This window comes from Oryzias latipes, chromosome 22 (assembly GCF_002234675.1).
Source record: "Oryzias latipes chromosome 22, ASM223467v1".
NCBI classification, from domain to species: domain Eukaryota; kingdom Metazoa; phylum Chordata; class Actinopteri; order Beloniformes; family Adrianichthyidae; genus Oryzias; species Oryzias latipes.
This window is the reverse complement of record NC_019880.2, coordinates 4,597,820-4,741,998: the sequence shown is the minus strand read 5'-3', so window position 1 is coordinate 4,741,998 and position 144,179 is coordinate 4,597,820. Positions and strand designations below refer to the sequence as shown.

Below are 144,179 nucleotides of genomic sequence, written 5' to 3'. Positions count from 1 at the left end.
TATCCATAGCAGATTTCATGTAGCTTCCAATATGGGCAATTGCCCGGGGCTCAAATTTAGGGGGGGCAGCTTGAAAGATGCAGATCATAAGTTCCTGTGGGGACCTTGAACCACTCCAACCGCTTTTATTGCCTTTCAATCCAGCAAATGGTCCTTTTTACGACCCGCTCTCCTTAATTTCTGCATTTAATTACATTCACTCAGTGGTTGTTAAGCTACTGGGTGACATCACCACATGAACTTTATCCAGTGGCTGCTCAGACTGTGGAAACATGCCCAGCGGTGTTGGTCAGATGTTTATCTTTCTTGGTCTGGGAGGAGGATTCTTCATCAGTTTCTACAAATAATTAAATCTCTCACAGTCCACTCCTGAAAATGGACTAAAAACACATGATTTATGCTCTGTGACTACGGTTCTTTCATTTTATGTTAACACAAAGATTAAAACTGAAAAATTCCGTAAATAAAGTTTCTCTTGGAACTTGCCCAGTTATTATTTCCCCCTCCCGTAGGTTGAGTTTGCTAAGACACACACTCGTTTTCATCGGATCACCTAAAGGTTTCTCACATTTCCATTCACCTCCCATTTTTACTGTCAGAGAACAATAAAAATGGCCAGAGTTCCAAATGAAATGATTATTGACCAACGGTGGCAAGATTTTTGCCAAATTCAAAGAAATTCAGTTACTCTGTAACCAGTGAGCGTCAAAGAAAATGAAAAAATGTGCAATTCACCATGTAACTATTAGGGGGCTTTTATGATGTGAAAAGAAAACACAACAAAACAAACAAAAAGCAAACAAATGATCATGTTTCAAAAAAATGCCATACATTAATGTTTAGTTGTGCAGGGATGGGCTGTTTTAATTTGTCTATTGCTCAGGTTTTTTATTCTAAAATTCCAAACTAACTAAGCGCCCTTTAAGAAAGAAGTGATATCTTTGGTTCTACAACAGCATTATTGGTCATGTTCCAAAAAATTGTTGACTTTATTCGCTTATTTTGAGAGATTCAAGAGTTTAGTAATGTTTTGTCAAAATGGTGACGATTGTTTGAACTCACTCAAGCAGTCGTTGGTTTCAATGCGTGTTTAGCAGATTCCGATTTAGATTTAATTTAAAGTCGTTAGAAATGAGGAGGGCAGGTGTATCTAGCAGTTCCCTTGAGGCTCTTGCTGCTGCCTCAAGGGACGTCATGGAAAATGGAACGTGCAGTGGTATCGTGAAGTATTTGTGAGAGTAATAGAAGTTACACGCATTTATTAAGTACGGGTGATGTGGTCACAGGGCTCCAGACTAACTTTTTTCACCAGGAGCACAGTGGCCCCCAACTGAAAATTTTAGGGGCACAACCAGAAAATTTAGGGGCGCATACCGTAAATCAACATGCTAACCAAATCTACTAATTTCCACTGTATTACTAATAAAGAAGAATGAATCAATAGTTCGCTTATTCATAGCTCAGACACACATATCAGGTTGTGATGACATTTGTCTCCGTTTCCTTCCCACAGATGTTTACGCGCGTGCGGATATCTCTAGGCCCCTCCCCCTAGGCATCACGCGAATGTGTGCTCGCGTTTCATGAGTATGTGCGCGAGTGTGTGTGTCTGCCTGCGTGCGTGTGCGCTCGCGTCTCATTGATTATTTCATTGATCATTGACGTGCCCCTTCTACGTTTAATGTATTAAAAATACGAAGGGTGGGGGAGGCAAATTTACTGGTCGCACATGTGCGACTGGATGTAAAATTTAGTCGCACACTCTCAAATTTTGGTCGCAAAATGCGACCAATTGGTCGCAGTCTGGAGCCCTGGGTCATACCAATGCCCTTACATCACACTCTATTCATTGGTAAAGTGTGTGTCCTGGCTCTTTACACACAAATGCTGCACGCACGGGGTGTTCACATGATATGTTAGTGCCCAAAAGATGTTCACACAAACTATGCTCTGATTGTAAAAGTGAAAGTAAAAGTGAAAAGTCTGCGTCCCACCTACTTCACCCTTACTTACCCTCAAGTGTGGTTTTAAAGTGTTTACCATGACCTGTTTTGTCTTTGCCTGTTTTAGAGTGGTGTGTGAACTTCATTCTTTGAGCAGACCACCCTAGTGCCCCATTCTGATTTGCCTATTTTTCACCCGCAGACATAAAAACAACGAACAGAAATAATCCTTGGGATTTGTCCCACAGGTTTGCCATAACGATGCCAGTTGTGAGGAAAGCTGCATCAGGAGATCAAGTCTAAACCTTTTGGATTTATTTGAATGCAAGCACTAGTCCATGTTCAAGCCGTTTCAAGAGCTTCATCCGTTGACTCGTTTGAATCCTTAAATAAACTTGATGAAGCTCATTGACAGCAGTCAGGTCAACATTCTGCGCCTCACAGTATTTTTCCATCAGTTTTCCAGACATGGTGATGTTTTTTATCTTTTCAGTCTGAACCATAAACCAAACAACCCCTGAGCTTCTGCATAAACATGCCCCCCCCCCAAGTTAGAAACCGTATAAACCCTGTTGGGTTATGAAAAGACTAATGGTTACTAGTGAGGGTGACAGTTTTATGGTTATGAGGACACTTTTACAAGATCCAGGAGCACTGAGTGAGAGCAGCGAGCCCCATCCACGGCTCCCGAATGGACTCCAGTCAGTGGTTTGCTTTGAATCTTTTAAAAGCTTCACGGTCGGTTTGAGCCTCTCATAAGGCTGTGCTTCAACCATGACCGCTGTAAGTGGTAGTTGACCTCAGCGCGTTTGAAGGGGCAACAATTTTATCCCGTAAATGTCACTGAGTTCCACTTCAGATCAATCACCAGGCTAATAATCATCCAAAATCACATGTTTATGCTCTCCTGTCCTTTCATTTCAAGTGGCAGCAGCTCTGAACTGTAAATTTAACCGGTTATTTATGCTCAGATGTATGGAATGATTGCACACTGGGCAGTTATGCTTTATTAAACTGTGAGTGCATCAGAAATAAATGAAACCCTAGAGGACTATGTGTACTCAGTGATCATTAATCTTAATGTTTTCCTCCCAAAAGTGGACTGAATGTAAGCAGAGCATGCAAATACTCTCAATGTATTTTCATATTCCTCACTCATCTAGCTCTTTTACTCTTTGCACATTTTTTTTGGCACTAAATGCTGAATATTTTTCATAATCATTACACAATATAATCCCTCATAAGCTCACAATTTCTCCCGAACATGAAAAAAAGTAAAGTTTTCAATAATTTACGCCACAAGAGTCCTGGAAAACGCATCAACACCCCCTTAAAATAAAATCTGCAGCATCCGCTAGCTCTTAAATCGATATTGTTCCCATCTGTGTGTTCTACCAGCATAAGCTCGTAAATTTGGTGCAACAACTGCTAAATGCATTTTTCTGGAGAAGCAGATAGAGTTTCAACAGTTAGACTGGATTCATGTGAGCGGCAGAACATAAAGATTCTGTGCTGTTTGTTTGTCCACCGTCTTATCTCGAATCTTTCTACAATTATCCCAATGAGACCCAACGTTTTTCCTGTTTGCATCTCTCTTTTCAGGATGTCAACAGGACAGCAAATCAGGCAAACGTGCTGTGTGATGCTGCAAATGTGCAGAAAAGATTTCTTCTCAAAGTCTTTCAGCTCAAAGGTTGGTTTGTCCTCAAGGCTGATGTTTGGAGGTTTTGCTCTGACGATGCACAGACCTGCACACTTTCCCTCGTAAAGCCGCTCGCTGAGCTTCATATGGATGAAATTAGTTTCATTTCTGTCTATTCTGTGCGGTAGGTTTAGTAATTGTCCCGTATGTTCGGGTCCAGTTCAAGCAACGCGGCAACGCCCCTGTGTGAGCTGGATCCCAGCGCCGGATCTGGCTGCTGAAGGCCAGACTCAGAGATGAAGTGGAGTGCAGACGCAAATGGGTTCTGACAAAAATTAACTTGGAAACAGATCCCTTGTGGAACGATTTTAGCCTCAAAGCTGTCCAGGAAAGTCTGAGTACGCATGTGTGCTCATTTACGCTGATGACACAATGGTGCTCGTTCAAAACACTGGAAATAAGAAAACCTCTTTCTTTAAGCCATGCTGACTGGTGGAGTTGGCTGGCGGTTCAATGCCTGCTGAAGCTTTTTGAGGAGAGTAGCTGCTTTTTAAAGAAAACTATGGTTTCACAGCTAATTAACTGCACTAAAGTCTTTAAATGTTAAGGATGCAGTGCTGCATACTGTACTAAACCACAGCCTAGGCCAAGTCAGGGTACTGTGATTCACATTAAATTGTGTTTTTTTTTTAACAATTTTCTTTGACTTTGCATTAAAAATACTGACATTGTAACCCTTTAAGTACCCAACCAAGATAAAATCAATTAAAAAATGATCAGTGGTAAAAAGAAATCTCACATATTTTTGTTTTCAACTTCAATTCACATTCTTCCAGATCCTAAAGCATTCAGCAGGTTCAGAAGATGGTTGAATAGATGGATGGATGAACACCGTGGCTTTTGATAGCCCAACAGATTTTAGGCCCTTTGAATTTTAGTGATGAGGAAAATGAAATGTTTGTTAATTTCTAACATTTTGTACAACTTGCGATGGATACGATTTTTTTTGTAGTACATATTGTACTGACAATATTTAAAGTACAATGAGTGTTAACTTTGTTTTGTTCTTGAAAATATGACATTTTCATTATAAAACCAGCAGCAAATTTTTAAAAGATTAGATATATGACTTGTTCGAGTTAAACATGAGGTCTAGAAGCTGTTGCAATTGGGGTGTACATAGTATTGCTAATCTTTATATTTTTATATTTTATTTTTCCCTTTTTTATGTTATTAGAAAAATGGCAAATTTAGAGGAGGTAAATATCACTTTTTATGAAAGTCAGCATTTGCCTTGTGGCAAAAGTTGGAATGATCATGTGGTTTAACTTATAAATTTTGACAATAAACCTGAGCACAAAGAAACATTGCAGTGGAGAGAAAGTAATAATTATCTTCTAGAAAGTTCTCAATGGATGAATTCATTTCCCTGTTTGCAGTTCCAGCTTCTGTCTTTCCTGTAGGAGTAGAAGTGAAAATCCCGCGGTTTTCCCAAACTATTTCTTCTGGAGCCCAACCAAACATGAGGATTTTTTAAACCACATGTCAGAGAAAGTTCAGCCACAAACCAGTAACTAATCAAGCACCAATTTAGTCCTGTATATTATAGAGAACCTTGATTTCACGTACAGCCAACACTTTTTTTTCTGTTTTCCTTACTGTCTCAGCAGAAGTTACATGAATTGAACAGAAAAGAAATCAGAGATGTTCGCAACAAGCCCTCGTCCCAGACAACCCCGTCCCCATGGCAACCGTCTCCGCAAAACAAAAACAGGGCCTGGATTCCTGCTAAACACAGGCGAGAGTGGACAAACTGTTTTCCCACGTGATGAGAGGTCGCGCTCAGTGATAATGGAATTCTTTGTGACAACTGAGGAAGTCTGTAGGACCATATCAGAGCAGCAGCTGGGCTCTCTCCAGCCACTACAGGAATCCTGTGAGGGTTATTCTACTGTTTTGTCAACGTTAGATTTACAGTTAGTCTGCAATGGATTGCAGATGTTTAAACTTCTGAATGTAAATTCAATTCAAACTGTGCATAGTTTCTAAATCTGTACCATCAATCACATCCTGCACTGGTCCGATGCAGCGCCTTGATTTGGCTTCACGTCAGGAAGAAGTGGATCCTGTTTCTGCTTTCTCCTCTCCTGCTGTTGTCTTTTTACCTGTCATCTCCAGGCTTAGACATTGGAGTCATTTGCCCATCTTCCTCACCCCTTGTTTTCCATCCAAGCCTGGCAGCTGCACAGTGGGCCCATTGTGCGTGCACGGGCTCGGCCCGCCAACCGGATGCAAGACAAAGAGAGAGGCTGAGGTGATGTCAGGCGGGTGTGCCCGTGAATGCATCCACCCTCGCTCTGGAAAATGCATAGAATGCATGACAAACATGCAGCTGAAAATGACACCACGAACACAGAGGAACCAAGCGTGAACGGACGTCGGTCTGAGAACGTTGGTGTGGTGGCTCCAGGCTCGGTTTTGCCCCGGTGTTTTTGTAACAGATAAGACTTAGGTGGAGTTAAGAGTGACAGCTTCCACTTGTCCTCAGACATTATGTCACTTTTATTTCAGCAAATACCATAACTCAGTCAGCAGGCCAAAAAAATGTGCGATCCGTACAACCAAATCCTTAAACAATCTAACAAACATTCCAATCTGACTACAAACTAAAACAGTAACTTTTTAATTAACTAAGTAATAAAAAAGTTACAATTAATTAATTAGACTTGAGAAGTTCACCTATCACGGCAGCTCAAGTGAAAAACAGTTTCTCATCTTCACCGATGTGAGGATGGATTCTTTTTTGAATTAAATAAGGATTTAAATGTAAATCACATTTACAAAACCTTGTAAAAGTTCACATGCTGCCGGAGATAAAGAGAAGGGAAAAAATTTAAAGTTTTGGACTTTTAGTGTGGCAAAAAAAAAAGAAAAAGCAGATGTTTTACAATATTCTGCTTGGTTTCTGTAAATTTTGATCCTTTTTTATAACCTGATATAATAGATAAACCTCATGAAGACAAGCAGCAATCACAGGATGTAATGGGGGAGTCTGCAACAAACAGGAAACAGTGACAAAAATGGGAGCAAATCTCATAAGGGAGCTGATATGAAACCGTTAAAAGCTCCTTCTGATCAGTTTAACGGCTGCTTCCTGTCGGTCTGCAGCGTGTGGTCGTACATTGCGTAACTGTTCCTGAACGTTCATAAGAAGCGAGTAATTTTTCACTCTTCACTTCAGATTGTGCAGTAAAAGGGCAGGCAGGAAAGTCTACAAGAGAGAAAGATGAGGTTAACACAAAACATCCATTCAGAACCGACGCGTCTCTGTTTTTCTAATCCTCTTCCTCCTCCTCTGTGTCTTTCTGAGCTTGATGGATGGCAGCAGAAGCTGCAGTGTTGTTCTTGGATTTGCTCTTGTTAACTAATCTGTGTAATGTTTTGGCGGATGAAAAATGGGCGAGACAGAAACAAACCTTTTCCTCATTGTTTTGACCAGCACTTCCTCCTGTCACCAGCGTCCCATTACCTGATTTTCACTTAAAGCTAGCAGTAAGGGGTAGAACTCCCTTCAACCAAAAACATGATAAAAATCCATTCCTCGTGGGAGGAGGAGGTCTGAGATGGAGAAAGGGATTTGCAGATGAAGGGAAGGGAGGGGAATGCTTGGCTTCAGGCCAAGACAGCTTGCCATAGGCTCATGTCTTTGTACTGCTGTTCTTGTTTAGTTTAAAACTGCCCTCGGCCCACCTGTGTCGAGTCGTTGTTCACGTGGAGCAGCAGGAGTGAAGAAACTGCACCTCTAGTTGGACTACCAGGGTAACAGGGAGGTTGTGGAGTTCAATCTTTCCTTTCTCGCTAAAACACGACTCTTACTTCAGTCTATATGGTGACATCCCAGACCATGAAGGCAGCAAACAGCCACGTAAACTGCTGTCAGAACTCATGAATTGTTTGGTTGAACCACCAAAGTCATCAGAAAGACACGGATACTAACAGCCCTCTCAGTATAACAGGGATTTGAAGGACTGAGAAGATCTTTTTTATTTTTTCTATTTTCTATTGAACTCTTTGTATTCGTGATCCTTTTGATTTCATGTTTTACTTCGAAGCCCATCGAGACGACTGTTGTTGTGATTTTGGGCTATACAAATAAAATTGAATTGAATTGAATTGAATCTGTCTGGAAATGTTAAACAAAACTGAGGCTTTGTGTGATTTTTGGCCATAAAAAAGAGGTTTGAAGAACTTGTAGCAGCAAAAACTAGACCAATGAGAAGTTCCATTTTAATTTTACATCAGGATAGTCCTGTGGACTTGGCTTCAGTCCCAGTGCCAGAGGGCAGGCTGGTCAATCCACGAATCAGGACCCCAGGACAGGGGCTCCCATGTTTTTTTGTTTTTTTACATCATGAAACTGCCAAAAATGGATACTACAACTTGACGAAAATAAGAAGTGGGTATGGAATGTTAAAGAAGTAAATAAACTATTGAAACTACTTCAGCATCAGCGAGGCAAGTGCAGCCAAGCACTGCAGCGATGAGCATAATTTACATGTTGAGTCCAGATGACCTTGGAGTTGATAAACCCAAGCCAGTGTGTGAATAAATGTTTATCCAGTGCAATTTTTCTGTAGAAACCTAAGAAGTACACCTTTGGACTGAGGTGCGCCCACTCATGCATAGGAAGAACATCCAAACTCAACATGAAAGGTCCAGAACTGATATTTGAACTTGGGCCTTCCTACCGTGCAGCCCCAAAGTCTAGCAAATCCTAAGATTGTCACCTAAGTACCTCCTCACCTTTTCATGGTTATCCTCATCTTCCAACTTTTTCCTGATTCTTGCTCTTTCAGTTTTGCTCTGTTGTCTTCCTGTACTCCAGCGGCGCCTAAATCCTTTACTTCCTTTATTTCACTTCTGCAGTTTGGTTCACCCTCAAGTGAACAAACTTTCAAGCTGTGTCCAAATACCCTGACTAGTCCCTAATCCCCAAAATACTGTATAGTACGGGACTATCAAGTGCCTGGAGTTTATGAAAACTTTTGATTTACAAAAGAATAATCTTTTTTTTTTTTTTCTTGTGAAAAATCGTTCAAACACAATGCATTATGGTCTATGTTTGCCAATCTACTGAGCAATGATGAACACTGTTTTTTTGCAGTGGCTTCTGGGAAATTTCCGGGGTACTGGATTTTGGAATTGCAGATTCAGACATCCTGAAATAACGGTGAACACCTCATAGAGTGCACTAACCCTGGAGTAGTGAATTAATTCAGACATAATCTCAGGCTGAGCAGGGTTCACTTGTTTGACCCCCCCCCCCCCCCCCACACACACACACACACCCCACACCCCTGTAGTTCAGGTGAGCAAATAAAGCGAACTGCCCGAGAACAGAAAAAACTGATAACATTCAAACCTTTGATCCTGCTTGTGAACACTGCTCAAAGCATTGCTGTTGGTTGAGTGTGGTTGAGTGACTCACCGGTTTGGCCAGACATTGTTTTTTTTATCTTTTGTTCGCCACAGCCTTTTCTAGATAGGACACTGTCGAGCCCTTACCTGGAACAATAGGAAACAAAAACAAACCTGACAGAAATGGAACACACTACATCCTCTGTACCTGAGAATTTGCCGTTCTTCTGTCAATTAAAAAAAAAACCCTTGATTGACAGCCCTTCGTTTGCACCAATGTCAAATTCTTACAGTGCAGCTCGACACCTTTGAGACAACTGAGTTCTTCTGCTTGTCTTTCAGTATGATGTCTGGACCAGAAACTACCGCAGGCAATAACACAGGTAAAATGGTGAATCACATGATCGAGTAAAGTGTCTGGCAGTTTCACTGAGGCCCAATTTTTTGTTTTTATTTTTCCTGAGTAATTTGGCCCTTTTTGACTTGGAAGGTAAACGTTGTCTGCAATAAATGTTTGAACCTCACAAAATGACTTAATTTCTCCTCAATTTCCTATTTTCATAAGTGCATTTTTGATGCAATTCCAAGTGAACATTTTTGTTTATTCTCTCATTTTCCTCTTGTTTGAATGCGTATATCTCAACTTGAGCGGTCACAGGTGCAATTCTGATCTTTCACACGCAACAAATGACTGCAGGCGAGCCACAGCAGCAATGCAGCCACTTCTGCCTCATAGTGAAACTTCGACAGATGACACATACATGAAATCAGTAGGGTGTGTTCTGTTAATGGGAAAAAGGCAGTTCTGTTGAGAACAATAACCTCAGTGTGACTGCGGAATCCCAAAAAGCATTATAGCAAGATGAGGAATGGATGACAACAGAAATTCTTCCAATTAACTCGGAGGACTGGATCTAGTTTGTGTGCGATTGACAGAATTTCTGACCAATTAGCATCAACCTTCATGCCCATGTCTGTGATTGGCTGACATTTGTGGCACACATAAGGGTGTGTCCACATTCGAGGGCTGCATCCTCGAATGGTCGCGGCCTTCCCCTGCGACGTTTGCCTGGTCCTTCGTCGAGCTGGTAGGCCGGATGTTAACAGCCGTTACATCGGCGAATGTCCCGTCGCCTAGCAACCGTGAGTCCGGAACAGAGGTGTAGTGGACCACGCGTGGAGCTCAAAATATTCCTGGCTTATCTGATCCAACTTTTAATCTTGGAAGTGTAATTATAAAAAGGTGTAATAATTTCCAACTCTTGGTCCCGCTTCACAGTCCGCCATTGTTGTCAGAGAATCTCCGGGTTTGGTCGTATTGCATCTTGGGATATGGACAGCACTTGTCGCTGCGCTGTGATGTAAGCAGCCTACAAATGCAGCCTAGAAAGAACGCAGCCCTCCAATTTGGATACTGCCCCTTGTAACGCTGTGCCCTGCTCTGTTTCGAGGGCAGAAGAGAGAATTTCTCTTGAGTGAAAATTGTTCTGTTAGCATGTATTTTTAAGTTTCAAGTACAAAATTATTCCTTGAGCCCACAACGTTTTTTTTCTGTTTTTTACGTTTTATGCTCAAAACAGTGAGTGTTGCACTTGGAAAAATGGCACAAAGATCCCTCCATACCGGACTGGAACTCTATGACACTGAGTCTTTCTTGTGTCCAAATAGAGTTGTGAAAGAAAAAAACACCACTTTGACATTTTGCACCAAGCCCTTTCTAACTGAAGGTGGACCAGACATTTTCATGCGCTAGAAAACAGCAGAAAAAAAAGAAAAAGCCCCTCCCTGCTTGCCCAATGTGAACACCATGGGCTGTTGTTGAATCTTGTTATATATTTTTTAGTTTCTTAGCTCACATTTACTATTTTACATCTTAAGTCCCTCTAAAGACGAGGGTTTTCCTCATGTTAAAACATTTTCAGATTATTACGTAAACTATAATATTCAATGGGAAACTGTGGTGGTGTGTTTGCTGGGGAAAGTGACTAATAGATCCCTGGAGAGTGATTTCTATTAAAGTGACCTCTATTTCTTCCCAGTGTGGCTCCTCTGGTCACTTTGATGCAGCTCTCAGACATCTGGTGGATGGGTTAAGTTTACTGAAGAATGCAGGATCTATTTGGGGAATAGGATGGTGGAAATTTTGATTTATAATGTGATACAAAATCCTGCTCCTTCAGTAAAAGGAAAACAGTCCAAGAGAAATCAGCGGGGGAGACGTTTTTCACGACTTTTAGGGCAACAAATCGATGGATCACAACCTAGATGCAGATATTTTTATTTTGATGTATTAATTAACTTTATAAACCTACCTGTCACTAAAAGAGCATCACATTAACTAACACCAAGCCTCTTCATAGAAAAAGAAAAGGCTTCTGTTCAAATTTGCGGGTCAAAAACCAGATGTTCAGGCACACCTAAAAGCCAAAAACAGCTTTTTAAATCAGACTTATGCTATATAAATGGCGAGAGAAATTAGAAACAAATTTCATTTCCTAGTGACCACTTGATGAATTGCATGTATCTTGTTTCTTTCATTTTTAAGATAGCTTCAATGAAGAAATCAAAGGAATGCAACAATAAAAAATCCCAAACACCATTTTATTTCAATGAAACCCAATGGTGGTGCAGTGGTTAGCACTCTCGCCTCAGGCAGTGGAGCCGCCATCAGCCTACTCTTCTTTTTGGAAGCTAGAAAAGTGCCATTCACAGCTGGAAGGCCCTGGTTCAAATCCCGGATGTTTCTCCCACAGTCCCAAAACATGCTTCAAAGGTTAATTGTTGATTCTAAATAGTTGCTAGATGTGAATATGTGGTGGTGTTATGTGGCCCTGTGACAGACTGGTGACCGTCTACGGTTTACTTCCGCCTTCACCCAACACTGGCTGGGTTAGGCTTCAGCAACCCCGTGACCCCAAAAGGGGATTAAGCAGGTTTAGATGTTGGATGTGTGAATCACTGGAGCCGCCTGAGATGGTCTGGACAGCATTTTTTTAGGAGTGATATCACAAAAGGTTAGAAATACAAATTTAAAGTACATGTTCAACCAAAAAGTGTGTGTCGGCAAATCCATGACGCTGACGTTCTAATTTTTTTGTGCTCTATTAGCATTAGTGCCTTTTTTTTCACCAGCAAGAGCAGATATATGGGTTTTTTGTGGTTTAGGGACCAGTGCACCACGCTGCAACAATGCAAAAAGTTGCCTTCCTTAGGAAATGTCAATTGAGGCAAAAAAAAACAAACACGTTTCTGTAGATCCATTTAATGTAACAATGTTTGATCGTTTTTTGAGTGTGATTATCCATAATGTATGAATAATGCTAGCTTTAATGAAAAGTAGAAATGAAAAGGTAAATAATTTATCTTTATCTATAAAAGAAGAAGTATTGCGACCTTAAAGTCATTTATTTCTTGTTTTCTTTAAATCACACATTTGTAATATAATTGATCATATATTCATCTTTCTTTATGAAGTCTTTCAAAAATTTTTTTTCCTATTTAAAGAGTTTGTTTTCAAAGTCAGCCGTGTTCCACTTTCCTCCAGAAAGTAGAACACGATTTCATTAAAAAAGTGTCATATTGCAACTGTACTTATGGATGTGTTTTTAACAAAGTGTGAACACAATTTTCTGGAAACAAACTTATCAAGTTTTTATTCAAACCCTTTGAATCTCATTTTTAAAAGACCCACTCTAATGAAAATTTTGTTTTTTTGTTCACTTTTCTGATGATGGAGGATATCAAGAAAATAAGCTTAAATTAACTTTTTTCAAACTGCTCCTGATTCACAACAATTTGAATAAAGAGCAGGTTGAAAAAAAAAAAAAGAGCTTTTTTGTGATGTAGAAAACACGCTGGGCCGGCCACAAGCTCCCTGCTCAGTTTCATTCCAACGCATCGACTCGCAGACCAATACATCCACAAACGTCTTGGCTTTTCCTCGTCCTGTACGGCTGATATCGGCTGAAACTATGTTCTGGAAAATGACAGGTTTGGACATTTTGGCTAAAAATGGCAAAATCATAAATAAAAGACCACTGGAAATGTTTTTCACAATAGATGAAAAGAAAATCTGAGTTGAAGATTTTCTAACATTATCGAATGTAAATGAGCTTGTTCAAAAAAGTTTATTTAATCACAATTACAAAGTTGTTTTAAGGATGTGAACTACTATAGGTGAGTGTGTTTTTATCTTGCTTGAACCTCTAAAATCTTGAATAGCAGACACCAAAATGAAAAAGCACAAACTCTGGACAAACGAGACAAACTGGCACCACATGAAGTGTTTGTTTATTGCAGTGGACGAAGACGAGGATTTCAGAATCCATCTTCCTGCAGTCACACCGATCTCAGAAACGTTTACTCACAAAATGAAAACAGACGAAGCGGCGGGGCCGGAGTGCAGCGGTTCAAGTCTACAAACAACAAGCCCTGCCGAGTCTAAAACTAACAAGAAATCGCTCCAACAAAACAACCAAAATGCACATTCTTACAGAATGACTTGTCTTCAGTTCTACAAGCTTAACTACGCTAGCTGCTAGTAGCAAAAAATATATATATAATACTTCAAATAGCATCTCTTGGGAAAAAACCAGCAGGATTACTTGTATGAAATTATCAATAATAAAAAAGGATTTTTTTTTTAGTTTTTAGAACTGAAACTGGCTTTTTTTAAACTTTCCTTTAGGACCTGTAAAGGGTATCAGATGATGTAAATTTAATAAATACATTTTTATTCCTGAAACTGTCTGCCTCTAAAACCAAATTTCATATTGGATCAAATATCTCCATGGTTCTTAAATGTTATACAAAACATGGCATGATGTGATGAAAATAACAGCAGAAATGCAACACGAGATAAGAATTCCTACAACAGATGCTTGAGTTCTGACGGACAGGCATGGTGCACACGCGAGCATGCAGCAGGTGCAGTTGAATGCGTCCACCTGCACGGCTCTGAATCATTTACAGCCTCTCACAAATGTTTGTCGTGACGTTCAGAGAGTCTGCACAGCTTTGTTGTGTTTTGTGAAAACCTAAAATGCTAAAGGTGGCACATGTTTCAGGCAGTGTTTATCACGTTCCTCGCGCTGCTAACTCAGCTCCAGGGCAAAGTGAGGGAGAATATCCGTCTCAGGAGTGGAAAGGTGGAGACGACGGTGGGGGGACAACAAAAAAAGCTACAGTTATTACTGCGGATTAGGGCGTTGTGTCGAGAAGAAGGGGGTGAGGCTGGGAGAGGCAAAGGTTCAGGGCTGGGTCACGGCACTGGGCTCCTTGTCATAGATGTAGCTGCCCACACCACCGGTGTTGACGCCTGGAAAAACCACAGGGACAGCAGCGGGAGTCAGGGACAGGCGGAGGATTAAAACAGGTCCGACATTCAGCAGACGGACAGACACTTCCTGCCTGCCTGCTGCGAACAAAGCCACGCTGAAACACTTGTGGGTGGACGGCACCCCCTAGCGGTTACCTTTGGGCCCGAAGAGAACGGCGTAGCAGGGCTTGTGGCAGTAGGGCTGGCCATCGTGCTGCAAGAAGAGAAAACAAAAGCTGAGGCTGGAAAACAACGCAAGACATGATCTGCAGTCAAACAGCTGCATCAAGCCAGCGAGAAGAAAAAAAAAGGTTTAGTGAGCAGAAAACAAAAGCCGGCGAGCCCCCCTCCACTGCTGCATCTGGTCACTTTCTGATGTGCAGTGACATATTTCAACTAGAGGTGGCGCTGTACACAGCAACGCTGATCTCCCATCCAAGAATTCAAGGGGCTTTGTCCTTTTACTAGTGAGAAAAATGTGTCTGTTTCTAGGCCAGCCATTTCCAGAGCATATTTAAACTAAATATGATTACACATAAAAGATTTTAGTAAAGAACTGTTTGAATATAAATACAATATAAACAAATATGTTGATCCATGAGTTCCATCTCTAGTCCTCACTGCACTTTTGATTGAAGCTTCTGAATCAAAACTACAAGCTTTTCCAAACTGCATCTGCTCCTAAATCACAACTATTTGAATTAGCAAATACTAAGAATTGCCAATGTAAGCATAATTTTGTTTATATACTTTGGAAAAATGCCATGCCAGCCGGTTAAGCTCAACAAAAATACCAGCAGAGTGGTTCTTCAAAATGCGGCTCTAGTGAAATGTCCGCCTAAGTTCCTATCGCAATGATTTGCTCTAAGTTTTAAAGATCTGTTGCTGGCGACAGCAAGGTTACACACAATTAACGCCGTTCCAATGAATTCAGAACCCATTGGAATGACGTAAATGGTCGCAGAGTTAAAGAGCGTCAACACCTGGGGGGGCGTGGTCTGATCTCACCTCTGCGTGGCTGCCTGCAGCCAGAGTCTTGCTGCACCTCTCGCAGCGCAGACACGGTCGATGCCAGTCTTTTCCCAGCGATGTCACCTTCTCGGCTGTCAGAACAGACGTGCGCACGTCAACACCCGCCTCTCACGCTCGCGCTCACGCCCACGCCCCGACCGGAGAGGAAAAACTTACCAAAGTACACCTTCTTGTGGCACCTGGGACACAGGTTAGCCTCTCCGGAGAAAGTGGTGATGCTGCCCGCTGCTGCAATACGACACACATGTTACACACATTTTACATACACACACACACACAACAACAGCTGCACCGCTGCAGATGGAGGACTGAGTGGTTTTCTGCGCGAGTATGAAATTAATGTGGAAAGAAAACGAGGCCAAACATCTGTCAGTTATTTACACATTTCAAAGAAAACTTGTTGCATAGTTTTAACACTTCTCTCATTCCCGTCTTAAAGGACCTTTTCATGGAGTTTACTGCTGAGAGCAGCTGGTAAAAAAGCAAAAAGAAATTCAATTTAGTCCATCTGCAACTAACTGATTTTTTACACGTGTGGCTACAGCAGAAAATCTGAATGTCAAACACAACACTTCTAATCCAAATATTTGCATGCAAAATATACACATTTTTTGCCAAGTTGCAGACTGTTGTTGACCGATTCCCTATCAGAGAAAGAGTTTCAGCTGCTTCCACTCTGAAGACCAAATATTCAAGCTTTAACAAAACACATTAAAATAAATTTTGCAAAAGAAAAATAAAAAACCCTAGAATTTTCTTGATTTCGTAGTTTAGTTTCCAACCTTTTGGAGCCACCTTTGGGGCACAGACGCGCTTGTCCTCCACTTTTGCAGCTGAATCCACTGCAGTGGGGGCCGCATTGTTGTTAGCTGGAGCGTCGTATACATACGAACCGGCTCCACCAATGTTCACACCTGAAAGATCGAAAAAAAACAGAAATAAATAAAAAGTATTGTAAAAATTGATATCCTTTTACTTGTCTTTTTTTGTTTAAAAAATCCTTTCTGCGTTTCTATTTGAAAACTTGTTTGCTTTAAGTTCTTTGATAAAATGTCCTTTAGGTCGAGATTTATTTTATTTATTTATTTTTATAAATTAAAAATAAAAACTTTGAAAGTGAAAGTCTCAGTTTATCTTTAATATTTGAAAGAAAACTGACTTTTGATCAGGAAGGATGCAGAAACTTTAAACCACATGCAGTTCACCTTTTGGCCCAAAGAGGGCAGCGTAACATGGCTTGTGGCAGTAGGGCCGTCCATCGTGCTGCAGGAAAATCAACACAAAAAGCATCAAAAAAGGGACACACAGGTTACACAGAGATGCAGATGTTTCCCATTAGATTTAGCAACGAGTTGTGGAAGTTTTTAGAGTTCCTTCACTAATTTGTATTTAATTTTCATAATATTAAATGACTTGGATTGAGTTTAGAGGTTTGGAGCTCAGTCTCTGCTGCTGAGGACAATATTTTGTGACCCTGATGCATGCTGGGAACGATTGTGAGAGCGTGTGACCATCCCAGAATCAGGGCTGGCAGCCAAGTTACCCGCCGCTCCAGAAAGTTCTCCTGAAAGGTCCGGGCCAGAGGGGGGAAAAAAAAACTATCAAACTTGACCCACAATCCTTAGCGCCTCGGCCACTCGAGCCTCTTTTTGTTCCTTTAAAAATGCATTAACTGTGACGGGATCAGCTGCTGTTTGAGCAGCCAGACGCTCCTTTCACACTTCCTGTTATGGGATCCATGAAGGTTTTTCCACTGATGACTTTCTCAGATCACAGCTTCATCTCAGTTCCACGGCATCAAGGCTGAGATCACCTCACAACATCCCACTCTTTTCCCAGAAGCCTCCCACACCTTCATCTCCGTTTCCCCTAAAGTCTTCAACCAGCACAGGCGGTTCTGCCGGATCAGTTCATGTGGAAATGGATCCGCTTCAATGCTAAACTTTTAATTCCCCCCCCCCCCCCTTTTAGGATCAGATTTTCCAAACTAGCAATTTCACAAAGTTTACAATTTTAGGGGCAGAACCAGAATCAGCCTCTTGACTCCGCCTCTTCTCAATAAAAAACAGCTCACTGCATATATATATATATATATATATATATATATATATATATATATATATATATATATATATATATATATATATATATAACCTCCTCCTTTGCACATTTTGGGCAAAACAAGGAAAGAGTATAAAAGAAAAGTTGAAGACACGGGTGCTGCATGCCCTTCACTCACCCCCCTCTGCCCCGCCCACCCGTGCTGCATGTGACCAATTTATGAAAAAACCCTTTTCTGCTGGTTTATCTCCATAGCAACCAACTTCATTTTGGGTCGCCTGGGGGTGACAAATAAATCTAGGTCATTTTTAGAAGACTAGGCGACAGTAAACTTTTGGACCTTCCTTGGCAACCAAGGAAGTTTTTCCACAGTAGCTTCCCAAAGACGCTCGAGGAGTTAGACGGCAACAAATCCAAATCAGCAGGAAGCAGTTCAAGTTCTAGAAGGTACTAAAGGTGAGTTTTTTGGTTTCAAGATGGCGGTCTCTTTTCGAGGGCAAAGGTCAACTCAACTTCAGTTGTGGTTGTAGATTTGTTTGAAATGTTGGCCTTGAACAAAAGTCCCCCCCCCCCCCCCCACGTGTAAAAAAATAAATAAAATCAACACTTTTCACACAAATGGCCACAGAGCCGTAAGTCGGGTGGCCATCCCAAAATAATTTGAAAACTTCCTTTAGATATGATTCATGTTTTTTGGTTCCATTAAGGCAGTGGTCCCACACCACCGGGCCGCCGGGAAATTTTGACACGGGGACGCACAGAAAGAAAAAAATAATTTCCATTTTATTGTTTTTATCGAAAGAAACGTTTTATTTTGAAAAGTGACCGGATTCTCTCTGTTACATCCGTAACACTTAACGCACGTCAAAGTCGCGACATCAAACATCACGTGATACACACCTTGCGTTGCACCTCAGCCCCCCCCACCACCACCACCACCGGTCCGCGGTAAACGTGCCTTGCGCTGTTCCGGTCCGCGGTGACAAAAATGTTGGGGACCACTGCATTAGGGGATTTTGAAAGATTTTTTTTGGAGCCCCTTAAGAGATTTTGGCCCCATTCATGTTTTTGACTGCTTCTCCCGCCTGTGATGTCATCATTCATTCTTTTTTTTTCACAACTTACATTTCTTTTAAATGGGTAGTGTGCAAATTTTGGATGTCTGAAAATGAAATATTTGCTCTTACTGGACACAAAAGATTTAATTTAACCAAGAGAACAGGAGAGATCCTTTCAAAGTAAAAGCACCAAAGTGGTTAACATCTGTTGGCTAAAAAAGAGGGATTTTTCAATTACACTAGAGAAGTCATTTGTGCCACTTCTGTAGGGTTTAACAGGAAAAAAGTGAGACAATAATTTAGGGAAAATGGAACATTTTTGTGCATGGATCAAACTGTGTAGAAAACACACAAAAATGTGTGGGAATAAATGTAATTCTAATAAACCGTTTTCTATAAATGTTTATATTGTGATTTTTTTATACTGGTTAAACAATCAGGTGCATTTTGTGAAATCGTGAAAGCGAGAGAATGTTTGAGTGTAAATGCCATTATTTGATCAGCCTGTGTAACCTTGTGTTCCCTTTAAAAGGAGTGCATGTGTGCACATGCACGCCAGCGCCTCGACTCCTGAAGCACTTTAGTTCGTGACGCATGAGCTGTTACGTAACGCACGACATGTCCTGTTGTGGCTTAAGTCAATTCTCCTAATAGGATCACTTTTTGATGTGATAAATCCATCACAAACAGATGCAAACAATAAATAAAAATAAAAAAAACAAAGTGAAAACTGTTAGCCTCCTTTGTTAGCAACACAAATCGAAAGGGATGATCAGGAGTTATGGACGGGAGTTCATCGTCGTTGGCGAGGATCTTTGATGTCATGCGAGGGAGCGGCGATAAATTCAGACTCTCTTCCTCCTTTACCTCCCAAAACGTCTTCAAGTTGACTGAACAGAAGCAGGATACTCCGCAAACAGCTCAGATCATTTTATTCACTTCTACCTATGAAACAGCTTCAGCTCGTTTCCATGACGATAGTCAAGTGCAGCGCTTTGTTTCCGACTGACATGGCGCTGAAGCCCGAGGCCGGGTTTGGATGGAGTCCACACAGAGATGTGTGTGTGTGTGTGTGTGTGTGTGTGTGTGGGGGGGGGGGGGGCAGAGAGGCTGTGTGACTGCATTACTGTAATCATGCAGAGATTAATCAGCGGACCAGCATCCTTTGGGCTCTGCAAGGCTGAGATCGTATCCTCTGACCAGAATAAGAGGACAGATTTCAGCATCTATAGAGATGTGGGGGGCTGTGGCCATGACAGGCAGAATCGCAGAGTGAGCAGTGCACAGTCAGGGCTGTGAGGCACGGCGCTGCTGCTCACGCTGCAGAGCTGCCGGGGTTAAAAACGTCTGCGAGGGCGCAAGATACCCAACAGATGCGACCGGGCGCACAAAGGAAGGCGGGAAAAACAGGATGTGCATCCTGCACTGAAGCCGTTTTGATGTGAAACAAAAAACTGTTGAGGAGAAAGAATTTCACTGGAAGCTAGCGAGCATTCATGGAATCAGCTGCGACACTCTGAGGGCGGCATTTCACAATAAAAGTCAACAAACCTTTGAGCTTGTGTTGCTTTTTAAGAGCAAACAAAAGCTCTGAAACTGACAGAAAGACAAAGAAATGAGCAGAATTATTAAAATTTTAGCATTTAAGCATCTAATAAATGCAATACCATAAAAAACAAAACTTTATTTAAAAAAAAAAGGTCAAATCATAAAAAAGTGCTGTATTTCGCTCTGAACTTAATTAAATCTATACTATGAAATACATAACAAATATTTTCAAAATATATAAATATGAGTTCTTGCCTTTGGATCTATGTTTAAACCATAATTATTTTTCAGTGTGCAATAAAAAAACAGAAACAAAATTATTTTAATGTCATTTGATGCATTTTATGGCAGAAAACTGCTTTGCTGTTCAATTTGTTGTAAGAAAAATGTTTGTTTTTTCGCCCTCTTTTTCTAAAGATTTTGATTAAATGAAAGAGTGAAGGGGAACCGGCTTATGACCATGAAAATTCAGGTAACAAAAAGATGTTTTCAACTTATTTGCAGTTCCCTTGTGGGGCTGGTAGGACCACCTCGATTGATTTGAGTTTGGTTTGATTTGATTTGATTGGTTTATTTAAGGCCACAATTGTAGACGATACAACAATGAAATTACATAGATATAATAAAACAAATTTCATAAAATTGCAGAAAAATTTACCAAAAGGCAAAAATAAATCCTAAATAGAGATTTTTGCAGTGATGCATCAAATACACACTTAGGTCCCGTTAGACTCATTAGATATGAGTGGGAAGAGGTGAACTTATATCATCCCAGCCCTACTGAAGTGATACATTTCACATGTCAAATCAGAGCTTGTGATTGGTGGAAGTTCAAGCTGGTTTAACTTTCAACGCGCACTCAATAGCCGCCCACTGTTGTAGAAACCTGATGCGTGAATGCAAGAGTTTTGAAGACATTTATGCAGGTTTGTACAGACGTTTTATTGAAAGTGGTCGCTTGATCGTGCGCTGCCCAGGGCAGCTCACGAAACAGCTTACGAAGCATTTTCGTAGAAAAAATGTGCATGGACATTTTTACTCTACGGGCTGTCCGAGTGCTCTATGACCTGGATATTTCTTGCAGGCCACCTGCAGGTCAGCCCATTTTGCCCTGCAGAAAGCCCCTGTCCATCTGTTAAGGGCAGTTGTGACTAAAGCATTCATCTAGTTTTTGCCCATTTTAAGCTTAACTACAGAAACCATAACTTTAAATGGAATATTTCCTTTGAGATGAATAGAAAAGGCCGTCGTTTCTCCTTCAGGTCTTACTGACCTCAGCGTGGCCTCCGGCGTTCAGGAGCTTGTTGCAGCGGTCGCATTTCAGACACAGTTTGTGCCAGTCCTTCCCCAGCGATGACACCTTTTCAGCTGCACACAAGACACAAAGAATGACACAAATGAATACAAACACACACACACACACACAGCAGCATTTACATCGTTCTCGCATCAGGGCGGGGCGTTCCCCCCCCCCAGGGATGACTGAGCTTCACTGTCCCAGACCTCCCCTCCGTGGACGTCCTGCCATCATGCCAGCTGGGTGATTGTTTTCTCTGAGGGGCGGGGCCAATGGGAATGCCTGTGTGGCCCACATGTGGTAACGTCAGCAGCAGTCGCCTGGCCCAGCTGGAATTAGGGGGGGGGGGGGGGGCATCTAACCTAGATCCTTTGTGCACTAAACACCCCTCCCCCAGTTTACAGTACTCCCATCATTCTGTTGACCAATTCAACCTTAGACCGCCCCCTCTTTTTACAAGGGACCGCCCCCTCCAGACAGCCCGATGATGCCCTTTCCAATAATAAATTACAGCACAATGGGCCCTGAGGAGTCGTGGGGGCAGCAGAGGAAACACCTTCCCTTAACAAGGAAAGGCCAAAATAGCCGGATACTACCGCCGCTTTCCTACATGTCGAAAAAAAACACAAACATTTAAAAAATTAATGTAGGAAAACAGGAGAGGACGCCAAATAATGCTCTAAATCTAATGGATGGAGTCTTCACAACGGACTGCTGTTGAGGTTTCTAACAAACATCCTTTGTTTTTGACTTTTATTGACTGAAACTAAGCAAATCCAAAAAAAGCTCAAATTACATTTTCTTATGGAGCAAAGACTGATTTTCCCAAATAAAGTTAGCAGTTCAAATTCCACATCAATCTTTATCAATCTTTGTATGAACGGCGCCTCCTCCGTGACCTTTCTGACTCTCTCTTCATATTTTTTTTACAAATGTGATTAAAATTAGTGTCTTTCCAATGAGGTTAAATGGGATTTGATCCGATTTGAATGACAATAATTATGAGAATCGAGGGCTTTTGTTTGGTTGGGGGGGGGGAGAAAAATGCTTCCTGCTGAGCTCTCCGTTTGATCTCTGGTTCACCGCCTGATCTTTACATCGATTACAGCGGCGGGAAAACAAGAGAAAGCCCTGGAGATCAGATGATAAGGACAAAGCGATCTGAGGATTTACTGGGGGGGGGGGGGGGGGGGGGGTTACAAGAAAACATCTTTAGAAAAACATCTGAAATAAGCGGTGGAGAAAGTAGTATTTTCCCAAAAGCTTCTGTTAAAAACACAACTTTTAAGAGTTTGCAGCAATTTTCACAGCCTACTAACTAAAAACCTGTAAATGTTTTTTGCATAAAAAATGTTTTTATTTAGAATAAAAGCACAGATCCTAAAGAACATCCAGTGTTTTCGTGATTTTCAATCAGGGCGCTCTTCTGTTCTGAGTGTGATTTATTCCCTCCTAAATCTGAGGATCCTCTTGACCCCCTGGCGCCTTTACAATCTCCAAGGCAGACCGCATAAACGGAGCAACAGCGCATGTCGAGTTAGCGTCACTGACTGATTCATGGGCGCCAACACACCTCCAGACCGTTATACAGCCAGGACATGAATGGAAAACCCACGTCAGCAGCCCACCGATCAAAGAACAGGCGTCCATTGAAATAAAGTGCTGTGGGAGATTATTGTACACTTCACATCCACTGAAAGGAAACACGGTGTTCTCCGTCTCCACACGGGGAGCTGCATCAGCAACTCAAAACAATAAGAAAGGAGTGAACAGCCCCAGATCTCAGAATAGTAAACGTGGGCAGAAACGATGTAAACGAGAGGCCACCGCATCCTCCCTGACCTGGTTACATGACAGACGCCCATCTAAACAAACACGATTTGTTTCGCAGGAAGGTTTCAGCGCAAAATCACATTTACTTTGTCAACATCAGTGAGTCAAATCCTGTTAGTCCATCTGTCTGCTCTACCATACCGCATTTATTTTATATGAATCTAATTTCACCAAATCCACTATGAAAATAAATGCATGATGAGATGTAATGTGAAGCAGATGCTTGTGTGCACCCATTGACTGTATTTCAGAACTGGACAGAGTGGCTCCTCCCCTCCACGTTCCAAACAGGAAGTACCCACTGGCTCCAACAAGTCAAAATCCCATAGACTTTTATAGAGTGATGTACAGCTTTTACTCAGTCATTCTATTTGTCAATATAACCATTCTTGCACTGCTCCTTTTTTTTTTACATGTTCTGTAAAATCATGTTTCATGATATATTGATTCTGAAGTGCAAGAAGTTTAAAACTGGCCAATCAGACGCCTCAATAAAAGCATGTGGTCTCACGTTGAATGTTTGAAAAGTGGGAAATGTGTGTGTGTGAGTGTGAACTTCCAACACACTCACTCTTGATGGGTAAGAGGGGTTGCCAGAGAAAAGCCGACTCTGAAAAATCACTGCCTACTGACATCATCTGCCTCCGATATGGCAGTGTTAGTATTGCCAAAAAAAAAAAAAGGCGACTGAATGGGCTTCATTTTGTTGGAGCCAGAAGAAAGCCATTAGGTAATGTCGGAATTAGCTCAACATTCTGACGGACTGACTGTAGAAAAATATCTGGGTGTCATCTGCAAAGAAATGTTTCATTGCATTTACATTTGTAAAAAACAAAACATCAGTATCTGGGTCTTAAATGTAAAAATAAATGTGCAGACTGCAAAAAAAGCAAGAAACAAAAGAAAACACATGCATAGATTTGATTTATATGTAGTTATATTTAGTTTTGCAATGCTAAATGTCAATTTTTTTCCATTTTTGTGACTTTTTTCTGCCGTTTTTTATATTTATGGACTGTCAGAGAGCAGAGCTCATCCCACCCACTGCCCACCCCCCTTTGTCAAACGCATTATATTTCCACTCGCTGCACGGCGATCGAATTATTGAGCTATATGACAGCAAGCAAGCATGAGATTTCAAAGCCTCTGCTGTTTTTTTTTCTCGCAGTTCTGCACATACGTTCATGTTCAAAGTCCATTTATCCGTGAATGACAAGTTTCAGTCCACCTGCAGCTCCACTCCAACTATTTAGTCAACAATCAAGCTAGGAAGATAAAAGTTTTTGAGAGAAATGGACCCTCACTTTTCTTTTTAATATCAAAGGTTATTGTATGATCTGTCTAAAACTCAGTTTGTTTGTTTCCTTGAAGCCTCAGAAACTTCAATCTTAAATGTATTAATTCATCCTACAGTTTAAGACATTTCACTACAATTTTCCTTAAAAGTGTGACATTTATCAAACAAACAGAAAACATCGTCAAAACTTTATTGATCTCATAGATAGAAAAGAAACAACATGATATTTCTTTATAAGCTGTCTTTATCTTGGTTACCGTGCCCATTTTTATGCTAAACATCTGCCTCAGTGACTCAGACCATACCTCCGATTCAATCTGAGAGAACGATGAGCCCAGATCAGGGCGTTACAGATGAAGTTAAGCAGCTTACAGCATCGCAGGTATCATACGGTTATGGGGATGACCTCTGTTTGGCCGGCTCCCCCCTGCTTGGAGTTGAGTTTCCTGCATTTGTGTTCCGTTAGCAAGCTTTTCATAGAAATGGTAGCTTCAGGGAACCAAAAGATACTTAATTTCTTTAAGAACAGAACTTTAGCACAGTGATATAACTCAAAATGTGCCATAAATAGAGATAATAAACCCTTTTTTCATGGTTTTTCTATACCCAAATCAATGCAACTAAAAGTATTTAAGTCAATGGTTGAAACCACAAATGTTCAGGGTAGGGCTGCACGATATGAGCAAAACTTGCGATGTGCGATATTAGTGATCAATATTGCGATAACGATATAATTTGCGGTATATAAACAAATAGCAAAACAACCAAAAACATAATTACCATCTCATTGCAACAGTTTAAAAAAATGATACTCCAAATGACCCTTGTTGACGTAGGAGGCAAACATCTAACATAAAAGGGCTCATCTGATTGGTCAACATCGGAAAAGGTCCATCCAATTGGTCAAATGCATAAATGGATTTATTTGATTTGTTAAATGCTTCAAGCTGCCATAGGATTGTATTAGCACATTTAAGGTAACCATTTATTGCGATTTTTGCTGACTTTTGCGATATGGATATTGCACTGCTTGATATTGTGATAACGATAAATTTGCGGTATATTGTGCAGGCCTAGTTCAGGGATATAAAAAAAACACTATTTGTATCTAAACAGCTAGATTCTTATTTTTCTGACAGCAACAGCATCCATAGACCCTAAAATTTAAAAGTGTGCTCATCTTTGCGGACCGTTACCGAAAGCATCTTGAATTTTACACTCCGAAGGTGACTCACTGAGGGCACAAATTGAAAAAAGAATGACAAAAACCTAGTTCTACAGCCGCAGCAGTTCATGCAGTTATTTCAGAATAAAATCAAACCCTGTTTACATTCATTGTACTTTCTGCTAATTTACGAAGTCCATGTAGGGACAGAGTCAGTCCCAAAACAAGGGATCATAAATATACAAAATAAAGATGTCTGTTGAATTAAGAATCTAAAAGGTGACACGTTTACTCCTTTGAACCATTCTCCACAGCTCTATTCCAGCTACTATCCTATAGCATTTGCGATGTAACAGATGTCATGGTGAATATCACGGCTGGCTAATTCCTGCTCTGTTGCACCTTCTGGTAACCTGGTCCCATCTGTTCACCCTTTCTGTAAAATCCATCCCAAACACACACAGACCCATTTCCTTCTCTTCCATCAGTAACAGATGAGGGAGTCGCAGCAGTCGGCATGTCCCACCAAAACACACACCTGACATGCAGACAAACCGAAACCGTGGCAGGTCTGTTCGTTTAGGAATAATGCTCGTCTCGTGAGAAACAAAAGGGGGAAAAAAAACAAGCATTTCCTCTTTTGCATCCTCTCACTATTCTACTCTCCAGAGCGCAAACACCCTCAAGACTCGTGACCTCAAAGTTAACTTAAAGACAATGGTCTTTCATCCCAGAAGAATTCCGCCTCACCCCAGGAAACCACTTTGACGGGGTTTCAAACTGGGTTTATACTTCTGAGGAGGAATTTTGAAAATCAGGAGAACAAACAACAGAGACTTCAACCGACCCAAAGATTTCTTTAGTTAAATCACTTATGGTGCCTCTGCGCGTTAATAATTAAGGCTGTGTCCAAATTCCCACACTAATCCCCAACTACTGAAATACTATATAGTGAGGGACTATATAGTGCTCTGGATTTTGAGTTAAGCAATTTGGACACCATGCTCCCTACTTTTTTGGGGTTTTGTTTTTTTAAACGGCGTTTTTGACGTCATCGTTTTCACAAAGTGAAAATCTAATTGATACGAGCGTTTTGCAACTACCATTTATAAAAGTACTGAAGATGAAAACCTTGATGGTTTATTAAAAACATACATTTTAATACAATTTCTTCACCAAAATTGTTCAAACGCAGCACATTGTGGTCTATATTTGCCAATCTAGTGAGCATTGATGCACACTGGAAATTACTAGGGCACTCGATTTTGGAATTGTAGATTCAGACAGCACTACAAAATGACAAATGCACTAAATAGTGCATAGGGAAGGAATTCGTTCGTAGCCCATGTGATGGCATTGGAGGCACCATCATCTTCGTTTGTTTAGTCACTTTTTGTGGACTAGCGTTAACATCGGAGGTGTCGCTGGTAACAGCAAAAACGCACACACCCATTGAACTACAGTAACTTTTTGACCTTTCACCCAAATAACGTAATTCCAACGGAGAGAAGCGGCTGCAAAGGCGATACGAAAAAAGCCCCCCTTCTCTGCTGATTCTAGTTGATCGCGTTAGCGTTCAGACAGTTACAGAAGGTCAAAGAGTGGATGTTGCCAGTGACATTTCTGGCGTAAAAGGGTTAAACCCTAAAACTAAAACCTGATTTTACTTCCGTCTTTTAGTGTCTCTGCCTTACTATGACAGACAGCCTCCTATTAGGGCTTTATTGGTAATACTTCACAGAAATATATAGAGCTTTTTTGTTTTCCTTTTTTTGCCACCACAAAGTACTCTTAAACTTCCAGATTAGGGTCCTGGATTTGTCTCCAAGTCTCCTTGGTTGCTCTGCGTTCTCCTTCGTTCACACTTTGCTGGCTCTAAAATACATTTTGAGTTCTGCTCTTTTCCGGTGGAAGTTAACGTCTTCTCCTCGGGTTTTGGGTATCCTCAAGCTTCAGACGTGACGTCAACGGTCTTTGCTATCATTCCATTTGCCATGTTAAAGGTCAATATTAACCGATACTCGTGTGTCATCACGCACGATTCCGTACAGACTATAAACAGTGATTGTGCTGTCGAGCCGCAGCCAACAGCATATCTGATCCAGACTCTCCCTGCAACTGATGCAACCGCTTTGCAAACTCGTGGAGGTCATCCGTCACCTCCGCCAGAGCGAGGTTTCCTCCCCGTGCTTTTGTCCCTCCCTCCGAGAATAAAGGGGCTGACCTTGTGAATCCTGCCGGCTGACGTAAATAGACCGCAGTTAACTCGCATCCTGTCTGCGATGAGCCGCAGGCCAATCAGCCCCTCCGCAGTCCGCCTGTAGTCTCGTTGCCCTCTCCGAGCCCCTGGGGCTGCTCGCTACACGCCACGTTTCTCCTTAAAGCAGGGAAGACGCCACGTTTTAGCTGTGGGGGCCTCAGAGTTCCCAACTTTAGATTACAATAAGCTAAAAAATGAACAGCATCACTACAGTTCTGCCTTTAGATCTAATTGCTTGGCTGTGATTTGATAATGAGAACCTGCTGGGAAAACATCACATGACCGAGCTATAAAGCACAGCAATAAATAGGACTACTTTAATTGAGATCATCTGAATCCTGTAACTTGGTTCGCAGAACGAAACCCGCGGTATTAAAGAAAAATCAGACATTGGTGAAAGCAGCAGCATCGCACAACGGTTTTTATTCCCCGTCAGAAACACAAACGGTCATTCTAGAATGTCATTTCAGCAGGATCCATGCAGCATTGGTGTTTCTGACAAACAAAGCGCTCTATCATCTGAATCAAATCCAACAGGTGTATGTCGCAGTTTTATGAATTACATTTTTAATCATAAATGTGAAAAAACTTTTATGTTTTTTATGTTCCTAAATGATCCTCTGCTCAGTTGCATGTTTTCTGCTCATGTGATGTGCAGAATAATTCAGAGTTTATGCTGGGAGACGAAGAAAAACACTGATGCACCTTTTTGCAAATCAAACTTTAAACTCCGCTGGAGAGATCCAGGTTCTCTGTTCTCCTTAAGACGACTGGACTGCAGATCAAGCAAAAAATTGAGATTTAAATAAGGTCAAATATTTGGCAGAGCAGCAAAACCAGGTATGTAAATAGAGATAGAAGGCTGTTTATAACTCGATTTGACACCATTTTTAACATTCACCATCAAAATCGACAGCATCCACCCCTCAGCAGCCAACAGGCTTTAAGAAGAAAATGGCAATTTTGATGTTTTTAAACATGTTCTTGTGGCATTTTTCTGATGATGGAGGACATAAGTTAAGAAAACAACGTTTGAAGTCGCATTTCTGGGTTTTTCTGCATTCAAATCATTTTGAATCAGGAGCAGCCGGAAAAAAAAAAGCTGGAAAAAAGCGCATCCGTGAACTTTAGATCTGTCTGGATCCACGTACGTCTTTGTTTTCCTCGTCGATTCTAAACTGTACGGCTGGATCGTTCCAATATTGCTCGCCCTTTTTGTTAACCGGTAATGTTAGCTTGGCCGTGTGAAGGGCTTCAAACTAGCTACAGAGTGTGTAAACAGAGAGCTCTCAGCAACGGGAAGATGGCGGTGAGGCGGGGTTACTCCACGTCAACAGCCACCCACAACCCAGAGGCAAATTTCTAATGAACTCCAGCCGCTCTGCAGAAACTACAACATAACATGGGTTGATTTGATTTTAGGCTAAAATGCCGTAATCAGAATTAAAAGTACTGGGAACGCTTTTACAACACACCAAATGATGATCAGTGATGATCATCAATGATCATCAATGATGATCAATGCAAATTCTATTCAATTCATGATTCAAATTACCAGTAATATTCATTTTTCCAAAATTCCATATGAAACTAAATGTGTTTGATGATGAAAACACTTCCAAATCTAGTTTTACAGCAAATCTAAAAGCTAAAAACTTAAAAAAACAACAATACAATTCTCCAGTGTGCATGAAGGTCAGAGGTCCCACATAAAAAACGGCAGAATGCGAACCGACAATAAAACAAAATCTACATTTGCATGAATAAAAGCAACCCAGTTCTTTTTTTTCTGTGTTGTGTAACAGCTCCCAACGCTGCAGGCTCACCTGTGTGAGGAGGGGGAGAGTGTGGGGGGGGGGGGGGGGGGGGGCTGTCAGCACCTAGCTTAATGTCATCTCCATTAAGGAATCGCATTTGTGCCTCGAAAAAAGAAAGAAAGAAAAAAGGCCGTCTTTGATTGGCACACAGGAGCTGTGGGGTTATGCAATGCCACTGAGCAGGAGAGAACAACTCAAGAAATGAGGTTACATAACGGAAAAGGCACATTCACACAGCCCACTGGGCAGCCAGGCGGGGGGAAAAAAGGGTTCTCTGGCTTTGAGGGAAACAGAAGAGGCAGGGAACGAGAGCATTGTGTGAACGTTATGGCGAGAAGGAAGCGGCGTGTGGGAAACGCAGCGCTGGCTCATGCGGTCAGGCTGAAGGGGACCGAGGTGCTCCGTCTGCAGGGACAGAAAGAACCCTGTGTGAATCGAGACGCCGCTGCTCATTATCATGCGTTAAGCACTTCTGGTTTAAAGAAAAGAGTCCCATCGCACCCAGTTTCCCTCGTTAGGAGGGGAATTCAGAGCCCGGAGCATCACGAAGCGGATGAAAGGAGAACGCCAACGAGGAACGGTTTATTATTCACTAAGCCGCACAAAAGATGCATCAGTCCTGATTGCTGAGTACAAAAGTTTGGCAACGTTTTCGGAGCCATGTTGTCCTCTGGGCCTGCTCATATGTTAGCCAGTGACCCCCCCTCCCTCCGTGCGCTAAAAAGCATAGCCGGCACCACAACTGCCCCGAGGACCCGACTAACCGCAACCAGCTGAAAAGTCCTGCATTCTTTGAATACCAACACAAGAGAGGCCTTTCCCTGTCATGATGATGTTTATTGAGGGTTCTGAAAATAAATCTGCTGGACGCCGCAGCGTCACAAAAGCGGAGGGGAACATTTGCCGTTCGGTGGCGACGGCAGCGCTGTGACACAGATGTTCAATAAACCCAGGAGTTTCCACATCAGCTGTGGCTCGCCGCTGCCGCCACCGCCACCTTCTGAAGGTACATTTGGTGTGAATCCAAAGGAGCCCGAGCCTCAGCTGCAGGGTGGGCTGATCATCTACGGAGCAAACACCAAACCACCACTGTAAAAGGAAAATAAGACAGGAAGTGGAGCGTTTTGCCTTTCATAAACACATGAGCGAGGGTGGATCAGAGTCGTTTTTTGGGCTTAACTTCACCCCCCACCCCCACGCATTTATTTGCCAACTTTCACCTCAGCGCTGGATTTCTCACTTATCTGAGGACCAAGAGGGAACTTAGTGGAGCTCATAGCCACATGTGACAACCATTAGACATCCCGCTGATGCTGCTGGGCTGAACTGTACTCCCTCTTTGAACCTCCACGCCTCACAGCCTCCCTCCGAATGAAACTTTGATTTCACCTCCTCCTCCTCCTCCTCCTCCTCTCACATGCCGGTTCCCAGACGCTGCTCTTCCTCCTCATCCGTCACAGTTTCTCCACCCAGAAAGACACACCCCAGCCTAAAATAACTCCACCAATAAAAAAAAAACCAACAACACGACATCACCGCTGAGCTGTGAGTCACCGGCAACAGCACATTAATACTGGCTCAAATCGGTATTAGAGGGAAAATAAATCTTATTTGTGCAAACGCTTTTCCATGCCACTGACTCTGGAAGCGCTGGATGAGCAGCAGATGTAACGCGCCCGTTACGTAACAGGACTTCCATCCTCTTGTGATTTTTCTCCCCACGTTAGTGTCAAATGTGAAATATGGAAAAGATGAAAAACAAGGAGTTGTTTTTTTCCTTTTTTTCCCCCCTATTATGAGGAAAACATTGATAATAAGCTTACAAACGCTTTAATCTTCAGAAGGTTTTCCACTGAGATAAATGGGACAGGATGTGTTTAAAGATGAAAATGACTGTTTATGTTCAATCGCCTGTAATCCTCCGCATATCTCGCATCCACCAACGTCCCCCACAGAAGCTGGAGGATCTTTGCTGCAGCTTCTTTCTCCCGGATCTGTTCTGGACTTTTATTTTTGCGTTTGTTTACAGGGATGCAAAGGCTGAGCGGTTTACAGGTTTTTGTTTTTTTCTCGTGCCGCTGACACAGCAATGCTGCTGCACTTTGAGTGGGCAATCTCAGCATATGGCAGTTCTGCACTCTTGGCGAGCCTCTCCATCAGCTCCTCTCCAAAGCCGACTGCCAGGCTGGATGTTTACCAAACACAACAAATTAAAGGCGGCGCGGAAATCTGTGCCAAAATAAAAAAAAACCTGAAGTCTTCTGAGTGCAACACACAAAGTTTTATGCCACCAAAAGGGAAAATTCAAAGCCGTGTTTGCTTTTGTTGACTTTTTGTTTGTTTGCCTTTGCCTCTTCAGTTTTTGGGGTATTTCTCCAGTTTTCTGTTTAATAATTTGCAGCTTAATGCTTTAAAAAGGGTTAAAATCAAAGAAAATTTCCATTTTTTTAAAGATTCGATCAGGTTTTTAAGGAAAAGTTTCCTCCAACATTAAGATCTGAATCATATCTGGCTTTACAGGACAAATATTCCAATATAAGTGCCCTATTATAATTATTAATTGATCAAAATGCACAGAAGAAGCCATGTTTGTCTCATAAACTCACAAAATATATACAAAACAAATGCTACTATTTAAACAGCTTGTGAATATGAATTATTTCACGTGAATTTGATTTAAAATGCCTACAGAAACCTTATATATTAAAATTATTTATCAAATGAAGCTTTTAGCAGAAAAGCGGGATCCAAATCACCAGCTAAAAAACTAGTTTTTCAACCTCCAACATTAAAAAAACGTGTTTCACTCACCGAAATACACCGTTTTCTCACACTTGGGGCATTTTGAAGCCATACTGGACCGATGCGAGTTGGATCTGGGGGTTGTTTTAGCTTTTTTAAGGGGTTTTATTGGCTTTATCGTTTCGTGCTGTAGCTCAACAGCAAGTGTCCCGCCGCTCGATGAAGCTCCAGCATCATTTCAGCCGACGAGACGTCATTTACATAGCTCCGCCCCATGTCCTCACGACCCCTTCAAGGCCAGCGGAAATCTCGCTACTCCATTGAAAGGGCCGAGAAATCCCGTATTTTTCCCCCGAATATTTTCTTTTGTTGTTTAGACAACAAAAGCAACTAACTTTCGAGAATTGATGTGTAAGGACTGCACCCAAGAAATGGATAACGTAAAAAATTCCATAAACAGTGAGTCTTCATTCAGATTTTCCAGAAAGCCATGAGTCTTTTCAAGTGTATATTTCAAGTTTTGTGTAGAGTTTTCAGTTTGTTTGGGGTTTTTTTCATCAGAAAACATTAAAGGCTATTTTAATTCAAAATAAAAATAAAAAAAATATTGCAGACATCTAGCAACATTAAATAATTTCTCACATTTTTCATGTCTTATCAAAATAGGAGAAAATCCAGTTGATGTACTGGAAAAACAAAGTGTTAAAAATTGGGAATGTAAGTTGAGTCCTTACCACAACAATATTTGTTTTCTCTTGATTTTTTTTTTCCGAGCAAAACCTGAAAGCATCCTTTTTCATGCAGGCCAGCCTTGGTGGGTGATTTTAAGCCAAGGCCAGGCGGGAAATCTTTTGGCCAAGCAGTGTACCAGGATGGGGTGCACACCCACTTCCCTTTTTCCGTCTTCCACGAGGGGAGTAGGCAGTGTTTGGTTGAACAACAATGCTCCCTTTCAGAGTGACTGTCAGGAATTTAGAAGGCAAGGGAAGAAGCTGAAATGTGGCTCTGGTGGATCGACTTTCCCCTTAGAAGGCTTGTTGGCTTCAAGACAAATTAGGCCTACTGAGACAGACAGGCAGAGCTGGAAAGTAGGCCCCAAATTGTGCACAGTGAAGCATCACGTGAAGCTTTAACTGAAAAAGTGATCAGTTCACATATTTTTTTCTTCTTTCCTCTCATGACAGGATAGAATAATCTATTTTACACGTTGGTCCTGTCCCGTCTGCCCGGTGACGAAAACCAGATCCTGGTCCAGGAACAGCAACCCTGAAATTTCCCACATCTGTGTAACAGCTGATTAGCACCCGTCAGCATGTGTGTGACTTAACCTTCCTTATCTCTGGGTTCACTGTTTTAAAAAGGAGTCAGTCTAACGGTCAACAGGAGGCTCGGGGAGACTTTTGGCATGAAAACGTACAAATTTGACAGTGAGATTAGACAAAAATGTGTGCTCACTGGAGGACACCGGCTCATTATAGTTTGGTTTAATTGCAGCTTCAGGTCCTCAATCCTATCTGCTGAGAAAAGGCCAGATGTCTGTTACGTTGACTGCCAATGAAAACCAAACATGAAATCTAGGGTAACATTTCTATATAGCTTTATTAGCCATAAAAAGGGAAATTTCAGATTTTTGGGGGAATAAAAATTGAATTATTAAGAGAATCGATGCCCTTGATAGGCTTGTGTTTTGAAAAGTCTGACTTGATGCTTTCAAGGAGTGGGTCATGCTAGGAAGATGGAAAATTGGAGAAGACAGATCCAGGCCATGGAGCTTGTCTTTGAACGTCGTTCTGATCTGGTGCTTGCAGAGCACGTCTGCTTCTCTGGAGCACATCAATCTCTTCCCTAACAGACAGGAAAAAAAGTTTAGAAAAGGAAGGCTGTGGAGGTTTTATAGTTTGTCTGCAATCACAATCTTCTGCATTTTTTTCAGAAATCCAACTAGCAGAGACATTTTGACCTTTCAAAGCAGGAGAAACACCTGTTTGGTCTTGGAGATAAAGTTGGATCAATTCGGATGCATGCACACTCAGCCCTTCATGCTCCTTGCCTCCAAGTATTGATTGACAGGTGTGATTGGACATCAGTACGATATGGCCGGTTTGATGAGGGAAGGCAGAGTATGGTTTTGTGGACTTTAGCACTAAATGTGCTCAAACAGAGTCCACCTAATCCATAATAGGAATTAAATGACTTCTGATGACATGCAAGTTTGTGCAGAGCAACTCAGGAGCCACAACAGAAACAAAACGGCCGACCGCATTGTGCAAAACAGACAGTAGACGTAAATAAGACACACATGTTTAGCACCATAGGCCTAAAAAGCGTGCACAATGACAATAGTGGCGCTTAACACTGAGAATAAAGGTTGACATGCAAATAAATGCTTCAATGTCTTGAAAATGTGTCTAAACCATTTATTTATTAATAGCTCAAGATAAGCTCAGCCATCCTTTTTTTGGTTTTAGCAGATCCTATCTGATATTTTTCACTTAGTTATTACCTAAATCTCATGACCAAAATGTCAGTGTGGGAATTTACATCAAACAATAAACCAAAACGTATTTTGTCTCGTCTCTGTCATCAGTAGGTGTTTGTCCCATCTCCTGCTTTGCTCGACTTGCTTTACTTGGACAAAACACCTTAATGCTCATCCGAACCAAAGAACAGATTGGTGAGCGCACACTTCAGAACTTGATTGCATCTGATTTATAAACACGATTAAAAGCAAGACACATGCAATCGTGTTAGTCTACCTCCACTAGAACTGAGTCCATCTGCCAATACAGACAGAAAAAAAGTGTTGTGTGAAGGTGTGAAGTGTGAAAAATAAATCACAACCTTTTTCAAGAGAAATATATATATTAAAAAAAGGATTTCAAAAGAAAACATTTCAGTTTCTCATTGAAGTCTTTCGGGATTCTAACTCTGCAGTGTTTGGGCAAACGCGCTCTGCAGCCTGAACACAGTCCATCACAGGACGAACAAGAAACATTACCGGGTGATTGATATTGGTTTTGTTAACTCGTCTCTTCGCAATGTGACCTATATTTCATTTAGCTAAGGGGGGGGTTAAGGACAAGGTTTAATGTGGATTTGAGGTTTTTGGGTAGCAGGCATTGACTGTATAAGAGAACTGGACTGAGAGACTCCTTGCCGCTGGCGTTCTGAATAGGAAGCCAAAATCCATAAATTTCTATTGAAAATTAAGCAGCTATTATTCAGTCATTGTATTTTCAGTCACTATTCTTCCTACGCTACATTTGTTAACATGTTGTTGCTAATCGAATTTTTTTCATGACACATTTTTTTTGCCACATTCTTTTTATTGAATTTTCAAAGCCATAAAATTCATACATAATTTACAATTTTAAATTTCACTCGAGTCAGCCATTACAAAAATTGCAACTTTATCAACAGTTTTTAGGTAACCCCCCTCCCCATCCCAAGAACAAGAGTGCCTCTCCTTAGACATTGACAAAATGAAGAATATAAACTTAACACACTTAAAATTAAGAGAAGAAAAAAATAAAATAAAAATTAAAAAACAGAGGTCTGTTGTACCATCCAAAATTAACAATCAACATTCTATTCCAGAGGATCCATATTCTTTACAAAGTGTATGAAAGGTTTCCATATATTTTCAAATTCTTCTACTTGTCTTTCAAAATATATGTAATTCTTTCTAAAGGGACCCTGTTGGAACCATTGGGTTATGCTTGGACTGTAAGTTTTTTTCCAGCGTTTGGCAATACACATTTTAGCATGAATCAAGCTGAGATTTATAAACACCCTCTCACCTTTGTTGTAGTTATGCATTTCTGGAAATATACTTAATAAGAAAAACTTTGGATCCAGTGGGATCTGTTTTAAAGTAATTTTCTCTATTGTGACTTTCACGTCTTCAAAAATGTTTGTATACATTTGCATTCCCAAGTACAGTGGAAGTGTGCATTACCACACATTTGGAGCAAACATCTGGTATATTTCTGTTATACATATTTAAATCAGCTGGTGTTACATGTGTACGCATTAACCATTTGTATTGTGTTAATTTTAGTCTGGAGTTAATTGACACCTTTTGAGCTGCAGCACAAGCACCCTCCCATTCCTCATTTGTAATTTGTTTTTGGAGATCCGAAACGATGACTCAGACCAATCCTAACCAATCACTGCTCACTGATGTTGTTTTTTTTCTCCAACATCACAATGTCCAAATGACGACTTAATTGTTTTAGTTTGTTTGAACCAGAAGTTGAAAGCTATTTTCTATGGGTGACATACATGTTTGTTGTTTTACTTTGATCTGTTAATGCCAAAAAACAAGCATTTTTATCACCAAAATACTCATTTACTCTGTGTTTGAATATTTATTGACTGAATTGGCAATTTCCCATGATGCTTTTGGAGATTTTTACTCTCAGATTTGTTTTATGGATTATTGGGAAGTTTCCCTCAACCTGAGTACAAAATACATTTTTAATTAATTATGTTTTGGTTTGATTAATTACCCAGATAGTGACTAAAAGTCAAACTGGATAGTTACTATGAAGCTAAAATTCTCTTAATATAAATCTTTGTAAATCTCTGTTTGGATCAAGGATATTTCTGGAAATCCAAGCAGACAGAAGGAATTGTTGTTTAAGGAAATTCTCAGGATCTTGGAAAATATTTAACAGCCCTACAGGCTTTAATTTTGTATTGTAGAAAATTGGCTGAAAGCTCATTCTTTTAGGTTTGAAACATAACCTCAGCAGGAAACGACTTTCCTGACGGGTTTCGGCACAGCACCTGTTTTGAGCACTACTAGCCCCAAGACACAATATACCACCCCTGTTCCCCGAGGTCAAACAGGTGCTGCCGCTAAAAGCTCCCATTTCTACCTACACCTCCTTCCTTTTTCCTCCAGTCCACCCCGCCCACCACACTCCTACTGCACAAATTCAAACATTAAAGACAAGATGCATGTGAAAAATGGTTTGAGGAGCCCCCACAAAGGCTATCAGGAAACAGTCACAGCCTTCTCGCCAGCTGGCACAAGTGGCGTCCAGATCTAACCACATGAGTTAGGATGGACTGGAGGGTTCTGAGGTCTCTGTTTAAGACGCTTTGGTTAAAAGGCCTCCAACAGCTGTGGGTTTTCTGAAAATGTAAGCACGCATGAACAACACGTGTCCTGTAGAGTGAACAAGTGCATGCCTTTGAGTGAGAGGGAGAAAAAAAACAAGAGCGCAAATTAATTATTCAAATGTCCCCACAGCACACGCTCCGCAGGGACGATTATTTTAGAAACAGTAGTCCGTGTTTATCTCTGCTGGAAGACAGAAGCCAGACTGCAAGTTCTCTGCAGGTGATAAGCTTGAAGATGTTTGGAGAGTCTGAGTGGGCAATGAGGGTTTAAGAGACACTGGATAAGACTACAATGACAAGAGGGATGCTTTTAGTTTTCTTCTTTTTTTAAACCTTATCTGGAAGATTTGTCTTTTTGTCGCTGGATCACAAAGCATTTAGAAAAATGCAAACAATTTCCTCAAAAGCAGAAGTGTTTTGCTTGAAATTTTTTTTAACAACAATGTGATCCAAAGGGTGTTGCTTTTTTAATCTAAATCTTGTAATTTTTAATTAGATCAGTTAAAAAAGTATATCCCTTGAATTTCTGTTAAAAATGAAAGTAAACATTTCTGGAAAAATACGTTTTTATTTGTTCTTCATTGTAAAAATGATGCCAGGCAATAATCTTGTGACTTCCAACCATCGTGCATCCCATTGGCTCAAGCAAAAAAAAGTTAAATACAACAATGTTCACTGAAAAGACGAATGCAAATTTAAATCAGATTGCTCAAATGTTCATAAAACAAGCCACATTTGAAAACGTTTTGCTTTCAGGTTGGAATTTACCCTTCCAATCAGAGAATATTTGATTTCACCAGCTCAGTTTGAGCTCATGGTTCAGTATGGGATTTTTTTTAATGAAGTTGGACCCAGTTAGGACTTGCAGGTGACCTTTGCTGTTCCTTGGAGGATTTTAAAGTGTTAACAAACAAATAACAAGTATCCAGGAAACATTATGTCTTGTCTTAGTCCAGAAAGGTCCACTGATCTGTCTCCAGCAAAGATCAAAAATTGCTAACAAATTGTGTTATTGAAGTTATTACAAATCTAGAAGACTTACTGCAATGGTATGCATCATATTGCACTTTCTGCTAAATCTATTTTACTATTTCTCCTTCAAAACGGGCAGTGAGCCATCAGACGTCATCCTTTTCAGCTCCTCCCCTGTATGGACCAAGCCTCTATGTGCTCATCTATGTGCGAAACGTCCCCCCCACTACTAAGGTCACATCACAAGGTCCCACACCTCTGACTCCTGACAAGTTATATCTTTTTTTTAATATGTACCGAGTACCCCGGGACCCCAAAAAAGATATAGCAGGTTAAAAACATGGAGGGTTGGATGGATATAGTGAGTGTTTTTGCATTAAATCTCACAATTTGATTTTAAAATAGCTGTGAAATGAAAAAAATGTGGACTTTGGTTACTTGAAGGTGAAACCTGGCAGGGTTTATCTATAGTGTGAATGCAAACAAACAATCCAAAGAACCCAAAAGGTAAAGCACCTTAAAAAACTGCCACAACTGCATCCTTTTCAAGTAAACAAAACCACACTGGGGAACTAAAGAAATGTGAATGAAAAAAAAGCTGGACAGTTTTCTGACAGGAGTTGAAGGAAAGTTCTTTTAGAGGCATTGATAGAAGAGGTCCACACATTTTAGCCATATTCTTCTGTCTTCCTTTCTCATCTTGTGTGAAATTGACCCAAACAGCTGAAGAAATTAGAAAAAAGGTGTGTTGCCGTCTCTTATGTCATAAAAGTGGCCACCTCGATCAACACGAACAGCATTTGTGCACATTCTTGTATTCAGCAGCGTGGAAAAGGAGTTTTCCCCTCTGCTGACATTCCTTCTTCCATGAACCATCCATACATGTGACTTAATTTACTCCACTCCTACCAGACTTCTGCATTCCAAGACCCCTGTGCTCTCCTCTTTTGTTTTGACTGATTATCCAAATCTGATAAAGACTTAATGAGCAACTTCACTTTGTCTTACTGGGAAAAAATTAATTTAGTCTCCTGGTTTTCTGGACCACCTTTGAGTAATGTTATGTAATAAATTCGCCACTGACTCCCTTTAATAAGCTCCAGCAAAGCGATGTTTTCATTAAGGAGGGCTCTGCTACTGTTTTGTTTGGCAGCAGACTTTCCAGGTTACAGATGCTCCACACCATCCACTTTCCCTACAAGACCTTCTATATTTAACCCCCTTTTTTTCCGGTCCAGAATATACATTTCAATAAGTCTGTTTCTTTAGACGACACATGTGATATTCTTTGACATGTGGTGTGTTTCTTTCCCATGACATACCCGACACGGCGACGATGGCTCCTGAAGAGTGAGGGTGTGGCAGAGGCAGCTGGCACAAGTTTAGCGATCCACCTCATCACAGCCTTCCCATTCATTTTTTCATGAACATTGACCATTACCACAAGTGTGTAGCTCTGTTTAAAAGCAGACAATCCACAAATCCTTACTTTGTTAGATTGTGGGTTTTTTTTTCCAACGCACTGCTTGTAAATTTGAACTTGTCAGTAAATCAAGGTTTTTCTGTTGGGGTGGCAGCTTGTGCTTGACGGATAACCAGTTAGCTGTCCAGGATGATCTGATCAATGATGCATCTGTCTTGAAACGTCTACTGTACTCAGCGTATCTGTTTGTGGAGATTGTGCTGAATGAGCCTCATACATCAAGCCTCAGACAGCAGAGCACCCAGCAACCTGAAACAAGGAAACTGTTTGCATTCCTCCAGTTCTCCGAATGCGGCTCAAAAAGCCATCCTTTGAGGGGCATTCAGTTAATCCTGTGTTTTCCTTCACATTTCCGGACGAGAAGTCAGTCTGCTCATACTGTCAATCATTCGGACAAGGTCTTGCCCTCTTTCCTCTTTAATTCTGTCCATCTATTAAAGTCTTCCCTTTTAGCTTGTGGGATTTTCCTTTTACGAACAGCTTCGGTCTGGGTTAAACGGAGCAATCAAAGTCATCCCCTGAAAAATCGGTCCCTCTTTGCGCACAGGATTCTGCCATTTTTCCCGCATAGCTTGTGTGGTTTGCATAATTACACCTCTTTCTGCATGGGTGGTGCAGCAATGGAAAACAAACCAAACTCTGCAGGTTCCACCCCAGAGTTTTAGGTGTATTGCAGTATTCTTAAGGCCATTCTAAAACTTTTAAATTCCTTGAATAAAATGAAATAACATCTCTGAGGCCGTCATCAGCAAGCAGAGCAAATAGAACAGTTGTATTTGTGTTTTTAAAGCTTTTAAGATGTTAGCATTTGTGTCACAGTTCACTATAGCATCTCAAGAGCAGTTCATGAGGCTTAGGCCTAATGGAGAAAATCAAAGGCGTATCTTGATAAGGTGAGGCCGAAATCCAGAATGTGACACTTAGAGAACATTTGTCATTCCAGTGATGCCATTTTTCCACGTCTAGCAGTTGTGGATTTCCCCTGCAGGGTGCAGTCCTCTCACCAACTGCCATGGCCTCTCTGAGGATTTGCCTCGCCAGCTGTTTTTTTTTTTAAAGAAACCTGCACCTCTTGCGTGTTTGTTGCCGGCATTTTGGCATGTCTTCTCATTCGAGGGAGCAAACCCAGCAGCCGAATTTCTCTGGGACAAACAAAGGGCACGTTACTCTCAGTTTTGAGCTCATCTTTCAACTTGACCTCTTTTATTCTGTGAAGGTCAGAGTATCACCAGCCCACATGTCAAGTATGATTAATCCCCCTGGATTGTGGCCAAGATTTTTGTGTGGTTAAAGTGGGAAAAAGGGCTGACAGAAAATTGTAAATTTTATTAGCATTCTGTTTAATATTCACATTTCTGTGTGGTATCACTGATGCATCTCACTAAAGTCTGCTGTTATTCCCTGACGGTTTTTTGGGAGCAACTGAGGACAGCAAAAAAAGGCAATGCATATACTGCCATCTACTGGCCTGCGGGAGTCAATACATCTCATAAAAATACAATAATTTTTTTAAATACTTACTTAGAAAAAAAGTAAATTTGAATCACATTTCCCCCGCAAAAGAGAATAGAAAGCAGTACATATATTTATTAATCCTATCTATCCTTTGCCATTTTGACAAAGGATAGACAACAGCTCCCTCTGCTGCTAAATATAAATCATTACAGCTTTATTTCCTCAAAAGGAAAATTATTTCCTGAACAAATTGAGTTGTGACATCTTTTGGCCAAAATACTGCTGTAATACAATGCAACATCTCTCTATCTCTCTGAAAATGTCCCTACAGCTGTATTTACAGCTGGCGATTTTTAACATCACGATCTGGATTATTCAATGGGTTTTTGTCATTTTTGTTTAAATCTGTATCACAGTTAAAAAAAATTTTTTGCTAAGGTTTAGTGCATAGGATTACATTTGACAGGATAATGCAGTTTGATTGTTGAAATGCAGAACTTTGCTTTGATAAGTTGTTATCTTAATAGGATAATGGCCCAAAACAGTGAGCAGCTTGCCTGATGTATAAAAAACGACCTACTGTATTTTACAAAAATAAATACCAATAGCAGAATTCAGTTGGAAATTAAGGATTTGGCTTTTCAAATATCTCATCTCATCATTCATACGCTGTTTGTTTACATTGTTAGCACCAATATCCATTCACAGGTAATCCAGAAGACACCCTTGAATGGCAAGGTGCTCCAGCAACAATACATCAGATCCTGTGAGAGAGCCACGTTGGTTTGTGGAGGGAAACGGGCCTATAATTGATTTCCTTTGTGTCTTTGTCTCTCCTGTGCATTTTCCTGCGGCATTCGGGAGACAAGCACAAGAGGAGGATGAGAGATAGAGAAAAAAGGAGGCCACCATGAGCCCTCCTCCATGACTGCAGAAGGCAGAGGTGAGTTTCCGCACATGTGCTGCATGTCGATCCAATCCATCTCCACAGGCTGAGATTCATCAGGGAGAACACCTGTGCCACGCTGCTCTGAATAGAGTTCTCCCTGCACGCTTGTCTGCCGGCCATCCTGGATGCAGAAACATCTGGCAAAGGAGCCAGTGAACATCTGCACGGCAGCAAGCAGCCAAGTAAACAGTGCTAATGAAAGTAGGACCAGTTCCAAAATACAAGGCTACAGTATTGACCATCTACTTTCCTGTAATGGAGACCACATTAAACATTGGCACTGCTTCTTTTCCTGGTTGTTGAGAAGAACTGCAACTAAACAAACTGATGTATTTGACGTTTTTTCTATATTTCCTGTTCATCACATCAAATATAACCCATAATAAACAATCCACAGTTATTTGTTGTGTTTTTTTTAACTTTCTAGAGCTTGAGTTATAGCTTTATCCCGATAAAAGACTTTATAGGCCCCTCTTGAGAGTTGTACTATAATGTATTTTAAAATGACTCTAATTTAACTTAAATGACACAGTGTGGCAAACATCTAAATGCTTGTGCACATCCATTTTGTAGAAAAAAAACACACACCCTCAGTGCTCTTTGTCATAAAAGAGCGCCAGGATATAATCCAGGATCCCTCCCAAGCAGCTCAACGCGGAGACTGCACACATAAGTAGGAGTGCATGAGGCACGCACAGCTGATTGGCCTGATCCACTCATGTGATCACAAGCAGAGTCCCCCGTGTTAGGCCATGGTAATTGAAGCTTCCATATGGTATAGATCAGATGTTGCCTTCACCACAGCATTCCTGCAGCACAGTGACTTCCTTTTTGCATCCACACTGAAAACTGGGCTAATTTGGACAACTGTTTGGCATAACACCCACTCATGTAACGTCAAATAAATGAAATTCAATTTGCTAAATGACAAAACAAATTACATGTTTATGGTTTATACATTGGAGGATTTATTGATGATCTATTGTCTAATTTTTTCTTGCGTGGCAGGTGTGACGCTCTTTGCCAAAGTATACAAGAAAACGAACTTTAGCAGGAAACAGAAAAATTATGAAAAGCGTTCACTATTTTCTTACAGTTCTTTATATTACAAAGATATGAGCCATTATATAATGAATATATTACTATATTAAATTAGGGTGAAATATTTCATATTTTAAAGTAAAAATTGGATTAAAATTAAACATTTTAGCATAATATTAATCATGTTTATCCAATCACCAATTGGCTACTATTTAAATCTAAAGTCTGTAAAGTTATGCCATATTTAAACAACAATTTCTCCAATTTATCATTTTCTGTTGCTTCTGAAAATGTTACTTCTATGGAACTTATTTTTGTTTATAAAAATAATCCCTGAGTTAATTTTAAAAAGTGTGAAAAATTACTAGTTTTACTCTATTTTGGTTGCACGTGCAGTTAGTTAAACACTACGGCAACTCTTTAGGGATACTTTTAAAACAAATAAAAAAGATGATTGAGAAGGAGATTCTTAATTTGACAATTATTTCAGAGTTATTATTTATAATCAAAACTCCTATAACTACATAATATATAGGGAAACAGCAAATAAGTACATTTATTTACATAAGCACAGGTGATGTTCGCATTTCTATATCCAAGAACTTTTGTTTTTTATTTTAAAGTATCGCGATAGTTTAAGTTCTATGCCGCAAATAACTGAGGCAATGTTGGGATTTTCAAATAATAGTCGAATTATCTTTCTTGACAAGCAAAATTGTGATTTTAAACAAAAGTGTACATTCAATTGTCAAATTTGAAGTTGACATTTTCATAAAAACGACTTACATAGACGCGTTTAAGGAAGATTACGTCACTTTCTCGTTGTATAAATTACACGTTTTGGGAAATATGTCATGTGTCGCTACTTAAAGGTAATATTTGTTGAAATTGTGAGTTCACTTATCCACGTCCGGGTGCCCAAATTTTGAGGTTTCGAAAAAGAGGTGTACTGTCTCTTTAAGACGTCTCTGGCAGTCTGTTTCGTATTGATCAATCCACCATTTTCCAACACACAGCAGCTCCGGCAGCGCCACAGAGAAGAGAGCCACCCCTCTACCTGGAGAGGAAGCCAGGGACCGGGGCGCAGTCATGGCAGCGAACATGTACCGGGTTGGAGGTAAGCGCACACGGGTTCGGCTCTTTGGAACACCCCCGTCTTCGTTATTTTATGGCGGGCTCGCCATTATTCACAGAGCGAGATCTTTTATTTCCCAAAAAGCTAAAGAGCTTTGTGCCTCCACAGATGAGGATGGTGTGAAGAGGAGGATGGTGATGAAGAGTAGTAGATCTTTTTTTTTTTCTAATCACGAAATGTTGGTAGCTTCTTTTGTGCCTGTGTTTTGTTGCTCAGCGTGGAGCCAAACAACTCCTTCAGTGTGGGGATGCGCACTTTAGTGAAATGCTTTAGGTTCTCTCCTGTTTGAAGGTATCATGGCGAACATTTTCCCCAAAGTTTTGCGTGCGTTTAAACTGCTTTCTGCTCGGAGTAGCAGCCAGGAGGACTTCACTGACTGACCAACGGAGACAGGTAAAGCATCCATGAGCTGAAGGAGAAGGAGGCTGCTGGGACAAAAAGTTCAATTCTACCAAAAACATTTGGGGAACACCAAACTGGCAACTTTAGTGATGGTTTTCATGCCCATCCATCGCTAAGCTATTTTATTTCCATAATAATTTAAAAATATTTTTAAACAGGCAATTGATTAAAGTACCTAATTAAGATTCCCCACCCACTCGTTCTCTGCCTGTGTTCAGATTCAAATCCTACAGGGGAAAAAAACACGTGAAAGTTCACATAACAAAGTCTAATAATGTCATTATAAATTATTGTAAATATATTAGCCCTCTTGTTGTGGTTTAAATGTTTAAAAATACCCTTTAAAATGTTACAAATGTCTTGTTTTGTGTGTTAAAGGTTTAAACAAGCAAAAAACAACAACAGGTTTTTGGTTTAATTTTAGAAATTAGGAAGTGTTTTTTGGGATTTAAATAAATTTTTTTTTCTATTATTGTAACATAAGCTATCTTGACAACAGTGGTCATTATAGAATAATCCACACAAAGATGCTTTTCTAGTTATTAATTTAATAATGTGTGTTTATGTTTTTAAAATGTATCAAAAACTTGTAGACTGGTGTAAAAATGATATGTGAACTAACTGAAAAAACCATTAATTTGAAACATTTTGATACCATAATATTTATCTCGATGGTACACATTTCTCTGTGTTAGGACTTCATAAAAAAGTTTTGTAAAGATACATATAATGATGCTCAAAATTAATTTAAATCTTATTTTTAATGTTTTTCTTTCACCCCTAAATCCAGTTTGAATTAGATCTTCTTCTTTAAATGTATTGGCATTGAAATAACACCTGAATTTGTCGGATTTTTGCATTACTTACCCTCCTAAACGTTCATCAAAACAAACACTGACTGAATTAGTTCACAACTAGAACGTAAATATAGTGTTGAGTGGGCGATTTTTCTGCGAGTAATTTAGATGGGGTGCTGTGTGGGTTTTTGAACAATTGACGTTCTTTGGCTTGGATGAAGTTGTCATTTGTCTCGAGATGTGTCATCGTATCCCCGAAGAGCTGGCAGCAGGTGCAGCAATTTACAGCTGAGTTTATTTATCTAATCTATGTATTGATATTCTTTGGTCATAACCGCTTGTACAGGCTGAGTAACCACATTTTGTAGTACATCTAACCAGTGTGTGCACGTCTGGGAAAGAGGAACGATGATGAAGAAGAATTACCTTCACTTTATGGATCTATTTGCTTGTTCTGACCAAAAAATCGTCCCATCAAATGTAGGAGTTAGATGGACTTCTATGGATCAGCTATAGTCAAATTAAACCAGATCTACCTGACTGGCAACAGGATTATGCCCAGATCAGGGTAGAAGGTTAACCCTCCCTCTGCCAAAGTGTTGCCTAATTTGGTCCAAACCTTCATCGTCATTCTCTAGAGGAGAATCCATCAGCAGGGCTTAAATTCCTCATCTGAGCAAATTGTAATTAACTGTGCAGATGTATTATTTATTTATTGCCTTAATGCACTGAGCTTGTATTGGGTTGCCTCTGTTTTGTTGCACCGCAGCTCAGGAAATGTAATTAAATTTATCAATCAGGGTCTAAGCTGTTTACACAAACTCCCTAATTTGTCATTTTGGAAAAAGAAAAATCCATTTAGCTTCTTATAAAATACTTGAAAACATCTTAGGATTATGAAACTTACCCAATTTAATCAAAAATCATTAAACATAAGTCATAAAAATAGGACGTCTTAATTAATAACTGATAGGAGTAATCTAGACTTAGCCAATAATAAACCCTGCCTCTCCTGAAACCGGTTCCAGGTCATCATCAGAAGAAAGCAGAGCCTTAAAGAGTTGCCTTCAACTTTGCAAGACAATGCTGCTGAACCATCTTAGGAAGGACTTCCTTTGAAAAAGACTTGGACAAAAGCAGGCTCCTCTGGCCTTCATGTCTTTGTTTTGCACAGCGCAGGCCACAAGCCACTCATCCGGTGCACACAGCGGTTTTTCCTCAATGCTTCGCACCAGAGAAAGTGTTAATTACCAAAGATGGGCTGTGTGTAAAGCATAGAAGCAAACACAGCTTCTGCTTATTGAACTAGAGTTCAGGAGACATAATTTATTCGTGCAAATGTGTTGCTTAAAGGAAAATGACTGCAGAGAATTTAGTTGCCTTCGAGAAAAGAACCAAAAGGTGCTGAGAGTTAAGTGTGTCAATCATATATAGGGTATTTCAGAAGGATTCAGCATGCTTCTTGCTTGAACATGATCTTCGAAAATTATAGTAGATCCAGCGTCTACAGAGAATGGCATCAATTTTTAAATTTTAAATGGCATAGTGGTTTGTTTTATGGCTGTAAGGACTGGGGAGCCTCCTGATACACAGCAACCAATCAAGAATTTTTATTTCTGGTTGAGATAAATCATGCGGTTTCTTAAAGACCCACTCCAGTCATCTTTAGAGCTCTTTTAAAAGCTTTCCCAGTGGTCTTTTTTTTATGATTGGGTTATTTTTAGCTAAAATCAAAAGGTTTGTGGAATTTGTGGTCCCCCAGTGTATTTTCTACTTAACAAATACCGGTAATGATCATTTTTTTTAAACTGCATTTTTTTGCATTTGCTCCTGATTCCCACTTATTTTTGAAAAAAATAAATACTCAGAAATGGAATTTTTTAGCTTAATTGTCTTAATATATGTCCTCTATCATCAGAAAAAGGCCACAAGAACATGATAAAAGCACAGAAAGCACAATTTTCATCTGATTATGTCCCTAAGTACTATAATAGTCGGATGGTTTTTTTGTAGGCCAGTAAAAACTTTGATTTGTGTTTGCTTTTTTGGCATACTGTTTGTCATTGGGAACAACTATTGGAAAGTTAGGTCGGTCAGTAGAGACATGCATCATGGGTGGACCTTCCATGTCTTTATAATGTAGAATCCCAAAACATGGAAAAACAACATATTTTCTGACCTGCGACCAACACGAGACTGATGAAAAGTCTTGGAGATCAAGTTGGTCGAGCACTGATTTAGCTTGACAACGAAAAAAAACAAAAAAACTGACAAGGTGTTTTCACACCGGGCTGTTGGGTTGGTACAGTTATGAATCTTCTAGGAACATTAACCTAAACTCTGTTGCAGACTAAACAAATGAGCTTTCAGGTAACATTTTGTTCAATTTAATTTTTACTTTTATTTTTTTCCCCACTGTGTCAACAAACTATCAATAGGACTAGAGAATAGAAGGAAACCAAAGTGAACCGTCATGAAAAGTAGTAGGATTAAAAATAACTATTGAAATGGAGAAAAATACCGGTATTTAGAAAAAGCAGGAAAATATCACAGCGGTAAACATGGTGTAGTGAGTCTGAGGACGAATAGAGGACATGAGTTTTCTTTCCCTGATCAATACTCAATTTATGCAATAACATATAAAAAAAATGAGTAACATTTGTAATTAACAATTTTATTTTTTCAAGTATGAAAGGAGATTAAATTATGATATCACGATGACAGGGATATTTTTTAGCAATTGAACCAAGTCTACTTTCCTGGTGTAAAAGCACCCCTGGGTCCTTTAATGCAGCTATTGCTGCTGAATAGCTAATGTACCTTCATAGAAAACAAGAGAAACTGGCATTTAGAAAAGAAATTATTGAAATTTCCATTCATTTTTTTATTTAAACAAGTCTAAATTCTTGTTCTTTTATTGAATGCTTCTGCATAGACCAAAGTATGGGTCACTCTGTCATGATGGAGAGACTTTGATGTCAGCGGGAATTTCTTGGGGTTTTTAGAGATCTTTTATAGAGCTCAGCTGACAGTTATAATTTATGACATTGAAGTGTTTTTTTTTTCTTAATAAATTGCTCATGTAGTTCAACTAAAGGATCTGAAGGATATATTCGCACTAAAGTCTGTTCTTTAGTTGTGTTTTTGAAAATATGAGGATGGATATGTCGACAGTTTAGGACAGCAATCAGTTTTTATTTCAGAAGCCAAACCTTGCACATACCCATTGCTCAGTAAATGCTTTGATTTTAAGACTTCATTTTCCGAGAAAATAAAATTTTACTATTAAATTCAAACAGAGAAAAACGTGGAAAATGATGATGTCTATCCCAATAGCCATTGGAGATGTTGATGGATGGATTGTAGTAACGAGTTTCAATGTGTACAGCTGTTGCTATTGATGAGAATCTGGGTGCTATTCAAAAAGGTGTGAGTTTGATTTCAGAATATTACATTTTTGTCATAGAAATCCCCAGCTTCGCCGTCACATGAAGTGTGACCTATTGAAGGGTTTATATTCATGACATTTTGTCCAATTGGTGTAAAGAGTAGACTGACCGCTTCAAACAACCGTTTTCTCTGTAAAATGTGGGAATTTCAGATACTCGTCATTGTTGTTTGTCTCTTTGTCTGTGTAAAAATGTTGGAACCAATTTTCTTTGTCTCCCTTGTTGCTTTCCTTGTTTTGCCTCATGTTTACGTTGCTTAGCTTTTCCTACGGTGCCCTGCCGCTGTGCTGCTGGCATGTTGCAGATTGCGGAGCAGCAAGGATGTGGGCAACTGTTTAATTGGAGCGCCACTGGCAGGAACTAGGCTTGTGCTGCTTCTCAGTCATGCGATCACCATGTGTCAGCAGAGCTGCGTCTCAACAATTTACACATGTAAAGCCTTAGCTATCGCTCAAAAATATCTATATTTTAAGATGCAAATTGATGTGTATGTTGTTAACTGTATGGAGAGGGTTAAACCTTATTTGTTGATTGATTTTTATGCATGTCCTTTTTCAATTATCTATTCTAAGCTTATTTTGTGTCCCTCGTCGAACAAAATTTCCCATTTCACACCCATATTGTTTGGTTTTTCTTTACTTATTTATCCACTTTGTGCCTTTTTCTAGCCAAACTCACCAATTTCCATCACAAGTTTTTCTCGTCTTTCCATTCGAACGTCTGGTCTGGTTTAGATCAGCCCAACCGCCTCTCCTTTCAGGCTCTCAGAAACTGCAACAAAAAAAAAAAGTCTGCTCAGTGACATCATAGCCCCAGGAGCAATCTGATTGGATGAAAATGAGAGGTGGGGGAATAGCAGGGCGGTCGCATGCGGGGTGAGGCGGCAGGAGGCAGGATGGGAAGCAGAGAGACTGAGTGATATTGCTCATTACTAACAGGCCTTACTCCCCCTTTATCTCTTTCATTGGAGTTGGTCTCCAGCTTGTTCTCCGCCAGTTTTCACAGTCTTCTATGCTGGAAACTTCAGCTCACTACAGAGTCACTTTATTTTTTCATCCCGTACTCATTTGTTCTTATCAGAGGAGGTGATAGACATTCAATGCTGTAAGTATTTACAGTACTTATAATTTTTGTCCTGGGTCATCAAAAGAAGACACCCACCAGTGAGACACATTGATGTCCCAAGTCTTGCAAGTAAAGATGAAGCAGATTAGATCATCGCCGAGCTTATTTTGGTATTCAGTCTAGTTTTTAAGTACATTTGGAAGAATTTTATTTCCTTTTTTAAAAGACAAAAAGTCATGGATAGAAAACCGTAAATACGACTTAATCAGGTGGACAAAAATTATTGTTTACCAACAATGCAGAACTTTTTGGATGACTGGAAGAGTTAAATTTTGAGTTGATAGCAACCAGCGGTACTTAGGACATGCTGGAGAGACTACATCTCTCAGGATGTACGACTTGGGGGTCCCCCTCAGAGGAGATGGAGGAAGTGGCCAGGGAAAGGTAAGTCAGGGACTCTCTGCTTAGACTGCTGCCCCCACAACCACTGACTCCAAAACAGACATCACTCCTTGTAGTTTTTGAAAAATGACCATGTCAGAGTTGGGCTGTATGTGTTTGGTATGTTTATTTTTGGCTAAAGATGTTATTTTCAAAGTTGAACAAAATAAAACATTTAACGTATTGTATAGCTGGAATCTTTTGCCTTTTTATATGTGGAGATGCTTGGTTTATGGTTGCATCTCACAACCTCTTTGCTTTGATGGTTAAGTTCTAACAGATGTTTAGTTGTTTTCTGCTGTTGCCAAATTCATTGCACAGACAATCCTGAAAGTCACGAACTTGTATGTAGTCCTGGAATAATTTAGAGGGTTTAAAGTGACGTGCCAACTCTATAGGCAGACTCTGAGGTGATATAATCCACCGACACTGGTATTTGGAAATATTTTCTTTATTTGGTGTTGTGTTACATGATTGATATAGAAAATGTTTGAAAATTACAGAAATTGAAAATAAAAATCTGTCATTTAACTTAATTCCATTAAAAAGTCAGATGTTCTTTTGGGTAACGGGTGGAAACATGCCGTCATTGACCAAGTTGTAGTAGATGTACGTATTGTGATGTTTACATCTAAATTAAATCTTTGTGAGTTGAAAGCATCCATTTTTTTTGCCATTGAGAGCTCTTTTATCAGAGCCACACATAAAGTACTTACTCTATTACAAGCGATTAGACTGCAGTTGCAGTAAACTGTTTTTTTTAAATCATATCAGAAAGTTTTATCTTTGTGTTAAAAAGAGGCCTTTACTTTTAGTTTTCTTCAGTGAAAGCATATTTGAGCATAATTTATTCTCTTATTTTTTAATGCATAACTTGGAGGATAAGTCTTAAGCAAACTTTTTGGGCTCTTATCTGTTAGCCGATGCTCTGAATGAGCATCTGAAAACTATGACCTCAGCTGTCTTTAAAATGTATTGCTCAACAGTTCGCCCATTTATTATTTAGAAAGAGGCAAAGATGTCACCATGACGTAGTCTGAGAACAGAGTAATTGGTGACACACGCAGAGTAGTGATCACTTAAAATAGTTAAGTGATGTCTTGGTGCCATGAATGAAACAGCACTCTGCTTTGCTGCATGATTTGATACTACATCCTAATTCACAACAGAGGATTTTTAATTCAGTTCAATAACACTGTGATTGGTTTATTGGCCTCTTAGTCATTCGAGCCAGTTAAACAGCTCTGGGTTTAATGTGGATTTCAAGTATGAAAAACAAATGTTAGCAGGGATACTAGAACATTCAATTTAACAGTGGAAAACTTGACATGTGACAAATGCTCAGATGCAGTTGATAGAAGAGGTTAGTTCATGTTTGTGTTCTACAAGCATCATTATACTTCTCTCAGTTTAACCGCAGAAAATCATTCGATACAATAGTCATAAAATTGACCATTTGTGAAAATATGATTTTAACTTTTTTTTTTAAATCAAACTTTAAGAAAGAGGCAGTTTTATAAATAAAATTTTTATTTTTGTAGCAAAATGGTTTTAACGTCTCCCCAATGCACTGTAGACTTAAACATCTGTTCCACACTCAACTGACATACAGTGGTCCCTCATTAATTGTGGGAAATATGTTGTAAAAATAACCCATGATGGGAGGAATCTGCAAAGTAGTAAACATTTTTGTTTTGTTTTACAATACTAGATGTTTTAAGGCTGTGAAACCCCTCACTATGCGCCTTCTACACTTTTCTCTGACATAGTCAGACTTTTCTCTCTTATTTAAAATCTTTCAAAGTTCAAACCTTTACAGAAAAAAAAAGACCAGTATTACGAAATGAAATTAAAGTTCTGCTAACAATCGAATATTTCTATACATTTGTCAGTTTCTGTACTGGTAAGGAGGCACAGCATGGAGGAGGTTGATTGACTGTAGATTATTGTCAATCAGGACAGGATTTAATGTTGTAAAGTTGCACACAACACTGAAAATTTTATTTGAAAACGAGGTGCCAGTTGGGCAGATACGGTTTTGACTCCACCCAATTTTCTGCCCACATGCCCCTCACAAACCTGAACTCACACACTCACAAACACCTAAACCTCTGCAACTCTGCTGTACATATGTTTGTTTTACATGTGAAGTAGACTAAATAGGGAATTGCTCCCTTCTAAACCAGCCTCCTACTCTTTGGTACTTATGGGTCGGCCTCATGTTGTGGGATATATTTCAGGGGCTTTGTTACAATAACTGGCCTTTTGGTAACGCAAGCAAATGGAAAGGGTTTGAATTACTATTCAAAGATGATTCGTCAACCTGTCCGAGCTCAAAAATTCTGCATAAAACAGAACACACGAGGCCAAACGTTGGTTGAGTAAATGATGTACTTGTACCGTGTTCTTGTACCAACCCCACCCTGTTGTGTTTTCCATCCAGCTCAGGATGACTGCAGTGAGTGCGGCATGCCTAAAGCACCAGTAAAAACGGTCATAGCACTGTGATGAGGTCACAAGTTGCTCATGCAGTGACTAATGCACCAGAGATGTTTCTCCTTTTGCTTCTCCTCAGCAACCAAACTCAGAACCACACCGGATCACACATACATAGTGCATGTCGAATGCTGCTCTGTACATGTCAAATTGGAATTAAAGTATGTAGAACAATTGTTCTGGGTAGTTTGTATTTGTGTGGTGTCGCTCTTCCTTCTTTCTTCCCCGGGAGAACATTAGTTATGCAAACAATCCAATTGAACATGACAGTCGTCCGCTGGATAAGAAACCGTTTATTTAGACCGCACTGGAGGATATAAAATGAAACAGTATTTCCAGACATCTGATTGTTTTATCTTCTTTTAGAAATTTGATTACCAAAACAACTCTTACGCCTCACTTGATATTCAAACCTTTCGTCTGAAAATAACTTTTGAGTCTTTAAATCTAATAATTGATGTTATTGAAGATGTCGTCCAGAGGATCCCTGATCTTTCAGAGAAATGTTTGTTTTCCTCCAGTTGTGGCTGGAAATTGCCCGTAGTTTGCCATTACAAAAGGATTGTGCCTAAACCATCTTGTAATGGACATCAGCGGATGCTGGGGCGGAAGTTTTAAGTCATCAAAAAGCAGAGGTTTGTTGGGAACAGAGATTCCTAGTGATGGGAGAATTACTTGAATACCAGGCATCTTACCAAGTGGGGGATGTAATCTGAAGAAATTTAGCCAAGACGCATATGGGACTAAGAGCAGGCGCCCTACCATGACCAGGGCTTGTGGGGACGTCCTGGTGAGAGCTTAGCCTCTAGTGAGCCTGGAGCGCAGCCAAGACTCACATTTGTGCACTAACCCAAGAAAGCATGTGCAGTCCCTCATTCACGCTCGCACAAATGCAGACTCACTGCGCATGCAAACTCCTCGGAAGGAAAATAAGACGAGGAGCACGAATGTTGGGTTTGCGATCCAAATGAAGGGTTCAGATTACTGTGCATTAATGCATCAACGTTTCTTTCGCTCTGGCTTTCTTAACTACAATAGAATTAACTGGGTATAAAATTAGCCTAATCGGGCTAAATGAAAGATTAGTGCAAGCGTATTCTTAACTTTTCTGTTTGCTAATGGAGCTGTCCAGATGGCAGAAATGTCTGTATTTAAATGACTACAGTGCTAATTAAAACCATTTCTTTTTCTGTCTGTCGCTCTTTTCCCTTCTCTACTGGCCTCTTGCTGTTCTTCTGCAGATTATGTTTATTTTGAGAACTCGTCCAGTAACCCACTGCTGATCAGGAGGATAGAGGAGCTGAACAAGGTGAGTGGGTGTTTGAGGGGGTAAACTTCCATCTTTAAATCTAGCACACAACCACTGAGGATGATCACACCCCGTTCCTGCTATGGCACTTGGACATGTTGACGTTTTTGCTACCTGGAATGTTAAGATTTGACTAAATATAGTTCAGGAAATCGTGGTGTAGTGGCTTGCACTGTTGCGTCACTGCAATAAGGCCCAGATTTGAAAGCCCAATTGGGTCTTTCGCGTAGAGTTTGTATGTTCTTCCTGTGCATTATGGGATTTTACCACTGTCCAAAAACTTGTGACAGTGTTTTAGGCTTTGACAGTGAGTGGTTGTCTGTCTGATGCTCTGGGATGGAGTGGCGTCTTGTCCAGATTGACTCGTTGCCTTATGATAGCTGGGATGGGCTCCAGCCTTCCTTGAGATCCAGCTCTAGATCAAGCGAGTATAGATGATAGATGAATGACTTTTGAGTCAATAATTATTATTTTAATGACAGTTTTTTGTCTCAGAGTTCAAGATAATCATTTGCAATCTGAAGATATAAAGTCTCACTCTAACCATCTGTTTTAAAAGGCGCTCCAAGTGTTTTTTTTAATTTGAATATGCTGTTAATAAAAAAAAGAAAAACGGTTGTTTTCTAGGACGTAGTTTCTGCAGAACGGCAGTAGTTCATTAGAAATTCACCTCTGAGTTGTAGGCTGAACTATTGGCGCATAGGAAGCCCATTTCCCATCATCCACCTGTTTGCATGCTCTCCAGCTAGCTTACAGCCCCTTGCAACCCCAACCTAATGTTACCAGTGCAACAAAAAAAGTGAGCAGTTTTTTTTACGTCTGCTCCTGATTCACAACAACTTGAATAAAGAAAAACTCAAAAATGCTAATTTAATATTAATTTTCTTTATATATATCTGCCATCAGCAGAAAAAGGCCACAATAAAATGTAAAAAAACCACCATTTAACATCAAATGGTACAATCAGTTGTTTTCTGAGATGAAATTCCAATCTATCCTGTATACAAAAAGAACAGAACAGAACAGGACTATATTGTTGATCATGTTTCTACTGTTGTTTACTAAAGCTCGGGGTGCTCAGTCACAGGAAAACATGAACTCTTGTGGAGCAGCTACGGGTGGCTGCTGTGCGTCCTTTGCTTCAGGACTCAGCTGGTAGATGTGATTGACACAGATCTTCCAGTGATCCTCCACCCTGCTGCAACTGTCTGTCTGTGCTCCTCTGGGATCTTTGACCTGGACATTTATAAGTCTAGGAAAGTAGAGAAAAAGAGAGATGCAAAATTAAAAAGTTTATAGTCTGAAAATCTGTATGTGCGCGATTCTGCAGAAGTGAGCAGATAAGTTGTATTTGCTTGACATTTCTGCATGTTTTTCGTGGCTTTAATAAAAGCCTTAGTCATTATGTTGACTGGTCACACAAAGGGTTAACCATTAATAGATGTAAATATGATTGTGCTGTAAAATAATTTATTTTATCCAGATCTTTTAGATTAGGTTGTAAGAGAATCTGCTTCTTTGGACTTCTTGTATGAAGATGGAATTTTGTGATTCTTCTTTTATAATTAAGCTTTTCAAATAATCCAAGTATACCATAATTATTATTTTACTAAATTACCATATTATATCTTGCTTATGAGTTTGGTTTTAATGTATTGTTTCTGTTTTAAAATTTATTCATATATATATGTTTTGTATGCTAATACTAATAGTTTTAGTTCATCATTTGTTATTTAAAGCTTTAGTTTTTCAGTTCTGCAGCCTCTGGAATGTTTTTTCATAGAGAATTTGAAGAGTGCAGAAACAAAGATTACACACCACACTTTCCTGATCACTGCCTTGCAAAGAGATCTGATCACCGATGGGCTCAACTTTTCATGCACGTGCTCATGCATGTATCGGTGCTCCATGTTCAGCAGCTTTAGTTGCCTTGGTAACGCTGATTGTCTCTGATTTGCAGACAGCCAATGGGAACGTGGAGGCCAAAGTGGTGTGTTTTTACCGACGCAGGGACATCTCCAGCACACTCATCGCTCTGGCAGACAAACATGCGAGTGAGTGACCAGCAGACCATTGAGATGACAAAAACCGCTATCCAATTTCTTCTGTTTTTATTCCTTATACCATTTCATAAATAAAGGTCAGGGACCTTTGATCTAATGGATCAAGTTTTTGCTTTAATGAAAACTAAATTTTTATTTGTTGATCGTACAATTGGTTTACAGATGTGATAAAGACCAGTTGATGTATTTCTATGAGCTGGCTTAGGTTATTGCTTCTCATCAGATGTTTACTGTTTCAGGTTCAGACAGCAACAAGTATTTCCTCTTCTTATTCTTAGTTTTTGTTTTTTTATGAGGCCTTTTCACTCAGAAAATAGCCGCTTCTTGAGCACTACCTGCTTGTCCCAACATTTTACCACAGAAGATGGTAGCAGGCTCTAAAACGGTGATCTCCAACCTTTCTTTAGGCCACGGACCAGTTAAAAGTCTATTTTCACAAAGCGTACTGTAAGACGTGGCGGATAAATGCAACAAAATTAAATCATGTAACATTTTTAAACTGTATTTTATAAATATAATAACAGGCATGAAATCCACTTTGTGTGAAACTTTATTAGTAGTGCCTTTGTAACATTACTGAGCCAGTGGAAAAAGCATCAGCAGCTCTGAGGGTTTGCAAACCAAACCCCAGACTTTGACAGGGTGCAGCACGGAAAGGGGTGGTGCCTCTGGGTGTGAAGGTGTAAAGTTTAAGGATGTCTGTGTTTCTGAAAGATACTAAGATCTTTACACGGCAGTGTGTTTGTGTTTCTGATGAAGAGATTTTGAGCCACAAAAGTGTCAAAAAAAAATCCTGTTTAACCAGTCTCATGTTTTTTGGCTTCTTTATTTTGTCAGGTGATTGTAGCTGCGATCGAGGACTCAATCATTTTGACTCATTTCAAAATGGGGTTCTTTCTGCACAAGTTTTCCTAGTGGAAGTTTACTGAAAGACTCCAGAAAAAAGGGTTAACGGCAAAAATGACTCTGCCCCTCCAGGGTGTGTCTGCATTTCTGCAGCCGCGCTGTCGGTGTGGATGTTTATATACGCGCGCCGGGCTCGACTCGTTAACTGCGCGGCGTCGCAGGACGTGCTGGCGGGGAGCTTTTAATTCACTCATTATGGATGAGTGGGGAATGGCAGCAGGACGTGGGTGCACATGACTCTCCTCATGCATGTCTGTTCTGACTGGGTGATCAAATATTTTGCTTGCAGAAATGTTGTGGTGCTCGCTCAAAGGGGCCTCCAGTCCTGGCATCTGTCCCTCCTCTGGGAGTGAATGGGACTCCTGAGTGGTCAGCTCGTGTTGAGGATTTGGCATTCAGCCTTTCAGGCACTAAAATTTGCCAACACTTTTCTATTTTTGGTTTGTAGCTCTGTTCTTATGTATGCGAGAGACGTGTTCCTCTATAGGAGACAGATTCTGTTCAGTAATGTTTCAAGTGAAATTTCCAGAAAATTCAAGATATCTCCACTTTTCTTTCTGCCTTTATGGAATGCTTTCAGAGCATTGCAGTCCTGACACATTTTGTCGTGCTTAAACATCAGATTCTGTTTTTTTTTTTTTAATCAAAAATGAAAGTTTAATCCCTCACTGATGCTTCCTCCATTTATTCGAAATATAAAATAGTGAGAAGATGGCGGGAAGGTCAGCGTTGGGAAGAGTTCTGTGGTTTTTAGATTGACTCAATATGGGAATCTGTGTGAGAAGCCAGGTTGTGAGCAGTCCTGCATGTGACTGCTTGATTAAGGCTTTCCTCTGTTACACTATTGATATGACATTGATTGAGATGTGGCTCCAACAAGATTAAAACACTGCATGATTATAAAACCACACATCTAGAAATCAATCCCTTATCATTTTTTCCCAATTCCATCCTTGAAAATAATTAAAATGTTAAAGAGGACCAGTTGGGATCAGAATAAAAAAAAGTCTCTAAATGATCCTTTGCTTTAATTGTATATTTGTTTCCTGAGGGTTGTGTTGTTTTTATTTTATAACTATTAAAAAAGAAGTACCTTTTATGTAAATGTCTGAGTTTAATGTTTTTTTTTTTGGTGGACAAACTAGAAGAAAAATTGTTATCTATTACACTGGAATCATTTGTTTTGTTTACATTCTCTTTATTGCCAGAAATAAAAACGCAATCACACACATTTCATTTTTTATTTTTTACACTTTTGGACTTTATGTTATTTTACTGATCCTTGAGGTCATCTTTCTGATCTTTGTTTGGGTCTAAACCTTTTTCCAGTTTCATGTCATCTACTTAAAAAAAACAAAAACAAAGGGTTGGGGTTATACCATGGTCACTTACAAAAGAAATAAACATTTAACATTTTTTAGTACTTTATTCCTGTTTGTTACTATTTGTTACGTGGTGCGGTGCGTTGTCACCGCAACATGACAATGCGCTGTTCTGACCTCTGTTCTCGACTGCGGCGGCGAACTAAAGCGATATACATGCTGGTCATTAAAGTGAAAATAGACTTTAAACCGGTTGGAGATGACCGTTTTAGAGCCTGCTACCATAAATAAAGCATCAGTTCAGAGAGAAAGTTCCCCTCTTACCGCTTGTTTTTGTCCAGATAATGAAGCAAAAGGTTTGTTTTAAAGAAGCCAGCGCAGTGATACAAAACCTTTTAAGACCTTTTAAGACCAGAACTTTTTTTTAGGTGTGCATTATCGCTGTGTGCTATCACTTTTTAATGCACACCCAGCAGCCAATCAGAATCAAGAATTCACCCGGACCTTGGTTTAAGTACGGGTTAATGGCCGACAAAGTATGCATTATCACTTTATACCGAACGCCGTGGAAGCCTCAACGTGGAGGAGGGTTGCTTCCGCGAAGTGCGTCAAAAAGTGATAATGCATACTTTGAAGGCCATTAGCCTGCTTATACCATGGTCACTTACAAAAGGAATAAATAGTAACCAGTTTTTAGTCCTTAATTCTTGATTTTTCCCAATTTGGATCGCTTTTCTCACAAAAAAGCGAACTATTACGTGATGCGGCGCGATCACGTAATCCGCTACAATGAAGATTCGGAGATAATAAAGCAATATATATTTGCTGATCTTTCTGATGGGTTGAATAAAGCATCAGTTCAGAGAGAAAGTTCACCTCTTACTGCTTGTTTTTGTCCAAATGATGAAGCAAAAGGTCGTTTTAAAGAAGCCGGCGCAGTGACACAAAACATTTAAGCTAGGTAACCGGATCTTCTTTATTCACCGTGCGGTTATCCTGTGTTACATCACTTTTTCATGCACACCCAGCAGCCAATCAGAATCGAGTATTCACCCGGACCATGGTATAATAAATAATCGTCATAAAACTCTTGTAGACTCAAATCAACCTCTCTGAGACCTCGACAAACAGTGGCATCCTGTTTTTAAATCATATTTTCTCCAAAAAGAAAATGACATCTATTATGGCTCTGAGTCCAGTTTGGAGACAAACCCAGACCTTCACTGACAAACACTGAAAATAGTTTGCAGCTCAGCCTCGTCTTTCTTTCAGACTGTATTCCTGTTCCAGCTCTTTACTGAAGTGTGCACAGAATGAAAAAGATGAGCACAGAACACACTCGAGTACGGCAGACAAGACATTCAAAATTGAAAAACCCTTCCTTGTTGCTGAGTTTTCAGGATCAGAAAAATGCTGCGTTTCTGTGGAAATGACGATTTGCAAGACTGCAGTCATACTGTGGATAATGTGGTTTTAGTGTATGTTATTTGTTGCTTTTTGAGTTGCTTTATAAAAACATCTATGTTGAGCGAGCTGCAGGAATTTACCATGACAATCCTGGAAGTTCAGTTTTCCTTCCAGTAATTGAATGTTTACAGAGATAATGAATTGGAACAGTGGCTAAACTGTCATTTTCTTTCAGATGAACCTCATTTAAAGTGAATTTGTCTGCTTGTAGCTGTTAGCAGTGCGCATTAACACACTCACGCTGCATCATAGAGGTGCAGCCAGTTTGTTAATGTAATGACTGTCGGCCGTGCTCTGCTCTTTTTCCTCTCCCTGACTTCGCCTCTTCGTCTCTCGGTGTGGTAAGGCGACCCATTCATCAATAATTGATAATTGGCTAGGACAGGTGAGATGGAGAGGCAATTTGTTGAGTATGGAGCGGATGCATTGCCCAGGGGAAGGACTTAGGGTGGTGGTGGGGGAGGCTTGAGACTTTGGTCGCTGTTCAAAGATTGGCAGTCAATGGATAGCTACGCAATTATGTGTCTGTTTTAGCATGTTTTCTTTTGGTTTTAAACTCCAACACAATACTTCATCCCCAATTTATTCTATATTTAAGTTTCTCGTTTATTTTAATGAGATGGTGCAGCTGCTAGAAAAGTATTTTTTCTGCTTCATTTGGTCATTTTTGTTACATTTTCAGGGCTCCAGACTAACTTTTTTCACTAGGAGCACAGTGGCCCCCAACTGAAAATTTTAGGGGCACAACCAGAAAATTTAGGGGCGCATACCGTAAGTCAACATTCTAACCAAATCTACTAATTTCCGCTGTATTACGAATAAATACTTTAATAATAGATGCCGAAATTACAATGTGCTGTTTCAAATTAAGTGTCACATTTTATTCTACACTTTTGAAGATGAAACGAGGTAAACTGACAGCAGCATCACTGTCATGACAGTACAAATACTAAACAAAATACCATAAATTTAGAATAAAAAAAAGTTTTTAGTAACAAGTGATTACCGTAGTAACCTTTCGGTCATTTCACAGTTTCAAACAATACTTAAATGTATGTAAATATTAGAGGATGGAAATTCATGTTGGCGACACCAAATAGGTACAGCCAAGATGCACAGTAATTTGAGATCACCCAGATGGACACAACACTGCACAGATCACCTGGTGTGAGACGTATATTTTTGTTTTTGCTCTAACATCACCTGTCAATCAAAACAAAAATATCACCAGAAAGGGGCGGAAGCAAGACCCCAACCTGAGCGAACGCAGCTGGAAATATAGTACTGAACTGACTGAAAGCTGCCCTATTGACTACAAAACAATGCATTATGGGACATGTGTCCTGATGGTTTTTTGTAGTTCACTGATCAATTAAAATCATTTAAAATACCAACTGAATAAAAAAATGCTACATACATTACATTAAAAGATGTAATATCACAGATCATACTTAGGGGGAGAGGCAAATTAAAACTAAATTGAATGTTAAGGACAACTCCAACTCCAGCTTCGCCTTTAACCCCCCCCCCCCCCCAGGGCGCTGGTTCATCTTAAACACGTCTATTGTTGCATTTTCCCCGCCTGTTTTAAATCGTGTTGTCGCTCACACGTGTTTTAATGTCAGAGCCCCGTTAGTTGTCACGCATGTAGGTGTGGGACATTTATGCTCCTCAGCTGACCATCTCCCGCGGGAGCGGTGTGCTGCCGTTGTAGGTACCGGATGTTCTCGGGTTGCCGGATGTTCTCGGGGTCCTTCAGGGTCCTTCCAATGAATTATATCACTAGAGGAGACATCACGTGGTTCCTCATGGGAGGAGAGCACCGCCATCTTGGTGAGGTCAAGTTTTGAAGACCAAACCACTTTTATAACATTTAATAAAGAGCTCTGTTTTTGCTTTCAATCACTTCATTATATGAAAAAGAAGAATGGCTTGAAATTGCTTAGTTTTGTTCAGAAATAAAAACTTCACGAGTACCCCTAACTTAACTAGTATTAGACTACTTAGATTTTTTCTATGTTCCTTTATTTTATTTTACTTATGTTTTTATTTATTTGTGTGTTATGTTCATTGTTTCTTTTTTTCCCCTCTATTCTTTATTTTCTATGTCAATATGTTATATTTGGCAATGGTGACTGATCTTCGAGGCAATATTGATTACATCGTTATTGTTCGTTGTTAACGTTAATGTCCTTGTTAATGTATGATACCGCAATTGTCAATAAAGTTTTTTAAAAAAACTTAGCGACGTTAACTCATTGGTCGTGGCAACTAACAGCCAATCAAATAGTGTGACGTCATCATTGGTCGAAGGACCCTGAAGGACCCCGAGAACATCCGGCAACCCGAGAACATCCGGTACCCACACCGTAACAGCCGCGCATGAGAACAGTGGTTTGCCTCGCGAGTTTGAGACCCCTGCTGTACACTCTGACACTGGTACACTAGCTGCAGGTCGGAAGAACGAATCAATAGTTCGCTTATTCATAGCTCAGACGCACATATCAGGTTGTGATGATAATCGTCTCCGTTTCCTTCCCACAGATGTTTACGCGCACTCGATTATCTCTAGGCCCCTCCCCCTCCACGCATTTTAGCCACTTACAGTGACTTTCCCTATTCTTCTCACACGCAGTGGCCGCCTCAGGCATCACTCAATGACACGCGAGTGTGCGCTCGCGTGTGCTCCAGTCTCATGAGTATTCGCGCGAGTGTGTGTGTCTGTCTGCGTGCGTGTGCGCTCGCGTCTCATTGATTATTTCATTGCTCATTTCAAAGATCATTGACGTGCCCCTTCCACGTTTAATGTATAAAAAATACGGAGGGTGGGGGAGGCAAATTTACTGGTAGCACATGTGCGACTGGATGTAAAATTCAGTCGCACACTCTCAAATTTTGGTCGCAAAATGCGACCAAGTGGTCGCAGTCTGGAGCCCTGATTTTATTTAAGTGAGGATGAGGAGATCCCACAGCATAGTCTGAGTCGAGCTTTTATTCTAGGTTTTTCCGAAATACAAATGTATAATGTGATATGACATCATACACGTCAGTGATCATATAAACTGTAAGATTGAGTATTGCATAATGTTTTTTGTTTACCTGGTTGAAAAAAAAATACCTGAAACCCCCAAATCTAAAATATTCTATAGTAAAAATGGTGCTTAAGTACCTCAAAAACTGAGTTTTTGGGTGTATTCAGACTGGACACATTTTTTCCTCCTAAAGTGAACCCAGAGTTTGATTCCCCCAATAATCCGTAACAAATTTTCAGTCTGAATGCACGCAAGCGCCTGGTCCGGGTACAGGAACCTCTCTCGGACCGATCTTTGGAGGTAGTCTGAGTTCGTTTCCAATCGCGCTGAGCTTCGGTTCGCTCTGAGAATTCTCAGTCCGATAACAATCCGCCCTTAGAGTGGAACAACTTGACTAAAACAGCCACTGTAGCCGACGTACACAAAGTAGGAATGTAGCAACAGATGAGCCGCGGGCAAATGTAAAACAACAATTGTCGTGTTATCAAACAGAAAAAAGGGTCCAACTTTTAATTTGTTAGAACGTTTGTTTAAACAAAACTAAAAACGATTCATACATGTTTTTCTGTGTCTTGTTACGCAGCACTGTGAAGCTACCTTGTAGTTCCTTAACAGAATTCTCTTTATAAACAATGCCATAACACCACAATGATGAGACACAGGAACTCATTGAAATGTGATTAGATGAATGCAGGCTCATCAAAACAACTTTTAACGTGACACACATTGCTTCTTACTGTTTGCCCGACAATCTATATCTCCTAAACACTTTGCAGCCTACCTCGTTATTTACCTTCTTGCCATTAACCACTTTGCAGCCTGCTTCCACTGTACCAAAAAAAAGTGTGTAAAAGGTGTCGAACCTGACAACGATACAGCCGTTTAAAACTGGTGAGCAAATATAAAGTTTGAATACCGGTAACTAAACTAGTTATGGAAGTCCTGCAAAGTGCAGGACTTCCATAACTTCTGCCTCTAGTTGTATGATTCCTGGCCAATGACTGAAGAGATCTTTAGTCACATGGTTTTGTTTACAAGCTTTAGTCGTGATCAGGAAGGTCTGCTTGACGACAGTCTGAATACAGACCAAACACAGGGTTCAGGACTCAATCCGGACCAAATTAAGTCTTTTCCCAGTCTGAATACCATCTTAGTTCAAAATGTATCAAACATCAGCTGAAAAACTTAGAATCATCTTTCCCAACATTGTTTGATGAATCTAAAAGCAGATTGTGTCTCAAACTCTTCTTACTATTAGATTATTGGAAATATTTGAATTAAATTTGTGTATTTGTCGTTTTTGTCTTAGTTTTTTTGTACTGTTTTATAGGAAATTAGTGCAAGTTTAATTATGACTGACATCTTAAAGTTGTTACATAAGAGACGTCATTTGTTGCATAAAATTTATTCTTTGGGGGTCTTGCTTCTCATTTTTTCAACATAAAAGAACAAAACTATAGTATGCTATAGTATACTGCTCTGTTTTGGTGTCCCCCACAGCTGTGTCCTCAGCCCACTGCTGTTTCTGCTGCTAAAACATGACAACATGTTGGCTTTTGCTGTTTTCAAATTAAAAATATTATTTATTTGACTTCAAAAGAATAGTGGAAATATTTTAGCTGAATTGAAATGAATGAATGAGTTTTACATGTGGCATTCTAACACATTTCAAAGCGAGTGGATTGTCTTGGCCTTAATGCATCCGCATGGTAGACGGGGCAAAGCTGGTGCTGTGCGCTTAAGCGTGCTGCTGTTCTTGGGCATTGATGCGGTGTCTGTTGAGGATTGGGCACAGTAGAGAACCGAGGGAGTTCTTATTGATTTTTCTCCACACATCTCTTCGGCTGAAAATCCCTTGATTGCTTTTGTTCTGCTCCTTGTCTCTCGCCTTCTCTCTCGCTGCCTCTAATGAAACTCCAAATGAATTGGGGCACGTACCAAACTGCTCCTTCACTCTGCACACCTCCTCTCTGAAGCCTCCAGCTGACAATCACTCGTTTTTTTTATTTTAAACTATGATTTTTCTGTTTTTTAGTTCCAATCATAGCCAGATTTTGGTCCTTTTATTACTATATTTCACCTCTTAAAAATAAACAAAAAACCCTAGTCCCTCTTATTTGACAGTTCTGTTTGTCAAATCCATGTCAGTTAGTTTGACTGTTGGGACATAAAAAGTCTAAGTTCCTTCATCCTGCGCTTGTCCTTAAGGAATGACACGGGTGTTCTACTGACTGCAGGAATCTCTACCATTTCCTGCTAACCACTTTACCAGTTAAACCAGGAATGACTCACATTAGAGCAGGGGTTTGATGTTTTATGTGGTGCTTCTTTAGCTTTTTTACAACTGGAAAAACAAAACTCATACTGTTTTTATTACTGCATTAAACACAACTATTACAGTCTAAAAAAACATTTGTGGTTTTTAATTAAGGCCATCATCAAACATGAAGGTGCGCACTTTAAACAAAAAGTCCATCCTATTACTTAGTTTTTTATTATATAACAGTTTTCTTTATTTGATATTTATTTTATCTCAATAAAATTGATGATAAAACAAAATTGACAATTAAAACACACAATTATTCATTTCTCTGCTCACAGGTAAAAATCTCCTGTTGCTGAGGTATTGCATGGTTACTACTCCTACAGAATCATGCTGTGAGTAGCAGACAGGTGCTGACAAGTCAATGCATTTAATGCATCATTGGCGAGTGTCTGCACCCCTGGAAAGACTGGACATTTGCCGGCTTGGAAAATGTATCGCGCTAATTTAGAGAATATTGACTGTGAGTCAATCGGTGACAAGAAATTAGGCGATATCCAATATAAAGACTATCATTCTTTCATGTAAACGTTTGGTTAGAAGTGAAAGGAAATAAACAACATTTTATAAGGATGACAGCAGTAGATTCTGGAGAAAGGTCATAAAGTCAGACTACTAAATTCTAAAGCCTAGGTTCTATCAAAGCATTAGCAGAGTGACCAGAAATTAATCCCATTTTCAAGTAGAAAATATTCGATATTCTTCACAAAGATTGTATTTATGCTAATTAAGCTCACATGACCCCGACATATAGACATATAGACACAGAAATCGGACTAAGGCCTTCAATTCACAGGATTTACGATACAAAGATATACGGGGGACTGTCTGAAAATATCTTTACTAAAACATTTTAACTGAAGGTATTGCACTATTGTTTAATATGTAAAACTCAAGACTTTTATTTGGAAGGACACATTATGTACAAGTGTTCCAAAGATTTGTAGTCCGACTTTGACGAGCCTTTGATCTGTTTTCAAAATGTTCCCAGTGGTCTTTAAATTACGACCTGTCGTTTTCTGGGACAGTGTTCCTGCAGAGCAGCAGTAGTTTATTCCAAATTCACTTCAGAGTTGTGGGGGGGCCTGTTGGCACGGAAGTAAACCAGCACTCATTTCCTACCATCCCTTTGTTTAGACACTCTCCCACTAGCTTACAGTCACTCACAACCCCAAGTTAACATTAGCGGTGTGACAAAACTGGCGAGCAATCTCTGAGGTATCCAGCCGTACAGTTTCGAGTCAGATTCCAGCTTGGACAAGGAAAACGAAGAATCAAACTGTGTCGACTTGAGCTTCTATTTACTTGCATGCTGTAGAAAATTGAAAAGATAAGGTCTCATGATGTACTGTTTAGGGGTAGGTTTTTGCAAGAATCCTTTCAGGGGAGGAGCTCTTCAAGCTTTTAAAAGTTAACCAAGCTTCACTGAACATAACTTCACCTGAGAAATGGCCAAACATCTCCCCACATTCCTCTACGCCAACTGCAGCACACATACTCCCAGTGAGACTGACGAGTTGCATCTCAGACTCTACAGGCCTCAGATGACAATGAATTCCCCCAAAATGCATGTCAACAGTCAGAGCGAAGGCTAAACAAGTACAGACCAGATGACAAAACACTCATTCACATCAACCCCTCACATTATTGCACTCTTTTAAACCTCTAATTCTAACTTTAAAAAAACACACACACACAACCAGAGTAGCAAATTTCAAACAAAATTCAAGGTGTGAAAACATCTAAGTTTGAACTAGGGGTGTGACGATAACCGCATCACCGCATTTTCTTTTTGTTTTTGAACGTTTTTTAAATTTTTTTTTATTTTGCATAATAGACACATTAAACACATTCATCTTTGCTGATAATTTACGTTTTCCTGCCAGTCCTATGTTCAGACTTTCTTTCTTTCTTCTTTCTGGCAGACTATTCTCCCCTTTACACTCTGCACCGCCCCTGTCACTCCCTCTTGTCAGTGCGCGGCTCTCACTACCTCTACGTTGCATGCCGCGCGCTCCCTCTATTTACACACATGCGCGCGGTTTCAGAAGCACACATCCTCTTTGATTTTACAACAGAAATTTCCGTCTAGCGAGGAAATACAACAAATTTGCTGCAGTCTAATTATTAATTTCCATTGTATTAATTTCCATTAGAAGCTGTGTGCGTTCTTGAGTGCATGACATGGCAACCTGCCGGAGGATTTTGTGTTGTGGGGGGGTGGAGGTGGTGGTGGTTTATTACTGTTTTCCTTCACTCTGTAACTCCGAACACGAACGCGCACTGTTAGATTTCAGGGGGGCTGCGGTTAACTGCGACACCGCGCCCCCTGCTGATTCATCACCACGGTGATCAAAAATCCCACACCCTCACAGCTCCAGTTTGAACCACAGCCAGATGTAAATGCTGTTAGGACCTAAAAAGACGTGCTTAAACAAAACAAAGCCTAGAGACCCAAAGAAGCATTCCTGTGTGTGTTATGTTAGGCCAGTACATTTTCTTACAGATTTGTTTTAATCATCACCTAATCTATAGGCTGAAACTGGTAGCCATTTTGTGTGTTTTTTGTTTTTGTTTTAATAGGAAACAAGAGTAGTAATTAAGTTGCTTTGTAATTTTTTAAAAACACAATTAAGGGCAGCCCATTGTTCTGAACTTCTCTACAAAGTACACAATCGTCTTATTTTTCCGGTTGGAGGTTTTTAGAAGGCTGGAAAAAGCAGCAATCCTAAATAAGATGAAAATTTAAAGAGTTTACCTCATTCTGTCGGAATCAAAAGACTTATCCTGTGAGATTTATGTGAAATATTTCTGCACAGTTGGTGAACATCTTGCACCCTCTCTGGGGGTTCATTGTTCTGGCTCATCAGATGTGAGTCTCTGTGGTTTTCTGTCCATTTGCTGTGCACCAGAGATGTATGCGGCTGAAGCGGCGAGATGCATTTGCATATTTCCCAGTGGACGCCATTGTTTCTGCCTCATCAGATGCACTTATGCTGGACCTTTACCCTTTTTTGTTCCACCTAGGGGAGCTGGAGGAGGAAATGGAGAATCCAGAGATGGCCGATCTCCCTGAGAAACAAAAGCACCAACTCCGACACAGAGAGCTGTTTCTGTCCCGCCAGCTGGAGTCCTTACCCGCCACACACATCCGGTAACCCCGCCATGCAATTCTCAACGCTACAATTAGCCTGCATCGTTGTTGTTGTTTTTTACGAACAAAATTGATGTAATTTTAGCCAATAGTTTGAATTGTCAACTTTTTGTTAGTGGCCTTTTCAATTGGCTGAATCGATCCAAATTCTTAAGGTTGCCGTTGAAATTCTGTTACGTTTTTTGACCAGAACAGCTTTCTTTTTCGTCACAGAGACGCAAAAAAAACATTCTCAAAAGAAAAATCAATCGTCCATTTCTCTGTATGCAGGAAGCAAATTGTTCTTTGGTTATTAATCTGTATTCTGCTCAGTGAAACAGGACACTGCTGCTCCATTTAAAACCAGAAGAGAATTAATTACACCAAGCTGGTAATACTAAAGGATTTTAGTAAAAATACAAAGGATTTCTCATAACATTTTTGGTGACATTCATTAGTGTTTTCATCAGAAACCTAATAGACTTTTTTTTCTTTACATGTAGTTTTAATAGGAATTCTTTGGATAAATTATCTTTATTGACCGGGGGGGTGAACAGATGTAAACCACTCCATCGCTCTCTGCAAACTAAATGTCAGTGCAGAGAACGCACCACATCATCACCACATTAGAACCTGACATTTATGGAATGACTGGAAGTTGAAGTTGACATCTGCTTCTCAAATGATGTTCAGTTTAGGCACAATTTACGCTTTTATTTTTTTTCTTCACCCAAGTTTCTGAAATATTCACATCTGAACAGTGACATTTAGGCCCTTATGGGTGAATACAGGCTGTCTGCGGGTCAATAATTGGCAAACTTTTCCGGCGCACGCAGGCGGCCTACGCTCCATGGGAACCCAAAAACGCTTAACTCCCGCCATACATGTGTCTTAGGCTTAACTAGGGATGTCCCGATCAAATGATTGGAACCTAAGCCCAATCATGTTGTTTCAGGCTGGATTGAAATCGGACATTTCATCCAGATCAGCAAATGAACGTTTTCTCATTAATATGATTGCTGCTAAATAAATACTCTAGTACAGTGTTTTTCAACCTTCTTTGAGCCACGGCACACTTTAACCTTGACAAAAATCCTGCGGCACACCAGCATCCAAAAGAAAAAGAGGAAAAACTCATAGTCTGTATTGATCTACAGTAGGGTTGGGCGATGTCCCCTAATTTGGCCGTTGACGATGTTTGCTGTCAACCATCGGGATGGACGATGACATCGTCGGGGGGGGGGGGGGGGGGGTATTTTTACATTTTTCGTTCTTATATAACTGCTATTCGTTATTTTGCTTTTTTCATTTTATTTCCCAACTAATGGTTAATCCGCGATGATCCAGTATAAACTGAGGGAAGTGACTTTAACAGAAAAAGTAACAAGCAAAATAGAAAAGAAGTGGTCCGCTCCCGCACTTAACTAGCGAAGTGGACCGGCGGAGGGCGGATTTACAGCTTTATGTTTGATGGGAAGGGGGGGGGGGGGTACATGAGCGGTATGTGTGGGAGATTTAAGACTGCGATCCGTCCCGCAGCTCTAGGGGTATGAGCTATCAAACTCAGAACCGGGTCTAAACGTGTGTCTGAGCACAGCTCGGATCGTCAGCAGACACACAGCGGTTTGAGCTTCAAAGCAGAAATGTCGCTCAGTCCTTAGAAAACATTCAATCAATCACGTGGATTTGTGTTTCCAGTCGTGTCCCGACTAAATAAAGGCTGATGTTATTCACAGGATGCAGCGCCACCCAAAGCTAATGTTGTTAGCCCGTGTTAGCATACTGCTAATCCTGGCTACGTTCAGAAAAAGCACTGACCACACGGATTAAAATTCAAATGATGAGCGAACAGGTGTTTCATAATAACCGTAACATTATTAAAAGCACGTTTAGAAGATCGTCTCGTATTTTACCGAGCTGACATGTCAATGTATATAGCTGCTCGCCGCTGTTATCGTTTTGTATTGAATTGTTACCTTCAATAAAGTTTGGAAAAAAAGCCGCTCGGCGGAAGTTGTATCCTCTTCCGGTTTTCAAACTGCGCATGTGCGAATACTGCGCGTGTGCGAATGATTTATTCCGACCGAAATTGTGACCTTAGTGAACGTTTTTATATTCTGAAAACATTTTTCTGGGCCCATGTACACGGTTGGATACTAATCCGACCATTGATCCCATCAAGATATTTTGTACATGTAACCGCGGCTTATGATGTCGACGCGCAACGTGGCGGGGGCGTGGCATCACGATGGTGGTCTCTCCATCGGGATGTCAGTCACCCATCACGATGGACGATGATATCGTCCATCGGCACAACCCTAATCTACAGCCCCTCTGCAATCTCACATGCATTTTTGTGATAATTATGGCAAAAAAAAAAGGTATTAGAAGTTAAGTTAAAAGATTTAAAAACTGTTTGATGTGTGTTCGTTGTGGTTTCAAGACGTTTAACAACTAAGATTCATTGTGTGCTGAGACGCTGTCACTTTAACCCAATGCATCATGGGAGATGTAGTGCAAACAGCCGCTGATTGCAGATAGACTCGCTTCTTTGAGCTTCATGGTTTTGTTCACTTGTTCCACGGTCTGGCACCGGATCCGCGGAAAGCTACACCGCTAAAGATGAGCTTTAGCTGGTATTTTTGTTGGAACTGAGCGACTTTATGAGCTAAATCATGACAAGGAAGTGAAGACTTTAACCACTTCTGATTGGTCAGACTGATGACGTGTGATTAAGCCTCCAAGAATGATTGGTGGAGACAGTTAAAGTTCAAAATGTCTCAAGAACAACTGAAACAAATAAACTGCATTATTGATATGAGCTAGTCATGAATACTCTTCATCATATTCAGTCTACTTGGAAGATAGTCTTGGTTGATTTTTAAGGACTTTGAATCATAGCTGCAGTCACTGAACTTATACACACGACTAATTAACTCCTGGTTTTACTAGTGAACTATGTTTTCTACTTTTTACTTTATTGTTCAAGCTACTTCACAGAAATGTTCTGTTCAAGTTTTACATTTTAAAATAAGGTTCATAAAACAGGGATAGGGAACAACTTGGATCTGTTCATTTTACATTTGTTTTAAATTGGATCAGGGCCAAAAGAATCCAAACAGGACAAACTGTGGTCCGGGGAGCCTCTTTACTCCTAATCATTAAAAATCATTTATTCTGTGTTGATCGGGTTATTTTTTTTTTTTGTTCTGTGCTCTTTCTTACATTCTGGTCCTCCTCCAGGGGAAAATGCTGCGTGACTTTGCTGAACGAGACCGAAGCCCTGAAGTCGTACTTGGAAAGAGAGGTTTGTGTTTTAAGATTCGCACTAATTTAAAGACGGAGACGCACAAGGGGGCACAAACCCCTTGTCTTCATGATTTTGTAGCAAAGTAGTTGAGACACAGGCGTGTCGTACAGATTTTGTTTTTTAAACCCCTCAAATCCTGCACACGTGAAGTGCTGTTCACATAAGTGCGAGCTCCTTGTTTGCATGCTGACTGTTAGAATTTAGAAAATTAGACGATCAGCATGCAGCCCGTGTGGACATCCTATGGACACTTGCATATCGCAGTAAGGGACCAGGGCACGCACCCCACTAACGACGGCCTTACGGCACCGCACGACAGCATCACCCGCACGTCATCCGTGCATTATCCTCACAAATACTTTACGATACACGCATCACACACACATGACAATGGTACGGTCCCTTAAGGGAGCCGTATGAAGCTCAAGACACCCCTGCACCCCCCCTTAAGATGCAGCCACTCCTCTCTACGACCTTCCAAGGGCCTGGACAATCCTAAAAACCTGGAGCGACGGGACAGGTCAACCCCCACCCCCCACCTCACCCGTATAAGGCGTAATCCTTTTGAGTCATGTTAGCGGTTTGAGTGAAGCTGACCTCATGCTTGGACAGTAAACGGCTTTGCCTGATCGGTCGGTGCCTTAAAAGAATATTTACCGACGGTGTTGACTAAATTCTGATGGGGTGTACAAACTTGATCAGCACCTCTGTGTTTTCAGGCTGGGGGGTGCGAGGCGTACAAGAGGAGATTCTTGCTTTCAGATGAATAATTCAATGTGTTGACTCAGAATGTTCCTTTCACGGACAGTAATGAGGAGACGAGAGACTAGCAGAGCGCGCACACTCGCATGCGGACACACACACCGATCCGCCAGGCGCCCTCCCCTCCCTGGTCGCTCGTTTGCTTCCTGTTCCTTTGCAACCCCCCCCCCTCTCATGGCTTCCTGCTTTCTCTTTTTCCCAGGATGCTTTCTTCTACTCACTGGTGTATGACCCTCAGCAGAAGACTCTGTTGGCTGATAAGGGGGAGATTCGAGTCGGGAACAAATACCAGGCGGACATCACCGATCTCCTCAAAGAAGGTTCTTTACCGGCGAGCAAGCCCTCATTCACAGAGAAACCATGTTTTTTTCTTCCTCTTCCTGGTGCAAAGGGTCTGCATTAAAATAAATCCACTTTCATGACGTTTCTGCCTCTAGCCGCTGTTCACAAGTGAGAAGGTCTCAGCTTTGTTTCCATGGCGATCACAATGTGACCATGTGATTGCGCACAATCGGAGCATTCAGAATTTTGCCGTCTGCTGCACAAGTGATGACTGTGCAAACGACTGGACGACTACTGTTCTGTCTGCATCGTCCTCCACGGCTACGTTCTCCTGTTCAGACGATGGAAAACGAATTATAGTCATTTATGAAAATGACTCTCACTTCTTCTGCGTGAGGCCATTTGAGCCTCTACAAAGTACTACGAGGCTCAGTTGTTATTTTTTTCTTAAAGGTTGAAGGATTTTCTGAACCTTTTGTACCAAAACTTTCCCTTTTGAATTGTGTTTCTTGGCATAATTTCCCATACAAAGCCATGAAAAGCGTTCAGGTTGCACACTGAGCAGTTCACTTGAATCATTTGTCTGTTTTCTGCTTGAAGCTCCAGCAGGTTGATCTCATGCTGGCTCCACTCCCATTTTCTTCAGCCTAGATTAAAAAAAAGACAACCCCAAATGAACCAACCGTGTGTGAGAAGTTCCCTCCCTTCATTTGTGTCTCCAGATGAAGATGATGACAGGGACCTGACCAAGATGGAGGAGAAGGTGTGGGAACCCAACAGCTCTCTAACAGAGAAACAGATTGACCAGTTTTTGGTCGTAGCTCGGTGAGTCGGAGCAGACGAGCTTTTTTCCTTAACCTCGTTTCCTGCCTGGTACATCAGAAACATTATTTAGACTTGGATATTAAAACACAAACTGAACGGATATGATTCTGTCTGGAAAACGGGAGGGGGGGCTTTCTTATCAGCTAGAAAAACTGTTGATTATTTCTGTAATCGAGTGAAGTATTGATTAGTCCACTAAGAAATCAGGAAATTAAACTGGAAATAACTGCTCTTCATTAAAGAATTGATATGCAGAAAAGAAAAGATTGTAGAAAGTCAGGCGAATGAAAACATACAAACTTTTAATGTTTTTACTATAAAAGGTGCATTTTTTTGACAGTCTTCTGTGAAAAATGGTATCTAGTAGAAAGAAAGGAATCATTGTTTATGTTCATTGAATTGTAGCCGCACATTAAAACGACTCACTTGTTAATTAATTTCTCAATGTACATGAAGTAAAGTAATAGATTTTGACTCTATATATCACTCATTGAATGTCGCACTTGCCTCCTAAAATATAAAAGATGTATAATATACTCACCATGAACACCTCCCTCTGCAGATAAAACTTTAGATTTTTGCTGCTTACAGCGTCTACTGATAATTTCTAACCTATTTTTTACTTTATTATTGTGGTTTCTATGGGGGGGGAAAAGCAATTTTCAGCTAAAATTATGTGCATCAACTAACAGTGTCATAAAAATACGGTTTGCACAGACTGGGAAAATTTAAACTGATCATCTTGTAAAATATAAAAAAATGTATTAGATAACATAATAAATAAGAAAAATCAGAGTTTTACATATGTGTTCCCTCGCTACATTGCAGCTCACCTTTCACAATTTTTTTTTTATTGCAATTTTGTCTACTTTTTTTTTTTTTTTTAGCACATTGTATTCTGCGTCCTGATTGGCTGTAGACCTTTTGTCGATCAATCTCTGCGTTTACTGTACAGAATGTGTATAAATCTTCTTTTAATTCTATAATACTGGTCTTATTTTTCTACGAAGGTTTGAAATTTGATAGTCTAAACAAGAGAGAAAAGAATGAAAATGGTTAGTTATGTCTGTCTTTTAAAACGTGTATTCAATGTGTGATAATCCTACGTTGCGGATTTTACGCATCGCAGTGTATTTTTAGAATGTAACCCGGTACAATAACAGAGGGAACGCTGTTTTATGAAACTCTGGTGATCCGTTATGTCACGGCGGACGACTGTCTGCTGGCGTTGCTGATGAGACGTACCGGAAAACATGTGGGAGTTTTTTGGTATTTATACGAACAATAAAAAAAGTCTAGTCTGTTGGAAACACTGTCGGTTTAGATTGAGTGTTTTTGCGTCATTTTATTGAGGCTTTGCTGTGTCTTCATTTACTATCTTCTTGTCATCGATCTACTTTTACTGTAGTCGGCAAAAGTTTGAAGAGGAAAATCTGTGGCGAACATTTTCAACATTTGTTGTGAAATGACCCAAATCAACACTGACGTTTGCTTTGTTTGCGACTGGAGTTAACCAGGAAGTTGACAGAAAAATCTTTGAGTGAGACAAAAAGATTTCTTTCAACATCTTTGAGTGTTTATGTTTTGTTGATTCTGATCTCCTTGTCACACATCTAGAACAAAGACATACATAGAACAACCATTCAAACATAAAACAGTAACTAGTTAGAGTTGTGGTTTCATCTGTGAACCGTTGATCTGGGTTTTGGAATCAAATCGGATTTAAGATGTTCTTCCTTCCCGTAGTGACGAACGTGTAACTTGTTATCTTTGTCTTGCAGCTCAGTAGGTACGTTCGCCCGAGCGTTGGACTGCAGCAGCTCGGTGCGGCAGCCGAGCCTCCACATGAGCGCCGCTGCAGCTTCCAGAGACATCACTTTGGTGAGACGAAACTCGAAAGCTGTGATTGTTTTGGGGCTGTACTTCATAGTATACAATCGTGGGCCCTAAAGGACTACTGCTAGTCTGTGCCGGCCTGGATCTAAACCTTAGTTATAAAAGATGGATGAGAAGCCTTTAAGCCCAAAGATGGACTCCAAAATCTGCCAGAAGAGCTGCATTTTTGCATGAATGTTGCTGGAGTTTAGCAGCTTCAACAAGCTGAAGCAGCTTTTTCCCTCTCGTCAATAGTTTCACGCCATGGACACCCTCCATGCCGCCGGCTACGACATGACCCGGGCCATCGCCGCGCTGGTGCCTCAGGGGGGACCCGTCCTCTGCAGGGACGAGATGGAGGAGTGGAGCGCCTCGGAGGCAAATCTGTTTGAGGAGGCGCTGGAGAAATATGGCAAAGACTTCACAGATATTCAGCAAGATTTTGTAAGTGTCAAACATGATGGAATATTAAAGGAAAAAATACAAAATATAGACGTTCTGGTTCAATTCAGCACAAAAAAAAACAGTAGCCATGCTGTCCTCTTTCGCGTTTGAGTACCTGAATAAATGCTCAGGGGACAGCCACGCTGAACTAAGTGGAACATTGTCAATGTGGTTATGTCACATCATGAGGCAGTCTGCCCCCTGGTGGCCAGATCCTGACAGTGCTGTTCATTCTTGGGTCTGTTCAATCCAGAAAAGAAAACCACAGAATGGGTGGGGCGAGTACTGAGGGCAGCAGCTTCCAATCAAACTCCTCCAGCAAAAAAAAAGAGGAAAAAAACCTATAAGAGCACATTTGATGGGTCAAAATGTCCCATTTGGTTACATTTTTAAGATTTAAATAACATTTTATTTTTGTTTGTTTAACTATATTTGTTTCTATCTTCCTGTAGTTGCCCTGGAAATCCCTGACGAGTATAATCGAGTATTACTACATGTGGAAGACCACAGACAGATACGTGCAGCAGGTGACTGTAGTTTCTACTTTGTATTAAAGCTCCTTTGCTGCAGCTGCTGGTCATCCTTTAAAAAATTCACATGTTGATGATCAGACAGTTCTTCTTTTGCACTAAAGCAGAAAAACAAACTAAAATCCTTTTGATTTCTTTTTTTCCCTCCAAACTGTTCCAGAAACGGCTAAAAGCAGCAGAAGCAGAGAGCAAGCTGAAGCAAGTCTACATCCCCAACTAGTGAGTTTGTCGCAATTAAAGGTTTTCTTGTCGGACCTGTTTTATTTCTAATGTTTGAGACGCAGAAATGTTTTTTTTTTTTTAATCATAAAGTAGCAAAGCTTCACAATCTGCTCTAGAGATGCAGCCACTGGAAAAACATGCCATTTCATTTAGAGCAAAATGGAGAAAAAAATGTCAATTTTTAAGGATATTAAATCTTTGGATTTTCCAGCCGAACAAAAGAAACATTTAATTGTGCTTTTTGCAGATACACAACATTAATTATGATTATACGAGCATCTATTCAAGGTTATTTCACACTTTGTGTGGATTTTGATTTTAATTGTATGGTGAAATAAACAGAAATGTACTGGTTGAAAAATATTTTGGGTTCTATAATGAAACCCCTTTTTGGAAACACATGTAGCTCATACTGAAATTTTTTTTTTACCTATTAGTTTCATTGGTTTTTATTAGTACTGGGCCTTTTTATGCCTTTTTTTAACTTAAATTTATTCTTATCATATTTTTTTATTTTACAACAACCCCAGCATCTTTTTTTCCTTCTCTTTATTTTTCATCATATTACACAATAGTTCCACAATCAACTCCAAACAGTAAATGTTGTAATTTTTCAATGCAAAAATCACAAAAATTGACACAAAAAAAACACATAAATCCGCAAAGACGAGGAGAAAACAAAATGGAAAAAAGGAGCAAACAGGCAAAGGCTCACTAAACTCCATACAGTGTTTCTGGGCTATCAGAATTATTATCACAACTGTGTTTTAAAGCAAAGATTTCAAAGCTAAATAGCTTTTTGAAATCTTTACCTTTGGTGGGGGAGGGGGGTCGTTTCTGCAGTATTGTGAAGAGCTGGTGTGATTGAATTCCAATTACAAACCAATGCTAAATGCTAAAAATACTGTTTTTATTTAATTCACACGATTGCATCCGTTTCCCTGTTTTAGTCAGTTTCTTTTCAGTCATCTGTTTATTTTTATTTTCTAATGGTTTTTCTCCTTTTATAGAGTTCTACTATGAAATAAATAGGAAATATCTGCCATTTCTCCTCCTAACGTGTTGGAAAGATCGTTGGTAGCCCATAACATGTTTCCGTTCTCGGTTGAACTTCTCGGATGTGCTCGTCTCTTCTGGTCTGATGTGGTCTCTTGTGCTCGGCTCCCTCCAGCAACAAGCCCAACCCAAACCAGCTGAGTAACAACGTCAAGCCGGCTCTTCTGAACGGAGCGGTGGCTGGAGGCGTCCCGGGACCGCCGGGCTCGGGTCAGATCCCCGGCCTGGGCAGAGCCTGTGAAAGCTGCTACAGTGAGTCACTCCGATCATCAACGGTGCGGCGCTCTGACAAAATGAGATCATCAGCCCTGAAGCGCTCGATTATTTTAACGGTTGTATTTAATTGACTGAAAAATGATTAAAGTTTTCGCTCCTTCATGCAAAAGCATCTGTCGTTTTTCTTCTAGTGTTGTCCGTTTGGCTCTTTTCAGAACCAATTTATCGTTTTTTTACATTTCTTTGAACAAAACCTGATAACTAATGAAAATTCATATCAGTGCTCTGTTGATATTTTAGGATGGAATTGAAGCCTTTCGATGAAATTTCTGTTTATTTGTGTGTTTGTAGCGAGCAGCTCTTACCAGTGGTACTCCTGGGGCCCCCCCAACATGCAGTGCCGCCTGTGCGCCTCATGCTGGACCTACTGGAAGAAGTACGGCGGCCTGAAGATGCCCACGCGGCTGGAGGGCGAGAGGCCTGGACCCAACCGCAGCACCATGGTACGAACCCACACGCCGAGCTGAGGCCTCACTCCTGACTTTATTCTAAATACGCCGGTCCCGCATCTAAAAATCTCCATTTGGTGATAAAAGGATGTGTGGAAACTTGAGGAGAACGTCAAGTTTGGAGGAGATTAAGCTTCTATTTTAGAGAGGAGGAACATCCCACGAGAACCCAGTGTGTGTTTCCTACAATTAATGTAGGATTTACTGAGAGAACAGATGAATTATAACGAAAAAAACTTCTTGACATGAAATGTAACTTAAAAAAAAAGGGCACAAAAGTCAATCTCTTCATGCAGGATGTAAAAGTAACTTCAGCTTTTGTGGTTCTAAAAGAGAAAGACTTTCTGCAAGAACAGAAAGGTGGGATTTGAATCAGATCTAGACGTAAACAATAAACAAATTCACATAGCTGCTTCTATGATTTATTTCTCTGAATTTTGTCATTTCAATTGAATCTTTGCTGTTGTTAAAGACCCATTGATTAAAATCACCTTTTTTGGTGTTTTAAACATGTTTTCATGGCATTTTTCTCATGATGGAGGATGTATCTAAAGAACATTGAGAAATAACATCACATTTCTGAGTATTTCTTTGTTCTAATGGTTGTGAATCAGGAGCAGATGAAAAAATACAGTTTGCCAAAGAACTGACAGAATATAAGCTGGTTGGGCCACAAGCTCCCCACTACAAACTCTCTGAGACGGGGAGGGGAAGGGGGGCGGGGTTGCTAAATGCCAGCTGTCCCGCACACCGTTTAGAAGCAAATTCGTAATAAACTGTTGCCGCTCTTCAGAAACTATGTCCTAGAAAATGTCCTGGTTTCGGCTAAAAACGGCAAAGTGATATTCGTGCCAAAGAGGATTTGAGTGGGTCTCTACTTATACATGCTTCTGCTTATTTAAAGAAATGTTTTTAAGACTTTCTGACTTGTAGTGAGCCTGTTTAAGGGGGGAATATTAACTTCCTTACATTTAGAGGGAAATCCGGTTGACCTCTCTGTCCCCCCCAGAGCCCCCACGGCCTCCCTATGCGACACAGTGGCAGCCCCAAGTTCGCAGTGAAGACCCGGCAGGCCTTCTATCTGCAGACCACCGCCCTGACCCGGGTGGCCCGCCGCCTCTGCCAGGACATTATCCGACCGCGATTTATGGCCAGGCACCCCTACCTCCCTGTCAACACGGCGTCCATCAAAGCAGAATGTAAAGCCTCCGTTTTATGTTTTCTGACTCCGTATTTTGTCTCTTCATTGTCTCTTAAAGTGTTTCTTTTTGTTTTATTTTGTGCCCTGTAGGCGCACTACGGTTACCAGACGGGCCCAAAAAGCCTCTGCCACTGAAACCCGTGCAACGTAAACCCCTGGAGTCTGTGGTTCGGTACTTAGGTGAGAATCTGCTGCTCAAACGGGCTTCAGGGATCATGGAGGACATGAGCAGTGAGGAGCGCAGGAAATCACAGGAACTGTCTTCAAATTTCTCCCTTTAGAGCTTCACGCTTCAGAGACTCTTCTTGTGGCATTTGGAGTTTTAAGTACATGAATGTACATTTACTTTGTGGTTACTAATCGGTAAAATGTGTTTATTTCCCTGTAATTACAAACGTATTCATTAAAGTCCCACTCCGATTATCTTTGATCTATTTTCACAACGTTCCCACTGGTCTTTTAATCGCGACGATGTGATTTTTGGCCCAAACCAAAAAGCTTGTGTCGTTTTCCAGGACATAGTTTCTGCAGAGCGGCAGGAGTTCATTAGAAATCATCAGAAGAATGACACAAACACAATTTTCCTCAGTGGGTCTTTAAATTGATGCCATTGTGGGTTGTTTTTTTTTTTTGCATATGAAGTGTGAAACTTGATGTATTGGAGCCTCAAATGCTCATGGCAGCTGTGGTTTTTAGTGCTGCAAATCATTTCCTAAATCTCTGAATCAAAAAAGTTGAACCAAAAATCTTATAGTTTTGTTTTGTTGAAAGATTTGAGAATTTTTGTCTTTATTTCTTTAGAAGCACATCCCCGTCCTCCGAAGCCAGACCCTGTGATCCGCGGACCCACCATCTCAACAGGCAGCTTGACCCCCATAAAGTCCTCCCCCATCCTGAACAACGGCTCCCCCACCATCCTGGGCAAGCGCAGCTATGAGCAGCACAACGGACTGGATGGTGAGCGCCCCCTGCAGGCCGCCCGCTGTAGTGCAGCCTGTCGGGAGGTTCCTGGTTCTTCCTCAGCATGGCTGCAGGAACCTCTGCATCTCAATCATTTCAATCCCTCCGATCGAAACGGCTCAAATTTTTCCCTCGTTTGCCTCAAGTTGTCCACAGTTTGCTCTGATTTTTTTTGGGTGGGGGGTTATGTCCCAGTTTTCATTTGGCTGCATTGTGATGAGGGGGGTGGAAGATGGAGAGAAGAGGGAGGTTGCTGGAGGATGGGATCAGCCTTGCTGCTTTAGCTGGAGGCTATGGCCTGCGTTGTTATGGTAACGGTGGAAGATGAGGAGGATGGGGGGGGGGGGTACTGTGTTGGAGGAGAGCGCCTCCTGGTCTCTGAGCCCACCTCAGGCTGGGGCTGGAATAATGCATCAGGAGTTGGACCTCGGCCAGACTCGCCGTCTGATCCGGGTCCTTGCAGCTCATCAAAGAGGACTCACTTTCGGGGGGGTGGGTGTGGGGGGGCGTGTTGCAGCTTTTGGGGAATAATTTAAAACATGATTGTGAGATGCTTTTCTGTATGATTGTAATAGTTCAACCCCTTAAGTGCAGAATTATTTATCATTTTCCCCTTTTTTGTAAGTCAAAGTTCAGTTTAATCCTATCCAAATTTTTTATATTCTTGGTGACTCTGTTGGGAAGTTTGTGGGGCAGCTCTGTTGTTTCGTTCAGGAAGCAGACGCATTGGTGAAGAAACATCATCCGGATGATTTACCATGAAGATGCAGACAGGAAGCTCTGCAGGTTGAGAATCAAACAAGCAAACACCTCACTGCAAACTCAACAATACAGTCTTTCTGAGGAGCGAATTGTTTTTTATTTTGCTTCACTTACATCCGAATTCAGACGGAGAATGGTTGGTGATGCCTGCAGAGTAACTCGCAGTGAACTGAAATCAAATCTGACCAAATAAGATCTGATTTTATTTGAATCAGCTTCACTGTAGGATTTAGGAAAATACATGAATTGTGTTCACTGACAGAGTTTCTTAATTTGAGGAGAGTTTCACAGTGAGCCTTCACTGCATCTCCATCTGCGTCTTCTCTGCTGCAGATGTTTTAAAACTATTCTCCGCCTCGGTTTGCTTTGTGTTTGTCGCCCCCTGCTGGTGTAGATCTACACCAGCAGCTGACACATTGAGGCTTTTAAAGCAGATGTTTGTCTGTAATAAACTATTTTATTTCATGTTTGATTTAATGTTCTCAACCTTGAACGATTCTTTTGCAGGTATTTTAAAAAATATATATTTTTTGCTTTTCCTATATGTGTTGAAATGCATATATATATTATTTTTCTTTTTTTTGGTAAATTGAGGAAGTTCAGCCCTGAGGAGGCGGACGTGTTTGCGCTTCCTTTAAATCTGTCGTGCTGTGTTTCATTTGCAGGGAAATCCAAAGGCCTGACGCCACAGTGGGAAATCATGGCCAAACGGGTCAGCGATGCGAGCCGAATGGCGGCCTCCCTGCAGGAGGAAGTTCACGAACTGGACTGAGTTCCTGCAAGAGCGGCGTCGACTGCAAACCCGAGTGAGGTGAGCCGTGCAGCGCCGCTGGACTTTTCTATGGAGCCAAAAAAGTTTGTGATTCTGTTTCCATTGAACTTCTGTGTTTATTATCACAGTTTTATACCATGGTCCAGGTGAATTCTCAATTCTGATTGGCTGCTGGCTGCGCATTAAAAAGTGATATACCACAGTGATAACCGCACGTCTAAAAAAGTAGTTCCGGTCACATAGCTTCAATATTCTGGATCACTGCGCTGGCTTCTTTAAAACAAACTTTTGCTTCATCATCTGGACTAAAACAACCGGGAAGAGGTGAACTTTTTCTCTGATCATCGTGACCATCGGCATATATCTATGGCTTTTTATCGCTGGACATTGACCGCCCCACGTAACAAATAGTCCAAACTGAAAAAATAACAGGAATAAAGTATTTAAAACTGGTTGATTCGTAATTTCTTTTGTAACTGACCATAGTATAAGTGGGTTAATGGCCTTTGAAGTGTGCATCATCAGCCTTAACGCGTTGCGGCGAAAGGTTCAGGCTTCCACGTCGTGCGTTCATTTCTGATAACGCCCACTTCGTCGGCCATTAACCCTTTCCTAATTTTTTAATCCTCATACACTTTCATTTTAATCAACATATTCGCCGCACCTGATCTAAACCATCGACTGTATACGGGAACTGGACTGAGTGACCCCCCCTTCCTCCAGTGTTCCAAACAGGAAGTACCTGCTCGCCCAAAAGGGCAAAATCTCATAGACTAATTTAAACCTATCTTTTTTCTGGGTGACATCACACTCACTCACAGTCGATGATCTAAACTACGAAAATTCCTCACGTCTAATCCAACGCCGTGACCCAACAGATAAACGAACGTGTGAATGTTGCACGATCACGCTTGGCGGATGGCGGTTGGAGGCGACCACACAGATGAAGCTCCTGCATCCTCTTTTGTCTCCCAGCCTCAAATATCCCGTTCTCACAGCTTGTCTCCCACTCAGTTTCAGCGTTTACAGTGAGATGGGCTCAAATGGCGTGATCTGGCCCGGATCCAGAGGACGCCTGCGTCGCCTTCTTTGTTTCCACGGTGATGGCTTACAGGAACAACACACCTTCATCCTCTGCATCTCCTCCTCTTTTTCAGATGTGCTTTTAACATTTGAAGGCAGCTGATGGAAGCTGGAGCAGAGAGGAGGACACAGCATTGGCCACTTTTCTTCAGTCGGTCCGGTTCTGCTGGAGACCAGTCCATAGTCCATCGCTGGCGTCTCCCAGACGACGAGTCTGACTGTACAGGACTGTGTTTATTATTTACATTTCTCGTTATTACTGTCTTTGTAATTATTGTTATTGTTATTTTTCTTTTTTTTACCAATTATAATTCAGCTTATTGTTTGTCGATCAAATTATGAAACTTCCGAGGTTTTGGGGGAAACCGCCTGCAGAACCCTGTGAAGATCAGGTGGAAGAGGATTTTCTCGAAACCGTTTCTGGTTAGAAAGGAGACGCACTTTTCTTTCAGCTCGTCTTTTGTTCCTTTGAATCCGAGGACGCTGGCCGGCGCGTTTTCCGTTGTGAGCTGGTTCCGCTCTTCGGCCCGAGAGGTTTAACTTATTGAAGGAGACCTGGTGTTTTTTCTACCTTTTACACAGCTAATGCATCTATGCTTCAATTCTGTAATAAAAACAATCGAACGGAACTTTCCCTCTCATTTTGGCGTCTCCGTACCGGAGGAGGTGAAAGCTGTCAAAACTTTGCACTGATTGTTCCCTTTTCCAGCTGGTGTTGGCCTGTTTTTCTTACTCCTCAGAGGTATGCAAACAGGGTATATGCAAATCACCGGAGACTTTTCATTCCTAATGGCTTTGTATGTTATCAGTATTAGATCAGATTTGATGCTCAACGGCAACATGTTTTGTAAGGAAACACGTGAAAAAGCAAAAAAAAAAAAAGCAGGAATACAGTCTGCTTTCATGTCCAGCTCGGTGTCGGTGTCTTTATTGGGTCTTTTTGTGCTCAGAACTTCAAACCCAGGTGAGACGGACCTCCCCACTTAGACCTGAAAATCCCTTTTCTTCACAAAAGAACACATTTGAGGAGTCCCTTTAAGAGTTTACGGTGTAAAGACCCTCTCCCATCATCTTTTGATCTGTTTTCAAAGCGTTCCCAGTGTTTGTTTTTTTCATTATCATTGTCATTCTTTTATCCAAAACGTGTGACGGTTTCTGTAGAGCAGCAGTAGTTCGTTCAAAACTCACCTCTGGATCTGGGCGGGACCATTGGTGAGATGCAAACACTCTTTCCTGCTAGCTTACAGCCCCTCACACCCCCCTAGCCTAACATTACAGTCATAAGAGCTATCCAGCCGTCCAGTTTTGTGCCGGATCATAACGATGACGTACGTGGATCTAGTCATGAGGAGGACACATCAGAGTAGAGCCACGTTGGGAGCTTATGGCCCGCCCAGCGCATGTGTGACGTAGCACAACGTGTCTTTTTAAAACTCAGTCGTAGGGAAAGACAAACTTCTTTTCATTCCTCCAGTTTGAAAAAAAAAAAAAGTTGCTATTAAAACTCAGTTTTTGGGGCAAAACACGTTTTCCAAGTCATCGTTTAGTCCATTGTTTTTAAGAATTTTACTAAATTTAACTTATACAGTTGAAACCAGAAGTTTCCATACACCACATAAATACACACATGCTTTTTTTCCTCAGTCAGACATGAAATAAAATAAACTTTTCCTGTTTTAGGTCAATTACAATTAATACCATTATTTCTAGTTGCTATACGTCGGGCTAATGAGACTACAGGTTTTTCTTTAGAACATTTTTTAAATTACTTTTATCAAAGTCAAATGTTTACATATTCTAAGATGATGATTTTGGAAGCTTCTTATACATTTATTGACAGCATGTGAGTTGATTAGAAACATGCCTGTGGATACATATTAGGGCACATTTGAAACACGCTTGTTTTTAAAACCTCAAAATATTAGGAAGACAATTGTGGATTTGCACAAGTCTGGTTCATCCTTGAGTGCAATTTCCAGATGCCTGAAGGAGCCACGATCATCTGTTCAGACCAGCATGTCCAGCCATCGTATCCCTCTGGAAGGAGATGGGTTCTGTGTCCCAGAGATGAACGTCCTGTGGTCCGATATGTCCAGAACAACCCAAGGATGAAGGTAAAAGATGTTGTGAAGATGCTAAGAATGTGTCAACAGAGAAAGGAGTGTTGTACAGACGTGGGCTGAAAGGCTGCTCAGCCAGGGAAAAGCCAGATTATACATTTGCATCAGCTAAATGTTACAACAAAATGATAGTTTGGTATTCTGATTCTGTATTAATGTGCAGAATCCGATCATTATAGCAGAAAATTGGTTCATATTGGATGTAAATTAAACTATTATTTAAAAGAAAGATTTTCCATTTATTATTTGAACTCTTTAAACAAAAAAAGAAAAATACCTTTAATATAAGAAAGGAACTTAAATATTTAAAGGTCAGAAAAAGCTACCTCGGTTCTGAGTGGAAGACGTGTGATTCTCTGATTCCAGTTGACTGTTGTGCACCTGAGTTCACCTGAGCCAACATTGATTTTGCCAAATGCATTTGCATTAGTAAAGATGTGTTCATGCACATTGAAAACTCCATAGTTAACAATAATCTGAGTTTGGTAGTTTTTCAAGGTCAAAGGGGGGGCTACATTTTTGCTGAGTTATTTTAACCTAAACATCCTGAGGCAAAAATAAAAAAAATCACGTTTTAAAGAGGCCTTAAAAACCCAGTGAGTCATGTGCCAGACAGGCTGTCCATCTGTGCAATTTTTTCATCAAAACTGCAGGAAAGTGTAGCCTTTGCACTTCGATGGATCCCTGATTTAGATTCCTTCCTGCCAGCCTCCTGTCCTGCGGGACCGGGTTGTTGCTCCATCTGCGCGCAGCTGAGCTGCGGCGCCCAAACGGTTAAGCTGGGCGCTGAAGTGCGCGCGCCGGTCTGAGCATGTGCCGGCGCTGCTGCTTCTGCTGCGGTCACATAAAATGTGTGAATTTCCATAGGAGATCAAATACAGCCTGCACAAGGAGCGGAGGGGGCGCCGACTCTTCCGTCACAACCTGATCGCGGAATGCGCCGGATCGGCCGACGTGCGCTGCGGCAGACACCGCGCCGCTCAGTTTGAAGGTAAAACAGAAAACCAGCTCTCAGAAAGGAATCCCGTTAGATTATGACCGCCTATGTTTAAATGTTTAAACAGTTTATTTACAAGTTGGCAGTTGTCCAGTTCTTGCTCTGGCATTTCAAACCGCAGAAAACAGTTGGATTTTCTGTCATTTTTGCCCTTTATTCGCGTATTTTACGCGCAGCTGCACCTGTTAAATCCCGCTCCATCCGTCCGCGCCGCTGCAGTCAGCATTTTGCATGATGACATCCAATCAAGTGTTTCCCCTTACTGGTCAAGGACAGCCGCGGCATCTCTGCTGCGTCCGGGCCTGCGCACTGGCCTCCTGGCCTTCCGGGGACGGAGTGTGGTGCGTGCGTGGGCTCCGGTGTCTGCCCCGCACTCCCATTCCCGCCTTGCTCCCAGCTCCGCCGCGCTTCTGCAGAGACCCGCTGCTCGTTTGGGGTTTCGAACATTTCTCATCGATTTGCGCCTCGCAGAGCCGCTGGTTGATTATCATTTGGATGAGATAATCCCTGCTGCGTGCCGGAGCACACTACACCACCACCACCACCCTATTTATAGCAGCCTCCACAGAGGAATCCCAAAATGACCCCGTCACAGAAATGCTGCCGAAAAGGAATAACCCTGCTCCTCAGCGTGGAAAGCTGCTGAGCGGTGGGCTTTTTCCTTTATCACAGCGCACCTAAAATCCCCTTCTGTGAGGCTAAAAGCAGTATTTGCAAAGCATCCTAAAGGTTTACATAATAAAACATCTATTCTTAGACTAAGAGTCTTTTGCAGATCATTTTGTCAAATTTGCTGGCAGAGAAATACCAAAAATCTGCAGGGACTGACCAGAAGTCCCCCAGAATGTGGAAACATAGTTTCCCAACATGCATTTGTGCAAAGTTAAAGCTGTTAAAGCAACTTTTATTTGAGCATTTAGATCACCAGATCTGGAGAATTTGGATTCTAAAAGCCCGATGTGTTTAGATAAAGGAGCATCTAGTGATGACCTTTTCAAAACAACTGGAAATGTCAGATGTTTGCAAATTAAATGTTGAAATACCAAGAGATAGATTGATTGATAGATGGAAAATGTAAATAAAATACAATATAAATGTGAAAAGTGCAGTATATAAGATCGTTAAAAGGACAGATCAAAAGGCTGCTTTTCATTTGGCTCTATAAACTGCAGTTTCCTCATACTGGCACTTTTGTTGTTCGCCCAAAGACAAGCTGTAAATGGAGGAGGAAAGAATGCCTTCAAAAGAAAGTCTGAGATCCTGTTTTTCTCACAGTTTTGGTTTTAACTTTTGGTCAAAAATGCAAAAAAACTAAATAACAAATTCAAGCTCTGGTTTGAAACGATATCCGCTTTCAGGATATTTTATGGCAAATGATCTAAAAAACAACACAGATGTCTGCTGCCCCTCAGGTTTGACATCCGTTTGTTCTGGAATATTTTCAGGTGAAGGAAAAATGCTGAGATAAATTGATGAATAAAATGAATTATAATTTAATCTAAACTGGAATATTTGTGTTTGAAGGCTGTACAATCAATAGTGGAGATGTGTTCCTCCTGTAAAATGATTATCCTGCCCAGAAGGGCAGATTTAGAACTTGTTTAATAGCATATGGAGGCTTTCATCAATGAACTCCTCCATTTGGATCTTTTTCGGCTAAATATCCAGCCTCTGGCTGCATTCCATGATGCTTTTCCCTCCTCCTTCCATAAAGTTTCTCTCACTGATATGAGTAGATTCTGGATCACCGTTGAGCAAGAGCTCTGACAGCTGGCCAATAGGGCCCGGACCAAACGGCTGGGTGCAGCACAGCCAACAGAGGCTCATATAACTTAATGGAAGGCATCTTTCCATGTCTGCAAGGTGAAAGCCAAAGAAGAGAAAGTGGAGTGCTGGGGGGTAGGTGGGGAGGGACGGTCTTTGTAAACAGAGCTGCTCTCGGAAGGTTTTCTATAGCAATGACATTGTTCATTTATATTTTTCCAACACGTCTGAGTGTCAGTGTTTTTATAGATATATATATATTTGTAGTTTTGAAAGATTATTATGTTAGACTAAATAGCTCATGTTATATCTACATAGAGGAAAATAAATCTAACATTTTGGTTTAATAAGAAATTCCTGCACTCACAAAGAGGTGCTCCATTATCCAAGACAAGCCCCCGGTTCTGCTTTGGAATAAAAGACGCTTTTAGCCTAAGTAGATAGAAAATGAGTGTGATAAGAAAAAGCCAAAACAGTACACACACGTTAACCCTTCAACACCCCAAAAGTCGTCTGTAAGACCTAAATAGCCCACCGTCTTTGACAGGACGCATAATGGCGCAACGCCACTTTTCTCCTTGACTGAATCAGCTGATTTAGGATGATTTACGTGCACACGTCACTGCTTTAAAGTGTTGCATATCAGCACAAAGCTGATTTTCTCTGCTTCAGAATTAGCTGGAATTGTGAGTTACAGCATTTGAGGAGTTACAGCAGTCCAGAAATATCAAGCCAAAACTCTGGTATCAAAGGGTTAAAAATGAATTCCTGTGCACAAAAGAACTGGTCATGTATCCCGGACAAGCCCCTCTAAATTTACAATGGAGGGAAAAAAAAGCTTTTTTCATTTAAAATGGGTGCGACAAAATCAAAAGCAGAATTTTATGGGTACACTTTATTTGTCGAAGGGGTGAGTGGGGAAAAAAACAGCTTCAGAAGAAAATTAGCAGAAGATTTCCACCTCTATCTCAGCTCCCAGCTGGACTGAAAGACGATCTGATTAAGCAAGCGATTTGTCAGCAGGGATGCGAAAAAAACAAAACAAAAATAAAAGATCTTCTTGCAAGAAAAACAGAAACTCTTACGCCCTCAGTATTGTGCAAACTGCGGCCGCGGGGAGGGGTGATGACCCCCACAACCAGGTGCTGCCCTTTGCAGTTATAAGCTCTGGAAAAGGCAATAACTTGAAGCTCCCCCCCCCCCTTGATTTTTAACGATTAAAACTCTCTTCATGTCTGTTTACATGCGACCAAATTGTTGATCCTTTGGTATACAGACACTCTGACGTTCATAATTATCACTCATGTAAGAGACATTTAAGCAGAGCAGCTCCATTCACCCCCACACAACCCCCAGCCCCCCACTTTAGCCGTGACATTCAAAGGTTCCTGCAGGAAGACTATTGAAAAGATTAAAATCAAAGGGAATTCTGACATAAAAAAACACATTTTAAATGTAAAAAAACGGGAAAACAAAACAGCGGCTTTGGTTTATTTCATAATCAAGTTTACTCTCCTGGATGGACAGATTTGTTTGGGCTTCTGAAATAATTCAGAGAAGTTGAGCTCAATGAAATAATGCTGAAGCGTTTTTCAAGAGTCTTTACTGGTCAGCAGTGATGTAAAGACACGGAAACGTAAAGAGAAATTGATCGAGTGATGGGAGTATCAGCAGTATCGGTTCAAAACCACAAATACGGAAAAAAGCTGTAAAATCAATCGAGAAGTTCCTAAACAGTTTCTGTCAATCTAGTTTCACTTCCTGTTGTGTCTCTACAGTCTTCAGCTTTTTATGGAGATGTGATGTAAATAAAATGACGTCCAATCACAAGGTTGTTTCAAGTCGAGTCAATTACAGTTGGCTGAAGGTGAACCACAGTGAGGGAAGTTTGGTGCATGCACTAAACATCTGATAACCGCTTTTTCTCCACAGGACTGGAAACATTACCTGACTAAATTAATATGACTCGCTTTTATTAACTACAAAGTCTAAAAGACTTGAAAGTGTTTTTTTTTAATTGCACTTTAACACTTTTTAATTGAAAGTGTTATTTTTTAAATAAGAAGTGGCAGAAAAAGAGTTTTTATGTTAAGGCATTTTAATTAAATACCAAATAAAACCTTTGTTGAATTTGTCATGTATTGATGTGAGCATGTATCAAGATGCGCATCGAAGTGTTCAGCCTTTTGTTAGTGTTTCTGTTGAAATATCTCTGTTTAATGAAATGTTTTCTTTGTGACTTTTAATTTCTGTAGATCTGTGTTGGTCCACTTTATGGAAGCGTTTTGTATTTAATAAAAAAAAAAAAAGAGCTGGTGTTTTTTGTACTAAATTTTTGGGTTTTTCACTTTAATTTTTGCTAGTATTTCCTCGTTCTTATAGTTTTAGGAATTACAAAGAACTACAAACAGAATGCGTACTAAACTCATTTGCTTATGAAACTTATAAGATGACCGGCAGTTAAAAGTTGAAAAGCCCCAATGCGTCATAGACATGATCCCTTTTGTTTGTGTGCTCATCACAACATCGCCAACCTGTTTTGTTCGTCTCACTTACTTTATCCACACATGTGGCCAACTTTGTGGCATGGAGTCTGTTTTTTGAGATTTTTTTGTTTCTGTATTTTCTTCTTTCTCTTTCGGCTTTTCCCATCAGGGGTCGCCACAGCGAATCATCCTTTTCCACCTCACTCTATCATGGACATCTTCTACCCTAACATTAGCCAACTTCATGTCCTCTGTTAAGACATCCATATATCTCCTCTTTGGCCGTCCTCTTGCCCTCCGGCCAGGCAGCTCCATCTCCAACATCCTTCTACCAATATATCCACTATCCCTCCTCTGAACATGTCCAAACCATCTCAGTCTGGCTTCTCTGACTTTGTCGCTAACACAGGCAACATGAGCCGTCCCTCTGATGTACTCGTTCCTTATCCTGTCTAACCTGGTCACTCCTAAGGAGAACCTCAACATCTTCATCTCCGCTACCTCCATCTCAGCCTCTTGTCTCTGTCTCACTGCTACCGTCTCTAACCCATAGAGCAGAGCTGGTCTCACCACTGTCTTGTACACCTTTCCTTTGAGTCTTGCTGACACTCTTCTGTCACACAACACTCCTGACACTTTCCTCCACCCGCTCCAACCTGCCTGCACTCGCCTCTTCACCTCTTTTCCACACTCTCCATCACACTGAACTGTTGACCCCAAGTACTTAAACTCCTGCACCTTCTTCACCTCAGCCCCCTGTAACCTAATACTTCTACCTTGATCCCTCTCGTTCAGACACATGTATTCTGTCTTACTACGACTGACCTTCATGCCTCTTCTTTCCAGAGCAAACCTCCACCTCTCTAGCTGTTCCTCCACCTGCTCTCTACTCTCACTGCAAATTACAATGTCATCCGCAAACATCATTGTCCAGGGAGATTCCTGTCTTACCTCGTCTGTCAGCCTGTCCATCAGCATAGCAAACAAAAAAGGACTCAAAGCTGATCCTTGGTGTAGTCCCACCTCCACCTTGAACTCCTCTGTCTGACCTACAGCACATCTCACCACCGTCATACTTCTCTCATACATGTCCTGAACTACTCTGACATACTTCTCTGCCACTCCAGACGACCTCATACAGTACCACAGCTCCTCCCTCGGCACCCTGTCATACGCCTTCTCTAAATCTACGAACACACAATGCAGCTCCTTCTGACCTTCTCTGTACTTTTCCATCAACATTCTCAAAGCAAAAATGGCATCAGTGGTGCTCTTACGGGGCATGAAACCATACTGCTGCTCACAAATCTCCACCTTCTTCCTAAGCCTGGCTTCCACTACTCTTTCCCACAGCTTCATTGTGTGGCTCATCAACTTTATTCCTCTATAGTTGCTGCAGTTCTGCGTGTCACCCTTGTTCTTAAAGATCGGAACCAGAACGCTTCTCCTCCATTCCTCAGGCATCTTCTCACTCTCCAAAATCCTATTGAACAACCTCGTTAGAAATTCCACTGCTGTCTCTCCTAAGCACTTCCATACCTCCACAGGTACGTCATCAGGACCAACGGCCTTTCCGCTCTTCATCCTTTTCAGAGCCTTCCTAACCTCATCCTTTCCAATCTCTGCTACTTCCTGCTCCACAACAACCACATCTTCCTCCCTTCTTTCCCTGTCATTTTCCACGTTCATCAGCTCCTCAAAATACTCCTTCCATCTTTTCTGTACACTCTCCTGGGTTGTTAGCACCTTTCCATCTCTGTCCTTAATCACCCTTATCTGTTGCACGTCCTTCCCATCTCTGTCTCTCTGTCTGGCTAGCCTGTACAAGTCCTTCTCTCCTTCCTTTGTGTCTAACCTGTCATATAGCTCATCGTAAGCTTTCTGTTTGGCCTTTGCCACCTCTCTCTTCACTCTACGCTGCGCTTCCTTGTACTCCTGTCTACCTTCCTCAGTCCTTTCTACATCCCACTTCTTTTTAGCCAACCTCTTCCTCTGGACGCATTCCTGTACTTCCTCATTCCACCACCAAGTCTCTTTACCGTCTTTCCTCTTTCCAGATGACACACCTAGCACCTTCCTACCTGTTTCCCTGATAATTTCTGCTGTAGTTTCCCAGTCATCTGGAAGCTCATCCTGACCACCCAGGACCTGCCTCAACTTCTGCCTAAATTCCTCACAAGTTTCTTCATTCTGTAGCTTCCACCACTTGGTCTTCTTTTCTGTTTTCCCTCTCTTCTTCTTCCTGACCTCCAGAGTCATCTTACACACCACCATGCCGTGCTGTCTGGCTACACTCTCTCCTACCACCACTTTGCAGTCAATAACCTCTCTCAAATGACCTCGTCTACATAGGATGTAGTCCACCTGGGTACTCCTACCTCCACTTCTGTATGTCACTCTATGTTCCTCTCTCTTCTGGAAGTAAGTGTTGACTACAGCCATTTCCATCCTCTTCGCAAAGTCCACCACCATCTGTCCCTCCAGATTCCTTTCCTTCACACCAAACCTGCCCATCACCTCCTCATCACCTCTATTGCCCTCACCAACATGCCCATTAAAGTCTGCTCCAATAACAACTCTCTCTCCTCTGGGGAAACTCTCTATGACCTCATCCAACTCACTCCAGAATCTCTCCTTCACTTCTAACTCACAGCCAACCTGTGGCGCATACCCACTGACTACATTCACCATCACCCCTTCGATTTCTAACTTTAGGCTCATCATCCTGTCTGAGACTCTTTTCACCTCTACAACACTGTTTACAAACTCCCCCTTCAGAATCACTCCTACCCCGTTTCTCTTCCTATCAACACCATGATAGAACAGTTTGTATCCTCCTCCAATACTACGTGCCTTGCTGCCCTTCCACCTTGTCTCCTGCACACACAGTACATCTACCTTCCTTCTCTCCATCATGTCTGCCAGCTCTCTGCCTTTCCCTGTCATTGTGCCAACGTTAAGAGTCCCTATTCTCAAACCTATGTTCCTGCCTTTTCCCTTCTCTCTCTGGCCACGGGCCCTTCTGCCTCCCCTCTTTCTTCGACCAACAGTAGTCAAATTTCCACCGACACCCTGTAGGTTAACAGCATCGGTGGCGGTCGTTGTTAACCCGGGCCTCGACCGATCCGGTATGTCTAAAGTGTTGTGGATGATTCGCATGGTTATTTTGGCAATTTTTACGCCGGATGCCCTTCCTGACGCAACCCTCTCTATTTATCCGGGCTTGGGACCGGCACAGAGGCAACTGGCTTGCGACCCCTGTGGCTAGATTTTGATAATTTAAAAAAGATTTTTGAGTTAATTTTTGCTTCTTTTTTTTCAAGTTTTTTTTTTTTTTAAGCACGACAACAGTCTTATTCCTGAATTGATACACATCTAAAAATTGCATTACTCGATGATATCACGATATCGTGAATTTATTTTTGGGGTAAATAATATCCCAAAAATATCACAAGTACCCTACCTATTATTGCTAAAACTAAAATGCAAACTTGTGATGTTTGGGGGATTATTTTTTGTGATTTAGTGAGAAACTGCTATTGTTTATCTATGATGTTTTTATGTACTTTATTGACGGTCCCTGCCAGCTTCTGCAGCCTCATGTGCATCAACATCACAACACATCTCAAAGCTCAGAGCAGAAAGATCCTATTATCGATAAACTCCAGCAGAGACTCATTTTCTGCATAATCTTTTGTAGCGCTAAAAAAATCTACTACGAAAAAAAATCTTTTGCAAGAAAAACACAATTAGTTTGAAAAAACAAACTTTTCAAAAAAATGGACATCAATTACATGTTTTCGTTTATTTGATCTTTTAATTTTTGTAGATTCTTTAGAAGCTTCTTTTTACCAAGTGGTTTTTCTGATGTGCTGCTTTTTTTTATTGTGTCATTGTGTTAAATGGTGCCTATTTGTATCCAGGTAGGCCTATGCACAAAGAAAAATTCCCTGCAAAATAAAGAAAAGTACCCCAAAATAATCCCCTCATAGCTGCTCAAATAAACGTTTTAATTTTTAAACTGCAGTGAATCCAGCAGAAGTTCAGAGAGTTTCAATCCCATCTGTGATTGAAGTTAAATTAGAGGAAACTTTAGTCCAACTCAGTAGCGGTTTTAGGCACGGGCCATACGGGCGATCGCCCGGGGCGGAAAAATGACGGAGGGGCGGCGCCAGCGGCTCAGCTCTTGTAAAATACTTTATGCATCACTATTGGTTTACTTATATCACAGAGTTTGTAACAGCCTGAAACCTGGCGGCGCCCCCGCCCCGCAGCTGCGCTCCCTGCTGTCTTTGAGAAGTAGATGCAAATGTGTGTGAGAAGGAGAAGGGAGGGGGCGCGGGGTGAAGAAGGAGAAGGGAGGGGGCGCGGGGTGAAGGGTGCAGGCTGAGGTGAGCACGGAGCACAAAACGCATGCGCAAACCTGGCTGGATCTTCTTCCAGGGGGGCAACGGTCGCGGGCCGCGGCTCAGTGCTTGATGAAAAAATAAAAATAAAAATTGCGCCGCCATGTAGCGAATTGGCGCCCCTGGGTGCAGCTGCACGCGCTCCTGCTGGAAATGTTTGACGAACGGGAGGGGGGGGGGGGGGGGGGCTGCAGGTATAAAAAAAGTATAAAAAAATCATGCTTTTTTGGTTATTTCAAATAAAAAATGGGAAAACAAAAAAAAATTCTTCACTTAGATGACAGTTGGTTTAGTCGACAGACTTGATACCTATGTCAGGACATTTATGCTAAATGCAAAAACATCTGAAATATGAAGAAAAAAGGTCAAAGCTGGTGCCCAATTTAGAAAGAAAAGAGAAGAAGAGGAGAAAAGAGACAAAGAAAAGGTTATTATCGCATAGCTAGATGCACGTTTTCTAAATTCGAATGCTACCTGCCCTCCAACAACAACAACGTTGCAGAGGAAAAATCTCTTGTTTGGTCTATCATGACCAAAACTGAAGTAGGCCCAAATATTGCAAATAACGTCATTTTTAAGATATTTATTCTTAAATGTTTGCTCTGCCTTAACTTGTAACATTAGTTATGATTCGTGTGTCTGTCTGCTCTGCTGTAACACAAAGTTTTCGTTGTGTTTTATTGTTGTATATTAGTTCATAATGTTAAATAAGCTGTGATGGTAGCATGCTGCTGCTGCTGCTGCTGCTGCTGCTGCTGCTGCTGCTGCTGCTGCTGCTGCTGCTGCTGCTGCTGCTGCTGCTGCTGCTGCTGCTGCTGCTGCTGCTGCTGCTGTTAGGTTTTCAAAACTCCAGTTGATCAAGTCATACCTGAGATCACCAATGTCTCAGGAGCAACTCACTAACCTGCTGTTGTTAGTATCAATCATTCAGGGGGGGAGCAGATTTCATATGATGACGTTATTGACAAGCTTGCATCAGGAAGGCCACAAAGGTTAGGTTTTAGTTAGTGTTTTCTCTTCTTAGTGCTGCAGTTACATTTATTCTAGTGTATTATTAGTGTGATTTGTAGTTTATAATATTTATTTCAGATTGTTTGTGTTTATTAAATATTTCCTAACTGTATTTTCAGTTACAATAAATGGACAAAGTGACTCTATGGGGGGGGGGGGGGGGGGGGGGGGGGGGGGGGCTCGCCCGGGGAGTAATTCAGGGTAGAACCGCCACTGGTCCAACTTCAAGACTTGAACCCACATCCGAGAGGATCAAACCAGATGATGATGGAAAACTGACCATTTTTATTCCTTTTTTTCCCCATTGATTTCTAAAAGCTGGAGATGTCCAGAGGATCCAGCAAACTGCGGCTCGTTCTCTGCGGTCAGCTGTTGTCTGTCTCCTCCGTGACGGCATCCACGAGGGGGCGTGGCTGCCAGATCTAAACAGGAAGCGGGTCACTGCGGGAAACGTAAACAGGTGAGTGACGGCATTAAAAAACGGAGAGCTTCATGGTCCCTGATAGTCCTCACGCTGCGTTGCAGGATGAAGCGTTTCCCGGTGGGAGCGTGACGGATTCGGGGGCGGTATCTACAGCAACGGGTGCAGGTGAGTGACGGAATCCGACAGGTGTGCGGAAATTTATTTATTTGTTTATTTATTATTATTATTATTATTATTTTTTCGACGACTCTTAAAATCAGGGTCAACGACCCGATACACATGGGGGAAGGGGGGGGGGGGGGATCAGGAACAGATGATCCAATAGGAAGTTCATAAAATGTAAGCGAAAAGGCTCCTAAACGAGACAATGTAAACAAGTACGGAAGTGCAGAAGGATCAAAAAGGGTTGGATTTGTCATGGACTGCACTAAAACCAAATCAAAGCCAATATGTGATTTTTTTTTCTTTACTTTAGGTTTGATTTTTAAAAATGGCCACCGATTATTATAAAATGACAATTCAAACTTTGATTTTATCCTAAAATAATAGCAAAATATTATTTTAATTTGGTAATATTTCTTTTAAATGCAGGCCTTTTTTTTTACCATGATGCTTAAGTGTGTCATCTGATCAATGTAATCCTTTTGCCATAGGTGCTTTTTTTCCTTTTCTTTATATTGTATTCCATTGTTATTATTATTGCTGGTATTTGTTTTATTTTAGTGCTATTTATTATCTATTGTTTCTATATTAAATATTGATTTGTGAGCTGTGGTAAAAAAGTCATGAATCAGTTAAAGCTTCATCTATCTATCTACAAGATCTCTTGATTCCACAATTTAAATAATGTTCTTTAATCTTTTTATCTTGAATTATCTTTTTTTTTCAATTTTTGAGTTGCAAGAATAAATTGCATATAAGCTATTTAGAAATTTAATGACCAAACTGTAGATTTATTTATTTGTCAATTGACAATTGAATTTCAATTCTAGTTTTATTTCTGTAGGTTAAAAAAACAAAAGAAATCATGTATTCCTTTCAGTTCTTGCTGTTGTGTTTCAAAGAGTGTCACAAAAAGCAAAAAAATATCAGACAGAGCTTTATGAATATAATTACTATAAACCAATTTAATCAGCTAATTCCAAAAAATCAGATCATCTTAATTATAATGGCCAAGGGTGGCTAAATGCTCCCTTAGAGATGGGATGAGAACAGTGGCGCCTCCAGAAATTTTTCATGGGGGTGGCCAGTGGGGGGCCACATTAAATCTTGGGGTGGCACACAAAAACCATGAGCTATATTTTTAAAATTCATTCTACCAAACGTAGTAAAACAACCTTTAGAAAACCAACAGAAAGATAAATGCCTACTGATATTTTGTAGAACATGAACTTATAGTAGATACTACTAGTATAATAACTAATAGATACTAGTAGATACCATTAGTAGATACTACTACTGATATATATTTATTTTCTTTTGTTTATATTTAATGCTTAGGTGTGTCTGCTTGGGCTGTTCGGCTCTTGACTGAGAGATATCTACAATAAACAAAAAATGAAATCTGTTGTTCTGAAATAATAATAAAATATCCTTCTAATTATTAATTATATCTGTTGACATTTCTATTCAGACTAATAATCATGAAACATTTTTATTATTAGGGTAACATAATTCTAACTTCACCAGTTGGTCCAGGAACAGGTGGAGCCCCTGCTTATGCTGAGTTCTGCCTTGTTTCTCTGACCGATGATGCTGACTGTTCCTCCTCTGATGCCGTCTCATCTTTGTCTTCCTCATTCTCTTCTGTCATTCATGCTGCTCTGTCTCATCTTCCTCCTCCTCACTACTCCTCTGTTGCTCCCCTACCATCTCTTTCACTCCTTCTGCTGCACTTTTATTCTTAAAATAAGAATATATGTTGAATTTCTCTTCATTCTCTGAAAATGGACAGACACAAGCATCAACTAATGACTATAGGTAACTCTGTGGAAACAAAAACACATCAAAATGTTGCGGTAACACAACAACCAGTGCTTAAATAGTGCCATGAAACTGAGTGGCTTGTGACAGGGACATCCTTTTTTTACTTATTAATAAAAAGTAATGACACATCCACCGCCGCTGCTGATGTGGCGTATTTGCACCAAGTATTTGCACACTGGGTTTACATGTTTTGCAGACCGCATGTTTTTTACACCTTTGCAGCTGTATTTATTTAACATTTAATATTTATTTCTTTATTTAATAAGAATCTAATTTTTGATACTAATTTTTCGTAATAATTTGAGTGATATTTTTAATTATTTAATATAAATGTCATTTGTGATGTCCTTTATTGATGTTATATTATATAGATTATTTCTGAATGTCGTGTTGCTGCCACAGATAAATGAAATTTCTCCATTGTGGGATTAATAAAGTCATCTATCTATCTATCTATCTATCTATCTATCTATCTATCTATCTATCTATCTATCTATTTATCTATTTATCTATTTATCTTATCTTATCTTATCTTATCTTATCTTATCTTATCTTATCTTATCTTATCTTATCTTATCTTATCTTATCTTATCTTATCTTATCTTATCTTATCTTATCTTATCTTATCTTATCTTATCTTATCTTATCTTATCTTATCTTATCTTATCTTATCTTATCTTATCTTATCTTATCTTATCTATACAGATCTAAAGTACAGTAAACAGATTGTTAAAGACCCACGGAAAATTAACAGGAAAAGAAACGTAGCATTTTGGGATGTGTGATTGTGTGTGCGTGCGTGCGTTCTCGCGCGCACGCGTGTGTGTGCGTGCTGAAACCGGTGTTCGCGCGATGCAGGAAGAGAGGGGGGATAGCGCGTGTGAGGGTGTGGAGCGCATACACGCGCGGTCAGTCGCCGTTTTGGACTTAAGGAAAAAGTAATAAAGAAAGTTCATCTTTAGTGACTGAGACTGGTTCTTTTGTCTGACCGGCCCGGAGGATCTGAGGGTTCGAACGCGGAAGTGAACCACGCGTCTTATTCATTCTGCGTCCAGCGGCTCCTCTGTAGATGTCTGCGCACTCAAAGGCAGCAGGAAGGGGAGGGGGTGAGGGCCGGTTTAGGTGATCAGAGCGACTTGCCCGCTTGCTGGCTGTGCATTTGGGATGAAACGCACAACTGATGCTACCACAGCTTATAGTGGCTGCTGGGGTGGCCGTGGGGTGGCCACTGGGGTGGCCAGGTGTCGGAGAGGGGTGGCCGTGGCCACCCCTGGCCACCCCCTGGTGGCGCCACTGGATGAGAAGCTCAGAGTAGAGCTGCTGCTCCTCCATATCCACAGGAGTCAATTAAGGCGGCTCTCACATCTGGTCAAGGCCTTGGAGTCCCCATGAGTTGGACTGTTGCTCCTGCAACCTGGTCCCAGAAAAAAGGGGGAAAATGGATGGATGGATTGATGGATAATAGTCTATAGAAAACCATCAGATTCCATCAAAGCGTTTTTGGTTTACTGAGTTGGCATGAGGCAACGGTTGATAGGAAGACTTCCTCTAAACAGAGAAGAACAGGAAGAAAGCTCAGACAGAACCAGACTGAGAAAGGACAACCATCCATCGTGAGCTGTCAACGTCTGAGAGGACATGAAAGGGACAAACAAAAACCAAAATACAAGAACTCTTGTAGTAAGACAACCAGACAGGTTAGCAATGAACAAAATAAGAGAAGTGGAAGCAGATAAACACAGAATATCCAGAACATCTGTTATAGAGCAGAGAAGATAAGTCAGTTATTGCAGCGCTGACAGAACTGAATACAGACGATGATAAAAGCGTTGGTCGTTGGAGGGTCTGTTGCAACACAAAAGCGCAACAAGAAACCAACAATGAGAGAGCAGGAGAGAGACAAACACCAAGACAGTGGAGCATGAGTCAGAAGACAAGAGACATCAAAGTTTTAATCCATTTTTGAAGCATTATTTGCTGAGATCCTGAGGTGGAGGTGACTGGGTTAAGCCCCGCCTTCAAACATTTCTTAGCTATGGTCAGCTGCAGTAGTTGCAGATCTGCTGTTGTTACTAGATACCCCCCACCAGCCCATCACCCCTGCTAGCTCTCTCATCAACCAACGTATTGATCTGTAATCTTCTGCAGCAGCGGCCGGCTCAGCCTGATGGCGATCAGACGGTCAGATTTGACGGAGCTGCATGTGCTGCAAAGCTCAGAACTTCAGGGAAGATGTTTTTAGGGCCCGGCAGATCCACTGCAGCAGTTTATATCAAACAAACCACCCTCATCCTCAGGAATAGACTCTCTAAAACAATCTGGGAGCTGCAGCTTCGCATTTCCTAACCTGCAGAGATGGATGCCGCTAAAAGCTGAGGATCAAGGTGACCTGAGAGTCACACAGGAGCTTATTGAGTGATAAAAACATTTACTTTGACTGTTTTATGTCATAAAGAAATCCATGAAAAGAAAAAATTGTACATTTTGAAGCAGAATTGTTTTATTTAATGTTATCAACAGAAGAAAACAAGAATATTTAAGAAAAACTGAGGTATTTAGATTTATTTCAGTAGACTCTTCAGTTTTCTGCTCTGTTCTTTCTCATTGAGTCTGTTTACAAGCTAAATAAGTTGAGAAATTTATCCATTAAATGTACATTTTTTTCAGACAAACTGATGTCATAACAGCTGTATTTCTGATGAATATTGTGGCCAAAGAGTCACATGGAATTTTATTCAATAAATAATATTTCTAACGTCAAGGACGAATCATGAGAGAACAACTTTTGCATGAGAGCTTTTAATTTGAAAACTTTATTAATCCACATAATAGTTTAAACTTCAAAAACCTGATTTGTAATATGAAATGTAATAATCCAATGTTTGGACTGAAAAAAAATGATTTTCCAATTTCCCCCCCGGACCAATTCATATTTCAAACACCCTATTTTTCACAATAAAAGACTCAAACTTACTTACTTACTTAAAAGACGATATTGGAATTAGTCCTCATTTAAAAATGAAATTATTTCTCAAATCTATAAGTTGATTTTTTAATAGCAATTTTAATTTTTCTTGAGTTTTGCTGGCAAAACTGTTTTACCATCATTTTTAATGAAAAAAAATCCCAAATGGTTCATGAAATGCCCAGTTTAAATCATTAATGATGTGAAAATAGTTTTTGCATAGCCAAATAAAAATGGTTTGAGAATGAAGGGTTGATATCTAAATTAATAAAATCCAGTTACAAAAACATACAAAAGTTCAGCAGCCATGAAGCACATCTCTGCAATTTCTACAGTAGACATTAGAAAACTCTTTTAGGCTATTTTTTATTTCTGTGGCCAGCTAATTTGCAGAAAAAAAATCATTACTTTATGGGACTCCAAAAGTTTTAGAACAACATTTGAACTCTAAGTACGAGCAATATAAAGGATTCCTTCCTGAAAGATCACAAAGTTCTTCTCAGGGAAGCGAGTCAGCAAACAAACACATGCGTTGACTATCAGAGCTAAAAGAGTTAGGGTAAATGGAGCTGGGGGGGTAGGGGCAGCCTTACAAAGCAGCACTAAATAAACGGATCGATTGCAAAGACAGGTCAATTATGCCTGAAAGGGAAAGCTGCCCCCCCCTGACTAAGCCAGTGCTGAAATATTAATCCATGCTTTTATAACATCTAGGATAGACTATTGTAATGCTCTTCTTTCTGGTGCTAAGAGAAATACTGTAAACCGGCTGCAGCTTGTTCAAAACTCAGCTGCACGTCTTTTAACCAGAACCAGAAAGAAGGAGCACATTACTCCAATTTTGAAGTCTTTGCACTGGCTCCCAGTCAGCTTTAGGATCGATTTTAAGGTTCTTTTATTAGTTTATAAAAGTTTACATGGAACTGGACCCTCATTTTTATCAGATTTACTTTTAGTCTATGACCCTCCCAGAGCCCTCAGGTCCACAGGTGCAGGTCTGCTAGTGGTCCCAAAGGTCAGAACTAAAACCCACGGCGAGGCCTCTTTTCAACACTGTGGACCTCGCCTGTGGAACAGCCTGCCTGAGGACGTGAGGGCTTCAGCCACTGTGGAGGTTTTTAAGAAAAAACTTAAGACACATCTTTTTAGTAAAGCTTTTACATAGTTTTTACTTGTCCACATGTTTTTATTTGATTTTATAAAATTTTAACAGCTAATTTTATTTGTTTTTATTTTAAAGGAGGGATGTGTATGTGTTGGGTTTTTGTGTGTTTTTATTAATTCATTTATTTTATTATTATTTGCATTTATTTTTATTTTTATTATTATTACATTCTTTTTACTTTGTTTATTATTTTAACTAAAATATATATTTTTTTATCTTATTTGTTTTATATTTTATTTTATTTTTTCCTTTGGTAAGCACTTTGAGATGCTCTGAAGCATGAAAAGCGCTATATAAATAAAGTTGAATTTAACATCAGAGCCTCATTTTAGACTGAAATGAACAACTCAGGGCAAAACATTTTACCTATTTTACTTTAAACAATTTGCACATTGTACAACACAATTGTTTAATTTTCATTGTGCAACCACTTTATTCATTTTTTATTCATTTTCAACCGTTTTATCCTTTTCGGGGTCACGGGGCTGCCAGAGCCTATCCTGGCCACTTGTGGGCGAAGGCAGGGGACACCCTGGACTGTTCGCCAGTCTGTCGCAGGGGCAACCACTTTAATTGAAATGTATTTATTTGAAGATGTAAAGATGTTCGACATGATAAATGGCTTAAATGGATAAATGGATGAATGGACTTCAGAACAGTCCAACGCTTTTCTCTGAGCCATTCTTGGGGTTTTTTGGCTGTGTGTTTTGGATCGTTGTCCTGTTGGAAGACCCATGACCTGCGACTGAGACCAAGCTTTCTGACACTAGGCAGCACATTTCTACCCAGAATGCCTTGATAATCTGGAGATTTCATTTGACCTTGCACAACTTCAAGACACCCTGTGCCAGATGCAGCAAGGCAGCCCCAAAACAGAACTGAGCCTCCTCCATGTTTCACAAGAGGTTTAAGGTCAACAGAACTGAAGTTTAACACCGAAAAACTGATGACAAGAAGAAAAGGCAGAATTTTTCATATTTCAGAAGGCTTTTTCAGAAGTTCCTGGTTCAAATCCCTAAATCTCAAAATTAGAGAGGGGACCAGGTGCAGATGTCTCATTGACAAATACAGATTTAGAAGGTTCGGATGCTTTTGTTAAAGACCAATTCAAAGTAACGTCTGTTTTTTATTTGCAAATTTTCAGTAAATCTTTTTACTTTTAGGCACAGATAACATTTGCTCCATTACTGATAAAAATAAAAAAGGTTTCCTGCTGTTCCAGGTTTTCTCTATTTGAGGATAATGAGCTCATTATATCGACTTAATGTCCCAAAGCTGCAGGATTGTAACTATTTCTGTTGTTTTCTCTGTGGAACATTTCAAGCCACCTTCTGATCTTAGTGATTTAGGATAACACAGTGTTTCCTCGCATCGGTGTACTTTTGGTTTTTGTCTTTCAATTATCTTTTTTTCCGAAAGCGACGACTTCAGGTACGACGCCGTCTTCACTGCGTTTCATGTTTTAGGACCTCAGCTCTGCTTTCAGCACAGTGGCACCATTGTCTCTTATCTGCAAAATGAAAGCAAAAAACATCCAAATTAATTTATCCACGAAGTTCAAGGCCAACAGTCTGTTCCTGTCCTTCGGTTTGTCCCAGCTTTCTGCAAGAGCAGAGACTTTTCCAGGAAGAAAGTGAATCGATGGACTTATCGTTCCAGAGAGAGGTCACTCGGTCTGTCACCTTGGTCCAGTTCCTCACATGAAACCCTTGTTCCTAGGTGGGCAGAAATGCTGGCAGCCCTGCAGGCCTCAGTAAGCCTTTGAAGAAAACCAGCTTTTGTTCTTCAGCCCAGCTTTTGTGCTGCTGACTGCTCTGAGCCGCTTGTTTGTAGATACAGTTTCTTCTGGAGATGTGGTGCAGTGAAGGATAAACCAGCAGTGGTCCTGAAGAAACATTTTTCTCTGCAGGGCTACTTTTAGGAGATGCGCCGTGGCTGGAGGATCTGTGTGGGCCTCCTGTTACCTGATACAGCAAAGAGCGTGTTTCAAGCTGCGGGAGCTGGAAAAAGAGCACATGATGGAGGCGGTCACATGACAGAGCTATAGCTTACATAAGAACCCCTTTCTCGCCGTCCAGCAGAGAGAAGACGCAGCAAAAACAGGATTTTAGCTTTGCTCCACAGTCATCATTCTCTTCTAGATAATAATTTGCATTTAAATGCATAATCCTCAGGATATTGACTCTATCAGCAGGTTATAGAACTAAAATGAGATTTGGACATCAATCTAAATACAAACATTTTGGATGTATTGGAATAGATATGTTAAAAGTATTAAAAAATTATATATCATTTGCACAAAATGACTTAGACTGTGTGTTTCTGCTTTCTTAAACAAACCTCCCGCTATGTGTCTTTCTACCTACATGTCTGGGTATTTATGAACTCTGTGGCTTAGAAGTCAGGTTTCCGTGTCAACAGCCTCTAGTATGTTAGGTTATCCGGAGCGATGGAAGTCAGATCTGATCCGGTTACAGATCCGATTCCTTTTTGGATGAAGTCTTTCATTCTTTTCTGCAGTTTCTTGGTGACTCGGTTGAGTGCGATGGCTGCTTGTGTTTCTTTCCCAAAGACCATTTGTGCAAACAAAGCGCTTCCCGTTTCTGATAAATTTTATTCTGCTTATGTAATGGATGAAAACATCATTGGTTACTGTCCACATTCAAATGTGTCTGCTTTGACCTCCTTTTTTAATTACGGAATACTTCGCGCCAGTTCAGCCCTACCGTTATGGACGTTCTTACGGGGGGACACGCAAACCTTTGCAGGGTTGTAGGTGACCTGCACGAAGGTGGTGGACCACTTGGTGAGCCTGTAGAGCAAAAATGCTCATGCTCACTTTTTTCTACAAGCATACTGTGAGTGACAGGTCTTTTAAGTGCATGCCATAAGAGCGTAAAACTTACATTATCCTTACAAATACATTACCACACACTTACCACACGCGCAACAATTGTGCGTTTCATTTTTAAGGTCGCACGAGTCTCGACTGAGACCCACCTGTGCTACCCTTAAGATCCAGATCCTCCCTTTGACTGTCTAGGTCCAGGGAAACTCAGAACCCTTATATGGATCAACGCCGCCGGTACGGGTGCACTAAGGCTTTGACTTGCTCCACTTTAAGTGTGGCATTCTTTTGCGTGCCCAAATATAAAAGACGGTCTGGGAAAAATGCCTTCTGTGTTAAAGTACCAAATATTCTGAACAATCTTCCTCTGTCTCGACTTCCTCTTAAGAGATAACCATCATTTAGGGAAGCTATCTCACTTCATCTGAGACATGCCTACTATTGTTTCTATTTTGTTTTCTGTGTGAAATGTTGGGATTTTGTTTTTGAACTGTGTGTATGGTGAACTGTTCATTGAGGGAAGGCTGAATATTGTGAGTCGGGGTAAATGTCAAGAGTCGGTATGTGTTTTTGTCTGCTAAGTGAGACTGTAAATCAGACTTCATATCATTTTCTCTTTCGCTTTGCCATCTGTGCTCGTGTCTCTTTGAAAATGAGATTTTTCACCAATCCTTCTGTAAATTTAACCGTTTGAATTAGAAATAATTGTAATTTGGAAGCAGAAATGGGGCTTTGGACCTAATAGACAAATGTGACAAGCTCTAACTTGACTCAGTAAACTTGAGGTCACAGACGGGATTTGTTAGTTTTTATCTTATGCTCATTACTGTGAGTCGAATGGTTGATTTGACTTTTACTTGGCACTAATATGGAGCTTTATCATTACAGAATAGTTGAGGTGGGATTAGTTTTAAAAAAACATCTTTTGTCGTTCTTTCCTTCCAGATCTCAAAAAACCCGACAGAAAGGATGGTGGCCTTGGAAACCCAGGAGGTGCCTGTTCCTCTGACTCCTCTCTCACGTTGGTACCTTTACGCCATTCATGGCTACTTCTGTGAAGTGATGTTCACAGCAGCATGGGAGTTTGTGGTCAACTGCAACTGGAAGTTCCCCGGCGTGACCAGCGTGTGGGCGCTCTTCATCTACGGCACCTGCATCCTCATTGTGGAGCAGATGTACCTGAAGCTGCGCGACTGCTGCCCCGTTCTGCTGCGCTGCCTCATCTACACGCTGTGGACCTACCTGTGGGAGTTCGGGACTGGGCTGCTTCTGCAGCAGTTCAACGCCTGTCCCTGGGACTACTCCCAGTTTCGCTACAACTTCATGGGATTGATCACAGCCGAGTACGCTGTGCCGTGGTTCTGCGCCTCCTTCATCGTCGAGCGCCTGGTGATCCGCAAAACCCTGCGGCTGCGCTTCCACGAGGGGTTTGAGGACGGCTGGTCAAACCGCCGGTCGGATGATAAGGGAGTTGGAGGAGGAACTCTGGAAGGAGCAATGCAAAGAGAAAGTGATACAAATGGCTACCTTAAGGAGGACTGAGATTAAGAAAGTAGCTCCAGGAAAAAAAATAATCAAGCAGCTAAGTCAGACTGTTGCACCTTATCGACCCTCCTGAGTGATGCTCCTGAATCGGTTCTGAGAATATGGAGTCACGACAAACCGCTTCTTGTCAAAACAACTTCAACTCATTTCTGTGTTTCTGATGCTTAACTGGGATGCAGTTTTATATTTTTGCTGCATTTCATTCTCTTGTTCCTGTGTCTGGATCGGAGCTGCACTACATCTTAAAGAGCTGCAAGTATTTAGTCGGACTTGAATCAAGTTTGGGTCTTTTGGGCACAACAAAAACAATTTAGACTTTTATTCAAAAGTTAGAAATTTGTAAAGTTCAACTGAGCAGCATTTACAAATATTAATTGGCTGATTTAGAATATATTATTTATAGCTGGTGTGCTTTAGCATTGTAGTTTTGTCTCAGTACGTTGTGCACTTTAAATCTAAGTGCAGCCCAAAAGGGACAAACCAAGCCAAAGCCAAGCAAGGCTCGCGTCTGCTTTTGTTTATGCAAATTCTAAAGGTGCACTTCAGTTTTTACTTTGGAAATAATTGAAAGAAAATATGAGCTTGAGTTTTAGGATCCATCCATTACTTTCTTCTCGTCTTAGTGAGGATGCTCAGACCCCGCCCCCTGATCTGGGAGGATATGAAGGCGCTCCGAGCAAAGTGAATCATCTCTCTACTGTTTCCTGCGTCTGCAGCTGCTTCCTTTTTGACATTCTCCCTGGATGTCCAAACCACAGAGTTCCTCCTAGATAGTTGTTTCCTCACTTAATACCAGAATAAAGAAACTTTTTCACCTGGAGGAGTCATTCCCCACTTAGAGGAGGCGCTCTTCCTCCTTTTTCTGACTAAGAAAACAGAGGCCTCAGATTTGAAGGAGCCGATTCTTAACCCAAGCCAAGGAGGTCATGACCCAAAGGACAACACTGTCTGCAAGCATCAGAGATACTTGAGGCTCCCAAATCCCTCCACCGATTGGCTCCAGCTTGGAGTTCTGCAGATGAAACGGATGAACAACAAAAGAAAATCCAACTCTCACCAAAAAAAAAAAAAGTCTGACTTTTCTGTGAAAAAAATCGTCTCAAATCATTTTCTGACGTTTATGCCTGGAAATAATGCATGCAAAGAAACTGTCTTCCAGTGCGATTTAAAACACAAACAGAGGTAATTGAGCATCATGTTGGCCTGCGTAGCAGCTCAGGACGTTGTCTGCCAGTTATCAGGACAGATCTCTGAACGTCTTTTTTCTCTGAGAGCATGTTGAAGAGTCGGTCTGCTGTCAGCGAGCAGCTCACAGGCCTGCATGGCAGCTTCTCCAGCCTCATGGCATGAATGACTCTAGAGGTGTGTTTTGTTTCATTTGGGAGGACGGAAACCATGAGTTTTAGGTCTTTTTTTGCAACTCCACTTGCTTGATGTATCTTAAATTTGCCAAGGACCTTTACCTTATTCATTCTCTACTCGTGGATTTCCATCTCTGTTGCCCAATTTCATTAGAATTTCATAATCAACACTGACCTCTGCAGCTTCAGACTGCTGGAAGTTTTCAGCAAAAACAGAGAAGCAAAAGTTATATTTTTTGAAACTAACTCTGGTGTTATTGAAGGAAATGATTTCCACAGAGTAAATCATCTGTAACTGTTTAGTCAAACAGAACACCTGCAAAAGTGGAAATGTATTTCAGGAATGCTGCATAATCCCGTTTATATATGAACAAAGAAGCTGATAAGAGTTTGGGATCAGCGGATGAGGTGCTTTAGCATAAAATACAGACACAACACTGACTGATGGATGAATGGACGGATTTGAAACAAAGTGAAACAGTAATACCACCTATTTTTATAAAGTTTTACATTAGTAGAGTAAAAATTGGTGCTTAAAAATTAAGATTACAACAAGTATTTAACACAATAAAAGTAAAAAAAAAAAGTAAAAAGGCTGTGACTAAATCAATGTAGAAAGAGATAAAAAGCTTCTGGAATGAATTCAGAGTTCATTATTTAAAAGTAGTCAGAAATGTATTCTCAGATACTACAGGCCTCAGGTAGAAGTTATCATGTTTTAGTGAGATGTTAAAATAGAAAAAACTATTTGAGTACAGATGTGTTTTCATTGTGAGACCAAAATGAACGTATGCATGTCAGAGGAGAGTTTACCTCCACTGATTGACACGGAGGTGGAAAGGCAATGATTTGTGCTCGTTTAGCAGATGCACAAACAGCTCGGAGGCTGTAAATGAAAGAATACAGATAAATGTGAGTCTGTGGTTCACACAAAACTAGATTATTCAACAAGAAAATCCTGAAAAGGGATCTTCAGGATTAAAAATATTAAGTTGATGTTGTGACAGGACCTTCAGAGAGATGGAAACACGCCTCATTTTCCCATCTTCTGCTTCCGATGTTTCATTTTGATGCACAAAGCCTTAAAAGCGAAAGAGGCTATGTTTACTCTTTCACATTCTTTCACATAAGCAAAATTGTTGACGCAGAAATCAGGAAGTGGAAAACCGTGACCTTTACTGTTGTGTCTGCAGCAAAGTTTATCTGTGAAGGGCTGCCACCTGGTGGAGACTTTAAAAACATCAGCATAAAAATGTTAAAAAGAAAGATAAACATATGTAGAAGCTAAAGTATACTTTACATATTTCTATGCATTTATTTTGCTTAGGAGCAATAATAAAGAGGTAATAATTACCCATTTCTCCTGATTAATGTAATAAAATTGATATGCAGCAGATCTATTTAAACTCTTCAAATAAATACATCATAACAAATGTAATCTCTGCAGCATTTGTGTGACTGAGGAGCAGAAACAACGCTGAATGAATATATGCATGCAGAAAATGTTGAGCTGGAAAAACATTTTATAACCGTTAAATGTGCATGTCTAAAAAACTTCTCAAATCCTTCGTGTTGTCCTGATGATTTCTATTCCCCCTGTATTACAAGTGTCTTTACTTTTTAAACTGAAACTGTTTGCGTTTTCGGTATGAACGGCTGTAATTTGTACATCGTAGGTTCAGTTTGTGCGTCTTTCTGGTTCATTTTGTTTTTTTATTTGATAGTAAAATGTGTGTTTGAGAGATTTTTTTATTTCCTTTACATGATAAACTGTAGACATAAGCACTCACATAATATAAACATCCTCTCTTACTGTCTGTTTTTTTGTTTAATGTGTAAATATGCTCAGTTTTTATGTGTCTATTTGTCAAAAAATATAGTAATTCAGAAAAAATAATTTCAATTACATCAAGAAAAAAATTAAAGTTTTGTTAAAGTCTGCACGGACAATTAGTGAAATAATTAAAAAAGAACAAAATAAAAATGACACCTAATATAACACCTGATCTTAACCTACAAACGAGTGCAAATTCTATTTCCTCAGGCTAGAACTACGACTTTCAGATGCCAAGGAGAAGACGTGATGAGTGTTTTTGGTGGTTTTAAAGTATCTGTTCTCTGTAAAGATCAAGCTGTTGCAGTGATGCAACACTATGAAAGCTTTTGGACAGGAATTGGTTTAAAAATTGCTCCACTGGATGCAGGTCCGAGGCTGTCCATATTTTTTCTTATCAAAACATTATTTTTGTAAATCTACTAGGATGAAATAAATATTGTTAAAATAATGTTTTAATTTGAAAACCAGACCAATATTTATGTCTATATTGAACAGTAAAGGGTTTCATTTCTGCTTATGGCGTCATCCCTGTGTTAAAGCAGATTGTAAATGGTCATCTGGACCGCGGAACATCAGGAAGGAGAACACAAACCCAAGAAACTGCCAAATGTTTGTCCTCTTTGCTTTCACCCAACTGACCGATCTCATGAGTCAAGAGTCAAAGGAGAAAAAAATCAAAAATATTTGCCGAATCAAATCAAACTTCCCTCTAGATATTTGCAAAACACAACAAATGCATCACTAAAATGCAGCAACAGCATTTAGTCACACATTTTATAGCACGGGAGTTTTTTACAAACTGTTCGGTGCATCTTTTTAGCTTTTAAAATACTTCTTTGCATTTAGAGTTGAGACTGCAAAGAATAATAGGACTGAACAACTCCTTTTAGCTGCTGTTTTTTTGTTTTTGTTTTATTGACTTCTATGTTCTACGACGTTATGTTTTATGTCAAATGAAATTTAAAATCCCATAAAATTTTGTTCTTGGGTTCTTCGGGTGTAAGGAAGCAGCAGGCCATCTTTCCCTTCTTTCATATTTTATTTGCTGATTTAACAAAAAGAATAAATCCATCTCTACTTTTGGGTCATTTCACTGCTGACTCTTTTAGAACCACGAGAGCAGGACACAGGTAAGAAAATGTGAAGAGCCCTCTGTCTTTGATCACAGTTTTCCTCTGACACTTTTCAAGCAGAAGCTTATTTTTGCCCTACTCCTTGCATTTTTGGGTGATGCCCCCCAAAGGTCTCTGTAACTAGGGGCTGATTCCAGGAGAAAACAATTTATCCTGATGCCAAATTGCTACTTAAAAATCGAAAAAAACTCAGTTTTTTAGCATTAGACACGTATATGAATTACAATAAAAAATAGGTTTCTAGTTGATGATTTGTTTCTTTTTATGATTGCATTTCACTTAAAGATCTCAAACTTCCTTTTCAGATTGCCACATCCCTGCAGTGATTTACAGATTGATCCCAGCTGCAGTTGCTGCTTTCTGCCACACGATGACTCTTTTTGACCAAGAAAGACCAAACTGCCTCTGAACTGAGGTCACAGGCTCATCCTGAGTCATCAGTCTGCTCAGAACAATCGCTTTGTCAAGCGAACTGTTCCAATGACCCTGCTTTTCAAGCAACAACAAAACGGTCGGCTTAAATTATAACTTTACTCCGCAGAACCGAAAGACTTTATGGGAGCCAACACGTCCCTCATTCCACAGGACTTGAGAAACACACCCGTCTTTATTTTTACCCCGTCACGCATCAATGGTAGCCTGTGAGCTCAGTATTATATAAGCATCATAAAAGTCACATGTGTTTATTTATACAAAGCTTCAGTGACAGATCTCTTTGCCCGTAGGGGACGCCCCAAGGCAATGTGGGTCATGAAATTGTTCAACTGGCCTGTAATGCTCAGTGTGGGGCCCCGGGGCCCTCCACCGGCTGCGCAGTGCCTACCAACTTGTAGGAGGGTGTGTCCACCTAACACCCTCGGAAACACAAATGTCTCAAAGCGGCTGTGGCGTTTCCTCATCTCACACCTTCGGCCTGTGGCTTCATGTTTCCTCCACCAATCAGTCTCTTCCATTCCAAATATGGAAATGTGCAGCCTGCAATTAGCGTGGTGCCACTGACGAGTGTCCTCCCCAGGGCAGGTTCTGTGGCCGGTTTTTCTGGCACATCTGCATGCGCATTCATTTGTCTGGCATGGAGTCTGATTCAAAATAAAGTTAGTAAAGTTTAAGGTGCAATTTTGTGTCACAAAAGTAGCTGTCAAGCAAATAACTATCTTTAATTAATGACTTTGATTTTTTTTTTTTTAAAGAAAGATTTCTTGCTAGATTTATAAAGGGTGTCCACATAAAAGTGCAAAATGCTGATGTAAGCCTTTGGAGATTTCTATGTGAGGATAATAAAAGCTTTTCCAGTTTTCACTTTCAGCCAGTGACCGATAAAACAGATGCATCTCTCTGGTAATGGAAGAAAAACCCACAATGATCATTGCTTTGCCTTAAGACATAAGAAAAATATACTTGCAAACAACAAATGAAAATCACACATTACTTTGAACATTTGATTGATTAGGAAAGTATGATTCCACATTTAATTAACATAAACAAGCCAAATCTAAATCTGCCAGATTTTGGCCACAGGCTAATTTCCATCTGCAGATCCCCTGGCAGGTCAATGTTGTTGAAGAAATAAAACATATTTTAAGAGGAAGAAATATACAAAATACAAATAGAAACACAGTGTAAAATGTAATTAAATGTAACATTTTAAAGTCAGTGTTTGCTTATGAAGAGACTTCTGATTCCTGAAGCCACAGTTTCAATTGTCCTTGTGACAAAACTCAGACTTTCTCTTACGTTCAGAAACTTCTAGAAAAGTCAGAAAAACAATTCCTCCAATCAGCATCACAGGTGTCTTCAAACCTGCAATCAGTCTGCCTGCCTGCCTGCTTTAAGGTGGCATCAGTCACTGTCATGTTTGGTAACATCACGCCAATCACAGACCACACAAAGAGAAAGGGATGCGTCTCGGGAGGACAGCAGGAAAACTTCAGAAAAAGCAGGCTGCAGGTAAAGGCAAAGACGCTCTTCATGCAGCTGGATGTTCCTGTGGCTGCAGCTGCACGTTGTGCAAAGGTTTAAGGTTCACCACACCAGATCTGACCTCTGTGGATGACAACTAAAGAGATGGGTCCTATGAACTGTAACTAAAGAGTCAAGAACAATCTCCAAGACACTAAGGTGATTCAGCATCATTCATCGTTAATGGGAGATGGCCAAGCAGAGCATCACTGATAAAAGTAAATATTACTTAAAACTTACTCAATTTTGTCTCAATCCATATTGGCCATCCCGGGAGCTTCTGGAGGAAATTTTACAGATGTTTACAGATGCAAGAGCAGCATAGAAAGAAAAAAAACACTGTTCCTGCTGTGAAACATGGAGGAGGCTTGGTTGGGAGTCCTAAATCTGTTCAGAGTTCACTGAAATCTGAAGACATTCTGCAGCCTGAAGTGCTGCTTGGTGTCAGAGAGCTTCATTTTTCATTATTAGAATGACCCAAAACCCAAACCGTGTAAAAGAACCGAATGGACTGTTTTAAGGATCGAAACCCTGATGAACATCTTTGGAAGGAGCTTCATCTAGAGATGGCAAACTTCCAAACCTTAAAGAACGGGAGCAGCTTGCGTACAAAGAGGGGGTCCACATACCTGCTGACAGCTGCAGAAGTCCAGTGACTGACACGGAAATTGCTTGACTGCGGGGACTGCTAAAGGTCATGCTCCAACATATTAAGGTAGGGGGCACCATCATTTTTACCCAGACCTGTCACAAGTTTTTAAAACCTTCATGGAAAACCAATCTCTAATTGTCGTTGGTTGATTTCTCAATAATTAAGCTCATTGAAGAAAGTTTTTCATCTAGTTGGTTGTTCTGAGGTGAAATACAGGATCTGAGGACCCTCTACTGAAGGTCGTCTGTTCTCTGCATGTTGAAATTGAGCGGGAAATCTCTTTGTGATCAGTTCTGTTCATATTTTTTTGGAGCATACAAGGGCTCGATGGTGTCCAGTTTGGGACTATTGTTTCTACTCATGCGCAGATGATACTGTGATGTTTGCTTCATCAAACCAGGACCCTCAAGGTGAGGTGAAAAGGTTTGCAGTTGAGTGAAAAGTCGGTGGAGAGGTCCCGCCTCAGGTGGAGAAGTTTAAGTATTTTGGAGTCACGAGTGAAGGAAGGATGGAACGTGAGATTGAAAGGTGCAACAGCTGCAGTAATGCGGTTGCTCCATCAATCCGTTTTATTGAAGAAGGAGCTAAGGTTTGAGAAGACGGATTCTTGCCCGATCTATGAAACTCTGAATCATGGAATTTTACAGTTTAGATATGAGCAATGATATGAAAATTTAAATGATGTAAATAAGGTCCACATTAAGTAGCAGTTTTGAGTTGACGGTTTAAAGCTGTTTAAAGCATCCTAGAAAGCTGCTCTTTTGTCAAAGATTCCAGTTTTTCTCTTTCTATATTTTGCATAACCAAAAGCAGCAGAGTGGTTTACGCCTTGCTCTGGGTGGACTTTATTTTTTTTTTTTACAAACTCAATTATCTAAACTGAACGTGTTTGGCTTGAAGATTACAGCTGTCCTGCACCTGCATCATGAGAATGTCACTGACCTGTGCCTTTTATCTGTATTAGATTTCTAGGATTCATTGCACGAATGAAACCTTAACTGCTATGCGGCCACAGATATGTGAAAGTGTTGCAAGCGATTTAATTTTTGCAATACATTAAGAGTTGTGTTTGAGGAAAAAGTCTTTTTACAGGCACTTTTAGAGCCGGATTTGTGCCTGATGGCAACAAACAAAGCGCCAAGAAATGTTCCTTTACTTTGCCAGTTTTTCCTTGAACTGTTTTCCATATTCAAATGACCTGTTTGCAGTATAAATAATAATCAATCTACAATCCCATATGGTGCATCAGATAATAGGCAAATATTCCCATTTCTTTTGACGCCCTCCTTTTGATTTTTTTTTTACTTTTTTTTTTTTAGGGCGGAACCAAGATCTTATCTGAGCACTTTAATTTTCCGTTCTATCATCCTTGTTTTCTCAGAATTTCCCAATAAAGTTTGTATTATTACTGGCAATCATTAAACCAGCTGTTTTCACTCCTTTGTGCTAATCCTTCCTGAAAAAAACGGATTTCATTGTGAGTGAAGGGAAATGACCTTTAAACTTCTTCGAAGGTTTCTGATAATTGTTAATGGACCCAAACACTTGCAGTGTATAATGTGTTGCATTAAATATCTGTAGGGAAAGTCGGTAATCGGTTAGTCAAACATCTGTTTTTTCCTTTCACTTATTCCTTTAACCTACAATTTCTTATAGTCTGAGGTAATCACATCCCATTAATCTCAGTTAGTTATTAGTTTTTAAAAAAAAATAAACTACTTTCCCTACTGGCTGTCCTCTGGCTTTCTTGTTCAGATGTTCTTATCAAAGCCTAAATAAAGCTGGTTACTGGCTAAAAAGGTGAAAAAGGAGCAGGTAATCTAGCAAAACTGCTCCTTTATATCTTTTAAGGATATCTTCATTTTTTTGTATCCTCACACATCCTTCCTGCATCATTTCAAGTACAGCTTAGTTTCCACTTGGTCCGTCCAGAGATTGATTTTTTTCAGGATTGGATCTGCTCCTCTCACCTACGTTACTGAAGCCAGGTTTCTCTCAGTCCAGCCGGCCCCGGGGCCCATGTCTGCTTTGTGTCTTAACATGGTCCGCTAAGCTTCAAACGGGCGCCATGCTGGACTGCAGAACCAAACCCGTCCTCCTTCCATACTTTGAGGCTCCAAGAATTCAGCACATTTTATTCTCATCAGAGTTTTATAGAATCCAAAAGAAAACCATTTGTTTTACTTTGACCAGTTTAGATCTTAGATCCTTATTTGGCAAACAGAACACAGCTGAAGCCTTAAAAATATAACAAATACTATGGAATTACACCTTCATGTAAATGGGTCATTTTCATGTGCAGAATCATCCCTCCCCTGTCTGTGTGATGAAGGTCCGGCTGGAGTTCTGGAATCAAACGGTCTTATCAAAAGTTACGGCTTAACCGTATTCAACGGCCCTCCTGTCCCATCACCTGTCTGTTCTGAATCCAGCTGCAAAAACAATCAGGCGTGCATCTGCACACATCATATTTCATAGTTTGTCCAAACAAGCAGAGATAAGAATCTGACAGTATCTCTCATCCTCGGCTTTCTTGTTGGCTGTAGCGCTCCTGTCATGTTTTCCGGCTGTGCAGACATGCAGAGGGAAGTGTTTTTAGGGCGGAGCCTCCAAACCGACACAAGTTTCTCTAAAAAACAACAACAACAACCACAGTTTAGCTCCCTGTTTGCTCCTGCTGCTGGCTCCTTACCAGCTTTGCAGAGCGAGCACATCCGCTGTACAAATATATACAAGTGTACTCCAACCAAGTATATGAAACAGAGCTACTTCAGTGAGACGACAACTGCAGATGCAGAACAGGTTTGAAGATGAGTTCTGTGTATAAATGCATGCAAACAAGTGGAATTAAATGTCTACTGGATAATGTCATATTCCATGTGTGTTCACTCATAATATGGAAATGTATTTAAGGCACACTATTATTCTGGATTTACTCTATATTCATTAAAACTTTGGGCCTTAAAAAGGTCAACTTCGGGTCAAATGAGTGGAAACATTATTCATTGGAATATGTGACATAAAATGACAAGAAGAAAGACATCACTCACTTTGTTTTCTGTTTGTTTGATATTTTACAAGGTTTCTTTGTAAAACAATTTTTTGGCTTGTTTGCATTGAAAAAAAACTTTTATTTAAATAATAGGGCAAAAATAAAGCCTTAATTTATTTCTAGGCATTAAAAAATTTCGGTTATGTTTTTGCTTTTAGGTAGATGCTAAATGTTCATGCAGATTTTGTACTACGACAGGTCGTGGCGATCACTTATTCAACAAGGAAAGTAAGTAAGGAGAAAGTACAGTACAGACCAAAAGGTTGGACACACCTTCTCATTCAAATGAATGGAAAGGTGTGTCCAACGTTTTGGTCTGTACTGTAGGTGAGACGCAGGGGGATCAGACAGATTTTTTGATTTTTTTAACCCCGCAAAATCCTGTGGACTGCGCAAGGAGTGTTGTTCACAATTTTTAAATCTATTTTTATTTAAACATTTAAAAAACCTGTAGCACCCATCCTGGTCAACCTCCAAACTGAGGCTTTATAAGGGGATTATTGGTGTGCTGAGAAACACGGTTATTAAGGCCAGATCTTAATAGAAATGTCTTTTAGGGACTTTTTGTTTTTGTTTTGAATTAATTGCATTAAAAACAAATCTGTTTAACTTTAAGTCATGCCACATTCTCTAATCACAGACTGGTGTCACAAAATGCTTAATGGCCATGGCTTTTAGTGTGAAAGGTGTCACAAAAATGCTTCCCTCAGCACCTCAGTAGCACCAAGTGTGTCTCATCAGGGTTAAGCTCAGCATGTGGCTGAGCTCTGCAGGTCTGCAGCTCTCGGCCAGAACGTCTGCCTGCTTGGATTCAACACAAAAGCCAAATGCGATGTTCACTGCATGCTAAATTCACCGTGAAGGGGGCTTTCCAGCATGACTGCCTGCTCCACAGAAGGGTACAGTACCACCGCTGTTTGTACAGGTGTGCTGCAGTATGACATCTGATTATGAAATATGTGGACATACATAGCTGTTGCTTTTCCACATGTAAAAAGAAGAAAAAAAAACCCCCACTTCAGAATAAAGGCAAACAGTCTGATTTCCTGACCGGGTCAGTTTTGCGGCATGGCCCTCAATCACAGACCCCACACCCCCTTTCAGCCCCTCACGCTGGCTGGTGAGGCTGGAAGCAGAGGGGCACTGAGGGGGTTTATTTTTAGAGCTGCTTTCATGTGTGGACTGACAGCTGATGTTTTTCAAGGTGCAATCATAAGCTGAGGCCAGCACTGTAAAATCTGCAGTGAGGCACCTGTGGACCAGTTGTGTTATTCTGCTTTTCTACACCCACAAACCCTGTATTTATGCACATTTTACAGTTAACTTTTTAAGTTAACTATAAGCATTAACTCTTGATGATTAATAAACACAACATGTTGACCACCTTTCAAATGTTAGAGAAACTATAGAGACTTCAATTGTTGGTATTTACTTTTAGGCTAAACATATTTCTGTAGCACATTTTTACGTCCAAATAAGCAAAATCTTATTTTTCTAGTTTATTCAGAAGCCGGGACACCATTTTCTCAGCATGTTTGTGATGAAACTCATGAGTGTGCCTGCTGTGCTGCTTAAGACTTATTTGCAACTGCCTTTATGGCTGCAAGCAAAGTGTTTTAACTTGTGAGGGAAATGTCAAGGCCGTTGACCGCTTGGTGAACCTGTGTCAAAAAAATGTGCATTAACATACATTGCAGTGGATGCAGTTTCATTTTCTCCAACAGAAAGATTTTTTTTGTTTTAACTGCCACAAAACTAGTCTTCATGTTGGGAAATGTTATAACGGGCTGGAAGTCTGTCAAAACCGCCAGTCTGCTTATTGTACCAACAATCAAGGGAGAATCTCTGTAAGATTCATTTTTTTATTAAAGTTCATATTTTTTCAAGCTAAATATAAACACAAATGGCTCCATACCACATTGAAATGGTTTTATCTGTAAAATACACTTTCCCCTTACCCATCTGTGTAGATTTGCATGAGGAGGATGCCTTAAAACAGCCAATAAAAACCAAACAAATTGCAGAAACAACTTGGATAGTAATACATATTTGATTAAAACAGCCTGTTATTACTCACTCCGAAATATCTCTAATAAAACCTTTGTGCCTCCGAGTAGCAGAGAAAGTGTTAGCATCATGAAAAGCACATGCTCGCTGTTGATTTTGGCTCAGACCTGAGCGTTGGCCTCCACGGCCCGACTGTGGTCCTCATGGGGGCTTCTCCATTCCTCTCACCCCCTCCGCCCCTGCAGCGTTTTATGAAGCAGTTAAGTTATTTTACATCATGTTTACTCCCCACAACAGCTCTCCCCCGTTCTGCAAATCTTGCCTGTCGTTATAAAAATAGTTCTAAACGCCGGCATCTGGCTGGAGAATGGCCTCTCTGTGGATGACCCTGTACGCCGAACACTGTGTTTTTAAAGAAAAAGCCAGACGGTGGATGAGTGGTTGCTTACACTGCTGCACGGGCTTTTTCACTGTGACAGCAGAAGTTTCCAACGTCAGGTGTAATCGGGACACAGCCGTGATCACAGATTGGATGTCCTTGTAATGGTTCTCTAGTGGTTTGTGTTCAGCAAGGAGGAACTAGTACACAGACGTAATTTACGTTTGAATCCCATCTTTGATTCACGTTGTAATACAAACTTGCAGAAATCAAAGCTAGAGCAGGCAATGGTTCCTCAGCACAGCCATCTAAAAGCCCCATTAGCTGTAATAAACTGTCAGGTATTTTTTTTTAGCAAAGGACTGATTTAATCAGTGATTTAATGGGATATTTTGATTGCTTATAGACGTTTATTTTAACAAAGTTAAAATAATGTATTTAAGTTATGTGAACTGATAGAAATGTTTCATTTTTTGGCTTGGTTTGGTGTTTTTCCTGCTTATAATGGCCTCAGTCGTGAACTTGAAGCTTGAAGAAAAAGAGTAACTTAAATAAAGTATTAGATCTTTTTAAATCATTTTTAAAAAAGTTTAGGAAAAGCTTTGATTTTAACCAACTATTGGAAATAAAAATATTTATCATGCATTAGATTATCCAAAAACAAGAAAACCTGACACACAAACAAAAATATGATAAATCAGAAAACACTGCTTGATAAAAATACACACAAAAAAATTAACTGGCAAATAAAAAACACTAAAAGCAATAAAAAACGTGGGCAAAAGAGTTTAGCAGAAAATGTTAACAATCAGGAGCATGTGATCCAGACATGTGTTTGCAGGGACACACAAAACAGTCAAAACAGAGAAAGATTGTTTGTATGGATTTAATTTTGTTCACATTTCTTCTAAAAGTCAGCTCCACGCAGATGAACAAAAACATGATTCATTTAAGGATGAATGAAAAAATTAATGAATAAAAAATTAACAGGAAAAGTTAGATTCTCTTGGCTTTTTTTGTGTTAACCAATTAAAAGTAAGAAAATGTTTTTGTATTTGCAATTCCAGCTCGCAGGAATTTTAACACTTGAAGACACTTAAACAGTCAAACTGGTGTAAAATTAAAATATTAAAAAAGAAATAATTCTGGAAAACTGCCAGCTGAACAGTATCTTCTGCTGCTCCAAATAACATATTGATTACATTGAATAACCATATTTTTTCAATGAAGTAAGCATATTTTTTGCACGATTTGGCTGGTGGTGCAACTTTTACTCAGTTGCGACTTTTTTTTTAAATTATATGGACCTTTTTATGTTCATTATTTTCCTGCTAACATCCGGGTTCTGTAGGTAAATGTATCTTACGGCAAACTCTTTGGGAGTTGTTCAGAAACGACACAGAGGACAAAGAATTCAATGGAATTAGTGATTGTTGAAACAAAGAGTTTACTTGACTTGTTAACATGTTCTCTATGCTTTGGATATCAGAATAATTGTTCAAATCAAATGCTAAATACTTTGGCTTCTTATGAATCATGAAGCTAAAAAAGCATCAATGTGGTATGGTAGTTAGGCGTGCGAATTGTTATTTATTCTGTTATCATTAGTTTCTCATTTAAGATGAAATGTCCATAATTTTTTCTGAATTTTGTTAAATAAATTTCAACCCAAAATGCGACTCATGTATAAATTTTCTTCTATTTTCTGCATTTTCTGGCTGCTGCGACTTATACTCCAGAGAGCTGACTTCCTATCTATTTCCTCATGTCATTTATTTTGATGCAAAGTAAACGCACATTACTGCCCCCTGCTGGCTAAAAGTTTTTGTGCTTTGGTAAATTTCCATATTTTTATTTTTGCAAGCAAGCAACTTTGAACTTTCCAAAGGTGACTTGTATGCACCTCAAACCGAACATACTCTGCATTCTTTTAAATAAAAATGCATACCTGAACATGAATGCAGAAGAATTGCTTATTGTTGTGGTTTCTAAAGCAGTTTTGAAGGTGTTTCGTGTAATCTCTTGAAGGTGCCATAAACCCGTTACATTTTTTAGTAAACCTCATTCAGTTTTGCTAGTGTTTCTGCTTACTTTATAAACCCTCAATAAAGAAGAAGGATGTGTTTTGTTACAGCCGGCATCTTGTTAATTACAAACAACCAGTTATCTATTAAATATGCTAGATCACCCTTTGTTCTTCTTCTTTTTTAAGAGTCAGCCTTATCTTTTAGGTCACAAGTCACCACTGCATCAAACTACAACACAGAAAAACTTTAATATTGTGTGTTTTTGTGTGGTGGTTGTGTTCTGCAAAATAAATAAATGCTAAATCTAAACCAAAACAACAGGCATGGTCTGACATGATTGGTATTTTTTTTAAACTGGTGCTTTATAACCTAAAATCCTCATCTCTCACCATGTCAGGGCCCCTCCTTACAAGAAGCTCTCTGATTGGCTGAGCCCAAGTGGTCAGACAGAGCGGTGAATTTGCCACCATTGTGACGTCGGAGTAAGTGAGGATTCCCCTTTTGTCTGTCGGGGCGGGTTTTGACCTCCATGAGTCATCGCGCTTTAAAGTGGTGATTGATGTCGGCCATGAGCATGCTCAGACACACCTTTGAGCTTTCATTGGCACTCGAAAGAAACCTCAAATGTTTACTCTGGCCGTTCTGGCCTGTCAATCTCAGAAGATAGCACACTGGCCTTTTAAGTGGTAAAGGTGGAAACTAGGTTGAGCGAACTGGAATGGCAGGTTTGAGGCTTTTAGTGTGAAAGAGTTCAGTGAAGGACTGTCCTAGAGCTTCATGACTAAGCAGCTGTGCCTGACTTTGTCACTAACCTCATTCTGGAGGCCCTTTAGAAAACAGCTTGGTCAGACTCACACGGGTCCAATAGTACCAGGTCCAGACGATGACTACAAAGACAAATGATGCTCATAGCCATTAAACATTCTTTCATACAGCCGCAATAATTTCTGCAAAGCATGGGTCTGCAACCTTCAACACTTAAAGAGCCATTCAGGTCGATTCCTCAATGACAACATCCCAGTATGAGTCAAAACGTCTTATTTCTCCCTTCAGAAAAAATGGAAAATTATTTGTATTTATGTTATTGTTACAGTTATAATAATAAATTCTTGTTTTTTGTACAAATAAAACATAAATCTAAAAAGAAATTGCTTCATTTAAAAAAGGAAAGTTTTGACAGAGGTTTGCATGACTTCCTTTCAAAATAAAAGACATGTTGCGTCACATTGGATCATCTTAGTGCAGTTATTGTAGAGGTACAGTGTTATGTCAGAGGCTGTTTTAACATATGTGGTGCATCTAAGCCAGAAATTTGTAAATCTAATTAACCAAAACTAAATCTAATTAACCCTTAGTAGTCCTGGACCTTTTGAGTTTTTATTTTTACTACTTAACCATTTGCTCAATCATTTAGCTTTAAAACTGTTTTTTGTGGCTAAGCTTGATACCAATCTTTTCAGTACATCCACAACTTCTCTGAATGTATAGATATTTTTCATTATATTACAAAATAATTCCACAATAAACCTGAAACTGTCCAAAGAACTTGGTTCTGAGTTGTAAATTCTGTGATTTTCTTACTGCAAAAACAACACAAATTTGGATCAAACTGTTTTTTCTGTATTATGAAAATAATCCAACTTGCAGAAACTAAAAGGATAAATCTAAAAACAATGACAAAGACAAAATGTAAAGACTATAATCTAAAAAACCAGGTCAAGCTTCATAAACTGTATACAATGTTGAAATAATTTAGTCCAAGGCGTGTCATGTTTATGTATCACAACTCTCCTTATTTTTATTTTAAACCAAAAATTTTCAAAGCAAAGAGTCATCTTACAGTTCAGAGACAACCAAGGGTTAAATGATCCTCACAATGTTTTTTTGAACCATAAGCTGCACTTAAAAGGCTTGATTTATTCAAAAAATAGACAACCTGTTGTCATATGTGGTGCACCTTGATTCTGGCTGTGCTTACTGGCTTGATTTTGTGTGGTACACGGCACACACAAATCTGTCACAATGTCTCAGTTCGACTCGTGATACGTACTGTCCTTCAACTGTTTGTGAATGAGTTGAATAATGTTTGTTAGTTTTTTTTTTTACTTTACAGTTACTGTTTAAAATGAAAAACCCTATTTTTCTTTAGCCAGAGAGCCACAATGGAAGGTTAAAAGAGCCGCATGTGACTCCAGAGCCACCGGTTGCAGCCGACCTCTGCTCTAGAATGAAACTCTCCAGAAAAATATATAAATCTAACTGGAAAAGCTCTAAAAATTCAGATTTATAATAAATCCAGAAAGTTTGGTCCTGGAAAGATGAAAACAATGCAGGAGCTCATCACTAATCTCAAGTATCAGGAAGTTGTTTATTTTTATGACCAGCAGTGAAACATTATTGTTTACAGCCTTTTCTTCACAAAAGACAGGGATTGTGGAGACAGTCTCTTTTATGCAATACACAATAAAGAGGTGGCTGTATATTATTATAACGACAAACACAGATTCAGGTTAAGCGCATAATTGCTGTCTCTGATCGTAACTTCCAAGGCCTTGACGACTGGTTACATATTTGAGGAGGAAAGCCACAGTAACTCAGATGGTGTTGTTGGAATGAAGAGTGTCCCTTGTCTTTGTTCTCGGAAGTTTCTCACTGACGGCGTGTACGTTTTTTCCGGGTGCTGCGGCATCCTCACACAGAATGAGAGCCCACGTGTTTATCATTAAGCGTGTCTTAGCTTGAAAGCTACAGTATGAACACATGTGTCACAGAACAGGCAGACGGCTGGTTCCAATTGCGGCAGGTTTATTAGCTCAGCTAAATGTCCACAAAGCTAAATCGGGGTCAGGCAGGCAGGGGTCAAGAATGAGCACGGGAGCATCAGAGAAGAGTCAGGATCCAGGCGAGATTCGGCGCAGGCGGCAGGCAAACGGTATCAGAGACAAAACAGGGTCAGGAAATCAGAAGATCAGGTCTGGATATAACGCTCAGTCATGCAGGCAGAGTGGCACAAACAATGCTTCGCACTGAGTGACGCTCAGTGCAGTGCTTAATTATACTGTGAGTAATTGCAAATAAAAGTCAGGTGTGCGGCATCCAGAAACTGCGCTGGGGTTGCTGGGAGATGTAGTATGGTTAGAACTCTGGAGATGGTTCCTGCTGATGACCAGAGGGGTAGACAGAGCTCTGTCTTCTGACAACATGCTAAGTGGTAAGGAGCAGAAACCCAAAACCATTTTTTTATGACTGATTTTATTTGGAGAAGATCCTTCATGACAAGCCTCAAACACCAGAACTTTAAACTTTCGACTACCGTAACACTTCAACGGTGGACACGATTAACATAACTCCAACTCTCTGAAGTGGAAAAAAGCAACTTTATGCTGATATTCTAGGATTTAGTGAAGTGCTTTTGCAATCAACACACATCGACTGATTCTGTCACCAAGAAAAGCGGCGTTGCAACTTTCTACGCAAGAAATGTGTTGCATGTTGGTGAAAAAAGCCAAAATGAAAAGCTACTTTTTCCCCCAAGTCAGAATCGGTTGATAAACGTGAACTGTCAAAGAGTTAACCCAAATCCAAATTCTTTCCCTACCACTACGGCTCCTCTTATGGAAAAATAGTGTCTTCGAATTCGGACGTCATTCCCACTCGATGCCGTCTAGTGCTTGCAGAATACATAACAACATTGGTTTCAAAACTTTAAAAAGGTCATGCTAAAAAAAAAAAAAGTCTTGCGTTCACAAAAAAAAAGTCTTGCGTTTACAAACTTCGTGCATTTACGTGAAGAAATACGTTTCTCCTCCACGGCACAGCGCGACACGGAACACCCTCGCGGCGGAAGACTCAGCATCCCTCCACTGCGAGGGTTAGCCCTTAAAAAATTATTTCAGAGAGCCCTACCACTCCAAATGCCCCTAAAATTGGAGGTATGGGGAGAAGCCGTAAGGGTAGGGGAAGAATTCAGATTTGACATTACAGAATGTCAAAGGGCGTGTATTATTTAGATTTTGGCAAAAGTGCTAAAGAGTTTAGATACGGCCCATCCTCTCTATGACACTCTATGACCCATACAACCCAAAAACCCATTTCACCCATAGGCGTCAACTCCCCAGACTAATCATTAAAGTTTAATTAGGAAATTGGTTGTTTGGTAAAATTTGATTTAAAAAAATTCACAGGGTGGTTACATAATAGTTTTCCACAACAGAGAGTATCAAAAAAGCTTGCATGTGTAGAAATCCTTCACTCCCACAATTGATTTTTTGAACTGACAACAGAAAACAAAGTTTTATGTTCTCAGTCTTCCACAGAAACTTAAGCAAAAACGAAACAAAATAATCACTTATTTTCAATAAAATATCCCAAAAACATCCTGATTACTGTGATATTTGTCAAAATAAGACATTTATTCTACTGGAATATAAAACAACCTAGAAAAAAAATGAAGGATTTTTAAATCTTAAAAATCTTTAAAATGTGATTTGAAAGATTTTTATAATTAAAAAATTAAATTTTTTTAATAATCATTTAAAAACTTGGTTTCTTATGGGATCTTTTTAATTATCATGTTATTTAGAAAATGTTTTGGTGAATTTATGAGGCCAGTCATTGAATCAAACATAAAACAGACCAAGTTTCTATTTTATTTATTAATGCAGAGATTTCTGTTTTCATCAGCCAGGGTTTATCCTCATTTTTTCATCTTTTTAGTGAGTTCGAGTTTCTTTCTGCTGCTAGAAGGTATCATCGACATAGAATGAGACATTCAAATTAGAATTATGTATAAAATTACATCCTAGTGTGACTACAGGCCCATTGTTTTTGGTTGGAATTAGTCTCATCCAGCAGGTGTCTTAATGTGACTTGGAATCAAGGATGCTGGGAACATGCCTCCCCGGTATTGTGAGCCAGACTGTGACGCGGCTCACTTTCCAGCACGCCTTTGATGTCCGCTCATCACGGCACGCCGACAGTTGGTGCCTCCGTGCCCCCTCGCCTGCTCCGCATTACTTTTGCAGACCACCCAACTGTGAAAAAATGCCCTGCCAGTCTACATTTTCTGAAGAATGCGCTCCATCTGAGCGTCCCCCCTGCTCAGTCCATCTGGACCCCTCTCAGCCTTCGGATCGACCTCGCGGCTTGGAGCCTGCGCGTTTGCTGTGTGGCCTCATCATTTGGGACAATTAAGAGCTTCTGAAAGTTAATTCCAAAGTCTCAATATCATCTAAAGAAATTCTCTGCAAAATCAATAAATTCTCCTTGAGTGATCCATTTAGTCTGGAATGTTGACACTCAATCTCCCGTTTTCTGGTTTCAGATGAAACATTTTACTTCATAACAGCCAGACATACCACAAAGACGGATTATTGGAGCTTAAACAGGTCAAAGCATTTTCCTCCTAATGTCCCAAGCTCGGAGTACTTACCCTCATTTCACAGTTACTCATTCAGGCCAAAGTCTTCAGGTCTTGTTTGTTCAGACCAACGGCAGGTCAGTTTTTCACGGCATTATTGGAGTTTGTCGGGCAGATGTAAAACGCTGAGGTCTGTTAAAGACACAGATAAAAAGTAAAGGGCCCGTTTGAGCAGATAAGATGAATAAGTTAGGGAGTAGGGCTGTCTGACACAACTGACCTAAATGTTTGAGTCTAGAGAAGGAAGTTCCACCTGTTTGTGTGCAGACTGTTGCAAGTTACAGGACTGAAGGGTTTCAGGTTTTGGAAGGGCTCACGTTCAGGGCTTTAGGCTGTGGCAAAATTAAAATGGAAAATCTCATTTGTCTATTCATTTTCATCAACTAAACAGGAAAATCAGTCAACAACAGGTCTTATAATTTATTCAATCTACGTAAAACTTTGGCCAAATCGTCATAACTTTTACGTTTGAATGATAGGAAATTTTGAATTAAAATTCATTGTTTTTAGAGAAAAATTCAGAGTAAAAAGAAACTGCTCAAAGAAAGTATGAGGTGACATCAGATAGGATTGTGAACTGCTAAGAACCCTTCAGTGATTTTGTTTTTTATATTCATATCTGTCAAAGAACCTGATCTGATTTGTTGTTTCCTTTTGTTGTTGTTGCTAGTTTTTGTTTTTAATGTTGGGGGCTGTAAGGGCTTTACTATTATTTGTGATTTCTTCCTCCAGATAAAGAAAACCACGGTTTCGTCTCCATGCTTGCTTTAACTAAAGGTTTCATTTAGCTTGACACAGTTGTCTTAAATTACAGTCTTCATGTTGATCAGTCGACTCTTCAGCCTTGCTCGATCATAACTTTAGTTTTTAAAGACCCACTGATCATCTTTTGAAAGTATTCCCAGTCTTCAGTCAAAATCTGAAACATGTGTCATCTAGGACATAGTCTCTGCAGACTGACACAAGAAATTCCCCTCTAAGTTGTGGGCGAGACTGTTGGCATGGAGCAACCCCGCCCCCCTTTCCTCTCAGTCATCTGTTTGCACTCTCTCCCGATGGCTTACAGTTCCTCACACCCAAAAACCCAACATTACCGATGCGACTAAAATGGCGAGCAATATTGAGCCATCCACTCAGACTTTGAGCCAGATGTCAGATCAGAGGAGGAAAACAAAGACGTGGATCTATTTGTCTGCAAGTGAATGCACTGAAATAGAGCAGAGCAGGACGCTTCTGGCAATGCTGATGGTATTTTCTGTGTCACAACTACACGCGTTTTCAAACTACATGTTTGTGTCTGCTTCTGATTCAACACAATTTTAATAAAGAAACACTCAGAAATGTAATTTTAATCCCCATTCTCTTTCTACACACAAAACGAAGTTTTTATCCGATTGGGTCTTTAGGAAGAGCGTAAACGTTCTTAAACACCTCAATTTAATGGTTCTAAACTAAAAAAACTGATTTAATACTCACTCAAGTCCCATTTTGGTAGTATCTGTTTTTTATGGGTATTACAGGCTATTTTTTATACTTATATACTTCACTTGGTATGCATAATTTTTATATTAAGCCAGTATATTAGTCTGTTTTGAAATGTTGTTCATAAGTGAACTGTAGCTTCTTTGTTAGTTTCTTGCCTTGCCACATGTCTTACCTTTGTTTGTTTCTTTTCTTTTCACTTTCAGTTCCTTGTTTGTGTAAAGATTGATCTGCTTTGCTTCTTTGAACAATTGGATGCTCAACCTGCCTGTCGTCTTGTGCACCAATTCTCTGCAACCAACATATATAATGACATATTTTTAAATCATTCCACTGCGATTTCTTTCTTTTGCTGCTGCTTCTTTCATGAAACTAACAAAAACATTAATCAAATTAGAAAAAAATTTCCCCCCACAAAATTCAACGTTTTTTTGCCTTTTGGCCTCCGTTCTTAGATCTTCAAAGCTGATGTCACAATATCTGATCCTGCACACAGCAGTTCTAGGAAAACAAACGTGCTTTCGCACTACCAATAACTGCTAGTCATTTTACGAGTGTGCGATAACACGAGTCAGAGTTCATCTGCACAGAATCCTTCAGACACGTCTCTGTCACTGTTTTTATTGTGGTTTTAGAGCTCCCGTCTGACTCTAATAATTCTGTTTTCTGCCCTTCCAAGTGACATAAATCCTAAAAACAAAGAGCCTAAGAGGAAAAAAGCAAAGAATTTAAACCAGCAGTTATATTTTATTGTTTCAAATTTGTAGTCAAATATTTGTGACACAAGCACTATTGGCTGTTCTTCATAAATTCACTCAACTGTTTGTCAGAATCTGTGTTGGACTTCCCACCTTGTGATGTTGTACTGGGAGCCCAAAGTTGCAGAATAAACTATGACACACCCCAGAGGAGCTGTGAGCCAACAGGGTGCGGCCAAGAACGTCTCATCATGTCCTGGAGTTTTCAGTAAATGATCCACGGATCCTTTGGGTGCTATGAGTTGTGGAGGCGGGGTCACCTCTAAGAAGCATCAGGATAAAAATCCCCACCCTTTATGTCAGGTTCTCGAAAGGCCTTGCCAAAGTTGTTTTTGATTTTCAACAAAAAAAACCACATAATCTGCGGTTTGGCTTTAAATCCTGCACCAACATGACTGAAACACATCAGATAAATCCACCTTAAGCAATTCCTGCCCACAGACTGTCAAACGTGGCTTCTACAGGTTTGGTTTACGAGTCACGTTCGGCTCAAAAATGCCGTTTTGAAAATGGAAACGCATTAATGTGTAAGGCCTGAAACAAAACCAAAAAATGATAAGAAAGATGAGTTGCAGAATTTATTGCTCAAATTAAAAAGATAAATTAAATGGATAAAATATTTCCATCAAATAAGTTGAAAGACCTACTCCGATGAAAAGTGTGTTTTTAACATGTTCTTGTGGCTTTTTTCCTTCTTGATTATGGGCATATATTAGGAAAATTAAGCTGATTAGAAGCAAAGAAAAAGTTTGATAAAGCTTGTAGCTCAAATGTAGAAAATACAATCAGCAGCCCACCTGCTCCTTGGCTTTCCCCAATGATCCAGCTCACAACTCAGAGGTGACTTTCTGATGAACTCCTGCTGCTCCGCAGAAACTATGTCTTAGGAAATGGCACAGCTTTTTTGATTTTGACAAAAAATTGCATAATCATAATTAAAGGACCGCTGGGAACGCTTCTATAATGGATCAAAAGATGAACAGACTGGGACTTTCAGGAGAAATCCTCAAAAGTACAAGCTGCTTACTCATTTTTCAATCAAATCTGTTTATAACAAGCACCAGAGTGTTGAAACCATAATTCATTCAGAAGTAGATTTTTATTTCATGTTCTTAAAATTCTATTTTACACATTTCATACATCTGTACCATTATATTTGCCTTTTAATTCAGTGCTTTAAGTTTTTAAAATTTTCACGTTTTTGTTGCCTATTTCTAAAACTTGCAATTACGAACTTCATTGCTCGGTCCTGCTGTGACAATAAACCTCTTGCATCTTGAATTAAACTGTCTTTATTCTAGGTTTTGTATTGCAACCATAAAATACAGTCTTTAGCTCTGCTCATGAAAATAGTTTGATCACCTTAACCAATATTTCACAGGTCTCTTTCACAACAAAACATTCCAGCTTATGAAAAAATTGGATTTGATTGAGAACATCTATCTTGTTTTGATTTCAAACAAAATGATCTCTAATTGATCTGGGTTTGGGATTTTTGCATTCAAGTTGTCGGTGGATTTGGGCTGACCTGTAAAGTTGACCAGTGCTTTTACTGCAGAGAACAATCATTGTGAAGTGTGAGGATAGACTTTCAATCTGATGGCCCGCAGTAACTCTCTTTGATCCCCTCTGCTCTATTTCACTGCAAAATGGGTTATTAATAGCACGTCTAAGAGGAAGAAGTGGTTTATACCTGTTTTTTCTTGTTCTCAAGCGGTACAAATGACTGAGTCGCTCAGTCATGCTGGCAGATGAACTGTAAACATGTCAGACTTCACATCATCCTGGATTTTCTGTGCAGAAGTAAGCAACGCAAAGCTGTAGGACCAGCTGCTAATGAGTCACACACTTTCTGTTCAATGGCACAAATGGAGTCATTTATGTTTTGAGATGGTTGACTCATTTCCAGTTGGCTCTTGACTCATTAATTCAGTTCAGATGTAAACATTCAAGCCAAATGTCTGCTAAGGCTTTGTTCACAGAGGAGAAGAGATAATCTTTTGAGTTTTTATTTTCTTAGAATGAAGAGCATGATCCAACCTTAGTATGTAGATGTTTTTATAGAGATCCTGCTCCCCCAACCAAACTCAAGACAACATCGAAAAATAAAAGTTGTTTTAAATACGCATCTATACTTTTGTACATCAGAACAACAGAAAAATGAATCATGTGTTTGCATGGAAGTCAGTCATGACCCATTTACAACAAAACAGGTTATCAGATCACGTGTCATGCAGACAAGGGTTCCTGCTGCAGTATAACTCACCTGTGACTCTATTTGTTCATCACCTCACCACAGGTTTGTGGAGAGTGTAGGATGCTACGTGGAGGTAGAGGGCCTTCTGCTAGCGTTTAGTGTGTAGGTCTACCTGAAGAAGCAACAACAGCTCTTGGGGGTTAAAAGTGTTTAGGACTATGTTATGCTGTCATCGGCAGTTTGTTGAGCTGTCATGGATGTACGGTCTCAGATATTTTGTGCAGCTTCCTGCGTACCCTGTAAAGGTTTACCCCTTTTTCATCTGTAGATGCCCTGTATCCACCCGTAAGGGCAATTGTCACTACAGCAGGACTGCCCACATTTCTCCCAATGAGCTGAGTCACATGATTCCACAAACCGATTGACAAAACGCACCTGATTTTTGCAGTCAGCAGTTCAGGGAGAGCTGGAAAACAGGCAGGGTTGTGTCACTTGAGGACTAGGGTTGGCCAGCCCTGGACTAAGGCTTCAAAGAGAGACCAGAGACCTCATATGCAGTTGTTTTTGAAAACCTCTGGAACTCCTTGTGATGCAGTGTACTGAATTATTGCAGGAACCACAGTGAGAAACTTTGGAGTCGTGTTTGAGTTATTAGGAATGCTTTCTTTGGCCAAACTCAGGCTACCAAAATCAGGAGACCCTGGTCTCACCTTTGTTCAGAAAAATTAAGTCCATGAACGATCCCGTTTGTTTGGTTTCAACCAAAGGACGCAATGTTCCACACAATTAGCAATTGGATTGGCCTGAATTTGTCATTTTTCCAACATAGCACTTCCCTCTTAAGGGCACGACTGCAAACAGCCGAACTTTGAGTTACTTAAGGTGCCTTCTAGAAAAACCAAGTGTTGTCCATTCAGCAGGACATCTGAGGTCACTCGTTTACTCAAAAGAATACGATATGCTCTCTGTTTATGTGCTTTTTAACATTTCTGTCATGAAAGTCTTATGTTGTTGATCCTGTCTATGGAAATTGTTATGATTCAGGAGCTGCAGCTTTGCAACGTAAACTCCACGTCTATCTTTAGCTCAGCACCCTGTGAATCTGGTTTCTGCTTTGTGAGTTTAGGCCTTCAGGAGCTCCATATTTACTCATTCGTTAAGTTTCCAAACTAGAAGAGTTACTGCAAACTTGATTCTCTTCGAAACACTCGAAATATATAACTTATTTAACATTCTACATTAAACCACAGTCTTAAATTTCCACTCTGATGAAGATGCATCCAGACAGCATTTGTTTTTTTTTATCTGAAATATTTTCAAGCTGAGTGTCCATCTCCTACTTCAAAATAAAGGATTTTGATTGATGAAATGGTTTATTTCAAGCAAAGCAAGAATATTTCGTAAAACAATTCAGTTTTACATCCATACTTTCCTGATACGAACACAAGACAGACCCAGATACTGTGACCCGGACGGAGGAGACAGGTACGTAGTTAGGTTAGTAAACAATATTTATTTTTTCCCGTTCCGATGAGTCTTGGGAGTTAGAGTGGCCGGAGGCGAGGCCGGGAGTCCAGGTGAGTCTTGGAGTTCGTGGTGTAACGGGAGCTTTTGGCGAGTGGCGTGGCCGGAGTTCTTGGTGAGCGGCGTGGCTTGAGGATCTTGAAGGAGTGAACTCTTCAATGGATTCAGGTGGATAGCTGCTGCTCGAGGTGGTGTCTGACTCTCGTGGCATGAAGTTCCTGAGGCAATAACAATACAACATTGGCGAGAAAACAAGACAAGGGGGCCAGACGTGGGTCTTAGAAAGACTTAGCACCATCAGGGTTAACGAACTGGCGAAGAATGCTGGAGCTGGGTCTAATTAAGTAGAGCTGAGTCTTGATGAGTTGAGTAGTCACAGCTGGTGAGTCAGGAGCAGAGCAGAGCTGGGAGGGGGAGGAGAGCAGATGCACCATGACACATACAAAGAGGTATCAAACATAGGATAATTAGTCATGAAATCATAGATTGCTTGAAAGGGAGTGGAAGGAATGGGAACTTATGTAATCCCACTTCTTACCATTTTCTTTACATAAATTATCATAATGTGGTCCATAACTTCTAGTCAGATAATTATGGACTTTACTAATATCGGCGCTGTCACTTGTTGCTTGGTTTTTCTTCTGAGTCATGGTCAGCTGTCTTTTTTGGAGAATTCTTTGCAGTAATTCTTCAATAATTGAACTTTGAAGTCGCTTGAAGTCGTTGATACCCGGGATGGGCAGATGTGTGTTTTTTTAATTCGGATTTAGGAGCTGCAAGGTGGTGTAGTGGTTAGCACGTTCTGTGCATGCGTGGGTTTTCTCCAAAAGATCAAAAGCATGCATTTTGGGTCAACTGGTGACTAAATTGTCCCTTGGTGTGTTTGTGGTTATACTCTGGTAAACCATCCAGAGTGTACCCCAACAGTGGTTGGGATAGGCTCCAGCAACCCCATGGCCCCATAAGGGAATAAAGTTAAAGAACAAAACCAACTCCTGCTCTGCCCAACCACTTTTGTCAGTTAAAGTGCCATTGGTTGTCACACATCAAGGTGTGTGAAATTTGTTCTCCCCATTCAAACCCATCTCCTGGGGGAGAGGTGAACTGCAGGAACCATTTGGTGGTTTAACCTCCCTAGTCCTATCCTCTAATGCTGAGTATCAAGCAGGGAGGCTTTGGGTTGTCGTGAATTTGAACTCTGGACCTTCCAGTGGACACTCTACCACTTGGCCACTAAATTATACCACTGTAGGATTGATTTACGAAAAACAAGAAAAAATATTTTACTCTTTTAACTCTCCATATATTTATAATGTCTTGTTTTTTCTTTTAGTAGATGTTTTAAAGTTATTCTCTGGGTCCAATTCTGTTGTCAGAAAGTGGTCCCTGTCCACTTTTATGCTCAAAGCTTGGACAGGAAACTGTTTCGAGTCGATCTGCTCATTTGCTCTTTGAAACAGTTGGTCATCTTTGCACAGCTTCTCTGTTTGGTGTCTCACGAGGAAAATTGTGCTTTTCACAGCATCCCTGTTTTACAGATGTTTCAGAAAGGATTCAGAAAATGTCATCTCCTTATAAACACAATCTGTGTCTCTTTTTAATCGCGTGTCTACTGTGACAGCAGCCTTCACCAGAGAACATAGTGTGGTGCAAACCAATCTGTTCCCATGGAGTATTTCTCTACTCGTGGTCTGGTGAGTCAGACCCCAAAGTTGAGTTCAGCAGTGAGACCTTCACAAACTGATGGTTAAGACAAACTGTCACAACATGTTGCACATTTGTCTTTTACCATATTTGCTTGAATAAACATAAAAACTCCACAGCATGTGACCACACATTGGAAAATGATGATTTTGTTTGTGTTTTCCTGACTTCAGCAGTTTATTTTGATGTCCGTCTGCAGAAAAACAAAAGAAAACACTGGAAAACTAGTAAAGAACAATCTATTCCGTAAAGTCTGAAAGTAATTTTTCCTTGTTCGAAAAAAAAGTCAGAAAAAACTCTTCAGATTGTACTTTTGCAATGTGTGAAAACAACAACCCAGCTCACTTATGCACCTAATGTGGCTTAATGGCAGTTTTAACAGTCTTTTAACACTAGAGCTCACTCTGCAGCTTGGCCACAAGTCTAACAGGCTGGCAGGTCAGAACCTGTTATTGAGTCAATGAAACCATTATGTTCTCCCAAATGCAGCCAGATCCCATAACCTGCAGAAGTACAGACCAGGGAGAAGACCCCACAGGCTCAAACCCAGCATAGAAACAAACACACACTCATTTTAGCAACAACACACATTTGCATGCAACCCCAAACTTTGGGGGGTATATCAAAACTTTGAGAGACAAGTGTGAGGTAGCAGTGAAAGATGCATCTACCCTTTGCAGTTTGAACAGATTTTTTTCTTATACAATTGTGAAATAACCAAAAAGAATAAAATCTTGAGTTTTATTTATAACCATCAAATATCTGCAGCAACATCTGATCGTCTTTTTTCTTGCATTATTTTCTGCCTCCTTTACTTTTATAACTCTTTTACTCCACTGTCCGAACCGAAACTTTAACTCACGACACATTTGTGCAAAAAGTGTTTCCTTGAGCCCCTCTAAAGCTACGTTCACACCGCCCTCTGCAGCACACATTCAAGCCACCACTTTCATAAAAAGTCTATGTAAACACGGGTTTTGGGTTTCTGTGTACAAAACTCCTAAGTTTGTGCGTTGCGACGCAAGTCTTTTAAGCAAGTTTCAAAATCCATTAAATGTGTGTTGAAAGTTAAACCCGGTGGAACTTTGGCCAGTCCTATGGTAGACATTTGGAAGGCGTCCATATGTCACTATGTCCGTTCAATTCATGGAAGTGTCAACCATTTAAAATTTGATCACGGAAGAGAAATTAATAATTTCAATTTGTGCCCGGACAGAACTATACAATAACAAGTCTTTCAGATATCAGAATACGGATGTAAAAGAAAAAGCCTGGAGCGAGATTTGCAAGATTTACACCGCTTCAACATTCTGGCAGTTGAAAAAGAAAAAGACGAAGCCCCTCCCTGTTTGTCGAGTGTGAGCACCACGGGCTAAAGGCACGTTTGAGAATGTGCGTCACATGCCTGGTGTGAACCTAGCATTATACGTGTTTTGGAAAGATTTTTTAAAACTTCTTTTTCTCTGATTTAATTTGAACAAAATGATACAAATACTTTTCTTTCAACTCTTGCACATTTAGGTGATGTCTGTGAATAAAACATATATCGCTGCTCTGTTCCCCGTAGCGTTCCAGGTCTTAGGGGAGAATATCAAGGTGTTTCAATGCCACTTGAGCATGTCCGTGTGGCAAAAGTCCAAATTGCATGGCTCCTCTTAACATGTTAAAGTGGCTTTGTACTACGTTCCTTGTAGATGGCCTAACTTTGCACCCTAAGTGAGACCCTCACTGTTCTATGGAGGAATCCAATTTTTGCTGTTTGTTTGTGATCTGAACCGTTGCCCAAACGGCAGAGCATGTTTTAACGCAATCCTGGGATGTGTTAATGATTTTACGATCAACTTTCAAAGGTTTTCAGTTTGATATTCGTTTTCAGAAATCCAAAAAATTTGGCATGTGAAGACTGCTCAATGCTCCAAAAAGGAAACGTTGAAAAATAAACTAATTTTTAGGTTGTTAAGCAGTTTCGATCCTGTTTTTTGTTGTTGTTGTTTTTTTTTTTAGCTATTTCCCATGATGCCCTGTTTCTGTTCAAACAGGATCTCTTTTTAATTGGTACCGAAGTTGTGCGACCTTGATGCACAGAAACCGAAACCGGCTAGGGCGACTTTTGTCAACATACAGTTAAAAGTTAAATCAGGAGTCCAAACTGTTTTAAATTGAAAATAAGAAAAAACAACAGAACTTTAAAATGAGTACTGTACTTAGTTGGATATTATTGTTTATCAATGTCCACCATGTCGTAAATGAAAAGAAAAAGTAGTGCTTTCTAGATTTATGTCTTTCTCTTTATATTTGTGGTTATTATTACTTTTGTGTAGAAAGAATTACAAAAGATTTATATTTAAATATAAATCTGCTTTAGGGGTTGCAAATAAAGCCCCCATCTACCCACACGCTCCTGCACTTTTACAGGAAACCTCCTACATTTTACAGATTTATTTGCAGTTGGTTAAAGAAAAAAAGAAGTTTCTTACATACATCTAAGGTCTCACTTGAAACATTATGAAGGCACACACCCACGGCACAATGGCAAGCCCCAGGGTGGGGGAAAGTCTCAGATGTCTTTTTTTCTTTGTCTCCACATTCATTAAGTCTAAAACCAGGTCGTAACCCAGTTGATGCTTTTATGAAACAGTCTGTTTCACTGGAGACGAGTGCATGTGAAGGGTATAGCATGGCAGGGTGTGGAAAGCCCTTGCAGCATGAGCACGCCGCAGCTCATGCAGCCCGAACGTGAGCAAGGAGACGTTTTTTGACACGTGCATAGGAGCCTGTTTTTCATTGCAGAATGACTTTTCTGAGAATGAATGAATGAAACTTTCCTGCATGTGGACAAATGTCTGGGAGGCCGGGGAACAAAGGAACGCTCCCACCACCAGGGGGCAGTGGAATAATTTCCACAGGAACTGAGGGCTCTCTCTTTCTTTCATAATTTTCTTTTCATTTTTACAACTTTCACCTGTCTGAAATCGCAGAAATATTTCACAGATCAAAAATGTCCACTGCATCTTATTGATGAGACATGGTTCTGAGCGTTTGTTGTGCAATGGAAGAAGTGAGTGCAGGAATGAGGATTCAAGGGAGGAGGTGAAAGGTGAACCAGACAGATTTGGGAGCGACTGTGGGTCAGTGTGGGCAGGCTGAAGTGAAAGGCCGCGGGCGACGTTTGGGCAACCATGATTACTTTTCAGAGAAGCTGAAAACTGCAATGGGAGAGGGGTTTGTTTCTGTTCAGTTGTGGTCATTTATGAGCAGAGGAGTGTGAGAGTTTTACAGGCTCACACAAAAACCCACACAGTGTAATGGACACCCTTTAAACCCTGACTTTTTTTTAGGGAGACATGAGGGGATGGTGACATGGAAATTTGAAAACCTGTTGTGTAGCGTTCAGCCCTGCTGCTGAGGGAAATCTGATTTGACCGTTTGTACTTGTTTGAGTTCTTGGAGGTGTAATTTAATGATGGAAGACAGATAAGGGTAAGAGCAGCTGAGCTAAATGTTCTTGTTGTTTTCCACATCTGTCAGTCAGCCTTCAGGGGTGTGTTTGTGTCTGAGCGTAGGGGTGTGGGTGGTGCTCCGGCGGGGGTTTGCATCCATCGGCTGCTGGATGCCGAAAAGTGCAGAGCAGCAGAACTGGGTTCCAACATGGGGGCAGAGCTGCATTGGTTCCACGACTATCAGGTTCTTTGGCTGGGCTGCGGGTTTGGCTCTGCCGTCGCTTAATGGCAGGAAAAGAGGCAAGAGCGTATAGATGATTGCTACTCAAGGAGCCAAAACAGAGAAGAGTGTTTTAGCTTCGAAACTTTATTGTTTTTGAGATAAAAAACATTGCCAAAGGCATTAGGGAGGTGGGCGTTGAATCCCAGCACCGGAGCATTATGAACAAAAACAAGTTCAGTTAAAGAAGAAAGCTGCCTGTTATGTGATGTTCAGTGTGTCAGTGCTTGCTTATACATGTGTGTCATGTGCTGCCTGCAGAGGCCTGCAGCGGGGCCTGCAGGCCGTCTGACTGCTAATGAACTTGGATCGGCATCCGCGAACGTTGGGGCTGAAAGAGCTCTTTCTCCCGTTCGGCCACAGCCACTCAGTTGTCACTCGCTGACCTACAGCTCTCTGATTATGTCACTGCTGCTCAGAAGGCTCTGCATTCATCCATCATTAGGCTACAAGTCTGGACACCCCAATCAAGCGGCCTATTAAAACCGTCCTTTCAGTTTGTTCACTGATTGCAGCTGCTGCGTGCACACATGATTCTGTCTCTTCAGCACCAATTAGGCCGAAAAACATAGAAATGTACTTTAGGTAGAAGTAAATATGTTGCAGCAGCTGAATTAAAAATGCAAAAGGGCTAAAATGTTTGTTTGAGGTGAACAGTTGAACCTTTAAAAAGAAAACAGAAACTCTGCTACTTGATTTACACTGAGATACAGCTAACAAAGCATGTCAGCTAAACCAGAGAGATGATAGAAACAAAAGCTAGAGTTTTTTTGGTGTGGAAGTGCCAGGGATCCTCATAAGTACCTTTTGGCAAATCGAGCCTCAAGTCAGGTCAAGTCTCAAGCCTATTGCAGTAACTTTTAGTCAATTTCCAAGTATTTGGTGATACATCCAAGTCTCAAGTCTCAAGTTTTGATAACAAACCCAAGACAAATTTCAAGTCTTTGGTGATACATCAAAGTCAAGTCTCAAGTCTGTACCCGGAACTTCAAGTCAAAAATCCAAATCAAGTCGCAAGTCTGCAGCTCTATCGTTAAGTCACATTTGAACTAAATGGTAAAAATCAAGTCATGTCAAGTCTAGTCTTTGGTGAGAAATCCAAGTCAGGTTCAAGTCTATACCGGTAACTTAAGGTGAAGTCTGAAATTTTAGAACATTTATTTAAAAATAAAAATTTCATTGTCATAATATTTAATCAAACACATTTTAAACAACATTTAGAAGCAGAAAGTTGGAGTTTCTACATACCCAATGCAAAATCTTTGTAAAGAGATCTCATATTTCAGATTTGATTGACCTGGAGTTTAATTTAATATTAGAAAAAACAAAAGAAAATTGTCTGCAAGTACCAAACCTCAAGTTTTAGTCAAGTCCCAAGTCTCTACATATGAGACCTTGCTGTATTTGGAAAGCACATGTTGCCAGTTTGTTGGCAATTCCAAATTTATGAAAGAGTCAAAGTAAATTTTCTCTGTAATTTTTTTGTAAAAGTCAAATCAATCTAGGGGACTTTTCTGACTTGAAAGGCTTCAGGTAGCATTTGAAAGCACAAGGCGCTAAATGATTTATGAAGCCTGTTTTGTTGGAAGAGTTGCCAACAGGAAGTCTCTTCTTTCCAAAATGACTACAGCTTTTTAGATCTGCGAAATTGCTTCATAAAGCTACAGAGGTTTTGCAATAGACAACTTCCTTAGAAAAAAATTCAACACAGTGTTTTTAGTGTCAAGCATAAAAACACGAGGCGATGGGGAAATGGGCTTTTTTTAAACCGACAGTTAAGTCATATTCCTACATTCAAACATCAAAAAAATCAATAAAAAAGCCACAAAACTAAACATTGTTAAGCAGGGATGGGTCAAAATTCCTCTACTGTTTCAGTATGATTTAAAAATGTATTAACTTCTTATCTTACTGTAACTCCATTTGTGGATTGTTTTCCAATAAATGATGCAGATGCTCACAATGATTTTGCACGAGGGAAGAACCTGAGAATTCTCCCTTTTTCCTGGAGAGTGTACTTTCCCTGTAGATCACTTAACCCACATGTCTGATGTACTTTTAAATACTGTAAGTATTTTCAGTTACTGGCAGTGTGAGTGGAACCGTGTCATCTGCCTTTTGGAACATCCCCGTCAAGCGTGCTTCTGAACCGGACAAGCCAACAAACAATGAGCTTTTAGTAAATTCAAAGACTATGCAAATAAAGAAAAAAAGTAAACAAGTTTTTATTTTTCAACACAGATATTTTTTCAGCAGCACATCACAAAGAAATTATTTAATTCCTTCAGGGTCACTGTGGCGGCAGTGGTGCAGCGGTAGGGTGGTCGACCCATGATAGTAAGCAGGTTCGATTCCCGCCTTGCACGCCCGTGTGTCAAAGTGTCCTTGGGCAAGACACTGAACCCCACCTTGTAGGTTGGCGCCAGTGTTCGGAAGCGGAGCCGCCATCAGTGTGTGAATGGGTGAATGGGTCTGTGACTGTAAAGCCCTTTGGGCCTTTGAAAGACAACAGAAAGTGCTATATAAGTATATGCCATTTACCATTTACCTCCTTGTGTCTCATCTCCTCCTTGTATTCTCTTCTTGATTTCTCCTTTGCTGCATCCCGGTCTTCAAAATGATAAAGTTCCCTGAAAAGAATAAAGGAAACTATAAAATCACTCATGTCTTTTCCACTGTCTTGCTTTTACGAAACGGCGTTATAATAATATAATAATATGGAACATTCATGCTATGTAACCGGAACTTCTTTTTAGGTGTCTATTATCACTCTGCAGCCAATCAGAATGGATAATTTGCTCAGACTGTATAATAAAAACATGTTTTTCAGTGTTTTTTCTGTTCAAGGTGATGCTAAATTAAGTGGAGTCCTAGATTATTTCATATATTGCAAATTATTGACAGGGCGTAAAGGGGGTTAAGAGGTTAAGAAGTAGAACGTTTTAGTTGCCAGTGATTCCATATTGTTTTAAAGCGCCCAGCGTCAGGAGAAATCCAGTTTAGTTTGTTTTTGGTTGGAAGAGCATAAGCTCATGATTGCTCAACATGGAACAACAGTGTGAATGAGGCAGTTTAACAGTAAAATCCTCACATTACATAATAACACGTGGCAGCTTTTGCTTTCATGGAGAGTAACGCCGGAGTCACCTCCCTCAGGCTTTGATTTTATACATTGTTTGCAGGGCTGATCTGCTGCATATGGAGGAATCCTTTGAGCTCCCGTCTCCAGGAGCAACACAGCTTCATGAGGAGGAGGGGTCTGCCCATCACATCTCCCTCTCTGTTGCTCCTGATGAGCCGCCCTCCCCTTCCCTCCCCTCCCCAGACAGGCCTTGCCTTTGGCTGAACGCTGGGATTCTTTCACAGAGGCTGCTGGTTGCCAAGAGAGCGATCCTCAGAAAAGCTGGGCAAATGCATGTGGGTCAGAGCGAGTCAGAAGGGGGCTTTCATTCTTCTGTTCCCTCCTTTTTTTTTGTTCTTTTCATTTTCGTTGTTCTTTCCTGGCTCCCTCCACCCTCACGAGTGAAAAGATAACGCTGATTTGTCTCTGACCTGTTTGTTATTCTCTATAACGCAGCCCAATACGCTAAGGAGCAGAGTCCTATTGACTTATTAACTTCTCCTTCTGTCTGAGCACATCCCTTTGTGTGTGCGTGTGTTTGTGTGCTTGTGTGCTTGTGTGAGGCTTGTCCTCCTGACTCATCCACTAACAAAATGCTCTGCGCGAAGGAGGACATGTTGCACCAAAACGGATCTAGAGCAGATGTTTCTCTGGGCTCAGTCTCACTTCCTTTCACCAGATCTTGACTTCTTCTTTCCCTTCCTCTTCTTCTTTGGATGCTGACTGATTTGAGCCGTTTATGCGGACGCTTGATTGCACAGAAGCAGGAGAACAGTCCACATCAAACTTCAAATTGAATTTTAAGTAATCATTTATTATTTTTTCTTCATTTTTGTTTGCCTTTTGTTGTTTGTTTCTCATGTAACCCGAGCAAGAAACTGCAGGAAAACTGCCCACAATGTGTATCCAAGTTAAAAACGCGACAAGGGGCTGTGAATGGCCTTCCAAATCTTTTAAATATAAAACAGGAATCCTTTGCATTTTAGCTGTAGATTAAACAAAGAATTCAAACTTTCCTTGAAAAGCCATTATATATGACTGGTCACGTGTTCTGCCCTGCAGTACACCATCCATCCACTAAGGGCAGTAGAAAGGCTTTTCCCGCTCAGGATTGTTTCCATTAAATCCCAAAAAAGACTTTCAGCGGGAACATTTTTGCTAATTTAAAAACTTTTTGGTTTAAATAACTTTTTTTTTTTTACATAACTTCTTGCTGTATTGAAAGAATGAAAAATTGGATAAGAATCATTGTTACACCAAGTTAAAATAAAGTGTGGATCAAATTTGACACTGGGTAAATAAGGGGTTTTATTTCTGTCAACATTTTAATAATATTTTTGTGGATTTCATTAAAGAGTTTAAATTTAAAAAACGTTTTTTTTCTGTCAATTCTATGATGTCGTGGGGTTTTAAAGGACAAAAATATGACTCTTATTTTGTAGAATAACATAATTAGGTTTTGCCACCAATCCTGCTTTGTGCATTTATTCAAACAATAAATTTATTATCTTCTTGAGGAATTTTTTCCAAACTTCCAGATGCAGCTTAAATGGATAGTTTTAATAATTGTTGAGTCATCTGTCAAAAACAGACGAGAAGTCCAAAGTTTTCCAGAACACTGTGAAAAATATCACAGAGCATATCTAACTTTTACTTTTGCGTTTGTGGATAAATCTACATATGTTTTAGGTTCAAAAGGGTATATTTTAGTTTGTTTTGTGTCTCAGTTCATCAGAAGAATTCCTCCTCTGTGTGTTTTTTGCCCTCCTCTGGATCTAGAAAGGGTTCAACTGTGAAGTCTAAAAACCCGAGATCTCCACTTCAGAGGACTCGCTATTATTTCATTAGATTGATATCGAGTTGTCTGACAGTACCCTCTTTCTTCCTCATTCGCCCTTCTGAGGCAGAGTTTCTCATTTCAGCAAAGACAATGGCCTTTCTATCCTGCAGTACTAAGTAAATGTCAGGTACTGTCCACCCTCCTCCTCATCTATTCACCGAAACGCTCCGGGGGCTCTGGGGTGGATATTCATCCAGTAGGGTCTGTGCATGTGGGTGCTGTTTGGTACAACTCCAGTCGAGTCACAGGATTGAGTTTCTGTCCATGCTTGTGGTTTATAAGCTCTTTGGTGGGACGTCAGACATCTTTATTTCAGCAAAAACATCTTTCACCGTGGAGTAATCACGAAAGCAATCTTGACTTGAAGTTCTTGTAAACTTTCGTGTCCATAAAAGAGGCTGTAATGTAGAAATGAACTCCTGCACGGGCTGATGGTGAGTGTTGTGTTATATTGTTAGGATAATAATTCCTCCGATATAAGACACCTCTGGCAGCCTTCAGCTCTTTCCAATCCCTCTGTCTTTGCTTTGGACATCTGGCAAACATACGCTAGAGTTTCATGTTGAAAGGAGGATGTGGGGGCAGGGATCAATTCCACAACTCCACGGCCCGTCGCCTGAAAACCTCATTATTTCCTCACAGGGAAATATGCCTCTTTCAGGTGTATGTGTGAGCCCCGCT

General features: G+C 40.4%; 3 protein-coding genes across 7 annotated transcripts; 2 read left to right on the top strand and 1 right to left on the bottom strand.

Annotated features, from left to right (window-relative positions):
* Nucleotides 1–13,271: 13,271 nt before the first annotated feature.
* Nucleotides 13,272–32,665, bottom strand: LOC101165017 (cysteine-rich protein 2). Of its 2 annotated transcripts, none has more exons than XM_004082156.4 (8): nucleotides 32,500–32,665; nucleotides 21,293–21,387; nucleotides 16,558–16,615; nucleotides 16,135–16,266; nucleotides 15,509–15,580; nucleotides 15,329–15,423; nucleotides 14,477–14,534; nucleotides 13,272–14,320 (listed from the first exon to the last, which is right to left on the bottom strand). In XM_004082156.4, exons 1-8 carry the CDS (start codon nucleotides 32,540–32,542, stop codon nucleotides 14,253–14,255), a joined length of 621 nt encoding a protein of 206 aa, XP_004082204.1. In that variant the 5' UTR covers nucleotides 32,543–32,665; the 3' UTR covers nucleotides 13,272–14,252. The 2 variants fall into 2 exon arrangements, with proteins under 2 accessions (XP_004082204.1, XP_020569403.1); XM_020713744.2 differs by having other exon boundaries at nucleotides 15,509–15,577.
* Nucleotides 32,666–44,313: 11,648 nt separating this feature from the next.
* mta1 (metastasis associated 1) lies at nucleotides 44,314–84,519 on the top strand. 2 transcript variants are annotated; one of them, XM_023951359.1, is made up of 19 exons: nucleotides 44,314–44,332; nucleotides 44,477–44,577; nucleotides 54,487–54,554; nucleotides 56,515–56,608; nucleotides 68,695–68,821; nucleotides 72,044–72,107; nucleotides 73,075–73,192; nucleotides 73,877–73,979; nucleotides 75,761–75,860; nucleotides 76,110–76,298; nucleotides 76,751–76,825; nucleotides 76,989–77,047; nucleotides 78,222–78,358; nucleotides 78,674–78,825; nucleotides 79,841–80,030; nucleotides 80,123–80,212; nucleotides 80,834–80,989; nucleotides 82,420–82,565; nucleotides 83,684–84,519. In XM_023951359.1, exons 2-18 carry the CDS (start codon nucleotides 44,550–44,552, stop codon nucleotides 82,524–82,526), a joined length of 1,857 nt encoding a protein of 618 aa, XP_023807127.1. In that variant the 5' UTR covers nucleotides 44,314–44,332; nucleotides 44,477–44,549; the 3' UTR covers nucleotides 82,527–82,565; nucleotides 83,684–84,519. The 2 variants fall into 2 exon arrangements, with proteins under 2 accessions (XP_023807127.1, XP_023807126.1); XM_023951358.1 differs by lacking the exon at nucleotides 44,314–44,332 and having other exon boundaries at nucleotides 44,448–44,577.
* Nucleotides 84,520–86,345: 1,826 nt separating this feature from the next.
* Nucleotides 86,346–110,566, top strand: LOC101172941 (transmembrane protein 229b). Of its 3 annotated transcripts, none has more exons than XM_023951362.1 (4): nucleotides 86,346–86,720; nucleotides 96,712–96,853; nucleotides 96,919–96,982; nucleotides 106,727–110,566. In XM_023951362.1, exon 4 carries the CDS (start codon nucleotides 106,751–106,753, stop codon nucleotides 107,321–107,323), a length of 573 nt encoding a protein of 190 aa, XP_023807130.1. In that variant the 5' UTR covers nucleotides 86,346–86,720; nucleotides 96,712–96,853; nucleotides 96,919–96,982; nucleotides 106,727–106,750; the 3' UTR covers nucleotides 107,324–110,566. The 3 variants fall into 3 exon arrangements, with proteins under 3 accessions (XP_023807130.1, XP_023807128.1, XP_023807129.1); XM_023951360.1 differs by having other exon boundaries at nucleotides 96,900–96,982; XM_023951361.1 differs by having other exon boundaries at nucleotides 96,712–96,982.
* The last annotated feature ends 33,613 nt before the right edge of the window (nucleotides 110,567–144,179 follow it).

What these genes read in the sequence shown, in the direction of transcription:
- mta1 (XM_023951359.1), top strand. Translation starts at nt 44,550, where the DNA reads ATGGCAGCGAACATGTACCGGGTTGGAG. An exon ending in CACCGATCTCCTCAAAGAAG is followed by an intron (nt 73,193 to 73,876) that starts GTTCTTTACCGG and finishes TTGTGTCTCCAG; the next exon opens with ATGAAGATGATGACAGGGAC. An exon ending in GACCCAACCGCAGCACCATG is followed by an intron (nt 78,826 to 79,840) that starts GTACGAACCCAC and finishes TGTCCCCCCCAG; the next exon opens with AGCCCCCACGGCCTCCCTAT.
- LOC101165017 (XM_004082156.4), bottom strand. Translation starts at nt 32,542, where the DNA reads ATGGCTTCAAAATGCCCCAAGTGTGAGAAAACGGTGTATTTCG. An exon ending in CTGCAGGCAGCCACGCAGAG is followed by an intron (nt 14,535 to 15,328) that starts GTGAGATCAGAC and finishes CTCTTCTTGCAG; the next exon opens with CACGATGGCCAGCCCTACTG. An exon ending in CGTTCTCTTCGGGCCCAAAG is followed by an intron (nt 14,321 to 14,476) that starts GTAACCGCTAGG and finishes TGGTTTTTCCAG; the next exon opens with GCGTCAACACCGGTGGTGTG.
- LOC101172941 (XM_023951362.1), top strand. Translation starts at nt 106,751, where the DNA reads ATGGTGGCCTTGGAAACCCAGGAGGTGCCTGTTCCTCTGACTCCTCTC.